The 102,340-nt window shown below is 38.4% G+C and overlaps 5 protein-coding genes across 5 annotated transcripts; 4 read left to right on the plus strand and 1 right to left on the minus strand.

The window, feature by feature from the left end:
• Positions 1–571: 571 nt before the first annotated feature.
• On the plus strand, positions 572–3,696 carry LOC146331031 (acidic mammalian chitinase-like). Its single transcript, XM_084726394.1, has 12 exons — positions 572–603; positions 712–769; positions 865–891; positions 1,000–1,204; positions 1,479–1,535; positions 1,872–2,037; positions 2,139–2,263; positions 2,351–2,474; positions 2,566–2,748; positions 2,896–3,012; positions 3,101–3,233; positions 3,391–3,696. The coding sequence occupies exons 2-12, from the start codon at positions 745–747 to the stop codon at positions 3,636–3,638; spliced, it is 1,410 nt and encodes a 469-aa protein (XP_084582520.1). The 5' UTR covers positions 572–603; positions 712–744; the 3' UTR covers positions 3,639–3,696.
• A 36,546-nt stretch (positions 3,697–40,242) lies between these two features.
• Positions 40,243–49,916, plus strand: LOC146331032 (chitinase-3-like protein 1). Its single transcript, XM_084742788.1, has 12 exons — positions 40,243–40,270; positions 40,382–40,408; positions 40,505–40,709; positions 40,791–40,844; positions 41,064–41,066; positions 42,806–42,971; positions 44,556–44,680; positions 44,810–44,912; positions 46,176–46,358; positions 48,452–48,568; positions 48,663–48,795; positions 49,047–49,916. The coding sequence occupies exons 1-12, from the start codon at positions 40,243–40,245 to the stop codon at positions 49,412–49,414; spliced, it is 1,512 nt and encodes a 503-aa protein (XP_084598914.1). The 3' UTR covers positions 49,415–49,916.
• Positions 49,917–52,435: 2,519 nt separating this feature from the next.
• On the plus strand, positions 52,436–59,152 carry arfrp1 (ADP-ribosylation factor related protein 1). The gene is made up of 7 exons (XM_084743870.1): positions 52,436–52,791; positions 54,793–54,880; positions 55,393–55,475; positions 55,931–56,012; positions 56,875–56,945; positions 57,286–57,386; positions 58,602–59,152. The coding sequence occupies exons 1-7, from the start codon at positions 52,699–52,701 to the stop codon at positions 58,687–58,689; spliced, it is 606 nt and encodes a 201-aa protein (XP_084599996.1). The 5' UTR covers positions 52,436–52,698; the 3' UTR covers positions 58,690–59,152.
• A 4,551-nt stretch (positions 59,153–63,703) lies between these two features.
• On the minus strand, positions 63,704–64,909 carry LOC146331034 (tripartite motif-containing protein 16-like). Its single transcript, XM_084742799.1, has one exon. The coding sequence runs from the start codon at positions 64,907–64,909 to the stop codon at positions 63,704–63,706; it is 1,206 nt and encodes a 401-aa protein (XP_084598925.1).
• A 5,856-nt stretch (positions 64,910–70,765) lies between these two features.
• On the plus strand, positions 70,766–99,651 carry stmn3 (stathmin-like 3). Its single transcript, XM_084726417.1, has 5 exons — positions 70,766–70,924; positions 93,331–93,426; positions 95,048–95,226; positions 98,435–98,626; positions 99,354–99,651. Exons 1-5 carry the CDS (start codon positions 70,906–70,908, stop codon positions 99,411–99,413), a joined length of 546 nt encoding a protein of 181 aa, XP_084582543.1. The 5' UTR covers positions 70,766–70,905; the 3' UTR covers positions 99,414–99,651.
• Positions 99,652–102,340: the final 2,689 nt, after the last annotated feature.

Consider the following 102,340-nt stretch of genomic DNA (forward strand, 5'->3'; position numbering starts at 1 on the left):
AGTTATTTCAACCTGCAGTTAAGTTTACTATGAAAATATAACAACAAGACACTAGTCAAAATGTAGGTAAACTATCAGGACTTATGATCTTATGATATCTATGGTCATTTTGCCTGATTGATGATATGATAATGAGTGGCATGCCCACTGACCTAAATTATAACTGGTTCATGTGTTGAGTGCATGCTGGGTACAAAGTGCTGCACTGTTTAAATTATTGTTTACACGTGCTTCAGACTTTCCTCCCACAGACCAAAGACATGTAGGTTAATTGGTGACACTAAACTACCCACAGGTTGTTTCTATATGTCAGCCTCATGATGATCGGACTACCTGTCCAGGATGTACCCTGCCCCTCAATCAATATTAGCTGGGATTGGCCTCAACCCCCCCACCACCACCTCGCAACCCTGCAAATGATAAGCAGTTATAGATAATAGATGGATAGATGGTTCAGACTTTGCATGGTCTTATCAGAAGTTCTAATAATCACAGCATTTATTGCCCCCAATTTATCAAAGGGTGCTGCACCTCCTCCTTGTACTCAACTGTATAAAAGGGCAAACTGTGCTGCTGTAATTTGGGTCTCTCATCCAGCCTGAGGTGAGTTTACAAGGGAAAACAGTCCCTCTAATATCTCATTTTAATTGATATTATCTTGAGGATTGAGGCTTTTCCATTTGCTTCAGTGGTTCACTTTTTGTCTTGCAGTAATCCAGTGAATTTGGAGAAAGTACATTGAAGATGACCAGACTCACTCTTCTAGCAGGTATTCATCTTCACTCTGTTCTAAGTTTGTTCGCTAACAGTCTTAGGCTGTGCGTCTTCTTATTTATCTAACACTTTCTTTTCTGTCTTCCTTAGGCTTGTGCCTGGTGATATGCCAGCTTGGTAAGTTGTAATAATTTTTGATCAGCCAGGATCATTTGATTTGGATTTGAAGTTGTATAAAACTAGTGGAATCAATTCCTCTTTACTGTTCGTTTTACTCCAACACAGGATCTGCCAGCAGGATGGTATGCTACTTCACCAACTGGTCCCAGTACAGACCTGGTGAGGGGAAATACATGCCACAAGATGTAGACCCCTTCCTGTGTACCACCCTGATCTATGCCTTCTCCATCATCAACCATAACAATGAGCTGGTTACTTATGAGTGGAATGATGATGTCCTCTACAAGTCTTTCAACGCCCTGAAGCAGAAGTAAGTGGCCTGAGTTGAGACATACAGTAGAGGTTAGAGATCGGGCTAAGCTACAGTACCTCTAGAACTAGCGAAGTTGAGAGCCTCACACAAGCAGCCCTCAGTAGGGTAATGCTTGCTGAAACGGGGACTTTGCTGAAAAAAACAAATATGTAAATGCACTACTTAAACATAAACAAGACGTTGTTCTAGTAACCTTTTACGAGCAATTACAAGCTTGACCGAAGTTTAATGACAGATCATAGTCTTAACCTATCCTCTGTACTGTTTCCAGAAATCCTCATCTGAAGACTCTCCTGGCTGTTGGTGGATGGAACTTTGGTTCTCAACAGTGAGTAACATCTTAAACCATAAGCACACTCTATCATGTAACTACACACAAACACAGAGCTTGAAGTTGAAGGTTCATTCTTGAAAAGTCTACAAGTCTTAAATCTGACAAACTGGACTCTATATAGCAGTTTTCTCTTTTCAGTAGATAGCAAACTGGCCAGCTGGCAGATTATCTTTAATATTTTATAGCATTTGCAATACTTGCTCCCACTTGAATTACTAAGCTGACAACAGTGGTCAATTGGTTCCTTAAAGCTAGGGGCTGCTGAAGGCCAAAGGCTATTCGCTTACTTTACCTAGAACGTATGATAACAGACCTTAATTTTCCCTGCAGGTTCTCCATCATGGTGTCCTCTCCAGCCAATCGTCAGAAATTCATCCAGTCTTCCATCAAATTCCTGAGGACACATGGATTTGATGGTCTGGATCTGGACTGGGAGTACCCTGGGGCTCGTGGAAGTCCTCCAGAGGACAAGCAGAGGTTCACTCTGCTCTGCAGGGTGGGTTAAGGTTTTTCTTCCTTGAGTTTATAGCTGCAGTTTTGCAGCAAATGTTGTTTGGTTGACTTCTTTCTTACTTTCTCTTTGCTCTGTATTCACAGGAACTTGTTCAGGCCTATGCAGCTGAGGCCAAGTCCACCGGCAATACTCAGCTCATGCTGACTGCTGCAGTGTCTGCTGGAAAGGGAACCATCGATGGTGGATATGAAATTGCTGAGATTGCCAAGTTAGTGTTCTGCTATGAATACCTCTTTAAGAGAAATAAATGGAAGTTCTGCAAAAGTTTTTAAAATGATTCCCTCTGTTTTTCCAGGGAACTGGACTTCATCAATGTGATGACCTATGACTTCCATGGAACTTGGGAGCAGTTCACTGGACACAACAGCCCACTGTTCCGTGGATCCCAGGACTTTGGTGACCTCATCTACTTTAACACCGTAAGCAGAAACTAGTGGGGACTGAAGAAAAAAAAACTTGAGGGGTACATTTTATAGCGTTTTACTTCACCTCTTCCATCAACTTTTGTAGGACTATGCCATGAAGTACTGGAGAGACAATGGCACCCCAGTGGAGAAGCTTAATATGGGATTTGCTGCTTATGGTCGTACCTTCCGACTGACATCATCCAACACTGGCGTTGGAGCCCCAGCAAGTGGCCCTGCATCAGCTGGACCATTCACACGTGAAGCCGGATTCTGGTCCTACTATGAGGTGCGACTTAAATAAGGCTGGAATACACCCATTACAATATGATGTACAGCAATTAGCAATTACTTTGCCATTTAATGGCCCTTGGGAAAAGACAGACAAAGTACAGATTGTAAAGCTGCAAACATAATGATATTGTCTGTGGTATAGATCTGTGGCTTTGTGAAGGGCATCACCATTCAGTGGATTGAGGACCAGAAAGTCCCCTATGCCACCAAGAACAATGAGTGGGTGGGATTTGACACCAGGGAGAGCTATGAGATTAAGGTATGTGGCACATGAGATCTATATTTTAACACATAAACAGTATATCCAAAGTATTTACACCAGCTTCAATTCATTTTTGTGCCAACAGGTGCGCTACCTGCAGGAGCATAACTTTGGTGGTGCCTTTGTGTGGGCCCTCGATTTGGATGATTTTGCTGGACGATTCTGCGGAGAAGGCGTTCACCCTCTGCTCTCTCATCTCCGCAAACTTCTCAATATTGGTAAGTCCAAGGCATTTTCATGCAGATGTTTCCCTTTTAAATTACTGGACTATGGTTTTGACAGATAGTATATAATGCCTGCCATAGCAGTCTGATCAGTGATTATTATTACCCCTAGTACTCTCGGGCTAATTTTCATATTCTTCTTTTTCTACAGAGCTGCCCCCACTGCCCTCTACCACCACACCCAAGCCCGGTGTTACCACCACCTCCCCTCCAACCACCACCACCACCACCACCCATGCCCCAGGACCAGGCTTCTGCAACGGCAAACCTGACGGCCTGTATGCCAACCCTGATGACAAGAGCAGCTTCTACATGTGCGCTGGTGGCATCACCCACGTGAGACATTGCGGAAGTGGATCTGTCTTCGATGACAGCTGCAAATGCTGCGTGTGGCCTTGAGGCAGTGTGTATTCCTACTGATGCAAATGTCAGCAATTAAACTGACTGTTAAAATGCACTTGTATCCACTGTGTATACTGTCATTTACCTGAATGATTCTGTTATTACTGTTGTATAAATACAATGTATTTTCATGTTAAATATGTAACATACATAGATTGTAGATTTCAAACAAAGCATTTAAGTACTTTGGTACAAATTACTGAGTGCTGGCTCGTCATTTCAATTTACTTATTGCTTTAAATCTACTACTTTTTCCATACTTTTTCACACATCTACATGTAACCACACACGTAGATTGTAGAGCTGGGTATCATTTTTTCATCACTTTGCTGGGTATAAATACATATTTCTAGTGTTGGGAAAGCTACATTGAAAGCATGGCTTGGCAAGCTACAAATTACTTCACACTGGGTGAAGTTGAACTACAGCAAAGGAGAGACATTTACTTTGGTTAATTAAAGCTACTTAGTAAAACTTCAAACTACTCTGTAACAAAAAGAAAGATAAAATTGACAATTAACGACAGTATGCCAGCAAAAAATGCCACTAAACTGAATTTGTTGCAGAAAGTGCCCACTGAACAGGTCATACAAACATTAACAAAGTAAAATAAGTAAATAAAATTCATGGGAAGGTCCAAAGAATGTTAGTTTTGGTTTTATATACAATGATAAAATTATAATTAAAAAAACATTTCTGTTTGTTTAAGGCCCAATCTTGTAGTTTCGGCAGTTAATTTCACACAAACTGGCCAAAAAGTACTTTAACTACTTGAATCACTATGCAAGTATGAATGTAGTTGAACGCTTAACAATCTGTTACAAAATGTATGTATTGCATTGCAAATACAATGTCAGTGTCATTGCCACCTTAACAAACAGCGAACCTTGTACAAGTACAGTGAAAAATGAATGAAGAATAGGTAAATGCAACTATGCAATATCAGAGGTTCAGTGACAAAAAACAATATATGCACAGTCTGCATATTATATCATAAAATGAATCATATGAATGAATTGGTTCTCCTGGGTTTTATATTAAATGCTCATCACTCACCTATTGAGTGAATTGTTGTTTTCTTTGTCAGAACACTATAGGAACACAGTATTGGTATTAGCCTGATACTGATTCTGCACTGCAAAAAACACTTTTTAAAAGTTCATGACAGGATCTATCTCAGATCTCTCTGGAAGCAAGTGAATTTCTTCTCCCTGCTGTGATGCTACCCTTTAATGCATAATTATACAAACTGGCAAACTGATGCATCACTAGATGCAGCCCTGTGGGGAAGAAATCACTTCACACAATGAAGACATAACTTGATACATAACATAGCAAATATGACAAAGAGCATACGATTGTCCTCAGAAAACTGGGAGATATGAAAGATGAGAGGAGGCAGGGCTCAGTATTAACTTTCTAGGACTTCTGTCAAGTTCAGTCCAGAATTTTGTAAATGGAGCGGTGCAGGGAGGGAGGGAAGCCTACATGCTCATTCACAGCAGGAAAGTGATATAGGAGACTTTGTCCAGATAATGACTGTGCCACTGTTATTGAGAAGTGTTTTATTTTATTAGCAAAATTAATTATTAGTGTACCAGGGGTCAAGGCAGCACTGGCCACATGATGCCTACGTGCTTTTTGTGCCAGCTTGAGTGTGGAACTTGTTTATCTGTATGGCCTGGATCTAACAATGGACTTTATTTCAAGTAATTCCTGCAACCTTGCAGATAGAGGACATTTAAAATAATACTCTGCCACCAGAAATGTCTTGAATGCCAAACTCTAAATGCTCAATTTGTGTCTGCTCTACTCCACAGAGTTATTTTAAATGCACAGCGGTTACAGTGTAGTTCATGGATCCATGGCAAACAAGGATCAAAAGGTTGATAGAAACACCATTGATGTTCAGTATGTCCCAAACACCTCAGAAATACTGAACAGGGGAGGAATGTAACTAAGTGCAATTCTGGACAACTTTTTACTTTTACTGCTCACATTTGAACACAAATATCTGCACTTTCTACTCCTTACATTTTCAAAATAAGCTCATTGCTTTAGTTTTAATGCATTTTAGGGGAATTATTCCAAGAATGAAGAACAATTTCAACCTAAATGGGTGGCACAATAACACATAGAAAAAATGATTCTTCTGTGTAACCATCAGTATATATCATATATGACAGCGGTAATGAACCAAAAGCCATATGAAAGAAGTAACAAAATGAAAATGACATACAAGATTTAAAAAGGTGAAAACATTAAAAATGTAACAGGACAAAAATGAGGTAAAAGACATGACAAGACAAAAGAGATGTTAAAGACGTAATAATATGAAAAAGACATAAGACAAAAAAACTACATAAGAGATGTTCTAAGATGAAAAACAACATAAAAAACGTAACCAGATGAAAAAGACAAGCACTGTAACAAGACAAAAATAACTCAAAAACTCATAGCAAGATTAGAATGATGTAAAAGTCAAAACATGAAAAATGACCCAACGAAATATAACAAAACGAAAATAATGTAACAAGAGGCAAAGAAACTAAAATAATGTAAGAAGACAAAAAAGACATAACAAGACAAAACAGACAGAGAAAAGGTGAGGTTCAGTTAACTTTGCTCAGAAACAGTCAGTAGAAATGTCCCTCAGAGGACTTTGAATATATTTCAGAGTCACTTTTATTTGAGTAAGAAGGTTAATTTAGTAATTCTGTTTAAGTATCTGTATTTCTACTTGAGCAAAACACTTTTGTCTCCTCTGATACTGAACATATGTATTTTGAGAAGGGTCTGTGGAAGTTTTGATTCGTTTGTTTTTTTGTTTTTGTTTTTTTGCTGTGACTCTGGGTTTGTACTGGAACATATATCCACCATTCAAGTCAGTGGGGGTCAGTATTTGATATTTCAGTGTGCCTGAGGAGGCACACTATAGATAATCCTCCATACTTTTTCTCATTATTATTTTTCTTCCGCTGGATTTTTGGTGTGTAACTAGTCCCACACCGTTGGGAGCACATACATGAAAAGCACATCAAAATGTGTGGAAAATTCAAGTGTGCTATGACTTTTGTTAACGATTCGCTAAACTGTTTCCACGAAAATCGCAAAAGATTGCAAAAAAATTCCCATTCAAAGTGATTCAAAGTCATTTCTCTGTTCTGTAACATGCAGGCGATTGGCCAGTTTCACCAACCGCAGGCTGGTCCTGTCTTCTGATTGGTGGACTGACCTAAAGCTGTTTTTTGGCTGTTCAAACCTCATACAGAGAGAATTACACCTGAAGTGTCCAATTCTGGCATTTTAGAAACTTTATATACACACACACTGTAAGGGAAATTTTACTGATATACACAGACACACACACTCACGTACACATACACAGGCATGTGCACACAGACACATACAACCTCAATGATACATCTACTGCTATTAATACTGCTGGCATTATGCTGGGGATACTAGTCGGCAGCGAGCATCAGGCACACTCAAAATTTCATGTGAAATTTTCAAGTTATTGTTAACATCTTGTTGTTTGCATGTGTTTTGTTGTTGTTGTTGTTGTTGTTGTTGTTGTTGTTGCTGTTGTGGTAGGCCATGTCTCTCCCTGTGTGTCAGCTGCCCAGTGGCTGGGCCTCCATCCTGTGGTACAACATGCTGACCATCGAGCCCAAGGTGAGCTAAAATGATCACATCATCTATAGAAAATGTATGAAATGCTATCAGTCAGATTCATCTTTAGCTTCTTTATGGTGTTTGAGTGTAAGGAGGTCGAGGGAAAGTCTAATCATAACTGTACAAAAGGTTTTACAGAAAGTGCAATTCTGTATATTTATGTAACTAAAATTAGGTTTGTTGCAAATGCTTCTACATAATACTAGAAATATGAACAAAGATTAAGGCAAAATGTATTTCTTTTACTTTTTTCAGAAGTAGTATCTGTACAGTTAATTCATCTTTGCTCAACTAAACATCTGTGTCTTTTGTCCTGCAGCAAAGATACGATAGCTGAGCAGTGTTTTTGTGTTTTGTGATTTTCAGAGTGAGTGGTCAGGGGCAGTCCTAGCCTATTTGGTGCCCTGGGCGAACACCCCCTGTGGCCGCCCCCCCGCAGACATAAAACATATTAAGATACATTAACATATTTTATTGTTCAAACTGTTGTTAGAACCATACTGCACTTCGCACAACACACAGTGCTATGAAAAAAACAACTATTGCAATATACATACAGCAGATTTAAACATGACGCTGTCAGTCTGACACTATCTCCTATGACAGAGACGTACGTTTTTTGCCAAACCAACATAAATTGAGTGTAACTGATTGAAGATTTTCTGTGATAAATGATGATGAATTTTCTAATCAGTGTTCTGACTTGTAGTTGCTTCATCTTTATTTTAGTGAGTGGATTATATACCATGTAAATTTAAAGTGGACCTGCAGCAAACGGGAAAAATGAATCTGCTTCCCCAAACAGCAGTTAACATGACAGTGTGACGCACAGTCTGTGCTGCTGTGACACTATGTTAGATTTATGTATTATACAGATTCATCTGGAGATTTTAAGAACATACAGCTCAGTTACTTTTCATTTTTAACATCTTCCCTCAGTTTATAAGCTATATTGCTCATTAACAACCTTGCCAGGGCAATAATTAGCTTAAGAGCCGTGTTGCTAACTCCTCAGTAAGGAAAGTAGCCATTAGATGTCCTAAAAGTCCTAAAAGTTGCTAAATGATGTCATGGCCTAATTTGCATAATAGACAATTTGCATGTAATTGTAATGGACGCTGTAGGAGAAGGAATAATGTCGTGGGAGAGACAAAAAGTGAGTAAAAACACCTTATATATGTTTAGAACTACAAATGAGCTTTCTTCTGTTGATTCTTGGTTTGTTTTTTTAATTTTGCTATTGAAATAGGCCATCACTCCTCAAAATAACAGAAATAAATAACTAATAAGTGACTTAAATGCTTTGTCTAGACCTACATTACATAAATCAAAGATTATTTTTTACCTTTATTGTGATAGGACAGCTGAAGATATGACAGGAAAGGGATTAGAGAGAGGATGACACACAGCCAATGGGCTGCAGGCAGGAGTTGAACCAGCAGCCGCTGCAGAGGACTGACAGCCTCAGTAGTGCACACGCTCTACCAACTGAGCTACAGGGAGACCCATCTAAGTCACTTTTGTCCTGTATTGTTAAATATTAGAATATATAAAAAAGACTGTTATGTGGGGTGGAATTGCTAGCTCTAACCAGCCCTCCTCCTTTATCCGGGCTTGGGACCGGCAAAGTGACCCAAAAGAGACACTTTGGCAGAGTTACTTGGTTTTTTTTATTTTATTTATTTTTTCAACAAGACAAAAGAAAAAAACTGTCAATGAAAAGAAGGAAAAAACTGTCAAGGGCAATATGAGAAAATGATGGTGATGGACTGTGGGAGGAAGCCGGAGCACCCGGAGAGAACCCACACAGACACGAGGAGAACATGCAAACCTCCAGCCTTCTACAGCCAATCAGAATGGAATTGTGAAACTGCAGAGGGCTGGTGGTCTGCAAACTGTCCTACCTGGTGTCCGCCTACCCTTTTAATTAAATTAAATGTGTTGTTGGGGGGGGTCATATTATAGTGATGTTTATTTGGGACATAAACACCTTTTATTTAATTGTGTTGTTGGGGGGGGGGGGGTCTTTCTCAAGTTTCTGATTTTTCTTGCTCTCTCTCTCCAGGTTGGTGGAGAGCTCAGCATTCCTCTCCTCTGCTTTTTGGAGCTGAGCGTTCATCTCATCCAGTTTTTTAACAAGGGCCTCATTGGCAAAATAGACATTCTCAAGCTCTGTCTGATTTTTCTGGTCCTTACACACCAAATACTCCTCCCTGTGCTGCTGTTCAGACAACTGTGTCTGCATTTCTTCCAGTTGTTGTTGAAGATGAACCTTTAAAATACACAGCTCTTGACTTTTGACATATTCCTTCTGCAACAGAGCTTTCTGCTTCTCTCTACAATCCCTTTCCATGTGGAGGTCTTTAGTCAAACACTCCATCTGGCACTGCACTTGTCCATAGTCATAGTTGTGTTTTTCCAGGGTGTTGGACAGCTCAGTCATCTGCTGCTCCTGAGAGATGCAATATTCTTCTGCTCTATGGAGCTGAGTATTCATCTCCTCCACCTGTTTGACAAGGATGTTATTGTCAAATGAGAGCTTCCCAAAGTCTTTCTCAAGTTTCTGATTTCTCTTGCTCTCTCTCTCCAGGTTGGTGGAGAGCTCAGCATTCTTCTCCTCTGCTTTTTGGAGCTGAGTGTTCATCTCTTCCAGTTTGTAAACAAGGGCCTCATTGGCAAAATAGACATTCTCAAGCTCTGTCTGATTTTTCTGGTCCTTACACACCAAACACTCCTCCCTGCACTGCTGTTCAGACAACTGTGTCTGCACTTCATCCAGTTGTTGTTGAAGATGAACCTTTTCACCATACAGCTCTTGACTTTTGACACATTCTTTCTGCAAACAAGCTTTATGCTTCTTCTTCTGTTTCCTTTCAACATCGAGCTGTCCGGTCAGAGAGTCAGTCTGGTCACACTGTTCTTTATAATTATCCTCTGCTTTTTGGAGCTGAGCCTTCATCTCGTCCAGTTTTTTAACAAGGGCCCCATTGGCAAAATAGACATTCTCAAGCTCTGTCTGATTTTCCTGGTCCTTACACACCAAATACTCCTCCCTGCGCTGCTGTTCAGACAACTTTATCTGCAGTTCTTCCAGTTGTTGTTGAAGATGAACCTTTTCACCATACAGCTCTTGACTTTTGTCTAATTCTTTCTGCAACCGAGCTTTATGCTTCTGTCTACATTTCTTTTCAACATCGAGCTGTCCGATCAGATAGTCAGTCTGGTCACACTGGTCTTTATAATTATCCTCTGCTTTTTGGAGTTGAGCGTTCATCTGGTCCAGATTTTCTTGGTACTTAATCACCAAATACTCCTCCCTGCGCTCCTGTTCTTCCAGTTGTTGTTGAAGATGGACCTTTTGAGCGTACAGCTCTCGTCTTTTGGCCAATTCTTTCTGCAGCTGAGATTTCTGCTTCTCTCTCCATCTCCTTTCTTTTTCGAGCTCTCCGGTCAGATACTCAATCTGGTCCCACAGTTGTTCATAATCATTCTCTTCTGCTTTGAGCTGAGCTTGCAGCTGGTTCACCTGTTTGATAAGGGAACTCATATTTAACCTTAGTTTCAAAGACTTAGTGAATTGTTGTCTGAAGTTGTTGTTTATCTCACAGTGATATATGTCCTGTTCAAAGGTATCTCCTGTTGATTCAAATATACACTACAGAATGGATCTGGCTGTGTTTACTCTTGTAATGATGTCACTATGACATCACAGAATGGAATTCCTTTGATGATGCTTTTTTTTAAATTCTTTTGATGACAAACTTTATTTAAAATTCTATTGATGACACTTTTTTAAAAAAAATTCTATTCAATTCAAAAAAGCTATTGGCATGAATGTACAAGACATTATTGTCAAAGTATCTTGTAATGATTACAAACAAAAACAAAATGGTACACTTCATAAAATAAATAGCAGAAAATAGTGAACATTACACTTTTGTGTGTTGAAGTGTGTGTGTGTGTGTGTGTGTGTGTGTGTGTGTGTGTGTGTCTGTGTCTGTGTGTGTGTGTGTGTGTGTGTGTGTGTGTGTTAATGAATTTTTATTATTGTGTCATGCACCAGCAAGTGCCCAGCCCAAACAGGCTTACAAGACACAACTATTTAGATAAACAGACCAGAAACCAGAAAAAACAAACAAAAACAAAACAAAACAAAAACACAACATAGCTCACAATTAATGTTAATTAAATAACCTTTCCTGATGCCTTTCCCAAGCTTTAGAAACAAAATTGGCCAACTTATAAACATTAAAATTAAACAGCCATTCCATTCTGTCATCATCAGAGCACCAGAACATTTCTGGATTTTGAACAGACATTTCATGGAATAAAGGTTTTCTTAACTCATCATAAAAAGGACAATACAAAAGAAAATGTAATTTGTTCTCAACTTCTCCTAAATCACACATCTCACATAACCCGTCATCCTCCTGGATGTTTTTAAATCCACCAACTTCAAGGTTCAGAGGAAGGATTCCTCTTCTCAACTGTGCAACTAAACACCTCTGACTCCTTGTAAGATTTGCTGTAACATAAAATTCAGGACCATAATTGTGCTCGATTTGAATATATGTTCGTAATTTGAGTTTTAACAAAGTATCATTTAACCATTTTGCCTCAAATTTAGCAAAGTAACTTTCCTCTAATTATGTTTATGCTACATGTTAAATTATTACTAAACATATATTGTAACTCAGCTTCCTCAAGGATATCATTAATCTCTTTAACCCAAGGAGAGTTGTGCAATTTACTCCAGAGACAAACCTTCTTATTGATCCTGTTTTCTGACATATTAAGCAGGTGATTCCACAGTCTAATCATCTCACATTTCTGCCTCATTGAACCAGGAATCCAACCCAAATCACCTTGAACAGCCAAAATAGGAGCAAACTTATGAACACCTAAAAAAAACAACGTGCAGCTCTGTTCTATATGAAGTCTGATACTTTATAATCCTTAAAGCCCTTTAATATCCCTGAAATATAATTTAATATAGGGGAGACACATGAATCATAAAGTTGTGAGTATGAAGAATATCCAAGATTTGTGTGTGTGTGCATGTGTGTGTGTGTGTGTGTGTGTGTGTGTGTGTGTGTGTGTGTGTGTGTGTGTGTGTGTGTGTGTATGTGTGTGCGTGTGCGTGTGCGTGCGTGTGTGTGAGACTGAGAGAGACAGAGAGAGAGAGAGTATTTAGCTCCAACATTAGACCCTTCGTCACACAGTGAGTATCAGTTTCAGTCGTTTGAAGAACAAGAAATTATTCAAAATAACAGAATTATAATAAAGAAAATAGTGCTATCAATCAATTAAAATATTTAACTGTGATTAATCTCATAACTGTCTGTAGTTAATTGTGATTAATTGCAAATTAATCACACATTTTTTTTTTGTTTGTTCAAAATGTACCTTAAAGGGATATTTTTCAAGTGTTCAAAATCAATAGGATCGATAGGATGAATGACTAATGTCTGTGTTCTTTATTCTTCTTAAACTTCACTGAGTATTATGACAGGTAGGTTGATTATTTTACATCTTAGAGATCTTAGATGAATCCATGTGTGATATTATCAAGTATATATAGTGACTTGACTGTTAAAATGTTGTTACTGCTCCAGAAAAAATATTTAGTTAGAAATCAATTCTAATTCTGCTCTGAATTGATATAGTTATAATGAAAACAATTCTAAAAAGAAGCTGTATGTTATGACCCTTAGCTTGTGATGGGAAAAAGGGATGAAACATAGACCAGTTGTAATAGCTAAAATTAAAGTTAATTATTTACACTGATGGTCAAATTGACAATTAACACAAGTGAGGGAAATCAACTAAAAAGCGACAGGGCCGATGGGTGCTGCTCAACTTAAAGAAAGAAATAACAAAAAGAGAGCTCCCAAAGTGGGAGCTTACTACTATCTAAAGAAAACTAAATAAGATAAAAATAAAGATGCAAAAAAGAAACACCTATAGCAACCTACCTCAAGGTTTTAAAACATAAATACAAAGAGCCAGCACCCCTGTGCCTAGTGTAATCTAACACAATACTAAACAACCTAACACGTGTGACAACTTTTATCAGATTTTGAATCTGTTTTCCTGGCCCAGGCCCTTTCAACAAGTACCTCAAACAATAAAGTTTAATACTTTCACAAAAAGACAAGAGGCACATGTGGCAAGCTGTCTATGGCAGAGGCAGCCGCCATGACTGATATGCTCACTGAGTTTATACAGTTCAGACTTCCAGCTGCACTCCCATGATTGGTGGATGGGCGAATGAAGGGCACCAATCAGTAAGCCGAACAGCGCAGGAGCAGGTGGCGAAGTTAACGCCCCTTGAAGCTGGAGGCCAATTAGAGCCGGAGTTCACACACTGCAATATACAAATAGAGAACTACACAGCAAAGGGTTAGGTATGGGGGGGCGGAAATGGCGGTGATCATAACACTGTAGTACTGATAAAGAACCAGGCTCATAATATAAAGATAAAATCCTAATAACACCCACCCAGCTGGTGGTTTCACTCTGATTATGAGCAAATCACAGTTCAAATCCCCTCACTGTAAGCCTATTGTTATTTTGTGATTATTATTTTTGTGGCACACACTACAATCACTCACAAAAATGTTAAGGATTGTTTAAGACACTAATTTTGGTTAATAAATATTGTAATGATGATATGATATAATTATGTGAAATCCTTTGTTTTTAGTCAAATAACATCAAATTTTATTTGGAGAGGGACCCTGTTAGTTTCTGAAAAATCTGCTTAAAAAATTAGAAGAAAAGTAAAAAAATACTATATATATATTATATATATATATACTACTACTACTACTAATAATAATAATAATAATAAAAATAATAATAATAAGAAGAAGAGGAAGATGAAGAAGGATAATAATTTTCTGATGGATTATGAATGGCCAGAATTCACTAAGTTGTTGTTTATTATTCTTACACTGAAATTACAGCTGATAAACAGATAAAGCAATGCTGAATTGACTGATTGTGTTAGGGCATATGAACTCTTAGGCAAAATCTTCAATAAAAGCCAAAATGTTTGTGTTTTTTGTTAAACTTTACAAGACAAAATATAAATGAATCTGAATTGCTCTTTGTTTTTGTTAGATTTGGGTTGGAATATTAAATCATCCATCATTACCCTCAGGTATACAGTATATAAACTACAGTTTATAGGAACATCTTCATCTATACACACATACACACTCAAGGGTCTGTGTTAGGCCCTAAATTATTCATATTGTATATCAACGATATTTGCAATTTCTTGGTGTGATAATTGATGATAAACTTTGTTGGAAGCCACATATAAATAATGTGAAAACTAAAATATCAAAAACCATTGCTATACTTTATAAAACAAAGGATGTTCTTAACAAGAAGTCATTATACACACTTTATTGTTCTCTTTTACTTCCTATTGTGTGGAGATATGGGGTAATACATATAAAACTAACATTCAGCCTATTTTTAAATTACAAAAAAGAGATATAAGACTCATAAATCGATCAAACTTCCTTGAATCAACTAATTTATTGTTTGTAAGTTTAAATACCCTTAAATTTTATGATTTAGTTGAATTTAAAACAGATAATGTACAAAGCACACAATAATTGACTTTGCCGCAGAACTCAGAGGCTGTTTGAAATCAGAGAGAGGGGAACAGGTTTTTTCAAAAAAAAAACAAAAAACAAGAACAAATATTAAGCAGAGATGTGTTTCTGTTAGAGGTGTTAACTTGTGGAATAGTTGTGAGGATGAATTAAAAATATGTAGTTCACTTTCCTCATTTAAAAATATGTATCAAACTAAACTAATAAAAAAAATATATAAATCAGGTATGAAAAAGAGTAATGATGAAAATATTGAAATTTTTGTGTTTGCTTGTACTATTGTTATGGAACTTTATTTATTTATTTACTTTGTAACATGTCTGAGAGTTTGTTTTGTGTTTTTTCTTCTTTTTTGTTTCATTCTCTCGTTTGCTTTTTTTCTTTCCTTTTTCTTTTTTTTTAACTTATGGTGTAACTCGGACCATGCAGCTAAAGAAGTCGCCGTGTTGTTTCTGTAAAAAGGGTAGGCATAATAAGCTTGTGCTTCAGCCTACACCTCTTCGATTAGCTTTGTCCCTCGTATTATGTTTGTTGTTGGGAAAATCTTCTGTGTATTTGTTGAGGGTGTATTTTGAATGCTAATCGAATAAATTTGTGTGAACATATAGCCATAGATAGATAAAAAAAAAAAAAAAAGTCACATTATTAGTTACAAAGCCAAATTCTGAGATAAAGGCCCAAATAATCAGAAAATGTCATAATCAGCGATACAACGTTATTATGATTTAAACTCATAATTTTGATTTACTAAAGGGGTATTGTTTTTACTGCTGTTTATCATCCGCCTATATAGGAAATCCTTCATTTGCGTAATTCTCGCGAGATTTGCATATGTTGTTTCTTTATTGAGCATGTTATATAAATGAATTATGTTTCATACTGTAGTTTTATAAGGCAACAACGCTGTGGTTAAAAAAAAGAAAAAAAAACGTCTGGGTCTATGGTTTAATATACTTAGCGTCAGCGTTAGGCAAATTTATGGTTTGTCTCAAAATGATCACTCTCGCGAGATCTGTCGCGAGTCTAGGGTTCCTTCTAGACGCGATCGTTCGATATTCGCTCACGCACAGGTGGCGTTGATTTACTCTGACAATAACACAAGGAAAGCTTGACAAAAGCGATATAAAACGACATGTGACGTCCCACAATAATCTCACTATTTTCCCTTCATTTTAAATTTTAACTTTCCTTCATTTATTCGGGTCGAATGGCCGCTGTGCAGGTTGTTTATCCGCCTCAAACTTAATGTACCCACAGGTGTTGTTAGCTTAGCTGCTAGCCACCTAGCAACGGACGCAGCGACACAGTTTGTGTTTGTGTGTCCATTCAGCCTCCGACTTACCTCAGAACTTCAGTTTTTGTTGTTGTTTCCGTCCATTTGGTCTCATTTTCCCTCGCGTACTCCACATGTCGTAATTAAACAGGTATTATCCGCTCAATTTGCAACATTTCCGGATGTGTCCTCTGATCACTTGAACACTGTGCAAAGTTGAGCCCTGGGCAACACGACCTCCTGAGGAGGGAGGGGGTGTCTGGGTGCCAGGGAACTTTTTCACCGTTTTATTTTTTGACTGAACTTGAGAGTGACAGAATCGAGGAAATATTTGGTTTTCGCTGCAGAATCAATATACAACTTCATGAAAATAGTTTTCACTGTGCCGCCTTCAAAATAAGAGTCCCCAACATCCATCTCTGCCAACAGGTTGACAGTCACATCAAAATATGAAAAGTTTATTGATCTTCAAAGGAACTGGAGAAAACTGTATGATCTTCGAGAATCGTTTCATCATGCATATTTTTATTTATTATTTTAAAAACAAATATAGTAATTAGGGCTTTCAAGTTTAATTTAAATTAAATTATTCAGTCATTCTAAAAAAAAACAATGCAAAATGAAAATAAACACAACTGTTATGGCCACACTGTCTCATGGACTATTTCCCCTTATCAATATGCAAAAGTACAATTGATGTGTGTTATTTCATGGAAAGAATTAAAAATTATTTTAGGATAGTTTTTTTGCATCGGTTTCTTCTTGGCCATATGTAAAATAAAAGTTGATTTACCATAAAAACATATCAATGCTCAAAATTCAACTAATCAATTAATTGATCTTATAAACCTAAAAAACATCATTAAACATAATCAAATTTAACAATCTGACAGTAAAACACTCCCATCTGCATTATAAAGCTCCTTCAGTTTTTGTTTTTAGTGTTTCAGGTCTGAGCTGTTTGTGTCTGACATTCTGATCCCAGACAGATTTTTTTCTGACAGGAAACTGCTGTTACATTAGCCAGATATATCTCTCTCAAAAGCCACTAAACTCCATTGACAAAATATGTCATTTTAATTTGCAGAACAACATTGTTGTTCATCTGCCATGACCCCAATCTGTTAGTTCAGTGTGCCTGATGTGCAGGGACACTATAAATAATCTGCCATACTGAATTTTATTACTTTTCTTCCGGAAGCTTTTTTTCACACAAAAACACTCAAAAATCACCCCTGTTTGACGCCATATAGCTTCGCCATATAGCTTCGCCATATTTTAACGTAATGTGACACTCAGCCAAGTTCTAAAATTACATACAGGTGAACTTCAATGACGAAGCCAACAGTCAGTGTGGGTCCAAATGCCATAACAGGCTGTTTTATTACAACAAAGGGTCACTAACATCAATTAAAAAGGTTAAAAAGTAACATATCTCGCTGCAGGGGGTGGTGGCACACCAGTCAGCAGGCTAATGCACTGGTAGTATGCTGTAAGTGAACAAAACAAAAAATAAATAATTGAATACCAAAACTACAAAACAAAATAAACCCAACCCCCAACAGAAACACACCCAAACTAATACCAGTGCCACAGCAAACCTTAAAATAACACCACAAATCAACAGGTGAACCCCCACTGCACCAGCTGCAGCACTGAAACAAAAAGCAAAATTGTAGGTTAGCCATATACTCAAATTACTAAATCTCAATGAATAAAATTCCAATAATATATGTTGTAAACGGCAACCAGCACTTTCCCTGTAAATTTAATAGAGCACATGTTAAATCTCAGTCTACACACATGCAAACAATGCTTCATAATAAAGAGACTTTTTCATACCTTGCCACTGGCACTATTCTTGGACTGATAGGACCCTTTACAAAAGAAAGAATAAATGGTTGGCAGACCCACATTTTTACAAAGATTCCATATTTATATAATATATACAAATAAATTATCTCAGGGTGCATTTGCACCCCTACATTACCTTTACAAACAAATAATCTCAAACAGAACAGGATTTGTTTGGTTTACCAAGGAAGCATGTGCACAGGAGTGATCTCAGTAGCGTGAGTGAAGCTTACACAGCTGTGCTTCATGGGCCTCTTAACAACTCAGGTGGTCTCCTCCTGATTGGCCAATTGTACCTGCCTCTCAGTATCCCCCTGCTACAGTAGTAACGTATTTCTGGAAAAAAGCAAATGATCCCATTTTTTCCCCTCGTGGTGGTGACCTCATTTTTCACACCACAGAAATAAAATTTGCACCATCGTGTTCAGCAACCCGTCCTCTCACTCACTGTATGCGTTTTTTTAGCTGTAGCAATTATGGTGTTTCATTAAACAGCTGTAATTTGAGAGGTACATTGTCTCAATTTTTGCCTCTTTTTTGAGTATTTAAAATTGAATGTGCCGTTGCACACAAGTGATTGGCTGAATAAACCAACAGCAGTTAGGTCATCTCAGTATTCAAATTTCGCTGAATCGTTGCTCACAGGTGATTGGCCAATTTCACCAGCCTGAGTTCTTAGCAGTTAAAACTTCATACAGGGACAATTACACCTGAAGCAGCTCAAGGTTTGAAATTATTAACAGTTTAAAAAGACTGTCTGCCTGTCTGTCTCTGTCTGTGTCTTTCTGTGTCCAACTTGGACATTTTAGACTGCAGTCTTTTTTATCTGTTAATAAATTCAAAGTTTGAGCTGGTTAAAGTTAAATTCATTCATTCATTCAAGGCTGATTGTGATTGGCTTAATTGAATGTCTAGCTCTTAGTCTAATATCCATGGCTGCCTACTGACATTTTTAATGTCAGCAATATTGTTCTTCTGTCCTGCTTACTCACACAACTTCTCATATACACACACACACACACACAAAAGCAGTTCTTTGTTTCTGTTAGGGGACTTTTATTGACACACACACTCACCCATTCATTCATTCATTTTCTGTAACCATTTATTCCGTAAGGGTTGCGGGCTGCTGGAGCCTTTCCCAGCTGACATTGGGCGAGAGGCGGGGTTCACCCTGAACAAGTCGCCAGTTCATCACAGAGCTGACACATAGACAGACAACCACTCACACTCACATTCACACCTACGGGCAATTTAGAGTCACCAATTAACCTAACATGCATGTCTTTGGACTGTGGGAGGAAGCTGGAGAACCTGGAGAGAACCCACGCACACACGGGGAGAACATGCAAACTCCAAATGCGCATGATAAAGCATGCAAATACACAGAGATACATACACACATGCGTGTGACAGCGCGTGCATGTGCACACACACAGACACATGCAACCTCAATGATACATCTACTGCTATTAATACTTCTGGTAATATGGTGGGGATACTAGTTGGCAGCGAGCATCAGGCACACTCAAAATTTCATGCAAAATTTTCTAGTTTACCCACTAGAGCTGTTGTGGTAATTTCCCCTGTTGGGATTTCGGTTTGCTCAGCTGTGTGTTCAGCTACCACATTAGCAACACACAGGAGAAGAACAGGCTAAGCTAACGCTGGCAGAACTAATGTTAGCACTGCAGTATAAAGTTCCACAAAAAGCAACATGAAAAGCAGTTACTGTTACTTCAGTTTCTCTTGACTGTTCCTTAACATTACAACATTAGCTCAATATCATCCCTGCCTATGGTAGTAGCAACATTAGCCACACAACATGCTAGCATCAAGTTACAGGGTAGCCTGTGAAATAAACAGTAAAACAACACATGCCATGGCACAACTTACAGCTTCCAGGTTTGAAGTTGGATCATGGACAGCAGTCAATACTTCGGTTATAATGACAGAAACCCACCTTTTGTCTGAATTATTCCCTATTGGTAATACAATGCAACTAAGGATTACTTATTCCTCTCCCTTCTCATATTTTTTTTTTTTTTTCATTAAGACAGTAAGTCTCCTATTGTAAAAATCACTGATGGTCTTAAAGGGAAAATTCACCCCTTTTCAAGTGGATGTCCTGATAAGGGGTGAGTTCTCCTGCACGTACCAGGATGCACTGCATGCAAGCTTGTCACACACGCATCCATAGATATTACTTTGTGGGCCAAAACATAGGTGGTAGGTGACAAAAACACTCATGCTTCACATCTCCTGGCTACCCAAAAGTGGAAACTAGATATCCAAAATGAAATAGTTAGTAGTTCTTTCTTAACACCTCAGGACACATCACTATGATGTCACTGGATGCAGGAAGAACACCAGATTTTGCAGCAGCAGAACTCAGCTTTCTCTGTCAATATAACAGTGCTGAGGAATTTGTTAGTTCAATTTACACTTACAGTCAATTTACACTTCATTACATTTACCATTAAAACTGACATCCAAATAAAAAATGGTAAATTTCCCCTTAAGTTTGGAAAATGGTATCACTTGAATCCTGAATCAAAGCCTTTAAGAGCAGGAGGAGACAGTATGATCACAATATTATGAAGCCCAGCTCTACTGTGAGATGTAGCACGGTATCTCAAATATACTGATAGTACTGGAAAAAGCACATTGTACAGTAGTATGGGAAGCTAACACTTTGCATCAGAAATTGCTGCTATTGAAGCACTTTTATGATTAATTGATGTGGCAAAGATCAGTTGAGACTCTTGGATCTTGAGATGACAACAGTATCCTTCTCAGAACATAAAAAGCGGTTGCATAATATAAACTGAACTGATAAAAGGTGCAATAAATTAATAATGAAGGACCTGAAACCCAGTCCTCCTGATGCAACACATGGAAAACTCTGCAGACATAAATCAGTGGATACTTCTGACTTTAGTTACTTTAGCAGATCATGATGACCTTGCACTAGTTATCTCTCTCCACCCCTCTCCAGTGTTGCCAACTTGGCGACTTTCCTCGCTAAATCTGGCAACTTTCCTTTTTTGTTTTTGGGCTTTTTTGCCTTTATGGATAGGACAGCTGAAGAGCAGACAGGAAACAGGGTGAAGAGAGGGGGGGTGACACCAGCAAAGGGCCGCAGGCGGAGTCGAACCAGCAGCCGCTGCAGAGGACTAACAGTCCCAGTACATGGGGCAGACGCTCTACCAACTGAGCTATAGGGCCGCCCCAAGTCTGGTGACTTTCCAAATCCTCGACAGAGGGCCAAACAGGAGCAAGCTAAAGTTGGAGCAAACAAGATACAAGCAAAGACACTATTACAAAGAAAAACAACACTGTAAAAATTATAAGGACAGTAAAACTAGCTAAATAAGACGCTAAGAATACATTAAAATGAAAATGGCGGACATAACAGAGACATGACATGATGTTGTCAAGACAGTATAAATAATAATGGAATGGAATAAGACAACAGCATGCAATGTCAGTATAAATAAGTGCAAATAAAAGGATAAAAATTAATGGATAAAAAATAAATATATTAAAAAGAGATGACAACATCACATAAAAGGAAGTCTATAAAAATTAGTTTTAAGAAGTAATTTAAAAGATGTAACTGATTCTGTGAGCCTCATCTCCTCAGGCAGGTCGTTCCAAAGTCAAGGGGCCCTGACGGAGAAAATCACCTTTAGATTTAAGCCTTGACTTTGGAACAACCAGGAGGGCCCCACCCGAAGATCTAAGGCTGCATACTGGCTCATAAGGGGTTAACATTTTAGCTATGTAGCTAGGGGCCAGACCCAAACATGCTTTAAAAGTAATCAGTAAAATATTTACATTAAAACTAAAACGTACAGGAAGCCAGTGGAGTGAAGCCAGGACTGGGGTGATGTGATGTCATCTGTTGAAACCAGTAAGAAGCCTCGCTGCTGCGTTCTGGAACAATTGGAGGCAGGAGAGTGATTTTTGGTTGATGCCAGAAAGAAGTGAATTACAGTAATCGAGTCTGGAGAATATAAATGAGTGGATGACTGTTTCCAGGTCAGAGTGTGGGAGCAGTGGCTTGATTCTTGAAATGGTACGTAGATGGAGAAAACAGGACTGGACAACTTTATTGATGTGAGTATGGAAGCTGAGATCAGAATCAAAAATGAGTCCTAGGTTTCTGGCAGAGGATGTGACATTTGTGGATAGGGGACCAAGACTAAATTTGATGAAAGAAATGGAATTTGGTGGAATGATTGATGAATGATTTCTGATTTAGAGTTGTTATGTTAAAGAAAGTTCTGAGCCATCCAACAGTTTATATCACTGAGGCAGTCTGTTAAGTGTTGACTCCAACCAAGATAATCTCTTCAAGGCTAAACACACAAAGAATGAGAGACCACCAGACAACATAAAAATGAAAGGCATCATGGTGGATGGAGGAGCAACATCCCACATCGTGAATGACATAGGAAAATTTAAAAGCTCTGATGACACCTTCCAGCCGGAGACCCATTCAGTGGAGTTAGCTGACAGCACCAAATGCAGTGGAATGGCACAGCAAAGAGGAACGGATATGATAAATCTACTAGACAGCGCTGGATGACAGCACAGAGCGCAACTACGGGATGCACTGTACATACCTTCCTACCCACATGACATCTTTTCAGTGGCAAGAGCAACAAATGGAGGAGCGACAATCACCTTCAAGAAAGGAGACAGTCACATGGTTACCAACGATGGTAGCAGGTTTGACATCCATGAGAGTGGAAATTTGTATTATTTGCCAACTGTTCAGTTGAATGTCGACCAATGTAAACAATGTCATGACATGCAAACTTGGCATGAGATTTTGGGTCGTTGTAATTATGAAGATGCGCAAAAGCTACAAGGTGTAGTGAAAGGCATGGAGATAAAAGGAAGTGCAATCAGGTCAAATCAATTGTGTGAAGTGTGTACACAGGGAAAATTTACCCAGACGAGAAACAGGGAGCCAGACACAAAGGCTAAGAAACCCTTAGAATTGGTTCACACTGATTTAGCCGGTCCCATGCCAACAACGAGCATAGAAGGACACAAATATGCACAGTCCTTTACAGATGACTATTCAGGTAGCATGTTGGTGTATTTTCTAAAGTCAAAAAGTGATGCTGTGCAGGCTACAGAAAGGTTTTTAGATAACGGCTAACTCAGACGCTCAGATAACGACACTGAATTTACAGGCCGAGACTTCCAGGCACTGTTAACCAAAAATAGGATTAGACATGAGATGTCTGCTCCCTATTCACCCCACCAAAATGGCACGGCAGAGAGGGGTTGGCGAACCCTCTACAACATGGGCAGATGCTTACTGTTAGATAGTAAGATACCAAATATGCTATGGAACTATGCTGTGCAGATGGCAGCCTATACGAGGAACAGGTGCTACAGCAGGCGCACAAAGAAAACACTATGAGCTGTTCACAGGCAAAGTACCAAATGTATCCAAACTGCAGAAATTTGGATCAATGTGTTTCACTTACAAACAAGAGAAAGGGAAGTTAGACTCTAGGTGTGAGCGAGGTATTTTTGTTGGCTACAATAAAAACAGTCCGGCTTACCTAGTGTACTATCCAGACACAGAGAGAGTCCAAAAATACAGGTTGGTAAAGTTCACAACCAAAACAGTCAGTGAAAAAGGAACACAAACATCCAAGTCATACATAGAATATGGTAATAGGGAAGTACACCCCAAGATCAATAACAGTGAAGAAAATGTTGATGACAAAATGCAAAATGCATCAGGTCGGGAAATGCAGAGTGGTGTTTCTGAGACTTTACCTGAACAGACTGAGAACACACAGCCAGGCAGAGTCACTGAGACTGTAAACAGAAGGAACCCACAGAGAATCAGAAAGAAACCAGCTTAACTACAGGAGTTTGAGACTGAGGGTACAGTGGACAAACTGCAAACATGCATGGACTCTTGTTATAGAGCAGTATGTGACATTCCTCAAACTTACCAGGACGCCATAGCATCAACCAAGTCAAGGCAGTGGAAAAATGCCATGAACAAGGAGATGCGATCACTGGAGGAAAACGAGACCTTCAGCTTCACCCCGTTGCCACCAGACAAGCAGGCAGTGGGGGCCAGATGGGTCTACACACTAAAGAGTGACATGGATGGATCAGATAAATACAAAGCGAGATTCGTAGCAAAAAGCCACAGTCAAAAACCAGGAATCGACTACAAGGAGACATTCTCACCCACAGCTGACATGACAAGTATGAGAGTGATCATACAAAAGGCAGTGCAGGAAGATTTAATCCTACACCAGATGGATGTTAAAACGGCCTATTTGCATGCACCAATCAACTGTGAGCTCTACATAGAGCAACCAGAAGGTTATGAGAAAAAGTCAGAAACAGTTGAAAAGCTAGTGTGCAAGAAGTAGCAAGAAGTGTGTGCAAGAAGAAAGTATAGAGAGGCAGTGGGAAGTTTAATTTACTTATCCACATGGACTAGACCAGATATCACTTTGTGGTCAGTAAACTGTCTCAGCACTTTGCTGAACCTTCAGAAGATCACTGGAATAATAATAATAATAATAATGATCTTTATTTATAGAGCACATTACAAAGTGCTTCACAAAGGCAACAAAAGCAGTGCACAACAGTTCAAGCTTAGATAAAATCAGGAAAGGCTCTCCGATAAAAGTATGTCTTAAGAAGAGATTTAAAGGAGATCACTGACTCGGCTGTCCTAATTTCCTCAAGCAGTTTGTTCCAGAGCTTTGGGGCCCTGACTAAAAAGGCCCTATCCCCTTTAGTTTTCAGCTGGGCATATGGAACAGACAAGAGACCTCTGCCTGAGGATCTCAAGGTACGTCGTGGAGTGTAAGGTACTAACAGGTCAGAGATATATGGGGGTGCGAGGCCATTGAGAGCTTTAAAAGTCATCAGTAAAATCTTAAAATCTATTCTAAAACATACAGGGAGCCAATGTAGAGACGCTAAAACAGGAGTGATATGATCATGTTTCCTAGTTCTGGTTAAAAGCCTGGCAGCTGAGTTTTGAACATTCTGAAGTCTGTTAATAGATTTTTGGTTCAGGCAGGTAAAAAGGCTGTTGCAGAAATCCAGGCGTGATGAGATAAAAGCATGTAAAATGGTTTCTGTGTCTTTAAAAGATAGTGTAGAACGTATTTTTGAAATATTTCTTAGATGATAAAAACATGACTGCACAAGCTTTGTCGTATGATGTTCAAAATTTAGGTTTCCATCAAACCACACTCCCAGATTTCTAGCAACAGGCTTGATATGATTTGTTAGGGGACCAGCAAATGGTGGGATTTGTGTGATCATTTGCTGGGGCCCAATCAACACGATTTCAGTTTTGTCAGCGTTTAGTTGGAGAAAATTTCGTGACATCCAATCCATTACTTCAGATAGGAGCCATTTAGTGAATCAAACATATTAGGGTCAGAGGATCTCAGAGATAGGTACATTTGTACTGGAACATTTGTACTGGAACACAGTAAAACATGTTCTCAGATACCTCAAAGGTACAGCAGAACAGGAGTTATGCTTCAAAAGAAGTGAGGCAGAGAAACTAGGTCTCAAAGTGTATAGTGATGCTGACTGGGCATCAGATGCAACAGACAGGTGTAGTACATCAGGATATTGTGCCTGTCTGAGTAAGGGAAGTTCTCTGATCTCATGGAAGATAAGAAAACAAGCAACAGTAGCACTGTCTACTTGCGAGGCAGAATACATATCCTCAGCATCAGCTATACAGGAATGTATGTACTTAGAGCAACTACTCAAGGGTATAGACAAATAGACAAACACGAACACAAACAAACAAACAAACAAAAGTGTATGAAGACAATCAAGGTACTCTAGCCCTAGCCAAAAACCCAGTGAACAGGCAAAGGTGCAAGCACATTGGCATTAAGTACCATTTCATAAGAGAAACTCTAAACAATGGAAGGATAATTTTGGAATACTGTCCTACTGAGCAAATGATTGCTGATGTGATGACAAAGCCAGCCACCAAGCTAAAACTAAAGAAGTTTGCTCAGGATTTGTTTGGCACTTAGATATGCAGAGTGTTTTTGTTTACATGGCTAAAGGAAAACCATGTTATTATGTTTTGTATTTTATTTTCAGATAACCCAGAGAGCTAAGAGCGAGTGGGGGTGTTAAGTGTTGTAATTTGATGGTGCCCTTACTCCCTGTATTATGGTAGACTGATGTACTGCACTGCTGTATTGTATAGGGTTTACGGTACGTACAGGACATGACATCATCACGCTCTCAGTGAGCGCCAGTTGTTGTTCTGTGTTTAGCTTCGGTGATGAGATGACACAATGTTCATCCATACCAGTTTGCACTTTATTGTTAAATAAATATGCCAAGAGGCTGAAAATGATCCGAGTATGTTCTGCTTATCCTCCATACGCAGTAGAGGACTGCACACTCAAATGAAAACCTTAACACAGTCTAACACAGCAACTAGGCTTCTTGGGTCATCCGGTCTCAGGGGCAGGTATATCTGCGTGTTGTCCGCATAACAATGGAAAGACACATTGTGTTGCTGAATAATCTGGTCGAGCGGGAGCATATAAACAGAAAATAAAATCAGACCTAAAACTGAACCTTGCGGTACACCAAAAGATGTGTGATTGCCTGTAGTGACTGCAAAGGTTCTGTCTAAAAGGTAGGGATAAAACCAACTAAGAGCAGTGCCCTTATAGTTATAGCAAAAAAAAAAAAAAAAATCATGTTTCACTGTGACTTGTTGTAGGCTCCAAAGTGGACCATTACTTTAGAAACTAACTAATACAGGACAAAATTGATTTATATAATGTGGGTCTAGACAAACCATAAAGTTATTTTGAGAAGTGAGGGCCTATTTCAATTTCAAAGTTCATTTGTAGTTCTAAACATACTTAGGGTGTTTTGTACTCACTTTTTGTCTCTCTCACGACGTTATTCCTCTCTCCCACGGTGTCCATTACAACTACTGTAATAAACTCCGTCATTAACAACTTCTCTGCTGCTGTGAAAACTGAATCGCGGGTGGATTAATATGTAGGGAAAAACCCAAAATCCAAGTTAGGTTTTGGCTTTTTGGCTTAATAAACCATATTGCTCATGAAGAAAGTCAACAGATCAGATACAGACAGGGTCAGAGAATCACACTGACCTCCTCTGTGTGTCTGTACTGTACGTGTGTGTATGGAGGAGCTGCACTGACGCAGAGAGATGCTGCAGCAATGTGATAATAAATTACATCAAAATTTAAATGTCAGCACTCATCAATACTCTGGTCTTTAATAACCCCCACATGCAAAACACTGTGCTGTACAGTTGTTTGGATTTAAACAGATTTTAGTAATCAAATTACTCAAATTACTCTTGGAATCATTTCAACCCTAAAATTAATGTCTTCCCTGTAATTTTCACACTTTGCAAAGTCATCCCACGGCCCGAATTGGACCCTCTTGCGGGCTGGTTTTGGCCCGTGGGCTGTAAGTTTGACACCCCTGGTTGAGTGGGTATAGGTTTCAGACTAGTAGAGGATCTTTGTGCCATATGCTTTGAGCGAGCTCAACCCCCTCACGGTCTCTGCAAGCATAACTAATCGATCATGAGTGGCTTCTCTCAGGCTCAACAGATAGATCACAGATAAACTCAGCTGTCAGGTATATTCATAACTGTTTTTAACCTTAAACATATAAAAAGGCTCTTGATGTGCATTTCAGCGTGAGAAATCGGAGGTGTGGCATGAGAGCGTGTGAAGCCAGTCAAGGGTGTGAGTCTCACGGCCAACACGTGAGAGTTAGCAGCTCTGAGTTGCAACTTTTTGTGTGGCCCATTAACTAACTGAGAGAATTCAACTTTTACCCCATTTTCCCAATTCCTCATATGTGTCTGTACAGACCTTCATCCAGTGTACTTTTCAAAACAGACTTGAAGAATTCACCTGGTGAGGATACAGTGTCATAGTTAGTAGCACGCCAGTGTCATGGCGTTGGATTTTGTTGGTTATTTCCTGTTTTATTTTGGTGGTTTCTGTTCCTCCCTCATGTGTCTGGTCTTTACTTCGTGTCTTTGTTCTTTTTCCCGCTCTTTTTGATTGTCATGTCTTTCCCCTGTTTACCCACATGTGCCTTGTTAGTTCCCTCTATTTAGTCCCTGTGTTCCTCAGTGTCTTTGTCAGTTCATGGTTGTTCTTGATGTCTGTCTGCCCCCTGTGTCTCTGTCCCGTGTTTCATCCATGTTATTTTTCCCCTGGCTTGTTTTTTGAGTTTGCTTTTTTGGATTCTGTTTTGTTGGACCTTTGGATTTTTACCTCCCTGAACCAGTGAAAGCCTTTGTTTCTTTGTTTCTGTTTTATTTCATTAAATCTTTTTGAACTGCTCCCCACGGTCTGGTGTCCTCTGCATTTGGGTCCTCCAACTTGTTAAACTACAACAGCCAGTGCAAGAAAAACAAAAACATTAACGTAAGAATTCTTTTGAAACACATTTGCCACACTTTCTTTACCATAACTAACCTCATGTTTGTGCGTACTTCTACCCAGTATGACCTCATGCAGTGTTTCTCACAGAATTTTGTGAGACTGTGGAAGGTGGACCTTGGTATTCTTTGTTCTTCCTAAACACATTGGTTGTATGGATACCCAATGCAGCGGTGTTGGGGTCCCTCTCCAAATAAAATTTGATGTTATTTGACTAAAAACAAAGGATTTCACATAATTATATCACATCATCATTACAATATTTATTAACCAAAATTAGTGTCTTAAACAATCCTTAACATTTTTGTGAGTGATTGTAGTGTGTGCCACAAAAATAATAATCACAAAATAACAATAGTTAAATAAGGCTTACAGTGAGGGGATTTGAACTGTGATTTGCTCATAGTCAGAGTGAAACCACCAGCTGGGTGGGTATTATTAGGATTTTATCTTTATATTAGCAGCCCGGTTCTTTATCAGTACTATAGTGTTATGACCACCGCCGTTTCCGCCCCCCCATACCTAACCCTTTGCTGTGTAGTTCTCTATTTGTATATTGCAGTGTGTGAACTCCGGCTGTAATTGGCCTCCAGCTTCAAGGGGGGTTAACTTCGCCACCCGCTCCTGCGCTGTTCGGCTTACCAATCATGGGAGTGCAGCTGAAAGTCTGAACTGTATAAACTCAGTGAGCATATCAGTCATGGTGGCTGCCTCTGCCATAGACAGCTTGCCACATGTGCCTCTTGTCTTTTTGTGAAAGTATTAAACTTTATTGTTTGAGGTACTTGTTGCAAGGGCCTGGGCCAGGAAAACAGATTCAAAATCTGATAAAAGTTGTCACACGTGTTAGGTTGTTTAGTATTGTGTTAGATTACACTAGGCACAGGGGTGCTGGCTCCTTGTATTTATGTTTTAAAACCTTGAGGTAGGTTGCTATTCCTGGTTCAATGAGGCAGAAATGTGAGATGATTAGACTGTGGAATCACCTGCTTAATATGTCAGAAAACAGGATCAATAAGAAGGTTTGTTTCTGGAGTAAATTGCACAACTCTCCTTGGGTTAAAGAGATTAATGATATCTTTGAGGAAGCTGAGTTACAATATATGTTTAGTAATAATTTAACATGTAGCATAAACATAATTAGAGGAAAGTTACTTGCTAAATTTGAGGCAAAATGGTTAAATGATACTTTGTTAAAACCCAAATTACGAACATATATTCAAATCGAGCACAATTATGGTCCTGAATTTAATGTTACAGCAAATCTTACAAGGAGTCAGAGGTGTTTAGTTGCACAGTTGAGAAGAGGAATCCTTCCTCTGAACCTTGAAGTTGGTGGATTTAAAAACATCCAGGAGGATGATGGGTTATGTGAGATGTGTGATTTAGGAGAAGTTGAGAACAAATTACATTTTCTTTTGTATTGTCCTTTTTATGATGAGTTAAGAAAACCTATATTCCATGAAATGTCTGTTCAAAATCCAGAAATGTTCTGGTGCTCTGATGATGACAGAATGGAATGGCTGTTTAATTTTAATGTTTATAAGTTGGTCAATTTTGTTTCTAAAGCTTGGGAAAGGCATCAGGAAAGGTTATTTAATTAACATTAATTGTGAGCTATGTTGTGTTTTTGTTTTGTTTTGTTTTTGTTTGTTTTTTCTGGTTTCTGGTCTGTTTATCTAAATAGTTGTGTCTTGTAAACCTGTTTGGGCTGGGCACTTGCTGGTGCATGACACAATAATAAAAATTCATTCACTCATTCATTCATTAACACACACACACACACACACACACACAGACACAGACACACACACACACACACACACACACACACACACACACACACACACACACACACACACACACACACACACACTTCAACACACAAAAGTGTAATGTTCACTATTTTCTGCTATTTATTTTATGAAGTGTACCATTTTGTTTTTGTTTGTAATCATTACAAGATACTTTGACAATAATGTTTTGTGCATTCATGCCAATAAAGTTTGTTGAATTGAATAGAATTTAAAAAAAAAGTGTCATCAATGTAATTTTAAATAAAATTTATCTTCAAAGGAATTTAAAAAAAAGCATCATCAAAGGAATTCCATTCTGTGATGTCATAGTGACATCATTACAAGAGTAAACACAGCCAGATCCATTCTGTAGTGTACATTTGAATCAACAGGAGATACCTTTGAACAGGACATATATCACTGTGAGATAAACAACAACTTCAGACTACAATTCACTAAGTCTTTGAAACTAAGGTTAAATATGAGTTCCCTTATCAAACAGGTGAACCAGCTGCAAGCTCAGCTCAAAGCAGAAGAGAATGATCATGAACAACTGTGGGACCAGATTGAGTATCTGACCGGAGAGCTCGAAAAAGAAAGGAGATGGAGAGAGAAGCAGAAATCTCAGCTGCAGAAAGAATTGGCCAAAAGACGAGAGCTGTACGCTCAAAAGGTCCATCTTCAACAACAACTGGAAGAACAGGAGCGCAGGGAGGAGTATTTGGTGATTAAGTACCAAGAAAATCTGGACCAGATGAACGCTCAACTCCAAAAAGCAGAGGATAATTATAAAGACCAGTGTGACCAGACTGACTATCTGATCGGACAGCTCGATGTTGAAAAGAAATGTAGACAGAAGCATAAAGCTCGGTTGCAGAAAGAATTAGACAAAAGTCAAGAGCTGTATGGTGAAAAGGTTCATCTTCAACAACAACTGGAAGAACTGCAGATAAAGTTGTCTGAACAGCAGCGCAGGGAGGAGTATTTGGTGTGTAAGGACCAGGAAAATCAGACAGAGCTTGAGAATGTCTATTTTTCCAATGAGGCCCTTGTTTACAAACTGGAAGAGATGAACACTCAGCTCCAAAAAGCAGAGGAGAGGAATGCTGAGCTCTCCACCAACCTGGAGAGAGAGAGCAAGAAAAATCAGAAACTTGAGAAAGACTTTGGGAAGCTCTCATTTGACAATAACATCCTTGTCAAACAGGTGGAGGAGATGAAGACTCAGGAGCAGCAGATGACTGAGCTGTCCAACACCCTGGAAAAACACAACTATGACTATGGACAACTGCAGTGCCAGATGGAGTGTTTGACTAAAGACCTCCACATGGAAAGGGATTGTAGAGAGAAGCAGAAAGCTCTGTTGCAGAAGGAATATGTCAAAAGTCAAGAGCTGTGTATTTTAAAGGTTCATCTTCAACAACAACTGGAAGAAATGCAGACACAGTTGTCTGAACAGCAGCGCAGGGAGGAGTATTTGGTGTGTAAGGACCAGAAAAATCAGACAGAGCTTGAGAATGTCTATTTTTCCAATGAGGCCCTTGTTTACAAACTGGAAGAGATGAAGGCTCAGCTCCAAAAAGCAGAGGAGAGGAATGCTGAGCTCTCCACCAACCTGGAGAGAGAGAGCAAGAGAAATCAGAAACTTGAGAAAGACCCCCCCCAACAACACAATTAAATAAAAGGTGTTTATGTCCCAAATAAACATCACTATAATATGACCCCCCCCAACAACACATTTAATTTAATTAAAAGGGTAGGCGGACACCAGGTAGGACAGTTTGCAGACCACCAGCCCTCTGCAGTTTCACAATTCCATTCTGATTGGCTGTAGAAGGCTGGGGGTTTGCATGTTCTCCTCGTGTCTGTGTGGGTTCTCTCCGGGTGCTCCGGCTTCCTCCCACAGTCCATCACCATCATTTTCTCATATTGCCCTTGACAGTTTTTTCCTTCTTTTCATTGACAGTTTTTTTCTTTTGTCTTGTTGAAAAAATAAATAAAATAAAAAAAAACAAGTAACTCTGCCAAAGTGTCTCTTTTGGGTCACTTTGCCGGTCCCAAGCCCGGATAAAGGAGGAGGGCTGGTTAGAGCTAGCAATTCCACCCCACATAACAGTCTTTTTTTATTAAACTTGATATTCTAATATTTAACAATACAGGACAAAAGTGACTTAGATGGGTCTCCCTGTAGCTCAGCTGGTAGAGCGTGTGCACTACTGAGGCTGTCAGTCCTCTGCAGCGGCTGCTGGTTCAACTCCTGCCTGCAGCTCATTGGCTGTGTGTCATCCTCTCTCTAATCCCTTTCCTGTCATATCTTCAGCTGTCCTATCACAATAAAGACAAAAAATAATCTTTGATTTATGTAATGTAGGTCTAGACAAAGCATTTAAGTCACTTATTAGTTATTTATTTCTGTTATTTTGAGGAGTGATGGCCTATTTCAATAGCAAAATTAAAAAAACAAACCAAGAATCAACAGAAGAAAGTTCATTTGTAGTTCTTAACATATATAAGGTGTTTTTACTCACTTTTTGTCTCTCCCACGACATTATTCCTTCTCCTACAGCACGGGTGTTCAACTAAAATTGAAAGAGGTCCAGTAGAGAAAATTTCCTAAAGCAAAGGTCCAGAACATCATAATGTCTAACTTGTGTTATGAAAGTGATACATACTGAAGTAGTGTAGTAGTTGTATCAATGTTTACATCAGGGGTGTCAAACTCATTTTAGTTCAAGGGTCACACACAGCCCAGTTTGATCTCAAGTGGGTCGAACCAGTAAAATTAAAGCATAATCTATTGATTATTCTGGCGATTAATTGAGTAATCAGATAAGAAATATTGTGTGTTCTGCATTTTTTTCTATTACATTACTTTTGCTTTTTTTAAGACCAATGGTAAAATACAAAAGAGAAAATAAGAGAGGTCTATTAAATGAACAACTATAAATTGCTGAAGTAAAAATACTCAGTAAAGTAACTTTACTTTTACTGTAGATTTACTTTTACTGTATTTACTTTTACTGTAGATTTACTTTTACTGTTTTTACTTTACTTTGTACTTTTTTTTTCAAGCACAAAGGTAAAAGTAAAGGTAGTAATGTCTGCAGAAACCACAAACAGAAGAGTGAACTAACTCTTTTAACTGAAACAGTCACCAGAATGTTTTGTTCACATGTTAAAATCACAACATTTTTCTTCTGGAGCAGGACAGACGCTCCCAGACCCCCAGAGGACAGGGGACAGGGGACTGGTTTACCAACATGACACCTTTTTCTCCTCTTATGAGTTTGCAGGTCTGTATTTAGTCATCAAAAAATAACAATAAGAATACCGTTAAAGTACAACAACAGCAATAAAAATTTTGATTTTTCAAAAAAGGAAACAATAACATGCAACATTTTTAAATTGTAATTAAGTAAAAACACTAATACCACAATGTAAAAATACCTAAGTAAAGAATGTGAGTATTTTTCCATCACAGCAGGTCAGTGATCAGTGTTTCAGTGACTCTTCAGTGACTCTTATGGCGGCCCACCACATTAAAAACATCTGCACCAAGACATGATTTTCTATTTTTGGAGCTGCACACCTTTTTCGGTCATGTCTAGAAGGTAACTCTTTATTTGAACTCTCGCGAGATTTGTTTCCGCAAACTCGCGCAATCTTTCGCGGATCTAGGGTTCCAAATGTGCAAGGTCTGGCTGCACAAAGATTGTGCAGGAAAGTGCCATAAACATCTCAATGATGACTCATTCAACTGTGGATGCACAGATATGAATGACAGACCAAGGTACTACTACTTAAATATCTGTATGTAGTGTCACACAAAAATAAAGATGAACACTCACATACTAAGCCTGCACTTTTCAAAGAAAGGCTTAATGAACCTTTATTTAAACCCTATGAGAAAATGCCAGCTTGGGGAGAATTATTAACCCCAAATATTAGCTGTTTTCACAGGTAGTGTTAAAAAAAGTCTGCTCTCTAAAAGCATGTCCTGTAAAGACAACATAATGTTCCCAAAAGAATTTAAAGTTTTCTAAAGAAGATAACAGTTTTGACCCACAAGCATTACAATATTTTTAATCACAAAATGTCAGGTGAACTTCAGGTGGAGGTATCTTCCTGTCTATAATCTGGAGATGCTTACTGATAAATGATTTTGCAGTAGCTGCTGGCAGTCCTCATTTTTTTTCATCTTTGCAGGATAATGGATGCTGTTGAGCAAAGAGGGGGAGATCAAGCTAACTTTCAAATAGACTGTGTTGTTGGTAATTACATTCTCTATCAGTGATTACATGTTCACCCTTTACCCTTTGGTTTCAGAGCTTACACAATGCTCTGATGAATGGAACGATCCGTTCCAATACGATGTTCCTATGGCAGAACCCATCCACCTCAATTAATCTGAAACAACACTTAAAACTGAGGACCCTGAACTTTAGTGACCAGTGGGTAAATGAAAATGTCATCAGTTGTGTGTTTGTGTGTGTTTTCTCATAGATGTAATATATAAAAGATGAATTTATTGATTTGTACTTTTCTTTTCAATAGATCCCAAGCTACTGCGGGTCATTGAGGAGGTCACAGGTGTAGGAGCGCAAATAAAGAGAGGGGAGATAAGACTCCTAGATTTTGTCTTCGATGTTATACTCTCAGAGGTAAGATGGTCAATCTAGCTTGCTTGGGAATTTTTGGGTTATTGTGGTCAATATTTTATTCCTTTGGAAAACATATAAACAAAACAGTGCACTCTCTAGAGCACCACAAGGTATGATTGGATCATTTAACTGTTTTTCAGAAGCTGATCAAAATCTTGGAAGAAGAAGGCATGACCCGACTGCAGGCAGAAATCATGATGGCCAGTGGGAGCTTGATTTAACTTTTGTTTTATTGTTCATTGTTTTGTCTTGTTTTTTCATTGTTTCATGTTCTGTTTCATTTGCTCACCTCCACTGTTGTTCATACTTTTCCCCTGTTTTTGATTTTATTTCTTTGTATGTTTGTTTTTCTATTTTGGAAGATTTGGAGATGGAACGCAATAAAACTTTTATCACAAAAAAGAGAAGTCCAAGTCAAGTTCTTAATGTTGTCAGCATGATAATGTAATGTGTTTAACTGTATTTCAGAAATTAATTATTAATTATTAATAGAATTAATAGAATACTGACAAATCTGACAATAGGAAAATCTAATTATTGGATTCATTTAATAGTTAAACCTGGAAATGAACACATCTCCAGACCCAGGAACTCCCTATTCTGTTGCAGTCACACTTGTCTGGGGCCACTGTGTTGCTCATGATGCCCCTCTCTCATCCTGGAAGATCCCTAGTGGGTGAGGAAACGACCAGCAGGATTGAAATCATTTAGCTAAGCTTTTCTCTTATGCTTTTGAGCAAAGAATGTGTGGGGAGTGTGTCCTGTGTTAAATGAAGGAATCTTCTGGTGGGCAGGCTGGGCCATACACAGGAAAGGTAGGGAGAGCATGCCAGCTTCCTGCAAACAAGATCCTGCATAATATCTGGGCAATAGTCTTTACACTGTATTACCACTAATGATTTACAGTGCTGGCCTCCTTTTTAACACTCAGCATAAATAACAATTACATTAACCATGCTAATGTGAAGGTGATTATCGTTCAGTTCTAGTGTGAATGATGTGAGGAACCCCCCCCCCCCCCAACACACACACACACACATTGTATTCACATTGTTTAATAACGTCTTAATATTAATTGTAAATCAATGAAACATTAATATTATCACTTAGTAATTATTTTAGGCTTCTACTTGCTAACATCTCAGTTTTACATACTGTATAAAGTCTGTAATATTTCCACCACTAAATTGTTGAACACAATAAATTGTTGTGTGAACAATCCTTGTCTTGTTTTATATACGTTAATTTTTTTTTTTTTTAAAAAGACTGACTTCCGGTATGGAGTAGTGTTTTTACGTTGAATTGTCTGGTTTTATATACGTTAAATAAAGTGTTTGTTTTTTTTTAAAGACCAACTTCCGGTTTGGACTTCTGGTATGGAGTAGAGCTTTAACGTTGAATTGTTGCGTTGAATTGTTGTGTGAACGTTTATATACGTTAAATAAAGTTTTCTTTTTAAAAAAACACCAACTTCCGGTTTCGACTTCCGGTATGGAGTATAGCTATGGCGGCACCCTTGTCCGCCATCTTCCCTGCAGGCGGGTACTCTTGTGACCAACTTTGTCATTTTTATTTTTTAATCAGTCCGAGAGGACGACGGTATCAGTGATTGATTAGTGATCAGTCTGCCCTCCTCTCCTCCCTCACCTGTTCACTCTGCTGTGAGAAGATCTGAAAGTTTCTCACAGAGAAACACAGACTCTCCTGTTTTACGTATAGGCCTCTTTATACAGTAGTTTAATTTTATAAGTGCATCTGGTTTGTGTCGATGTCATTAACCATCACGTTAGTTTCGACTGTTGTAATAAACAACATCATTAACAACAGTCTCTTTCACACGCAGCTTCTCTGCAGTTGGTCTGTGTGTTTCCTGATCAGATAAACCAGCGCCGGAAAGACTAGAAAAGTTGCGCCAGTTAAAGTAGAACCGTCCCGTCAAAATTTAAAATCTCTTAATAATTTATTGGTTATAGGTCTGGGTCCATATAGGACGGCGTCTGGGTCCGCCTGTTAGAGACCTATGTCCTATAGCGTCCATTACAATTACATGCAAATTGTCAATTATGCAAATTAGGCAGTGAAATCATTTAGCAACTTATAGCAACTTTTAGGCCATCCAATAGCTACTTTCCTCACTGAGGAGTTGGCAACACTGCCCCTCTCACTGTTCCATCCTGCAGTGCTAACAGTATGTAGGAACCTGCACATTGTTTTTTTTTTTTTGTATCTGTTCTTTTTCATCTGTTGAAGGTCCAAAGCTACAGGTTTCATCATTTTGTCTTAGTTCCTTCAAAATCACCACACCCATGCTTGCTTTAAGTTTGTGTACAGCAACAATAATTGTGTGTTCTGAGTTTGTCACACTGCGAAAACATGTTATTAACCACCTTGGCAAATTAGAATGATTATAAAAAAAAACGAGCTGAGCAGTTTTCTCTGCTCTGAAAATAGAAGACCTAAGGTACCAACCACATCATGACAGCTTGATGGGAAGAGCATAGCTAAATTTTGACGAGGTAAAAACCGGCATGGACAATTTTCAAAGAGGTCCCATGACCTGTCACTTTGAGATATCTGAATGAAAATGATTTCTATGGGTACTGAAGAGTCTCGCATGTCTGCTTTATGCTAATCTAATGCCGTTTTGGGCAAAAAACATATAGCTTTTTGCATGCAGTTTGAAAGAGTCAACGATTTCACCGTGCAGAAGGAAGCGTGCATCTACTCGTGGACGAGAGGCCTGTGCTCATGACAGCGCAGTATGTAAAAATCAGTGGCCTCCTTGACTGAGAAAGCAGACATGCAATAGATATCGCCAAAACTCTCATCTAGATGGATAAATAGCACTGCAGGTTAGAAGAATAATATGTATTGTTTATTCTGGGGTGAAATGTCCCTTTTAGGAGCTAAATCCAGCAGTGTGAGCAGTGTTATAGACTACAGTGAAGATTTAACAAAGCTCTCCTCTGCTCAACAGAGGCTGTGGGAGCCATTCATTTTAAGTGAAAGCTGAATCCCAGACTGCAGCTGTTGTGGTGCCACTCAGTCACCTCGGATGACATCATAACTGGAGATTTAAAATGTACTTTGCCATTTTGCCAGTTTGCTACAGCAGAAGCTTCAGTCAATATTCAAACAACAATTTTCTGTTTTAAAATAAAGACAGCGAAAACAACAAAGCAACAGATGGAAGAGGAAGTCTGTCTGCACATCAGTCACTGTCGCTGCAGCTCATCCAGCACCTTTAGCCCTCAGGTAACAGCGTAACACTTCAGTGTGGTGACATGTCCTTTGTCCTGCGAGCCTGTGTCTGTCAGGACCTGTCAGCAACAACATATCATCATTACATCGACGGATATTAAAAGATGCAGGGACAGTTTGGAGTTGAGTTTCAAATGTGGGTTTCATGTTAAAAATGCTTTAGGTGAAAATCTGGAAGTGGGTCACTCTAACTGTAGACAGAATGAGTGTCTTGATTTTTCCTGTTGAGGGAGAAAAACAGATTTTATATTCAAACCTTCAAAGTTTCCTGAATAAAAATGATCTTTCAAGCAAAATAAAAATGACACACTGGTCATTTTCTACTGTAACTATAAATGTATGTCATATACCTTAAGATATAGTGACCACTGGTAGAAGGTAACTGACGATATTTACGCAAGTAATTACTTATTTGCATTTTTGAGGTACTTGTGCTTTATTTGAGTATTTCCATTATATGCTTCTTTATCCAGTATTACTCAAATACATCTAATCTCTGAAATATTGTACATTCTATTGTATTATTACACTACATTTACTTGATAGTTCAAGTTAGTAATTACTTTTTAGACAAAGATTCAGAAAATAACAAACTAACACACTGATAAAGATTAAACCAGTGGTTCCCAACATTTTTGGCATGTGACCCCTGACCAAAAAAAAAAAAAAAACTATAGTTGGGACTCCTTTTCACATTTTAAGATGCCTGTGAGTTGTGTTCATCTTATCATTTTATGCAAATTTGTGTACCAGAGCTTTTGTTTATTTCCTTTACCTTTAATCTTCTCGTGGCCACTCAGATTTATCTGGTGATCCAGCTTGGGAACCACTAAACTACCCACCTGTTGGCGCTGGAGGAAGTACTCAAATCCTTCACTTAAAGGTAGAATCAGTAGGATTTGTCTGAGCTGTTTGCAAATGCATCAGAAAGATGCCACAATGTCAAATACTAACATTTTGGGTTGGTCCCGAGTGTCCCAGGTGCAGCAAATTGACATAAAAAAAATTTGATATTAAAACTTTTTTGTATATTATACCTTTAAGCAAAAGTAGCACTACCACAGTGTAAAAATACAAGTAAAAATCCTGTTTTCAGTATGTTACTTAAGTAAAAGTAAGTATTAGCATCAAAATGCATTTAAAGAGCCACAAGTGACAGTACTAATTTGATTGATTGTCTGATTTTAGATTTTAATTAGTGATGCATTCATGTGCAAGCATTAGTTTAATATTGCTGCTCATAACATATAATTTGTTATAATTTGAAGGATTTTTACATACTAGTAAAGGTAACTTAACCCATAATAATAGAAAGAAAAAAATCCTAATTTATTAGATTTATATTAATGATCTAAATCTGCAAAATAACTAGTAACTTATGTCAAATAAATGAGGTGGAGTAAAGAGTACCATAATGACTTAAGTATAAATTGACATAAAATGGAAATACTAAAGTGCCTCAAAACTGTACTTAAGTACAGTACTTAAGTCAGCGTACTTAATTACATACCACTTCCTCTAACTGTAGTTAAAACCTGTTCCACCTCAACCAGCTACAACAGTAAAACGCTGTTACACACTGATGTATTAGTATTCACATTGTAATAATATCATTTAAAACTATGCCAGTCAGTTCTGCAGAATTTGATATTCTGTCAAACTGATAGGATTTTGAATGCAGGACTTTTACTTGTAACAAAGTATTTAATTGTAAGTGTGGTATTGGTACTGCTACCTTAAATAAAGGATTCTTCAGGGATTAAGTAAGGGATACTCAAAGGATAGTGTTAAAGAAGCTGAATACGTCTTCCAGCATTGCATGTGAGTAATAGAAACATGAGATGTAAGGATGGAGTGACGTTACACACTATCTATTTTTCTGTGTCTGTCCCTCAGTGTGAGCTGCTACACAATGGGAGACTCCCACCGGGAAGAGAGCACAAACAGCTAAAATGAACGCAGGAATAGCAAGCATCACTGGTGAGAAATCCCATCAGTTGTTCTTGTATTTCTTTCATTCTACTGTATTAGTTTTTGATAAATATGTCAGTTGATTCAGCTGTAGTAACATGTGACTTGTGTCCCTTGCAGTGGCTCTGCAGTTCTTCACTCAGATTGGTGAGCAGCAGATTTTAAGAACAGACAGGAGATCATGTTTTAATGAAGCCTCGGTGCTGTGTGGAAAGCTAATGTTGTGTTTTTAACTTGATCCAGCAGCCACAGCCAAACTGGTTTGTTATTTTACCAACTGGTCGCGGTACAGAACCGGTGTGGGGAAATTCCTGCCAGAAAACATCGACCCCTTCCTCTGCACCCACCTGGTTTACGCCTTCGCCATCATCAACTATGCCAATGAGATCACTGAGTATGAGTGGAACGAGAAAAGCTTCTATGAATCATTCACTCAGCTCAAGAGCAGGTAACAGTTTAAATAATGTATACTTGCAATGTACGAAAATGAGATGTCTGTTCAATCAGCATGTGATTTTCTCCTGAACAGAAACCCCAGGCTGAAGACTTTACTGTCGGTCAGAGAGGAGAATGACGGATCACAGTGAGTAGCTCCTTATGAAACTCCTCCATCTGCTGACAGAAAGCTGAAGTGGCTGCAGAGGAACTATTTTGTTTGACTGTTTTCTCAGGCTGATTTTTTAAACATTTGAAAAACTTAAAGCCAGTGTCTCTCTCCTAAAATCATGACCTGGTTTCTCTAGATGCTAATGTTGCTGCTTTGCAATAAGATATACCAGAACTACTTTTTTCCACTCTAAAGAAAGTAGTTCCTACATGAAACTGCTCACAATGGATTATCTCAAGCAACTAGGTCATGAGGCATTGCTGTTGAGTTTTTCAAAAATGTATTTTTGATGCTTTGAGCACCACAAGCTGGGTGCCATTTAGTCCGATTATACTGGAGAGATGGCAGACATCTCTACAGCTGAAATCTCCAAAGCTCTGCAACTCACACCAAAACTATCTTAGCTGGATAAACAGCACTACAGGTCAGAGGAAAAATGTGTATTTTGGATTTTTGGACTTCCTCAGCTTTACAGAACTTAAAGTGCTGCATAACTACTGGGTGTCATATTAGCTTAAAGGGTAAAGATATGTCAGTGTTGTATACAGCTTGTTAAATCAGTTATCCGTTAAATCGGTTTAATAAATCAACAAAATAATAAATAAACTGTAAAAATCAATGAATACTTAAAGGGAAAATTTCATGTTCAATCAGTGTTGATGTTTAATGTAGTCAATTGAAGCAATAAATTCCTCAGTGTTGCTGTATTAACAGAGAAAGCTGAGTTCTCCTGCTGCAAAATCTGTTGTTCTTCCTGCATCCAGTGATGTCAAAGTGATGACATCGCTGTTAAGTAAGAACTACAAACTATTTCAGCTTGGATTTCTAGTCTTCACCTCCGGGGGGCGTACTAGGTGAGTATTTTTGTCACCTGATCCTTTATGTTTGCCAACAAAGTAATAGGTAGGGTGGTGATACACAGCAACATGGCTGTGTGCGTCAGAAGGTTGCTGGTGTATGTATGCACTGCCAGCACAGCTCTGCAAGCAGGACTCATCTTTCTCTGTCAATATAGCAGCAACTGAGGAATTTAATGCTTCATTTGACTACATTTACCATCAACACTGACTGGACATCCACATTAAAGTGCAGAATATTACCTTTAATTCAATTATTAAGTTTTTTTTTTATGCAGATTTACTAATCATTTAATGTAATATCTCTTGGAACTTCTGATGTGCATTTATTTTGTTTTGATGCTGTAAAGACTACACCAATTGATTATTTGAAGAGAATAATCAATCATTTTCATTGTTGTTAGCTGCAGCCCTGCAGTGGTCACATTTAAATATATACTATAGGCCAGTGTTTCTCAAACTTTTTACAGAAAATATTAAATACCACTTCTGGCTTCTTAAGAGACCACTAGCATGTGTGCTCTGGTCACTGTCACTCACTTCATTTTCAACACAGCTGCTGAAAATATTCTCCTCCTGATTTGCATTCTTCTTCCTAACAGTTCCTGTTTGGCACCAAAACTGCAGTGTTTTTGAACTGATCATTTTTAGTCTTTTCATTTTATCTCTGCTTACTATCTTGGCTTCATTTTAGCTAGTAATTACTGCTAACCATGGTTAATGTTTGCACACACTATGTGTATCATTGTGACTATTTAGCAGGCTGATGTTGAAACAAAAATACATGAAAGACAAAACATCCCATTTCAGCAAGCTCATGTTTTATGCAATTTAATTTGAAATAGTGTAGTATTTTGATGGTATTATGTTTTTAAATTAATTTACTGAATGAAAAAATATATATTTCTTACATTACTCCACATACCACTAGAGGGAGCTCACGTTCCACCAGTAGTACACGTACCACAGTTTGAGAAAGTAGACTGTAGGCTATATGTCATAAGATATCAGTTTCAAATTACTCAAGTTCTTGAAGTTGTCAAATTAGACAACAAGCACCTTTCTTATCATCCTCCGCAGGTTCTCCATCGTGGTGTCCTCTCCAGCCAACCGGAAGACGTTCATCCAGTCTTCTATCAAATTCCTGAGGACTCATGGATTTGATGGTCTAGATCTGGACTGGGAGTACCCTGGTGCTCGTGGAAGTCCTCCAGAGGACAAGCAGAGGTTCACTCTGCTCTGCAAGGTACACTGACTGGAGACCAGTGGAGGACTCAGGCTGTCTGAGGGCCACCAGCATGCAGAAAGTCGTGATGCATTTATGGTGAAACAGTTCCAAATCCTGCCTCCTAGAAATTACTAAACTGTTTTCATTGGTATGTTGGGGTGACAACATAATTCCACCCAAACATGAAAATTCAGTCATTATCTATTCACCCTCATGCATTTTTAGTCCACAACACACTGCTGGAGTGTCACAGGAAAACAGTGTTGCAGAATCTGTACAAGCAACAGAATAAAAACATAAAATGCCTCCATACTTCATGTGTGGTATAATCTGAGTCTCCGAAAGCCTCAATATACCAAGCTGACTAAAAAAATGTTATTTGTACAATGTTCTTAACCTGAATCTTCACTGTAGATCCTTATCTTGGAAACACGTTCCTGTGCACATGCACACTGTCTGAACTGGGTGTGTGTGGTGTGATGGTGTGCAAACAGCATGTTGGGACTTTAGCAGACTTAGATTACACCAGAAGAGCAGTATGGAGGCATTTTATGTTGTTTTTTTTACATTTGAAAACTGGTCACCATTCACTCCCATTGTTTGGGAGATTCTGCAACACTGTTTTCCTGTGAAACAAAATAACAAACCCTTCAATCAGCATGAGGGTGAGTAGATGATGACTGAATTCCCATTTTTGGGTGAACTATCCCTTTAAGGTCAGGGAATGCTCAACATTTCGAATAATTATTCATTAGAAAATCTCAAGTCTCAAGCCACCATTGTCTTTTGAATAATGCATATTCTGAATAATGTATTGCAGGATCGTCTATTTGGCAGAAAACAAATTAAATAAATCTGTGACATTTTTACTGATACGTCCAGTATCAACATTTTTGCGACTTGACAGGTACATAAATTAATACAATTTCCTCATTATGTTAATAGAAATTATTAAAATTAAAACATTAAGTTTTCCTTATAATGTATTTAGTGTTGTAAATTTTGTATAAACATTATTTCTAGGATACAGACAGAGCTGAACAATTCTAAACTCTGGTTAGAATTTCATTGATTTTATTATGTGACTCAGATTTCAAATATATATGCATCTTACATCCAACACTATGGGACACTGTCCTAATTGAATGTATCCTTTGACACTTTCAGACGCTTCCTCCTTTGTATCGGTGGAAAAGTAGACTGTTACAGCAGCCGCCTGTGGCTGTTTCATAAATGAAACGTTATGATTGTCATTCTTTTATTATTCTGTCATTTAATCTCACAGTTACTGAAATGAGACTCTGAAAGAGGCGGTGCTAATCTTAAAATGAATTTAATTCTGTTAATTTGTTTTATATTTACAGAGTAATTGGACAAAACTGACAATTAAATATAGTCTAATTTTAGTTTATGCAGTTTTTGAGTACATTTACAACTAATCCTTTACACTGATATCATACTGATACTGGATATCAGTAGCTGCCTGGAAGATGGGAGAAACTTGAAGGTGGTTTGCAGTAATACAAAGTTAATGTGATTTGTTTTCCTGAGCTACATTTTGGACTACTGACTGAAGTGTAAATGGGTTTCTATTGATTTCAGGAGCTGTCAGAGGCGTACGCAGCTGAGAGTGAAGGAGGAAGTAACACACAGCTGACGCTCTCTGCAGCCGTGGCTGCACAAACACATGTTATTGATACAGGATATGAAGTCTCTGAGGTGTCAAAGTAAGACTTACACTTCTGTCAGCTACAGTTTGAATTGCTTGATTCATTCATTACATGATCACATAATGCTGAAATGCCACTTATACCGGTCTTCTGGTTGTGATTTTGTGTGTGTTTGTGTGTATTTAGGTACTTGGACTTCATCAGTGTTAAGACTTTTGACCTCCATGTTGGTCAAGATGGAGTAACAGCCCACCACAGCTCACTCTACAATGAAAACCATGCTAACATAGTAATTATCTGTTTTTTGTACTTCCTTTCATGTATATTACAGGTCCAGTATGTAAGATACAGTGGCAGAGTTGACAGAAATGGAATATATACTGCCTGCCCATGTGTGTCAAAACCTGTTCATTCAGTATATTCAGGTAGTGAGCTGACCTCATTTTTTGGACACATAACGTTTCTGAACCTCGACCTGAACAACTGAAGCAACCCCAGATCACAACACTGCCCCCACAGGCTTGTACAGTAGGCACTAGGCATGATGGGAGCATCACTTCATCCACTTCTCTTCTTACCCTGATGCCCCCCATCACTCTGGAACAGGGTAAATCTGGACTCATCAGACCACATGACCTTTTCCCATTACAATTCCATTGAAATGCTCTTATTTTAACTATTAAACATACCCATGAGTTCTGCTGTTGATTTTTTTAAGATTTGATTTCACCAAACATTTAAGTGATTTTTTTTTCTGACCACATTTCTTCCTTGAAGATGATGGTTCTCCACTATCCTTCCAGGTTTTAATGTGTTAGACAGTTCTAGTTTTAGATGTTTCATCAATCTCCTTAGTTGTTTTCTTTGCTTGATGCAGGTCAATAATTTGACTCTACTGAAACAGAGGAACATCTTTTCCACGACCACAGGATATGTCTTCTGACATGGTTGTTGAAGAAATGAGAAGCTGCTCACTGCATCAGTTAGGGTTCAATAACTTGTTACCAGCTGAAACATATTAATCACTGCAATAATTATCCAGTGGAAGGATCTTATATATTTGATTTGGTGACCTTTTTTTGGCCGGGCAGTGTATTGTATCACCTGAATATGCTGTTCTTTTTGTCTTTTCTGAGCTTAATAATGAGTCTCAGCTCATTGCTTAGCTGTCCAGCCCACAACTTTACTTGTTTGGTTCACTCTCATTACTGTCAAAGCATCATTTGCAGCTCTGATAAATACACAGTACCCCTTCTTGCTGGTGAACATAGTGGAGCATTTAGTTGCTGGAGAGTCAGATATTCTCCTCAGCATTTGGTGGAGACCAAAAACAGAGCTAAAAGAGAGTGAATGCTGAACATATATCTATCAGGTGGCCAGAAACAGAACTCCAGATGATGGTAATGTGGCTCTGTAACTGCTGGGTGTGCAAATAAGTAACAGCTTGTTGAAAAGTTTAGCGTTACCGTAACAGCTTAATAGCTGATGATATGTCAGTGTCTTGTCTCTGCTGTCTTGTCTGCTGGTTTGTGACTGTTTTCTCTCCTGTCAGGATCATGTGATGCAGTACTGGATACATCGAGGAGCCCCACCAAGGAAGTTGTTGCTGGGTTTTCCCACTCATGCTCGTTCCTTCACACTCTCCACCACAGCCTCAGGCCTGGGAGCCCCGGTCAGCGGCCCTGCCAGCCCTGGGCCCTACACACAGCAGATCGGTGTCTGGTCCTACTATGAGGTAACAAGAACACATTTACATTGACAGAGAAGTCTACAGAAGCACACAACACTGATCACAGATATTCTGCTATTTCTGACACCACCATTTATACTGTCTGAGTCACACAAACTTTCTTTTCCCAGACTAGGACTGTGGTGAAATGAGCTTAATAGAGCTTGATATACAAATTATTTTTTTTTTTTTTCACAAGTGTGATTGTCTCAGTTCTACTTTTATATCTGCAGTTACAGTAACAGTAACACAAATCCAGTCTAACATCCCATAATTCAGAAACCCGTCAGTGATGTCATTCAAGTTGTGATAATTATCAGAAAAATCTTTTATCAGGTTTTTGAATTTTTTAAAAATAATCTTGAAAAAACTTATTTTATTGACTCCTCTGGTTTGTACGGACTCCTCAGTCTTCTGAGTATCCAGTATCTAGTCTGTTACGGGCCACATTTTGGCTTTCGTTGTGGCTCAAAAACTGACATCCATAGTAAAGTTTTGTTTCATCTTAAACCAGAGCATCTGCAGATTAATTCCATAGCTCATATGTTATGATGATCCACTTTGTTATCATCCACCTCCTTCCTCACTGGCCGCTGCTGTATGCATCCTGCACAGTTGCCATATTGGTGAGGTCAAGATCCACAAGTAAGCAAATACTACACAATGTGCACTGAGTAATGCAGACTTCCCCACAAAATCAGCTTTAACTTGCATAATTCTGATGTTTGTTCTAAACATGAGAAATTGAATATGATGGTGTTTACTTATTGGAATTAAACTCAGTTACTGAGGGTGATCTCATCAGCTCTATGCCAAAACATGAACCTCCTGAATAGACACAGCTTCCACTGGGATGAGCAGGTTTTGAGCTGTGAACAGGCTACATCAAGTCTACATTATTTACAATGTCAGTTTTTACAAGATCCTCCAAAAATGCAGATTTCTACATCTATTATGTTGTTCTAAAGCCATTTGGTTGTTTGGTGACTTATCATCTCATTTATTTATTTATTTATTTAACAGAGAAGATGCAAGTGGGCATTGTTACATTTAAGTAAATAGGATTCTAACCATAGCTAATTTACAGTCATTGCAGTCCCTAGTTAGGTTTTTAAAGGATAAAACACAAGATATAACAATCTAAAACAAGCATGGAGACTAACAATAAAACAGACATATTTCCACATCTGGCAGTTGTGGTGGTATTGCAGCAGGTGCTTCACCATCTGTTGCTTGGTGGAGATCTGCACTCTATTATGTGACCTCGTCTAGGTTATTATATTATGACGTCTCTGCGGGCCCAAGGGTGTTTCTAATCAGTCCCTCGAGGAAGATTGCAACAATTAATGCAAATTCAACCAGTCTGTGAATTGTGCAATTTTTCCCAGTCCATGCAACTTTTTCGCAAATGTGACCAATCATGGTAGCTTCCTGCGGTTTGACCAATCATAGCTGTCCCCCTGCATGCATGTTTCAATTAATTGACTCAATGGTTTGGACATTGTTATTGCTATTGACATTTATCAATGCTCTGTGCATGTATATATATGTTATAGATTTTATGTTTTGTGTTTACATGAGTTCGAGCTCCAAAAAGATTTTATTTCTTTGTGTAATTCCTCCAAGCACACTTCATTTACAAATTAAGCAGATTTTGTCAGAATTTTCAGAATCTCAAGCCTTTTTGGTAAGGTTACTTGGAAGATGCAAAACAAACTGTGGTTTTATTCTCACTGGAACAAAATTTTCGACTTTGTTTTTGCAATTTTTGTATGCTCGTGCAACTTCATTGCAAAAAACACCTAAAAACATCACCGGGTGCATCGCAGTTTTTTAGAAAAGCTGCCATGAAATCAGGCAATTTAAGCCACAACAATCCTCAAAAAAGCCTGTGAAATCCTGGAGGGTCCGTCTAATGTATCCACACAGTTAGAACATGTCCCTCATGGTTTAATAACTACCACTGAAACTGTTGTACTGCAGCTATACAAATACTGCTGATACTATTACAACCTCTGCTACAGTACAGCCACTGCTGCTGCTGCTGGTTCTGCTCCAGCTTCATCATGCTGACAGAGGCTCTGATGTTTCTTCACCAGACGTGCTCCTTCCTGAAAGGCACCTCAGTTCACTGGTTGGATGGTCAGAAGGTTCCCTACGCTGTCAAAAGCAGTCAGTGGGTCGGCTTTGATAACCAGAGGAGCTTTGATGCCAAGGTACAGCGTGTGAATTTGGTGAAGAGAAAAGGAGATATTTCAATCTGTTTCTCTACACATAAGTTGTATAGTGTCCCCTCTGACTGTCCGACAGGTGGACTATGTGAGGAGCAGACGGCTGGGAGGAGCTGCTGTGTGGACTCTGGATATGGACGACTTCTCTGGACAGTTCTGTGGACGGGGCAAATATCCGCTGATATCACATCTGAAACAGAAACTCAGTGAAGGTGAGGCTGCAATGAAACAGACTGTCTGTACTCCAGGGACAGTCATTCATTCACTTCATGGACACACAGACACTCTTGAGAGACAATGTACTCAGTTCAAAATCTAATTTAAAATGTCCATGTACTGCATTTTTGCTGGCTCTACTGAACCTTGTGCATTAAATTTGTGGGGTTCTCCTTCAAAATACATTCTTCGGTGTTCAGAATAATTGTAAGATTCATTTCAGTGCTGTTCAATATTTTTTCCACAGTCTGGTCAACACAGGAAACAACCCCCGCTGTGCCGCCTTCCACAACCTCCTCTCCCTCTGAAGGCACGCAGCCCACGCAGGATCCGTCCGCCACGGCAGGACCAGCCAGCAGCTGCTTCCAGAACATCACTGTGGTGTATCCTGTCAGCCGCTTCTGCTCACACAGAGCCGATGGACTGTATGTCAAATCAGACCATCCGAAGACTTTCTACAGATGTGAGCAGAGGAAGACATATATAACAAAGTGCCACAACATGGGAACAGGACACAGCAGCACAGGGGCACTTATACCATCAAAGGATGTAGTTATAATCAGCTTTGTAATAGCTGCTTTATTCCAGTTGTTCAGTGAGTGGAGTGACAGGTGATTTTGCTTTGTTTTCTGTGAGTAAAGTTGCTGGTTAACTATGAAAATAAAGGAATTAGAATTTCTTAAAGCTGCCAATAGGGCCCAATGAGGCAAATAACATACATGTAGGTGAGCCAGGCAAGTATTTTCATATATAACCCAGAGTTTAGATTAGAGATGTTCTAATACCATTTTTCCTTCCTGATATCAATTCTGATACTTGAACTTAACACATAAAATTAATACTTTTAAGTGTTGCATACGACTAACCCTGTATGTATATAATATGATTGCTGTTGTTGTTGTATGGCCTGGCTCAGGTGAAAAAAATAGTGTATGAGACGCTGCTGGGAAGTAGTGATCAATACCTGATCCAGCATTTTAGACAATACTGGAGGTATTTATAATACTGGTGATGGTATGGGAACAACTCTTCAGACCCGTGTATGCAGTGTGGCAGAATCTATATCAGTTGTTCAGCTTTGAAGTCAAATACGTCTACAACTCAGTGAATCCTACATTGGTCCACCATGTATTAATTTTTAAAAATATAAATAGTGAAATGCTTACATTTTTTTCTATCCTCTTTTTTTCTATAGGTCTGCATCAGTGTCCTGTCACTCTCAGTGGGAAATGCAATATTTTAAGATTAAAGTGAGGGATGTGCCTTTTCTTTTCATAATCTTCATTGAGTGGATGTATATGATCATTTTGATGACAAACATCTTTACATGTGTTCTAGTCATGTTGTCATTTCAGAAAATTATATTTTGGTTATTTTATCATCGTATACTTAAACCTATTAAATTTGAGTTTTTTTCACAATACTGCCTTTAAATTTGCTGCTGTAATTATGATGGTTATGAAAATAAAAGGCACATTTCTCATTAAAAACATCATGAAAATGCATTTTAATGCAGAAACTACATTCTAATACCGCACTGAGAATGAAAGGAACATCAGCTCACCATTGTTGTAACAGAAAGAAAACTGACAGTAATGTGACATTGATGCAGGTCTTTAGAAAAGAATAGGACAGAAATGTATAAGCATCTCACTATTTTAGAGTCCTTACTGTAAAACGATGTGAATGTTTTGCATGGTGAACTGGTGTAGCCATCATACAATGTGGTGTGAGACTGGGTGAAATTAGCAACACAAAGCACTTAATTGCAACTTTCAAAAGAAAAAGAAAAAGCTATAGGGTGAGTGCAGTGGTTTATGTTTGTGTTGACATGATTTTTTTTTAAGTGTAAACCTGAGGCTGAGATTTTTCAAAATCATACAGCTACAGAAGTGATGTTCTAACAATGGAGGTTAAAAGGGGAATTACTGGGTAATTCTACAGAACTGGTTCAAAGTCAGATGAATAAACATATTAAAATAAAAGAGTCTTTTTAAACATACATGAAACGTATGAATGTATATTGTATAATATACAATGTACACATGTCTTGTAATTATACAGTTAGTTTTTATATTGTATTTTCTGACAGTTTTGAAATATTTTTCCTCTCACAAAATTTGTCATTACCCCAACTGAGATTTTGTTTAGATCTACAAAAAGCTATTTCATAAAAAAATATTTGTTTCCTTTTTAAAAACATTTTCACAGGTTAATCAATAAAAAGACCATTTTAACTATTTTTTAGCAGAATTTTCAGGATTTTTAATCCAATTTTTGCTCATAAATGGCATAAAGTTGACCAAACTGATTTCAAAGTTAAGAATTCATTAGTTTTAGTGTACACTGAACCAAACACTAAAAACTAAAAATTTTGTTTTGCCCCCAAATAAAGGGATAAGTGTTCCCTCCGTCACCACCAAAACAATCATGTTACATGTGACTGTGACAATTTTATGAGTGTTATATTTCAGCTGGGATTTGTGACATTACAGAATTTTAAATTAAAGATTAGAATTTACTGAAACACTTATAATGTCATAACTGGTCTAAAATGTTATTTATTTCCTCTAAATACAGGTTTAATTGTTGCCTTTCGTCACTACCAGAACAAGTATGTCACAACTGAAGCATCACCACATGCTTAGATTCTGACTATTATGGTATGTGGTATCTGAAGTTCTATTCCATATGATTCTGTTTTGATAAGGTGAAAAGGTCTCTAGCTCAGCTCTCAAGGGAATGTTAAGAATGTCATATCTCTTGGCTTTGAGAGGCCTTCTTTACGTTTTGAGAAAGTGCGGTCCTCACTTATGTCATAACTTATGCGGGAGGTTCCCTTGAGGGATACCATATGTGTGGGGTTGTTTTTGTGGACTAGTAGACACCCAAATGTATATAAGCCAAGTTACATGGTTTGTTGGCAGAGATTCATATCAGCTTTGAAAACACAGGCAAACCATGGTGCCTAATCGATGCTGAACTTCTTTGTAATAAACTTCTTATTATATAATCAAGTCGGTGTCAGCAGATGTTTCTTCATCATCTTCACATCATTGCTACTCACTAAACAACAGGTACCAACATTTTTAGATGTTTTATATAACTGGTATACGTCACATTACAGAGTTTTAACTGACATGAAGTGATACTGAGATACTTCAGATTCTCTCAAAGTAAAGAGAAGAAAGAACAGATATTTGTGTTAAAGTGTAAGGAACAAAATTAAAACTTCTCTTCATCAGAAAAATGAATACTCAAGTAAAGTACATACATGAAAAATCAACATGTCTATTTGTTCTTATTTATTTCCCATCTCTGGCCTCAGGCAAGCAGGACTGTCAGAAACTGGAATTATTATGGATTACGTATTGAATCTAGACCTAACGTAGGACATTGTGAAATAGTGTAATTAATTTTCCTCGACACAGTGGTTAAATTAAATTCAGTCAGTGGAGCGCTATAAGTGACCTGTGGAGGGCAGCAACACTCCTGTGCTTTCTCTAGTCTGTAGCAAATTTTATTAGAAGAAGAATTACCCCGAAACACCGAAATACTTTCTGGGAAATGCCGTTTTATTTGGATGCACAGCATGTTAACAGTACGCTGTATGCACCTCATTTCCCACAATTCCTCTGCTCTCACTTCCTGGTTAGATTACACGTAGCGTCACTGGTGCAGAGCGAAGGTAGCTGCAAACGACGACTTTTCCTGAATTATTTTATAATTCCACGTTTATTCTTCTCTCGTGTTTATAAATGTGTTGATTTAGTGTCATAATGAATCTACAGAGACGCGTGTCGCTGTGTTCGGCCTCATATGTAGGCTAAGCTATGCTATCAGGCTAATATTGACAGGACTAGTTAGCAAGCACTGGTATTGTTTACAGTTTGTTCAAGATGTATACTTTATTATCTGGATTATATAAGTACATGTTCCAGAAGGACGAGTACTGCATTCTGATCCTGGGACTGGACAATGCCGGAAAAACGGTAAAATAACTTGAATTTAATATAACTGGGTTCTACAATATTGTCTATTGTCTTGTTTTCTGTGCTGCCGTCAATCCTTTTTGACTTTCCGTGGTCCATCACTCTCGGTTTCTCTCATGGAGTTTAGTATTCGTCTTAGTCAGGTAAGCAGTCCTGAACAAAACCCGGCTAAAGCCGCCGTTTTCATACCTGTAATTACGGTAACATTACCGAGCTTGAAGCCAACAAACAGACGTGAAAGTCGTAAACACCCTGACAAAGTTCTTGTATAAAGCTAACTGGAATAAGTTTATCAAAAGAACTGTATGTTTCACAGTATGATTTAGTACGGTAAATGGTCACTCATTCACACATGTTCAAAGCATCATCTGTAAGATTCACGTGTTTAGTAGCTGCTTCCGACTAGAGCTGCAACGATTAATTGGTTATTAATCGATTATTATATTAATTGCCAACTATTGCGATCGTCCAGTAATCGCTCTGAGTAAGTTTTCTAAGAAAAAAAGTAAATATACTCTGATTTCAGCTTCTTAAATGTGAACCTTTTCTGATTTTACATCTTCCTGACATTAAACTGAATATGTTTGGGTTGTGGACAAAGAAAGACATTTGTGGACGTCATCTTGGGCTTTGGGAAACACTGATCAACATTTTTCACAATTTTCTGACACTTTATAAGCAAACTATCAATCGAGAAGATAATGGACAGATTAATCAATTATGAAAATTATTGGAAGTTGCAGTCCTACTTCCAAAGCACATTTGCAAGTTGTATCCCAGCAGTTGACTGCTACTCCGACTTAAACGTGCTTATGGAGCTGTAAATGTGTTTTGTATATACATGAGTTCTGATGCCTGACTAAATTTCAGAGAAATAAATTGTTGATGGAGTAACAATTGAAAGCAGTACCTTTAAGGGATAGTTCTGACTATTTGAAGTGAGGGTATGAGGTACAAGTGTTGTTACAATACTAGAATTTCTAACTTCGCTACAATAGTGTGAAAAATGTCGATATGCAATACCATGTTGATGCCATGCAAAAAAACTGACTCAACATTGAGGATATAAAAGTTTAGATTTTCATTCAAAGATACATTTTAACAAAACTGTATCATGACAATTGGTATAACAAATATAACAAGTGAGAAGAAGAAGAAGAAGAAGATGGCACTGAGCAAGTGAGAGGAGATTGGACTCACAACTCACTGTCATAGACAAGAGAGAGTAAGGAAATACAGCTGGTGCCAGAGTATCAATATTGTGAAAAAAATTAGCATTAAAAGCTTTTTAATTATTTAGTATTGATATTTTGTACCACTGTGAAGTACTTATCCATGATCCGCAGTAGATTTTGTCAGAGGTGTTTGGTTGCCTTGAAGGGAGTGATATTTGGCAGTGTTCTATCTGACTGCAAGATAAAGCAGTGAAAATATTCTTAATGTACACTTCAACTGATATTGATTTATGATATTTGATTTTTAGGTGACTAAAATAGGTAAATCTAATAATAATTGAAAACTATCCCTCTAATATTAGTAAAGTGTCTAATATTAGCCTCAGGAATGTAGTGGAGGCAAAGCAGACTATGTCATAAAATGGAAATACTCAGGTTAACACCTTAAAATTGTAGTCTGCTTTGTTTATTAGTTGAGTAAATATATTTTTAAAACTCAAGTCTACTTTTATTTTTTTCTGCCACTGAGAGAGACTTAATAATTTAGGAAAGAGCTCTCACTGATTTTCTAACAGGTTAAATACATTTCCAAGCGTCACCTTTTTTAAATATACTTAAACATCTTGTATATTTGTCTTGTGTTGGAAGGAAGACGTTGATTGTGCAGGGAAACTGCTGGCAGGGAAACAGTAAAAGCTCTGTCTTGACCTAACTACTGTATGTGTATGTATGCCTGTTAGCCTCTGCTGTGTCATGTGAATCAGTGAATATAGTTGTGTCTTGTTTGAGTCGTATGTTCACGTCACTGTCATCTTTTTTTTTGCAGACTTTCCTGGAACAAACCAAAACAAAGTTCAGTAAGAACTACAAGGGAATGAATTTGTCAAAGATCACAACCACAGTGGGCCTGAACAGTAAGTACATGTTGCAGTATGTCTTCAGTTGTGCTCTACATGAAGAGAAAAAAGCTTGTTGTTCCAAACCTGGGTGGATCAGAATTTCTGTTTCTGTTTGAAGCTGCCGGAGGTCGATTAATCTGATGACTATTTTCTCAAGTAATACATAAGTTATTGGGTCTGTAAAATGTCAATTGTGAAACACGTTCCTCAGTGTTTTGTAAAGTCTAACATGATGTCCTCAAATGTCTTGTTTTGTCCACAACCCAAAAATATTCATTTTACTGTCAGAGAAGAGTAAAGAAACCAGAAAGTTTTCACATTTAAGAAGCTGGAATCAGAGAATTTTGACCTTTTTTTTGCCTTAAAAAATTGCTCAAACCAATTATTTGATGAGCGACCATGAATTTAATAATCGATTAATCATTGCCGCTCTATCTGATGCTGCCTGTCTTATAATTTAGTAAAGGTGTTTCATTCCACCTGCTTTTCTCTAACACTTGTCATTGATTTCTCTCTTTCCTTCTCAGTCGGTACAATCGATGTTGGCAAGGCTCGTCTGATGTTCTGGGATCTGGGCGGTCAGGAGGAACTCCAGTCTCTGTGGGACAAAGTGAGTTAAAAATCAAACACCAACACAGTCCTGAGGACAGTTTTTCACCAGCCTCAGACTGACACACACATTTCATGTTTGTCCTGAAGACTCTGTGCCTTCAGCAGAGTGGAAGAAGATCCTATTTCTCTGAAGGAATTTAATGTAGGCTCGTATGTATGTTCAAATACCCTGTTCTACCTTCTTATCATATAATTGCCCACATCCAGATCAAACCAAGGCATTATTGCCAAACTTAATTCTCAGAATATTATGACTTTTTTATTTTAATTTTCTCATCTTATTATGAATCAAATCTTGAATTTATTTCCTAACTATAGCCCAAACACTTTTCATGTTTTCCTTCAGCAGTCGTTCCTGTAGTTATCTTGAAGTTATTGTGATTTTGATGCTGCTGGTTATGTCAGCCAGCAGTCTGCTGCTCTGATGTCTGTCCCCTTCATGTTTATATTTAGTACTATGCTGAGTCCCATGGAGTCATCTATGTGATAGATTCAACTGATGAAGAGCGCCTGTCAGAATCAAAGGAGGCCTTTGGTGAGTAACACACTCTGCAATGTGTGTGTTTAAAACAGGATAGGTCAACAGTTTCTCAAGTGGAGTGGGGGTGGATGTGTGAGGCAGGAGTTGATTAGTGTGGTGGCCAGTTACCATTTTTTATTTTTTTATTTATTTATTTATTTTTTTTAATGAAGTTCATGGCACAGATAAATCCCAACTGGTTGACTCTATGTCAACACTAGTCTTAAAAGGTTGAGGGCGATTTAAATCATTAGATCGCAAGTTGAGCCATTCCTAACCAATAAAATGCAGATTTTATGTAAGAAATTTCAATATTGACATGAGCATTAATGTGTTTTATCTCCGTACAGGCATATCAGTTAGTTTATAGCTCAAAAATACATTTAAGTGTGCAGTACGTCTTTCATACATATTTCATCTGTCATCACTTACACTGACATCAGATGGGATGTCTTAATGGTTAGAAAAGCAGGAAGAAACATTACAGCAAAAATCTCTTTCAATGTTCATAAGATTTTAAGACAGACTTGAAATGATGTGAACTTATCATTTCAATGTAGTCAAACGTGTGTGTTATTTTCTGAAATGGCCTGGACTTTATTCCACTGAAATAATGACAGTATGGTCAACAGATTTATGTCTGCTTTGGCATTTAAACCTTCAAATAGAACAGTAGCTTCAGTGTTTTAGTGCACATGACTTGTTCGGTGTATCAAAATCATCAACCTCATGACATGAAAGGCAGGAAAATATTAATAACCCAAAAAGGAACTGACAAAAAACCTTCATCAAAGGGTGTTTGAGTTAATGTTCTGTGATGATAGAAAGACATGTTCGCTAGTTGTTGAATTAATGATGTAACTCTCCTCTTCTGTAGAGAAAATGATCAGCAGTGAGGTGTTAGAAGGCGTCCCTCTCCTTGTGCTGGCCAACAAGCAGGATGTACCGGTACTGTATCATCTTTATGACATATTATTCTCTCTGTTTTGACCTTCCATCCACACTAGTCCAACTACTTATTGAGTCACTTATCAAAAAATTCCAAATGTTTTCCAGCGCGGGTTTCTCTGATATAAAGATTTGCTTCTTCTCAACGTTTCATTTCATTGTAAACTGAAAATGTTTGGGTTTTGAACTGTTCTAGTGTCAGTTCAGGCTTTGTCCTGAGTCGCCCTCAGTAAAATAAAAAATATATTCAAGATATTGATTGATGTGGTCTTCTGGTTGTGATGGTTTTGTCTTTGCTGTTGCAGCCTCCAGTCATGTCTTGTGTCTTCTTTCTGCTCAGAACTGTCTGACGGTGCCGGACATTAAAACAGCCTTCAGTGACTCTGCCCCGAAGATCGGCAAGAGAGATTGTTTAGTCCAGCCTTGTACTGCCCTCACAGGGTAAGAACGCTTCTGTGTTAAATAGCATACTGAATGTGTGAAACCACAGCAGCTTGTCTGATACAGTCCCTCCTCTGTGAGTTTATGATGCTCAGTTTCTGAAGTAGAAGCTTCAGTTTTTGTGCTGCTACAGGACTGGATTCTGTTGTATTTTACAGGCTGTCATGTTATTGTGGTGTGAGTTTATCCCAACCTTTTTATGGACATTAATTTGACAATAGTAGCTGTACAAATCCCCTTTAAACAGCCACAATGGTAATATTGCATCCAGGATTATCTCACACTGATATGCTATACTAAAATGGTGGTAGTGGTAATTGAAACTAAGATAAACATGGATGAAGTCATTAGGTATATAGACATGACTTATGACTGTGGATCCGCCCAGAAAATCAGTAATATTATTAAGACTGTAGTGAACACGTCTGTTTATTTGAAGCCGAAAGAGCGAGTGTTTCTCCTCAGGTTTGTGTCAGCAGTTGATGGATCTCAGTGTTGAACTGAAATCTGACAAGTACACTTGTGTTAAACTGTGATGAGGTTCATGATATCAGCATCTGAGATGGCTGGTAAATGGACAACCCATTTATCCATTCATCCTTCCATCCATCAATCCATCTGTTTATCTGAAGTTGGGTCACAGAGGTAACAGTTCCAGCAGAGGACCTCAGACATCCCTTTCCCTGGCCACATTAACCCGCTCTGACTGGGGGATCCCGAGGCGTTCCCAGGCCAGGGCGGAGATAATCTCTCCACCTAGTCCTCGGTCTGCCCTGCGGCCTCCTCCCTGCTGGGTGTGCCTGGAACTCCTCCCTAGGGAGGCAACCAGTTGGCATCCTTACAAGATGCCCAAACCACCTCAACTGGCTCCTTTCTATACAACAGAGCAGTGGCTCTACTCGGATTCCCTCATGGATGACTGAGCTTCTCACCCTGTCGCTAAGGGAGATGCCAGCCACCTTCCTGAGAAAACCCCCTTCGGCCACTTGTATCCACAATCTCATTCTTTCAGTCATGGACAACCCACAGAGCTCATAACTCCACCGCTGCTTTTCTTTCACCAGCGAATACCTCTACACCACACCCCAGTAAAACTAGTTAGCATTACTGTTAAAAATACGCTGCCATCTTGATCGAAAGAGTGTTCCCTTTTTATGCACCTGGTCAGAAAATTAAAAATGCTGCTGAATGATTTAATTCTTTGTTCTGATACAGGGATGGCGTGAACGAGGGCATCGAGTGGATGGTGAAGTGTGTGGTGAGAAACATCCACAGGCCGCCCAGACAAAAGGACATTACGTAAGAAGTCATCAGCCCTTCCTGATGCCTCTTTTGGACTGTGAGTTTCTCCTCGAGGACATTCCATGTAAACCCTGGAGCTGAAAACTCTCCTCTCTCCTCGTGTTTGCTGTGACATTGAACAGTTTGAATTTCTGTTTCTGGGAGTTCATTATGGACAGAGTGTGACCGTGTTTTTAATCACTGAGCAACTCTTCAGATGTGCTTTGGATGGACGTCTGTCTCTTCTGCTCGTTCAACTTTCTGAAGCCGTGTTAAGATTTCTTCAGCTTCCTGTGTGAGCAGCAGTCCCGGTCTCTGTTGTTTGTTGTGTCTGCATGGAGCTTCACTGACAACATTTACATGCACAAAATTAAATACAGATAATGCAAACAGAGTATTCTGTTTGGATATTCTGAATCAGGCCTTATTCTGAATACCACTTTTTAAACGTGGGATTTGTTGACATTATTCAGGTTTTAAGAGCATTCTTTGGACATGTGTACATCATTCAGAATGTGCATCTTCAGTTTGTTCAGGTGGGAAGGAGAAACACGCCTCCTTTTAAACATTAGAAAATACATGGAGACCAGCAGGTTATTGGATATGCACAGGTATCACATCACTGACCTTTTTAAGGGTGGTTGGACGAATGAAAGAGGGCTAGTGAGTACTTAAAAAAAAAATACAGTTTTGATGCAAAGAAGCAAAATGGCTCACGCCGTTCTGCTTTAATAATCATAATCAGAGCACACACAGCTGCATGTTAATGGGAATATTAGTAGAATATTCATTAAATGTACACAGCTTAGTAGGAATATTGTCTTTTTCAGAATAAGAGCAAAACACAGAATATTTTGTGCATGTAAACATAGTCACTGACTGACTCCCTGTACTGTGATCAAAACAGCACAGAAACATCAACATCACTTCTTACATGATATATACAAAACTGTTAAACTCTGGTTCTCTCTTTGTTCACAGTATCGGATCAACTAAAACATCTTAAACTCACATTTTTCAAGTTGAACTGAAATTTGAGTTTGACAGCAGCCTGATAAAATCCAGGGGCCTCATTACAGAAACGCCTAAATCTGAAATCCTCCATTATCTTAATTTGGGACAATATCTAGGATTAGAAAAACATGTTTCCTAACTGCATTTGGGAAAATAAATCTTATCTCAACTTATGATAGGAATTTAGCTATTACAGAAACATCATAACTGATTTCCTAAGTTTGGAATCCTAAATCCTAAATTAGGATGCCACAGAGTCCTAAATTCAAATAATTGTCAGAAATGCCAGCAATACTGTTGACAAGTCTGTATGAAAATGACAATGAAGGCAACAACATGAACACAAAATATTGTGAATGAAAGGCTCCTCAGACTCTATGATGTTGCTTTAAATTTCAGGGACCATGTATTAATTGGTATGTATTGACTGCCAAGATGATTAATTTTAAATTTGATCGATCTGTTCTGTCCGTTCAAATCCTTATCATTGGTCGATAACTGTCAGGAAAACTTCCCAAATGGTGGTGCTTTCTCTCCTCTAAAACAATTCCTCTGACTCATCAAAGCTAAAATTCTTTTTTTTCCATTCACAAGCTAGCCAGTGACAAGTGAAGCGACATCTAACATCTGTTGTCATGGATACAGGCAGTCTTGTGTACATTTTAAAAACCAATACAGGCCTGACAGGGCACCGATTGAAGAATCAGGTTTCCAGCTGTATTTAGGATCTCCTAAGTTATGATGTAAGATATGAGGTTTAGGAACTGTTTCTGTTATAGGAAGAGAGGAGTCTTCCTATCTTGGAAACTTAAGACAAGAACTTAAGAAACTTTTCTGTAATGAGGTCACTGGATAATAACTATATTTTAGTTTTGGCAACAGTTGAAAGAGTTTATACAAAGTTGAATGAAGCTAGAGCCTCTTCCATCATGCAGTCACTGAAATATTGAATGATTGAATCAAACTGTTCTTCCCAGGGACAGGATGAAGGGCATATTTAAGCCCCTTTAGTGTATGTAGGCTGATCTGCATCCTCCCAAGCAACAGCCAGGTTCCCAGTGCCACTGTAGAGGGTGCTGTGACTGCAAAAAGATAAATTTAATGCCATCAAGAAAGCAAAACTTTCAGCTTTGAACACAGTCTGCACAGTCTCTTCCACATTCATCGTGTTCTAGACTTTGTAGAACTCTCTGAAGATACATTCATGATAAGTAAATGAAAACAAAAAAAAAGGTTTTATGTCGAGGGTTTAGTGACATTTCTCACAACTTTTACACTAATGAAATTTCTTATGACAGCTGTGAAGTGTGGAGAGTAGGGCTCCAACTACCAATTATGTTCAGTCAATTAATGAGTCAATTATTTTCTTTATTAATATATAAACGGTGAAAAATGTTGATCAGTGTTTCCCAAAACCTAACATGACGTCCTCAAATGTCTTGTTTTGTCCACAACCCAAAGATATTCAGTTTACTGTCAGAGAGGAGTAAAGAAACCGGAAAATATTCATATTAAGAAACTGAAATCAGAGGATTCTTTCTGTTTTTCTTTAAAAAAAATTATCGAAATGTTTACCGATTAATTTAATAATCAATTAATCATTTAATCATTCCAGCTTTAGTGGATATTTTAAGTCCGTGTGCTGCAAGCTCATACTGTGAGATTTTTCTCTCACAGGACATGGAGAGTAACCGCTCTGTTAACAGTTTTGTACTTTTAGGTGTTTTGTGATTAATTTCTTTGCCTAGTTTTGTTCATAGCAGAGGGCAACATGATGGCTTCCATTCACAGCACCAGTCTTTTTTGGATTGGCTTTGGTAATATTGATGTTCATAATAGATTGTTTTCAGGTGTTACCAATTATACTATTTTTGGTTCTGTTCCGCTCAGAGCCATGGTGCTGCTGCATGATGGCTGACTGGAACGTCTCTCTTACACTAAATGGAACAGGACTTTAATTAGTATCAGGTAACACCTGTGTTTACCGTCCTATTTCATATCAATATGGCTGCTGTGGAAGAAGATCTGTTTGGACAAACTGAGACACTACAGCTGGTTGGGTAACTGGACAGTACAAGCTAAATGCACAAAGTGTGCTGAACACACTGGGGAACCTTGCCGACCTCTGCTGAATCACTGTGTACCAGCAGTTTCACTTGGGATGTATGAAGTGGTTAAAAAAAGCCGAAGGTGACATCCTCTGTCAGTCACATATATGGTAGATGATAATAATAAATTTCTGATTTCAAAGAAAAAATCTGTTGTGTTTCAGTTTAATGTCCTGCCATCAGTACTCACCTGCTACCTGTTTCCATCTGGTATTCACATGCATCTGATAACAAGTGGACCCTCGATGAACTGAGATTCATATTCAGAGCTGGTTTAGATACAGACTTGACCTTTACATAATCTTACAAACTGTCACTACCACAAAGTTAAATGTATAAATTCGACCTGTTTGTGACTCCTGATCAGTCCCTCCAGGATTTCGCAGGCTTTTATGTGATGGTGACTGCCTGAAATGCCTGATTTCATGGCAGCTTTTCTAAAAAAAAAAAAAAGTGATAAATCTTGTAGTATTTTTAAGCATTTTTTGGCAATGAAACTGTGAGGCAACTTGTTCTGGTGAGAATAAAAGAGCGCTCTGTTCTGAGTGTTTTCAGTAACCTCAACAAAAAGGCTCAGGATTACAAAAAATCTTACAAAATCTGCTTTATCTGTGAACAAGTGCACCTGGGGAGGATTCCACAAAGACGCAAAATCTTTTCTGTTCATTTCAGTTCCTGTGACACAATTACAATTAATCATGTTATAATGTGACACATTTTGTTGTAATTTCACACATTTTATTACATGGCTTTGTCAAATACTTGATTCTGATTGGTCAGTAATCACATACTAGGGTCTGTTATTTCAGCACAGAAGAGCATTGCTGTCCTAACAGTTATAATATTGCTATAGATGCAGTTCTGATCAAAGATTCTGGAAGAGCAATAAAATTATTTTTAAGTCTAAAAAATCATTTTTAAATCAATATAGTTCATATTATTGTTTTTTATAGTGAAATTAAGCCCTTCGCTTTGCATCGTGGGTCATTTCACCATAATGACCTGCTCACTGTATATTGTCCCTTACATAGGATGAAACTTTTCAAGATGTGAAAATATCTTGTTATAACATAAAACATCTTATAACAAACTTAATAATGTCATACTGATTGGCTTTTCTTTTTCTGGTGTGGCAGCAATATGCCTCTTTTTTCATGTAAATCCAGTAGGAGTCAACAACAAGCAGAAATCACACTTAAAGTTAAGTTTTCATCAGGAAAGTACTCATGTTTTATTGATCAATTGTTCACATATAGGCATCGGTATGAGAACAACACACAACCCCTCCATCTGAATTTCAGGACCTGGTAGAGCAAACTAGTATTAGTAGCACATACACTATAACAGCAGTAAAAGATTTTATGAAAAGGTGATTTTATTCAAATGAAGGAAGGCATACAGTAAGATAGTTAGTGGGTATCACAAGTCAAACTACCACCAACAACAACCTTAGACAGCCTTTGCAAATGAGAAAGGCCCTCTTGAGCCAGTGTTTGTCTTTGTCCATTCTGGGCCTCTGTAGAAACACGGCAGTACAACATGCCGGGCACATCCCTTTCAGAGCCTTTGTAAAATCATGTTTCACAAAAAGTTTAACTTAAGCCAATCTACACAACACTGATAGCAAACATATCACATGATACAGGGTCTGGTAGTAAACAGTTGGTAAACAACAATAATAAACATTATTCACCATTTCCCAAAGCCCACTGCAACATCCTCAAATTTTTGTTTTGTTATTTACTTTACTGCCATAACTAAAGTAACCAGAAAATATTCACATTTGAGAAGCTAAAATCAGAACTTGGACGTATTTTCTTAAAACTGGTTCAAAACGATTAACTGAATATCAAAATAGGTGGCTTAATAATTGATAACCAATTGATTCATCGACAAATTGTTGCAGCTCTGTTTCTATTTGAGTTGACAGAACTTACCACCTTCGCCGTAATCAACACCAACTCCAGCACAGAGCGGCTGAGTGAACGTTGTCTGGACTCTGTAGAGGAGAGTTACGGTTTCAGAGACGCTGTAGAAGTACAGAATACCTGCACTGTGATCCACGTACACTCCTAGTCTGTTGGACCAAGGACCTGAGACATTAATGCTGTCGCCTTTGTGCATGAATGAATACCTGTTATTGTAACCATATAGTGCCCAAGATTTTTCATTATATCCAAATCCAGCTTCTTCTGCATCATGATCTCTGCTGATGTCAGGGTGTGTAACTGCTATATAATCTACTTCCCCTGTCCACTCCACCTCCCAGTAACAACGTCCAGTCAGACTGTCCTTACTCATGGCCTGAGACCAATAAAGGAATCTGTCAGGGTGAGGGGGATAAGGCTGGCGCCCATTCAATGTTACCTTTCTGTTCCCATCAGATAACAACAGATCTGTGCATACTGAGTTTGGATTCAGTGTGATTTCACATGCATATTTTAATAATTCTGCTCTGGTCTTATGCTTTGGTTGTGATAGTAAAACATCCACTTCAGTCTTTGTGATGTTTGTCCATTCCTCACACAGAGCATCCTGCACTTTATCTCTGAAGTCCGATATGGCTACTGTCGTGTCATCAAAGTATGTCGGAGGATGGATATTGAAGCTTGGTGCGTCTTTGGATTCACTGAGTGGAGACAGTGTGGACCAGTTTTGTATAAACTGGTTGTGATCCTGATTCTGTGAGAGCTTCTCCAGCTGAGCATCTTTCCTCTTCAGCTCAGTGACTACTTGCTCTAGCTTCTCCTGAAGCTCTTTGACTCGACTCACTTCAGCTCTCTGTTTTGATCTGATCTGCTGCTCCACGTCAGAGCTTCTTTTCTGGATGAGACTGATCAGCCCATTCATAATTGTCTTGCTGTCCTCCGCTGCTTTATCAGCAGACCTACTGATAGCCTCCACCTCTTCTTGAAGCAGCTCCTCCTCTTTCATTCTGTCCTTGATCCTCTGCTGTGGAGGGATCCGCCAGCTTGTGTTTTTTAAAGGCAGGGCCTTCAAAGTGAGGCTTGAGGTGCGTCCCACAGCAAGAGGCCTCTGTCTGAAGGTCTGCCTACACTGAGGGCAGCTGTGGATTTGCCTTTTGTCCTCTTCATCCCAGTGGGCTTGAATACAGTCCATGCAGTAGCTGTAATAATAGTCGCTGGATCCTTCAGAACGTCCAGACAGATCACACAAGAAATTGTTTGCTGGTCTAGCTGAACTCGTTTTGTTGCCATTTTACCTCTCAGTGGCAATGATTCACTTTCCGTCAGTTCTGTCACTTCACCACATTGTGTTTATGCCGTCCTCAAACCAAAGATCTGATGGGTGGGAACAAGAAAAGAATAAGTTATAGACTGGGTGAGCTGAGTGGAGCCCCTTCGAAAACAGGGAGAAATACGTGATAAGGCAATGTATTCCCACGGAGAAATATAATCTAATACATTTTTACAAAATACAGCAGCTTACAAAGACATTTACAGGAAAGCAGAGTATGCACAATATTCAAGTTACAATAATATTCACAGTATTTACTGTATGAATACAGGATAACATAAATGTAAGATAACTCACTCACTTTATCTAATTATAGCTTAACTCACTTAAGAGATAGTTCGGGTAGTTTGGATGATGTGAAGTGGTGTTGTATGAGGTACTTATCTATAGTCAGTGTTTTACGTGGAGTAAATGGCTGTTGACACACCCCCAGTAAGTACATTTACTTAAGTACTGTACTGGAGTACAGATTCACAGTACTTGTATTTTACTTTGCCTTTATCCAACTCTACAGGCCTACCACAACATCTTAGAGGCAAATGTTGTATTTTTTACTCTACTGACTGCAGAATGTTTGTGTAATACAGGTAATTTCAATGGATTTTTCTTGTGAATATTATATCAGATATTTTTAAGAGCTTTTAAAACATGTATCAGTGCTGTGCACTTTATTTTATTTTATTATTTTGTAATTCTGAGTCTTCTTGAAAAGGTTAGTTAGAACATTGAGGACAGAGTGTGGTTTTGTTTCCCCTGGAACAAGTTGCCTAGGACTTTTTCAATGTTTTACACCAAAAAATTGCAACTTTCTTCTTCAATTTTCTCTCAGTCCTCAAATTTCATTGTAAAAAAAAATGCCTAAAAACATTGCATGCATGCAACATGAATCACTTTTTTTTTTTTTTAGAAAACCTGCCATGAAATCAGGCACTGTAGGCTGCAACAATCCCAAAGTGAAATCCTGGAGGGACTGATGACTCCTTTAACACAAACAGTATTTTTTTTACCTGGCCCAAATCAATATTGGTTCAAATATATGCTATATTTAAAATATTTCACCCACGCAAACAGGTTCAAAAGATAATTTGTCTCTTGCCGCTGACTACAGTTCATATTTTTTTTTACAAAGTTAGGTCCCATGGTGGTCCACTGGAATGGGCGTGGCTTCACCTCTCCATAGTTATATGTTTATTTTCACTAAGATCTTTGTGGCTGTTTGATGATAAGCTAAACTTTGATATAATACCATTTCATTTAATTTTATTTTCAATTTAACCCAACGTTTCAAGAGGCTTTAGAATTAAGGCCTCATACAACCACCCATGAAGTTTTGGCGATCCCTTGTTGGGGTCGGGAACCAGCGCTATGATACACTGCTCTAGACTCATCTTGCCAACAGTATATAAAGTAGTTAAAATGAGCTCAACCATAAACATCTACTGCAGTAAAATACAACACACATTAATGTAGCAGTGATATTCATCCAAAAGCATCAGATATAATAGTAAAACACTGACAGGGAACATACTGCACCATAGTTTTACTTAACTAAAGCAAAATATGGAATGCATGACTTTTACTTGTAGTGTAGGATTTTCACTGTGTAGTAACAGTACATATATTGTAAAAGGATCCTCAACACACACACATTAACAGTTATGACTCTCTGCGAAACTCTCTCCACAACAACATTGTCTTAACACTGTTTACGTGTCTATAGAAGTTAAGCGGTGCTAAACCCAGCTGCAGCGAGTTGCCAGATTGGGCGGGTTTCCACCCATTTGGGCAGTTTTGGGTTGTCTTGTGGTGGGGTGGGCAGGATTTGTGACAGTTTGCCATGAATGTTTAAATATTTAAAAAATTAAAGTACAGTAAAGTAAATGTATTTTTTGGTACTTTGTGCACCACAGGACTAGAACCTCTACAGCCAATATCTCTAAAACTTGGCAACTAACACCAAAATAGTATGGATGGATAACAAGCATTACAAGCCGGAAGAGAATCATGTATGTTTTATTTTGGGGTGACCTGTCCCTTTATAGGGAGGCCTGAGAAAACAAAGTCAGAGTTCTGTGAAAAAAATCAAAATTCTGAGTTAAAAGTTCAAATTCTGAGAATGAAATCAAAATTCTCAGAAAAAAAGTCAAAAATTGAAAGAAAAAAGTCAAAAGTCTGAAAAAAGTCAGAATTTTGAGACTAAAGTCAAACTTCTGAGAAGAAGGTCCAAAGTCTGTGAATAAAGTCAATATTCTAATGGAAAAAAAGTTTTAAAAATTTGACTTTAAACTCAAGCACATTTTGATCAATGTGACAACACCGAACAATGGTGCTCGATCACATTAATACTAAATTAAACAGTAATGGCTTCACTAAACAATGTAAAATAAACACACTTTTAACATTCCAGTCATTTTTAACACGTGATTTTAACACTGTTCACTTCAGCTTTTAAGAGGTCAACTCTTCCTCTCAACATTACTGAGTTGTACTGTAATTCAGTTTAATTAAATTTTTTAATGATCACATCAATTAGTTCCTTTTTGTAACTTAGTGTAGACTGTACCAGGAAGCTTATAATGGAGAAATGAAAGGCCTGACATGATACCAGCTGTGAAATATAAGAGTTTTCACTGATGTCTGTTGTTGAGGCTGGAGTTGTGTGCTCAGCTTCCTCATATTCTCTGTATTCTGACAGTTCCTGCAAACAATGCAAACAATTCAGGCTGCTGTCACAGACGTTGGAGCTGAATACATAATTTACATTCATGGGGGAAGGAAGATTGCCTTGAAACAGTAGATCTGACTGGTAAAGGTGTGAAAACAAATGTATGCAAAAGTTGAGCCCGACAAGGCCAAAGCCTGACAAAATCCTCCCAAAATTCTCCCTCATTAGCACATTTCAAAAAGCTGGCAGAGATTGGAGAGAAAAATGAAAAAAAACTACTACTACTACTACTGCTACTACTACTACTACTACTACTACTAATAATAATAATAATAATAATAATAATAATAATACAGCACAAACCCAATGAAAGTCCATGAAATATTTGAGAAATATGTCTCAACCCGACCCAAACCCATCAAGTTCAAACACAGATCTTAAGCTTTAATAGATATACATAAAGACAAATGCATGTGCTCACAAGTTTCAGATTAGTTTTCTTCAAGAAAATGAAACTGCCCACATCAAAGCTCCTTCATTACACTGACAGAGAGCAGGGTGAGACAGCAGGCTGTGACCTGACTGACTGTGACTTCATATATATTGGTTTCATAATGTCTTATTAAAGAGGTTTAAATGACAAACTGTAAGAACAGACACACAGGCTTTAGTGAGATTTAAAAATAGCATTAGACAGTTACAAAGGAAGACATGAAAAATAATGCAGACAACAGCCGTATTATTTGTGCTCAGTTACATAACATCCTCTTACTGAGAGATGCAATAAAACAAGTTTTGTACTTTCAGACAGCTTCTGTGGTTTGCTTTAAAAGCCAGCAGGCAGCAGGAATCAATGGTCTATTTGAAATGCTAATGCTCCTCTGTCACACATCTGTGCACCTGCCCTCATTTCCTCAGTGTTAAATCAATGCAGGGCCTGCTGCTGTGATATATGCTTAATCAACATTATTCTCACTTCACATAACCAGGAAACTGCAGGCTGTATTCATCCAGTATGAACGGATTACCAAGAGAGACAAACAACTCTTATATATTTGCACAGGATGGAGTCATAGGAATTTTGAGGTGTTATTTCTGTCATTAAAATACACATCAGGACATTAAAAACCACAGTGTGTGCATCCCTCCAATCTATAACATTGATTCACTCACAAGAAGTGATGTGTTCCTGAGTTGTTCTCCTCATGACCTTTGACCCCTGAGCCCCTCCTGTAAACCCTCTTAACCACACATATCAGGATTCCTAAACTGTCCTCTTCAACCAAAGCCTGATACGCCTTCTTCCGCTTTATCATAGAGCGCCATTGTTGTCCAGAAGCTATTAAAGGAATAGTTCACCCAAAAATGAAAATTCAGTCATTATCTACTCACCCTCATGGCGACTGAAGGTTGGGTTTAGTTTTTTAGTCCACAAAACACTGCTGGAGTTTCACAGGAAAACAGCATCGTGAATGGTGACCAGTTTTCAAACATAAAAAAACACCAGAAAAGAATGCCTCCATACTGCTTGTCTGGTGTAATTCAAATTTCCTAAAACCCTGACATTACAAGTTGACTTCAAATATGTCATTTACACCATCATCATTTTTTTTTAGCCTGAATCTTCACTGTAGATCCTCAGCTTGGAGCCACGTTCACTTGTGCATGCACACTGTCTGAACTGGGTATGTGTGGTGTGATGGTGTGCAAACAGCATGTTGGGACTTCAGCAGACTTGGATTACACCAGACGAGCAGTATGGAGGCATTTTATGTTGTTTTTTTTGCACATTTGAAAACTGGTCACCATTCACTCCCATTGTTTGGGAGATTCTGCAGCGCTGTTTTCCTGTGAAACTCCAACAGTGTTTTTTCCATTTTTGGGTGAACTATCCCTTTAAAAACACACACAATGTGGATCAATCACTATAGGGCACCAAACATAGATTAATCCACCACTGAAAACAGTCCCCAAAAATGCACCAGTTCCTCACGTTTTTGTTTTGGTTAAAAAGATACTACATAGTATACTATACTTAGTATTTGTGAGCCATGTATTGTCAATAGTAACAAATGAACCCACACTAAGTTTAAGACAGATGACTTTGAGTCATCCGTCCATATCTGAACTATGTCACATACATCAGTCATTCTCAAACACTGGGCCGTGACCCACAGGTAGGTCACAGAGGATTTTATTCAGGTCACCAAATAATTAAAAGATTATGGAAGAAATTCTGCTAAATTTTCAGATTTATATCTGCAGTACATCTTTAATAAAGAATTTAAAAGGTGTATATAATATATGAATGTAGTTAACAACTGATTGATCAGTGGAAAGGTCATTGCCAGATTGATCATTAATTGAAAAATAGGTCCAAACATGTGAAAACAGGTGGAGTGCACAAACATATTTCAGTAGAACCTATTTTCCAATTGACAGGATTAATTCATTGATTGATTAATTGATTTTTTTCTGACATTTAATGGACCAAACAACTAATAGATCAGTGGGAACATTAGTGCCAGATTGAAAAATAGGTCCAAACATGTGAAAACAGGTGGAGTGCACAGGCATATGTATTTTGATTCGGGTCACGATGGTTTGTTGTTTTTAAAAAGTGGGTGGGTCCCCAAAAAAAGGGTGTGGGAAACACTGACATACATGATGTTTGGTTACATCCCTCATATGACTGTTCTGTCAACACTGCTTCACTCCACCCACCTTTTCCCTTGCCAACAATAACAGTACACCCCTGTCTCCTCCACACACACATGTACACACTGGTTCTTGTTTATTAAAAGGACAATGCTCCCCAAACAAGTTATTTTCTGCATTAGAGGGACTGCTAATCCAAAATGTCTACCTACTGTTGGTGTGTATTCTTGTCAAATGTCTGCTTAAATCCCCAGAAAACCAATACACACACACACACACACACACACACACACACACACACACACACACACGTCAAGTCCCACTGGCTGCCCATTGTTCACACAGACTTGTGCATTGCACCATTCAGGACACAGACACATGCCCAGCCCACCCTCTCTCCCTCTCTCTCTTCTCCTCCTCCTCCTCCTCCTCCCTCTTCTTCTTCGTCCTCTCTCTCCGACTCCTTCACATTCTCTCCTCTCCTCCATCCAGCAGCATCCTCCGCCTCTCTCCTCGTCCTCCACTGTCAGCAACAATGACCAGCACAATATCAGGTAAGACGACATGTTACACACCAGCTCGTCACTTAGTCCAAATAGTGTGTGTATATGTGTGCGTGTGCGTGCGTGTGTGTGTGTGACAGGGAGTGGGGAGGGGCTGTATTGTTTTAAGTCTATTTGATGATGCTGAGGGTGGAGAGGATCTCTGTGTATCTGCGTAATTGTCATGGCAACTGGGCTTTTCTTTTAAGCCCTGATGTAGATAAGAGACTCTCCCATAGTCCAGACAGACATGTCAACACTGAGACACGTCCAGAAACAGAGAGCAGCTTATTGGTCATTCATGTGCAGTAAGAAGTGACCATGCACACAGATCTAAAACACAAAAAAATAAACACAGATTCTCACTGAGACTGGCGATCGCATCTGTTGTGTCATTCTGGTGACTTTATCCTGCAAGTAAAGGAGGATGTAATGCACAACATGAATTATCACAGTGTCATCTCAGAGTTGAATGCTGTTAAATTCAGTACTCAAAACCAGCTAATTTAAGTCATTATGTCATGTCAGATTTCACGTTACTCACTGTGTTAATCTTGTACAAACATGTTAAAGGGATAGTTTGGATTATTTGGAGTGTGGTTGTGTGAGGTACTTCTCTACAGTCAGTGTGTTACCTACAGTAGATGGGGGGGGTCGACACGCCTCCAGTTTGAAGAGGCAGCAGGAGTACCAGTGTAGGAAGCTGAGCAATGTACTGCTGTGGACAGGGTCAGCAGCAAGATGTGTTTTAGGCACCTAAAATAATCAATATCAGTTTAAGTGCACACAATATTAGAATATTTTCACTGCTTTACTTTGCGGTCATTCACATTATATAAGCCAAATATTTCTCTCTCCAAACCAACCAGACTCCATTGGCAATACCAGTACTTTTTCCTGGTCTACCGCTGCCGTGATCTGTTAGTTTGCTGGTGTTATTGTGACTTCAGTGCATTTGAACTAACCTTAAAAACACAGAAGTCACACAATAGCAGAAACTGTATATATTTGGCTTATATAATAGCAGTTTCCCACTGTGAAAGGCTGTCTGAAAGAAGTGGTGAAAATATTCTAAATACTGCAAACAGTTAAATTGATGTTCAGGTGTCTCAAACACATTTTGCTGCTGACCCTGTCCACAGCAGTACATTGCTTAGCTTCCTACACCAGTTCTCCTGCGGCTTCTGCAAACTCAGGGCGTGTTGACCTCCATCTACTAGGTAACACACTGACTGTGGATAAGTACCTCACACAACCACACTTCAAATAATCCAAACTAGCCCTTTAAGCAGTTTGCCAATGTAGTACGCTGTCTATTTCCATAAAAGCCAAAGGAAAGTGCATTTTGTCCCTGGTTAGACAACTAATAACCAAATGTAACACACTGGCATTTAAATGCACAGCATATTTAAAATAGGATTTAGTACATGAGCATCAACTAATTGAGAAGCCTTCTATTCTCAGCATTAGCACAGTAAAATCTCCTCCTCTGATGGTACAAATTTTTGGGTGAATGCATAACAAATGTTTAACAAATCACTTTAGTGCCATCGTTCTCTCTCCTGTGGATTCTAGTTCTTTCTTGTACAGACACTGTCTGGCGCTTATTGTAGCAAAGAAGAGCTAACTAAGAAAAGGAGTAAAGCCCTTTGCAGTACAGAGTCAAGCACTTATTCTTATGTAATACTTTGATTAATGATATCTGTATGGCAGCCTGTTCCCAGGATCCTACGTTCCCAGGGTCCTATGTTCTGAGGACTTTTGTTCCCAGGGTCTTACATTCCCAGAGTCTTATGTTCCAAGGGTCCTATGTTCCCAGGACTTATATTGCCAGGGTCCTATGTTCCCAGGACTTATATTGCCAGGGTCCTATGTTCCCAGGACTTATATTGCCAGGGTCCTATGTTCCCAGGACTTATATTGCCAGGCTCCTATGTTCCCAGGACTTATATTGCCAGGGTCTTATGTTCCAAGGGTCCTATGTTCCCAGGACTTATATTGCCAGGGTCATATGTTCCCAGGACTTATATTCCCACAGTCTTATGTTCCCAGGGTCCTATGTTCACAGGAATTATATTGCCAGGGTCCTATGTTCCCAGGACTTATATTGCTAGGGTCCTATGTTCCCAGGACTTATATTGCCAGGGTCCTATGTTCACAGGACTTATATTCCCATGATTTTATGTTCCCAGGGTCCTATGTTCCCAGGACTTATATTGCCAGGGTCCTATGTTCCCAGGACTTATATTGCCAGGGTCCTATGTTCCCAGGACTTATATTGCCAGGGTCTTATGTTCCAAGGGTCCTATGTTCCCAGGACTTATATTGCCAGGGTCCTATGTTCCCAGGACTTATATTGCCAGGGTCCTATGTTCCCAGGACTTATATTCCCACAGTCTTATGTTCCCAGGGTCCTATGTTCCCAGGACTTATATTGCCAGGGTCTTATGTTCCAAGGGTCCTATGTTCCCAGGACTTATATTCCCATGGCCTTATGTTCCCAGGACTTATATTACCAGGGTCTTATGTTCCAAGGGTCCTATGTTTCCAGGACTTATATTCCCACGGCCTTATGTTCCCAGGACTTATATTCCCAGGATCTTATGTTCCCAGGGTGCTATGTTGCCATAGTCATTTGTTCCCAGGGTCCTATATTTACACAAACCCATTATGTGCTAAATGAGCTCAGGAACATAGAACCCTGAGGGAGCACATATAGTATGTGGAACTGGGGAACATAGGCTCCTTTAACATGTTCCCATCGTGTGCCATAAATATGGGGAACATAGCCTATGGGGCTATATCAGTCAAAACAATTAAACCAAGACTGTGAGGCTGCTGTGGCACAATGGTGCTAACAGCAAAATGGCAACATTCTCACAATCACAGTGATGTTAAGCGGCTTTACAGTGGTCATCATCTTAGTTTAGCATGTATAATTTACTAACCAGCACTGAACACGAAGCTGAGGCTGATGGGAGTGTGTGCGTGTATTTGGTAAGTTAAAGAACAAAGTACATCCATCACTTTTAGAAATTCTATTTTTGTCCCTTTTACTTTTATGCTTCCAGTTTGATTGTCTTACTGAAGTCTCAGAATGTTATTGTCTGACTGTTCAGCCACCAAAATCCAGACAGGAGAAAATCTGAGGTGATAAAAATATTGATACTCTCTGAGTCACATTCAGTTATTACTGTGCAATTTACGGTTTTCAAAAACTATTTAATCTGGGCTATATTTTCATTGATAATTAATATCCACTCCAATCATAGATAAGATAATAAAGCACAGTGCACTTTGTAGTAAACCAGGCAAGGGTAAAAATAATTCAAAGTGCTTTACATAAGGAATTAAAACATTTAAATAAATGAAGGGGAGAAACATTGTATTGCACGTTAAAGATAGGGTAGAATATATTATATTATATTATATTATATTATATTATATTATATTATATTTTCTGTTATTGGCCTATTTGTTGAAATTCTCTTTAGATCAGGAGAGCAATCTGTAAATCAGCTGAAAAGAAAAGCGTCTGGTATAACTGACTGTTGCAGGCCTGTAATAAACCCACCCAGTCATTTAATTCCCTCCTGTCTGTACCTGTGTACCTGTCTACCTGCGCCCATGTGCTCATTCCATATCACCGCAGTCTCTGCAGATATGTTGCAAACGCTGTAGCGAGCTACTCGCAAAAGACAAAGTGCAGCCACAATTCCCAGTGCTAACATGCTAGCATGACAGCTGTGAGTAGTAGCAGTTATCATGCTGGTTGTTTACGTTCATTATGATGTTAGCTGTTTTCTGTTGTATGAATGAGGCATGAGGTAAATGAAGGTAAATTAAAACATTGAGAACAGAGACATAAATACAAGATAGAAGGACAAGATTCAGGAATATTTAAAGGTCCAGTGTATAAAATTTAAGGGGCTCTATTGGCAGAATATAGAAAAAATGCAATATAATATTCATCAGCATGTTTTCATTGGTTCATAATCACCTGAAAAAAGACCTGTTATGTTGCTGTTAGTTTAGATTGAGCCATTGATATGTACAGAGGGGATGGGTCCTCTTACATGGAGGCCGCCATGTTGCACTATGTTTCTACAGTAGCCCAGAATGGACAAACGAGTTTTGCAGCCACCATAGGTTCTCTTCCACTCTCTCTTCCAGTGCCACTAAATCTTACACTGGGTCTATTCAATTTTTTTTTAAAGGGTCTGAGTCTACAAATGTAAAGTGCCAAGGGGCTGGACTTTTACATTCCCTCTGTCAGGCCTGTAAATGTGGGGATTTAAATGTGTAAAAGAGTGCACTTTTTTCCATCCACTTCATCAGTTTTCACATCAGGAAAAGAAACATTATGCTCAGAAGTACAGGAAAAACAATGCACCTTTGCAATCCTAGATTAGGAGTACTGTGTTGTCTTAATAAATACAATTTTGCATTTAAAATCTTTTCTCATGTTCGTCTCTCCTGAATTCCTTCTGCTGAAACAGCCTGAAATAATTTTTTTTTTTTTTACTAACAACAGACAGAACAGAATGATTGTAAACACCCATAAAATTAGAATATTAGCAGCTTCTTTGAAAAAAATCACAATAATATACTTTTTTTTACATTTGTAAATGATCATAAGGCTAGATTAAGGTCAAAAACATGGTCTGCACTAGCTCTTTAATACCTTTAATGGTATTATCAGTGTCAGCTTCTGTTAGTTTCTGGTTCATTGCATAATAGTGATCATCATGCTCCACGTGCTTCCCTGTATTTGATATCTGAGGTCGATGGAGGGTCGTGTCCATCCAGAGGAGCCAGATGAATACTCATTATCATCATGTCCTCCATGCAGCACATGTCTGACTCACTCTTCCTCTTCTCATCTTTTTTTTTAGCTTTCTCATGATATTAGACCCGAGTGGGCCAAGTCAATGCCCAGTCCAAAGAATTGTTTTGTTTTTAAATTCGTTTTAATGCCTTATATTTTCCCATTTATCTGCTGTATTGAAGTACTTTCACAGATGCAGTCTGTACCAGACACAGCGTTGTTTTTGTCAGAATTTGGAGCCTTTTCTAGTGCGCCAAACTCGTGAATAATGCATCAAATGCTGCACGCTCCCTGGCTCTGTGACTGGGTCCACGCCCTGTTCCTTGTCTCACCGATGTCTCTCTTTGTGTGCGCGCTTCATGTGTCTCTCTGATGCACACACACACACACACACACACACTCACACACACACACTGTTAAGCCTCTACAAAAAAGCACAGCAGGGAGTCGGTAGCTTGGGAGAAGAAATGAGAAAAGACAGGAATTCACAGTGGATGTCGTGTTATGCCGGCAGCTCACAGAGAGGAGTCTGAACATGAATAATGAACACCTTCCTCCTCTGAAATGAGACTTGATCACATCCATAATACTACCTCGCAGTGCACGAGTCAGCCATTTTGAGAATTCAGTGGAGTAACAGAGGTGACTGTGCTGGTAAATGTCTGGTAGTCACTTTACCCGACTTCACACTGAAACTGATGAACTGATGTGAGCTGCCTACTCACACTGTGACTCAGCGTGCAGAGGACGCTGTGAGCACTTCTCAGGGCCTGAGCCTGAGCTGGATTTTATCCTGCCAATCAAATAACAGATCCATGCACATGCAGGCTGAAGTTGCAGCCACTGTTGCTGAACTTCCTGCCCAGGCTGAATAAATAAATAATAGCTCACTTTTTATTGAGATTTGGAACATTCTTGAGAATTGGGGCAAGATGTGAAGTTGTGATCGCAACAATGACTGCAAATTCAGCCAGTCCACATGAATTCTGCACAGTCTTACAATTTTGTCCAAACTCTGCACCATGTCCACAAACTTGACCAAATCATACATGTTAGTCTCCATGAACCAACTTAGTGTTTAATTATTTACTATTTTGTTCCTTTTTTAAAAAACAATTGTCAGAGAGAGAGAATAGGCCTTGAGCCTTTTTTGGTGAGGTTAGTTAGAACACTCAGAACAGAGTATGGTTTCATTCTCCATGGAATAAGTTTCCATTAATTTTATTTAATTATACAAAAAAAATAAAAAATAAAAAATGAAATAAACATTTTTAAAAATCACAACTTTTGTTGCAATTTTGATTTGTTAATTTTTTGCAATTTCTTTCTTTTTTCATTTTTACTCTTCAATTAAGCTGGAAAATGTTGTGTTGAGTTACGCAGTTGAGAAAATGTGACTTTTTTTCATTTCAGTTCTCTTAATGGTAATCAAAATATGCATTTTTAAACTTTTTTTTTAATTTAGGAAAAGATGGAAAATTTTAAATTTAGAAAAAGAAGGAGTTGTGTGGAGGCACATCTGATAGCAATATTATTTAATGACCTTTTCATAAAGTCTACCAGTGCTCGAGAAGTATTCTTGCCTTTTTAAACCAGGAAGTGAGACAGGGGTCTTTAGGGTATAGCTAACCCTTTTAATGCCTGATTAAATCATGTTTTTGTCTGACTGCTTGATAAACAGTTCTGATCCTTTTCCCTCAAGTGACAAGGCTCATTAAAGAGCCTTATTATTAAAGGCTTTTATTGTTTCAGTTTGATTTTCTTATTAAATTCTCTCTGAACATTGTTGTCTGACTGTTGTGCTGCCACAGTTCAGATGAGATCTCAGTTCATAAAAGTGTTAAAACACCCATATGAGTCGCCTTCAGTTATCACCGTGCGCTCAGAGCTATGAGATTAACGAGCTGCACTGATGGTGCTTTGTGGCGTGTTTTTGGTCTCAGGTTTCACCTTTGAGGCTCCTTACAGGCTGGAGGTTGATGAGGTGTATACAGTCTAATAAAGAATACCTGCAGACAGTACTCAGGGCTGAAAGAATCAGCTTACTCCCAAATGTGCTTTTCAAATAAAAAGTTTTGGCCTGTTACAATGAAGTGAAATGGAGATTTAATATGTTTCATACATGTTTTCTATGTAAAATCTGAATAGTGACTAACTAGTAACTGAAGGTGTCAGATAAATATACTTGATATTTTACAAGATCAAACTCTTGGCTTTTAAGCCTTATAATGGATCAACCTCCTAATGATTTTTTTTTTATTAAATCTGACAGAGCTAATGTCTTATGGGGTTGACAAAATGTTACATTTTTTCATTTCACAGCATATTTTTACAGAAATCTGCATGAGACATTAAACTTTAAAGGACCAACACTTACATAAAAAAAAAAATCTGTCAGTGTGAAGTTGTGAATTCTTGTTTAGAAATGAAAAAATAAATAAATAAAGCAAACCAATGCATTTCATGAATTACATGCATTCCATATATACAAATCCCTAAAGAATACATTCTCACCCAAAAAATTGAATGAGAGAATTGGTATTAGTAATTTTATAAACGTTTTTTGCGGGGACGACATAATTTTTCTCAATACTCAATAGTGTATTTCCCTTCGAAATGTATTTGACTTTTAAGTAGAGAGAGTACAGGAATGGAAGTAAAAGTACAAATGACACATAATTGTGCTTCAATGCATGACTTAGGTGGATCATGTTGCTACATCGTCAGATTTTATCAAATGTTTTAGACTCATTCATATATTCACTTGTTATTATTTCAACTCTTATACATGTGACATTTAATCTGCATAAACAATTAGTTATTTTACCCAAAAGAAATAATGAAATAGACTTAAAATTAACTTTGCAATAAGAGGAACAGCAATTAGGTGCATTTGAAGGCCTGTGTGTATAATATTGTACAGTATGTTGATGTGTAATATGGAATCTCATTACTCAGCTCAGGTCATATAAACTCTCTCACTGTGTTTGCTCATCTTCTTCTAATTGGCAATAAAAACTGAGAAGCCACTAAGTGGCTGTATCTCTAACTTTAGTTGGATTTTAATGGAGCAGACGGGCAGTTACTGTGTATGGCTTGTATACTATGATAATATAAAAAGCGTTTAGTGGTGTTTTGTGGCTGCTCCACTGACTCAGTGCAGTGAATCTGTGGGCAGGGACGAACATGCTGCTGACTGCAGGATACTGAGACACTGAACCTCACACAGCAACATTTGATGAAATTCTCTTTTATGTTCTTTCAATTTTCTGTTAAGAGAAAATATAATCAAAGTCGACTCCAGATGCACCAAATGTTCTTAACCCCCCAGATGTGCTGAATGATGAATCCTACTTGATCATAGACTGAAGGAGCGTGACCAGCTGTTTGTACGTCTCCAAGAACTGGAGAAACCATCCCTACATTCCAATACCCACTATCATAAATACGTATTCCAGAAAAAAGTGCAGAGTGTAGTGGTAAATTTTGCCTGATATGTTCACTCCCTGAGCTCTCCAGTTTCATAGACAGAGAAGGAAAGAACCTGCTTGTTTTGTGCAAAGGCATGATAGGAGCCCGGCAGGAGGAAGATTATTAAGCAGTAACTGGCTAAATGGGCATACGGGAAGGCAAGTCTCATGAGAGAGGAGGTGTATGTAATTCTGTCTGTTGGTTTAACCAGACTAGGTCGTTCTTATGTAATGGTTTTTGAAAAACGATTGACCAAATGATTCGAAAGCTCAAATTTGGGTGGAGTTTGGTTGATTTTTTGTGCACCAGAGAGATCAATAAACTCCTTGTATCAGAACTTGCTTCTTCTCCAGTGATCCTTTTTTCCTTGCTGCTGGGCTGATTTTTGAATTTTCAACAAAGTCTGTTAGAGTGTGGTGGCCTTGTGCCTATCACTTTGACACAAGATCAGAAGTAGTTTTTTCACAAAAATAGTACATCAAATGCAGTGTGCCAAATGCCTTACTGCCTTCAGTCAGATTTTGCAGTGTACAAGCCAACATGCTTTTCTGATTATTCTTTTCCCACAATCCTTTCTGATTGGTGTGAGGTGGTATGTTTTGAGGAAGTTTTATGTCCCAGTTGTATGCATACTGGCTGCAGCACTTAATACTTTGAAAGGGCAGCTGCAGTATGTACTTAACAGTCAGTTAACACTAAAGAGGAAGTTTTGATGTTGTGATTGTAGCAATTTCACACAAATTCAACCAATCCCTGTGAATTCTGCACGACCTCGCAATTTTGTCCAAACTCTGCAACGTTGCCACAAATCTGATGAATCATCGTTGCTTCCTGTGAGGGAGCTGGACAGCACCCCCTCACTAAGGTGAAGAAGCAACACACAGGGTGCTTTTCACTTGGTGAATTGGTCTCCTCGTCTCCTACACTCGCTCGGGATGTGAGGAAAAAACGCAAGGATGGAGGAGACGAAACTCAGAAAATGAAAAATCCTTGTTCCACAGCGTCAGTCTGAAGCGACATCAGTTATTGATGACATGTTGCACAGCTGTATTAGCTGTCAAAGAGACTGCAGCTGAATGTCCATAGAAGCCTTTACTTATGAACAATTTCTAAAAACTCACAGGACTCTTTCATTTTGTAATTTGTTTTAAATATGTGGATCATTTAAACGTTCTTTTAAATCATCTAATATATGCATGTGTTTGTTTGTTTGTTTGTTTGTTTGTTGTTACTAATCAAATGGGAACACAAATTAAATGTTTTTTGATTTTTTACCAACTGATACAGCATAGAGGAAAAGATGAATACTTCTTTTTATGCTTTTATTTAAAATACTTAAACATTATTATTTAGTAAATTATGAATTTAGTTATATCGGTTATATTGGTGAAATCAGTGTGTACTGACATAAAATAAGAAGAAATCATCGATACGAATATAAATATGAGAAAATCTGTTCATAAATGGTTTCTTCCATGAGATCCAATATTTGTTTTGTACGTTTTCTCTGAAGGAGAAAGTCCTCTGTGTCATGATGCTGTGTGAGACTGCATAACACACACTGTTGGGATGCTGAGTGGGACTAATGTGTCCATCGTGATGAGCCTCTCAATAATAAATGACCTGCTGGTGAATTCACTCTTCCTGTCATGTCAGTAAAACCAGGGGCAGTAAACCAGCATCCTGTTTTTCAGGAGCAGAGACCTTGACAACAGCACATCGTGACTTAGCTCTTTTAAAGAAGACTTTCTAAATTTGGCCTGCACCTCAAGAAAACATGTCTCAGTGGAAAACATCCATCTTAGCGAGTCAGTTCATCTCTTATTCATCCCTCAGGACTTGATTGTATAACTGAGGAGTACTCAGCACTTTGGATCAAACCAACCGTACTGTGGAGACGCGTGCCTCTGTTACCATACAGTGTGTTATACATCATATAGAGAATGCATGAGTCTGCCTTTTGAACAGCAGGGGGCGTTTCAACATCAGATGGAGTGTGAATGAACTTCAATGCAGTTTGACACAACAGTCCTGCAGTAAATCCTCCCTTCATGAAGGTTCAGTTCATGTTGAAACTGTTGTAGAGACGTGCTGATTCAACTGTGGTCATTTAGGAGGCAGCAGTTTGTGCAACACTCTAATTCCATTTTTCTGTGTTAATGAGTTCTTTTCAAAAATTCACAACTTAAAACAATATAAAAAATATCTTAAAAGCCTTCAAAATCCAAAACTAACAATACCTGCTGATGACAAAGGTGTAAAATTGTGCTATTATGATCATGTTGTTTGAAAATCAATTTTCTTAGTATGTAAAGCTCAAGCACTGGTAAACTTTCTATTTTTCCACAAATTCATTAATTCATCTTTGTTTTAAAATCAATTATTGTAATGAAAATGTTGGCCCTTTAAAGTTGTGCCCCAGATTCCTGTCAGCTTCATCAAATTTTTGCAAATACTTGATTCAATCTGGCATGAAAAGGGTTAGCTATACCCTATGGACCCCAGTCACTTCCTGGTTTAAAAAAGGCAGGAATACTGCTCAAACACTGGTGAACTTTATATTTTTAGACAAATTCATTAAATAATATTGCTATCTATCATTGTTGTCAACTCTTTAGCACTTCAAAATCAAAGCTAAATATGAATTATAGTTTAAAAATGTATATTTTGATTAGTATTAAGAGAACTCTGAGCAACTTTAAAAAATAAAATGGCTGCTCACTACAACTGTGAAATAAAAAAATGTAACATTATCTCAGCTCTGTAAGATGTCAACTTCCATCTGATGGAATTGACGTCTACATTTAATATAGAATTTAATTACTAGCAGGTTTAATATCCAATAGTTTGATCTTTTAAAACAGATTTTCCAGCATAATTGAAGAGTAAAAACCAAACCCCCCTTGACATACATTTTTGTCCCAATTCTCAAGAATATGTTATAGTTATAAACTCTGCTGTAAATGCAAACTAAACTGTTGGAAATGTAAACATAAATGCTGTAAATGCAAACAGAAAAGGTTGTTGATGTTGTGGTACAGGACTGTCAAACTGTCTTATCAGTGACAGTATGTATGATAAATATAATAACAGTCGTTTCATTTATTCTGTCATCAAGTTCATTTCCATTTGATTAAATGATGAAATTAATGATTTACTGATGGCTCTCAGAAAGGTTGGACACAGGCCATATATTGAGAAACACTGACACGCTGTTTGCTGTTTTGTGGTCGAGAGGTGGCCTATTCACTCGCACAGCTTCCATGATGTCACCATGGCAACACCCTTTGGGGCCATGACTGTCTTTTATTTAAGGCTTATCAACACACACACAATGCATAGTGCATCTTATCCTCACCCCCCCCCCCCCCCCCCCCCCCCCCCCCACACACACACACGAACACACACACAAACACAGGATCAAGCCTTCATGTGGGACTGGTTTGTTTTGCAGCCATGGTGCACACAGGGACAAGGACAAATTAGTTGCAAGGTCACTTGGGGACGAGCATCAGTAAAAACAGGTGAATTCTGATTCCCATGTTTGACCTTAAAGGCACCCTTCAGAGTTTTTGTAAACGAATAATAATAAATAATAATAATAGAGTGATAATTTGTCATAATTCACTATAAATGACTATACTTAAAATTTTCTCTTTGGTACCTGTTGTGTGAATCATGTAGCTGTTGCCATAAGAGCAAGAGCTTCACTGGAAAATCACAACACTTTCATCTGAGTATTAACATGTGCAAGATGACGGCATTCACATCTCTCTACTGAGATCATGAGTTATTTTAACATTTTTCTTCTTTTAAACACACTGTTTTAAATCTTGTTCCAATCTGTCTTTGCTTTTTTAAGTTGGATTTATTAAGATCAAGCCAAGTAGCAGCCAACTGAAGACGATCTTTTAAGCAGGCTGCAAGGAACTGACTGCTGCAACCACTGCTGCAACCACTGCTGCCATCATACGTGTGTTTGTTTTTAGCCTGGTAGCTAATAGGCCTAAACCAGCACAGAGAGAGTGAGAGCTAGCATGAAACATAGCACCACTCACTTCTCCACCTGCTCCCTGCGAGATCTGCCTTCAGCTGAACCAATGAGTTGCCAAACTGTAGGAAAGAGTCTCTCCTTCACCGACACCATGCTAGTGGAGCGTCCCAGCATTGCTGCGGCTGCAAGCGAGGCCACTAGCGGAGAATTGGATGCCACAGTACCGCAAAGCAATACGGCTCAGTCTCCAACTGAGGACTGGGCTTGGAGCTAAACCCAAGACTTCTGTGTTCCATCCTGGGGCAGTTGGCACCATGGACGGTGGTTCACCACCTCAGAAAACATGGTGGTAAACAGGGGGAAACATCTCTGCCTTGTCCTCTTTCAGCCCAGGATGTCTGCTTCAACCAACAAGTTCATAATGCTGGTTAAACAGGAGTTTCCTCTACTTCCTGAACCCACACAGCGTAGCCCCAGACAGATGGACTGCTCCCTCCACCACCTGTGCAGACTAGCGCTTTTATTCTGTCTGAAAAGATGAACCCATCAAGGCCTGATGTCAACAAAATTCTGTCCAAAACCGACCCCAACACGTCCCACATCAGGCCAGACCTGATTACAGCTCAACATTTTTCTACTAGTCTACACACCAAATAGTAAGAGTTTTCAGTGACGGAGACAATACATGCAGGGAATTGGAATTTGCAGGGACTAGGTGGGGGAGAGGAACAGGTGACAGGAGCTTTGCATGACTGAAGTAAGATGTACGAGAAGTTCACTGTCTCTGCTTCAGGTGTTTTGCGCTTTTTCCCTTTGCTACTCTCTGAGGAAAAAAATGTAAACACACAACAGATGGCTGGTGCTGCTCACAGAAACCTGTTCCTCCTAACTGTTCAGGGTAAACAGGTTGGACCTGATACTATGGTTGTGGGCTTTGGTGACATTTTAATGTGTGATGTGTCACAGGCCTGCAGCCTACAGGAACAAGTTGAACTTAAAATGAATTAAAGGACTGAACTCCTCCGAAGGCGAGACAATTGCTGAGCATGCTTTATGGTGTTGTGTTTCCTGGCTGGACAGCCAACACCTGAAGACAGTTTGAATCTTTTCAAACTGATGTTACAAATATATTTAGGTCTTCATTACACAAACTGGACAATTATAACAGCTCAGGACAAAAGAACACAAGTGTCAGGGTCAGACTTATTACTGGTAACACATGACCTTACAGCAGCAGGCCGTTCACCATGGATATAAAATGCAAACCAGCCCAGCCTCAGTGGACAGTAACACTGCTACAGTCCTGACAGCAGGAGAGCTGCCTCCTCATATGTCACTTGTACACAAAACAGTTTTCTGAGGGGGTTTTGATTTCAACTCTTCAATTATGCTGGAAAACATATTTTAAAAGATCAAGCTCTTGGTTATTAAACCTTGTAATGGGCCAAGCTCATAGTGATCACATTTTTATTAAATGTAGACATCAGCTCCGACAGAGTTGACAAAATGGTACAATCTCATAGAACAGTCTGAGTAGCCATTTTATTTTTTTTAAAGCTCCTCAGAGTTCTCCTCCAGTTTTATACAACTACTTGTCAGAACACTACATAGAACAGCAGAACACCTCACATGTTTTGCAAGACTAAACACTTCATTCAAAACTATGCAATAGTTTGTAAAAGCTCAGTTTTGTCCCCATATGGCGTACACATGGTTCATGTCATCTGATTCTGTTTGAACCTGTTACACAAGACTGAGCACAATCTGAAACACTCTTACTTAGATGTTGTTAAACTAAAGTACATGAATATATGAACCAAACAAACGTACAATGATCCAAATAGTTATTTCTCTCCACAATATAAAAACAGTCAATAAGTGCATTTACAAAGGTTGCACTTTGCACTGACAAGACAAATATATTCTAAAGAGAATTTAGTACACTGACATATCAAAAACAATTGTGGGGACAAAAAGAAAGCATGAATTGCAAGTGTCATCTCTTCGCTTGGCTGGATCTGGCCAAAGCATTTTGTGGATAAGACAGAGTACGTAGACCAATCAAAATACAGGACAGCGTACGCAGCAATGTATCAAACATGGAAAGCCTGCATCAAAAACAGTGATGTAGGGCATATAGTAGGCTACATTTTACTTATCTTAGTGAAAAGTTGTTTTTCATTCTGTGCTCTCGTTAAAATGTCTGAACCTTTTATCGTGCTTACGCCTGATACAGTTGAGAGTGTCTGTACACACCGCGGCTGTGTTTGATGAATTGGTCATACACTTGGTATTTTGAAAGGCAACACTTTTAAAGGGGAAATAAGTGACATAGCGTAAGATTGTCTAATGTTGAAAAGTGAGTTTAGTATTTTGCAAAACACAAAAAGTGTGAGGCTGATGTCCTTCTCAGACAGATCTGGGCTGAGCTTTGCTCCTTGAGTGTCAGGTTTTACTGTGTGTTATTTTTAATTTTAGAGTGTAAGCAACTGTAAAGAAAGTGTTAATCAAAATACACATTTTTAAACCATAATTCTTATTTAGCTTTGATTTAGAAGGGCCACAGAGTTGACATGTTATGGCTGAGACACATCTGATAGAAATATTATTGAAGAAATTTTCAGAAAGTTCACCAGTGCTTGAGCAGAATTCCTGCCTCTTTTAGTGAGACAAGTGAGACACAGGTATAACTAACACTTTTAATGCCTGATTGATTCATGTTTTTGTAAAAATCTGGGACAGAGCTTTAAAGGGCCAACATTTTTATTTTTTTAAAAGTCAATTTTTATAAGAAAATAACTATAACAGCACAGTTTTCTACAGATGTTATCAGTAAGTTGCTAGTTTTAGATTTTGAAGTTTTAAATTGTTTGTCATTGCAAATTCTTGTCTTGGACAAGGGTGAAGATTAAATTTTCACCCAAAGAACTGGATTGGAGTGTTGGAATTATTAATCTTTTAATATTATTTCTCTTTTTTTTTTCTTAGGTAGGACAACAGTGGCTGAAGTCTCAGGATCTCAGCATTAAGTTTGGAAAGTCTGTGCCACTGCATCCACAGCCATTTAGCCACTGTAGTTACTCCAACTCACTCACTCACTCACTCACTCACTCACTCACTCACTCACTCAGGAGGCACAAACACATCCTCAGACAGCAGCACGCAGCACACAAATATCTCCGAAGGCCACGGGAGCAGAAAGTGATTTTGAAGTACCTTTTAATAATTCAGAATCTTTCTAAAAATAAGAACTCCTCCTGAAATGCACTGTAGTGTGCTGTAGTTTCAGTCACGCAACAAAAGCTTCCAGACATCAAACTAGTGCTTTCACTACTTTCTACTTTGGCTCTGTAACTTTGCAAATGCACTCGATGACCCCTCATAGCAGGGGAAAATAGCTGCTATAATTTAGGCTATTTCAGTACCCAGAAGTCATGTGTGATGTGTGGTGACCAGTCAGACTTCAGATTTTAATGCAGCAAAACACTCTTTCCTTCTGTAACCCAGTACTGATCTTAAGTTACGTGCTCTGTTTACCTATATTTAGGGGAGACTGGGGTTGATTGCTACACTTTTTTGCATGTCTCTCGGTTACTCAGAGACTCAGAAACTCACAAGATGAAAGTCAAATGACACAAGTCATGTGACACAGGTTATATTATATCTTACAGCTTTTAAAAAGGTTTTGGTTTCACATGGGACATGAACCCTGGTGACCTTGGTGAAAATCCTCCCTCTTTACACTATGTCAAAAGTCAGTCTCTTATAGCCACTCACAGGTACTGTGTGCATCTGCATCATCAGTCATCGGGGGCAACGATGAAATGTCAGTATTTGAGGAGTTGGGGATAAGACAGAGCTGGCAGAGTGTCTTCATTTCTTGCATGATTCTGATTGGAGAATTGAGACTTGTTGCAACCGCCCCCTGTTACAACCATGGCTAATGTGTTAGCAAACAGTGGTCTATTTTTGCATCCAGCAGGCACATTAGCATTCATAAGTTGCAAAGTTAGAAGTATACGCTACAGCATGGGTCTTCAACAGGGGATCTGAGACTTCTTGTGGGGGCCTCTTGCCGTCATTTGAAGTTTGCTTCTGGTGCTCACTGAACAGCCATGGGTAAGAACAAACGAGAGAAAATACTCAATGTGATTTATGCAGTAGTCTCTGTATCAGGTGAGGGGGCCTTGGCCTAAAAATGTTGAGGACACCTGCTCTATACCAACTCCTGAGAAAATGATCTGGCACCAGCAGCTGTGTCTGTGTGGTGCTGCACAGGTTGTGTATTGTGGGTTTATGGGAGTGTTTTTTTGACTGGAAACAGTTGCTGGAGCCAAGGTCATGGAAAGTAGTGAGACTGAATCACTGCAGTAAATTTTGTGGGCTGTTCAGCCAAAACAATGAGGAACTGCATGGTTGGTTGATATATCATTTGTTCAATTTGTAAGAAAAACAGGAACAGACCAGTTTTTTGTTATTACTGAAACATCAAATAAATGCAACTAGGAAGTTCTGGGGTTGACATTTTTTTTTCCAACTGTCTTACTTCCTGCTTCCTTACTTGACTGTGTGTTACCATCTGTGGAACGCAGCTTCAGGGTGTTTTACAGTGGAATCAGGGAACAGGTTAAGCCATCATTTTTTCCTACATCACTATAGTGACGCTTGTACCTTTACGTAATAGTTGATAGTGAAGATTTACATGTGATAAAATGCCCTCTATCATGGCCTGCAGTGGACAAAACCTGATAAAATGCCCTCAAGAGGAGCCTTTGGTGGACAAAACATGCTCAGTTGCCCTCCAGAGTGCCCTTCCAGTGGAGAGTCCATGATAATAAATGTCCTCTAGGGTGGTCCAGTGTCTAAGACAACATGATAACATGCCCTCTAGAGTGCACTTCCAGTGGTCAAAATGTAATAAATTGCATCATGACTTTTGGTGTGCTGTTGTCCCACTGCATACAGTTGGTGCCCTTTTTATTTAATCTGAGCAATTTTAAAAATAACAGGATCCGCCCAGTTGTTTGTTATTACTGTGATTTCAAATGAATGCAACTAGGAAGTTCTGGGAGTTGAAAAATCTTCCCCAGCTGTTTTACTTCCTGCTCACTTGACTGTGTGTCTCTGGAATGCAGCTTGTCACTTGTGCCTTTATGAGGCTGTGAGTGTACTTTGATTGTTCATTATTTCCTCTGCACAGTGCAGCAAAGCAAAAGCAGATTACTGACCTGCAAGCATGTAAACATATTGAAAAGCATTTTTGTTAAAAATCATTATTCTGCTTTATTTTATGTTTTACTCAGCTGTGCAATTTTGATCACCTTTACTCATTTTTTGTAAATTGGGACAAAAATATATTTTGAGGGGTTTTTTATTTCAACTCTTCAATTTTGCTGGAAAATACTTTTTAAAAGATCGAAGTCTTGGCTTTTTTTTTTTTTTTATCAAATGTTGACTTATGGAGTTGACAAAATGTCACACTTTACAGAATAGTTGTAGCGAGCAGCCATTTTATTTTTTAACATTGTTCAGAGTTGTCTTTATGCTGATCAAAATACACTTTTTTCTTGAGCAATATACCCAACTTTTTCAAACCAGGAAGTGAGACAGGGGTCCTTAGGGTATAGTAAACCTTTTTTATGCCTGATTAAATTATGTTTTTGTAAAAATCTGACAGAAAAAATCACAACTTTGAAGGGTCAACATTTTCACAAAAGCATCAATTTCAAAAGAAAGATGACAATAGCACATTTTTTATATGTGTTATCAGTAGTTTTAGATTTTGAAGGCTTTTAACACATTTTTTAAAAAATGTTTCAAGTTGTGAATTCTTGTCTGGGACAAGGCTGTTTTCTAGCACAGAGCAAGTTTACAATATTAAAAAACACTAAAGCAAATTAAAACATTTCATATATATATATATATATATATATATATATATATATATATATATATATATATATATATATATAAATGTATATAAAGCCTTAAAGAATAAGTTTTCATTTAAAAAATGGAATTAGAGTGTTGGTATTAATAATTTCTTAAGTCTTTTTTGGTAGGATATGATTTGTCACAGTTCTGTCAGGCCTGTGTAGCAGGCAGGTGTCTTCCACCTGATGTCCTGCTCTCCCAATCAGACTGTCTCAGTCATGTGACATGGGGTGTTTGGTGTGATAGAACATTACATTATATTACATCTATTTGGCAGACACTCAGATCCAAAGCGGGTCACAGCTGTGCCAGCAGAGTACTGACAGCGGTGCTTTGAGCTAAATGCTAACATTGGTGTGGCGACAGCCTCAAAATAACAATTGCTTTACTTGATGCAGCATGAAGACTGAATTATTGACCGGGCACAATGGGTCACTGTTCTGGGGCCAGAGACCTCCTGAGAAAGCCTGGTGAAATGTTGGGTGTGTGTCAGCTGGTTTGTAGTAAATTTTAGTGCAAAGTGGTTTGGGAACATGCACCACTAAATCACAGTGTCATCTGCAGTGATAAGGTCCTCAAAGTTGTGTTTATTATTACTATTTTGTAGCCCTGTCATTACTTTATTACATTACATATTATTATTGTCCCCTGGGACAAGCAGCTTTATTTTACAATTTTCACTTGCTCACACAATTTCTGCATTTTGTTTTTTATTTATTTCTCTTGTTTTTTTTTTTTTTAGAAAAGCTACAATGAAATCAGGCATTTTAGGTCGCAACAATCTAAAAAAAAAAAAGTCCCTCAAAATCCTGGAGGGACTGAATTATAAAAAATGAAATAATTGTGTTGAATATATACATGAACCAACAATTTGTTAAATAATTGAATAAATTGAAACTCAGCTAATTATAAACATTATTAAAATCATGTTATAACATGAAAAGTTCATTTTTATAACAATTTTAAAAGCACAAGTTATTTCTATCAGCTATGACCTCACAGCTATGCTGATGATATACATTTCTCAGACATTAACCCTATTGATAATGTGGTTAAATGCACTGATCTTATCAACTTGTGCAAATGAACAAAGATAAATATGGAGGTTTTACTTGTCAGAGTAAAGGTCCAGAGGGAGGTGCAGTGCAACTTAAATTCACTTGCACAAAACACCAAGCCCCTAGCAAAAAAAACAACAACCTTGGACTGAACTTTGAATCTCACAGTAGTAATCTCACAAAAACAGCATTTTATAGCCTTAGAAATGTTACTGAAGTGCATCCGTTTCTCCCTCTTTTATTACCACCAGGCTTGATTACTGCCACGCCCTCCTCTCTGGTCTATATAAAAAGGGAGAGCCTGCCAGACGAGCTGAGGGCATCACAATCTCTAAACACCTTTAAAAGAAATCTTAAGACCTGCCTTTTTAGCCTAGCTTCCTTATCCATTTTAATATTTTTTTTACCTATCCTCTTCAGCTGTTCTACACTGGTGTCCCTATTTTACCATACCACTTTTATTTCTGAATGGCATTACTACGTATTTTCACTGAATTGTATTTTTATTATTTATTTATTGTTGAGCACTTTACATTGTGATTTTTCATGAAAGGTGTTTGAAGGATTGATTGATGAAATATGAAAAGATTCTTCTTACAATGTGACACATTTGTATCCTGTAATAATGTGAAGATATTTTGTTACCTACAAAGTATCAGTCTGCTCTATTTTTCTTTTTCTGATGAGGCAGAGATATGCTTCTCTACATAATAACTGAATTATATAGGATAATACTTTTACTTCATTAGACCTTTTTTATTTAAAGTTTTTCAGTCTGTTTTAGTTCTTGATGGCATTTTACCCAATAATATTTTCATTTCATAAAAAGTTCAGAATCAGTCCCCTTATTGTCCCCATCCTCTCACCTTTCAGCCAATCACATGCCCTTAAGCATGTAACAGCTTTTTTTTGTTTGTTTTTTGACAGTTTTTTCAACACTTCTCCATCATTTGAGACATTTTTAACCAAATATATACAATGAATTAACCAAAGAAAAGTTGTTTATTTATTTTTTTTTTATATCTCATATTCCTGAGTCCCAAGTCCCAGATTGCTAAATTATAACCACTAATAGGTTTATTTACAACTGCAGATAAACAAAAGATGGACTTTGGAATAACTTCATGGTGGGCCGATCCAACAGAACAAACAGAATAAGTCTAAACAAAAATAAGAAAATAAATAGACAGATCAAAGATTATTAAAAGTGGCAGCGCCCCCACCACCAAACTGCAAACAAATAATACCATCATGAACATCTGACTGATGACAATACATACAGGAGCAAGTGTAGTTATTTTGGAGGAGAGGGAGGTGCTGGCTGGGTGCCGTCCTGGCTCCTTGTATAGTCTGTCAGTGCCATGAGACACCAGACTAATCATTTCCTCATTCTGATTGCCTCACACTGTATTTGCATAAACACTCGTACACTCGCGCACACACACACACACACACACACACACACACAGGCCAAAATTCAAACCCACCGAGTCATGCAGTGAAAACACGTTGTATTTTGAATACAACTACAGTCATGTTTGATAAGTTCTTCTCAGTGCAGCATATTTAACATAAACTGCACAATTCAGTCAGTTCAACTACATTTAGCTGGCAGCTGCTCCTGTTAACTCAAAGCAGTCCTGCAGAATTTGCTTACATTTTACTATTGATGCAGCTTCATTACCAATTTAAATGTCCATGACTCAGCGTTATATCATATCTGGTTTAATTCCTAACATTGCAATATCTTACAATTTCTTTTCTTGTATTTAAAATTTAATTCCAAAGCTAAATATCCCTACTAATCACAGCACAATAGAGTGACACCATAAAAATATTATATAAAGCTTCCATTCTGTATTCCTTAAGTCCTCAGAATGAAATTGTACCTCCATTTTACATCTTTCCTCAGGCTGTAAGACTCCATCCAAATCCATCCTCTACACTCCATCATGAAAAATACTTTCATTTTCATAATTTATTATTTAATTAATTATTAAGTAGGCAAAATTAACCTTGTGATAAGTTAAAAGTAGGCTACATACAAAAGAAAACAATGTACATTTAAAAATACCAATCAAACAGTTGCTTGAAACTAAGATAACCAATCAATACATGAAGACAATAAAGTGGCATTTGGGGTGGCCCCATTAAATTTCAGGGTGGCAAGTGCCCCCCACGCCCTCTCTCTAGAAACGCCCCTGTTTTAAGGTAACCAGAGGGTTTTCTCCAAAACTCACAGCCACCATCAGCCAGCCAGCATGCAGATCACTCAATGCACATTAAAACTTTCTGAAAAATGTTCTATTATTGAATGTCTACTTTGATTCTGCAGTTTTCTCTGCTGAAACAGCAGTGAGTGAATTATTTATGACACACTGCGCTACTCTGATCTTTGTTGAGCACTGATGATGACCTGAAGGCTAAACCTCAAGCACTTCACACTTCAATATGCAGTAAAAATTTATTCAAGACATTCCATGTCTGCTTCTTGTTTCAGGCTTTTTATGCTAATCAGTCAGCCTGTCACTGTCAACAGATCAATGTTGATAATCTGTCATCTTTGGAGATACAGTCTGTTTGAGAGATCCTACAAATGTCCTTAGTCCACTGCACTTATATTATCACTTTTGAAAACACTTATTTGTCATCTAAAAGACCTAGTGCATCACTGTTCAGTCTGCAACTAACAACAAAGAAAATCTAAATGGACAAATAGCACTACAGGCCAGGGGGAAAATGTGTATTCTGGGGTGTACTGTCCCTTGGGTATATGGGTAAATGTTGCCCATCTCTGGTTACAAAGAACATAGTTCTGGTCAAGAGTTTAACCAACAGACTAAATTAGTGTTAGCTGTTAACTTTCACAGGTAAAATGTGCCTATCCATAAGTTCATGACTTTCTATGGCGTCCTGCTATAGAAATGAATGAACTTGAATGAAAGCTATAAATAGATTTTTTTTTGTTGTTTGAAGGCACCAGTGTCAATTGTTCCACTGTTTTTTGTGTTGTATTATTAGCACAGCCACATTCCCCACAGAGGAAACTCATGTCTTACTCTGTGTTCAGTGGTTTTGGAAGATCTCAGATGTTTTCAGATGTAACACTGTTTCTTTTATCTCTCTCTAACAGCCTACACAGACAAGATCAAGGAGATGTCCATGTTGTCTCTGCTCTGCTCCTGCTTCTACACACAGCCACATCCCAACAGCCTCTACCAGTATGGAGGTCAGTCTGTCTGTCGGTCTGTCACCTCAGTTTTACACCGTATCTTAGCTTCAGGGTTACCTTCTTACAGCACAGACAGAGCTCACTGCCTCCATTACACAATGAACAACAGTGGAATGTACAGTAATATTTTTAGCATTGCATTTTGGGATAAATCTTGTCAGCCCATTGTGGCGTTTATTTAGCCCAAAACAGATGCTGGAAATTGGGCCAATACTTAGTCCAGCTGATCTGGTCCAAATTTAGCCCAAAAACAGACATGGGCCATGTTGGGTCCATATGATTTGGTTCAAATGTTGTCCAAAAATGGCTGAAAATTGGGCTGTGAAAAGTCAAAATTTAGACCAAATTTGAAAATTGGACTGTGTTTAGTCCATCCAGTTTGGTCCACATTTAGCCCAAAGACAGATGGGCCTTGTTTGGTCTATATGATTTGATTCAAATGTTGTCGAATTTGGCCCAGAAATAGATGTTAAAAATTGAGCCGTTTTTATTCTGTCCAATTTGATCCAAATTTAGCCCCAAAAAATATATTGAAATTTGGTCCATGTTTGGTCCATATGATTTGGTTCAAATGTTGCCCAAAAATAGATGGTGAAATTTGTGTTGTGTTTAGTCTGTCCAACTTGGTCCACATTCAGCCCAAAATAGCTGTTGAAAAGTGGGCCATGTTTAGCTCGTATGATTTAGTCCAGATTTAACCCTGAAATAGACATGGAAATTTGGGGCTGTTTGTCCAGTTTGGTCCAAATCTGGTCAAAAATAGGCGTTGAAAATTTGACCATCAATTTTAGACCGCATTTAGCCCTAAATACAGCCATGAAAATCACATCGCAGCAAGTATATCTCGGTGAAAATGTGTGTTGTGTTGTGTACACTACACACAAAAACTTTAAAAAAAAAAAAACTGTAAAAGAGAAGTTCCTTAAGACTTTGTGTCATTAAAACCTCTTGAAGATAAAGTTAATGTAATTTATGTTATAGTTTTTCTCTTTTTGTGCATATATACATTATATTTAGGTATTTATGTTGCTATGACTGAACTCCAGCAGCCTCCCACTCAAACTCCCTAATCATCCGTCACCAGCATCATTTAGTCATTTACACACACTGACAGTGAATACTCATCTATCTGATGTACTGTAATATTGTTGTTCCTAGTTTCTTATTCAGCATAATTTAAATGGCAGAAGCTAATTGATCTATATTGTCATCAAAAATAATTTGTACTGCTGCCAAAGTGAAGAATAACTTTTTCCTAGCAGTTCATACATTCTTACTGGTCTCCTTTTGGGATCCCTGTCCAACATTAATTCATTCATATATGTTTCTTAATCTGCAAACAACTGCATCATCAGCTAAATCTGACTGAAAGTGAACTCAAGACTTGTGTATAGCACAGATTTCAGGAAAAGAGAAAAAGAAAGAAACTCATAAAAGCTGCAAAGATCAGCGTCGTAAAACAACAACTCCCATGCACTAATAAGATGTATCTACATATCCCTTTAATAATGTATGAGAAAGAAAGAAAGAAAGAAAGAAAGAAAGAAAGAAAGAAAGAAAGAAAGAAAGAAAGAAAGAAAGGACTAACTTGTGTATTCTTGGATTGTGACTGGGTCAGACCTGGAGGTGAAGGGCTTGAACAAGCGAGGGTCGGGCCAGGCGTTTGAGGTGATCCTGAAGGATCTGGATCAGCCTGGGGACAAAAGCCCGATTCAGCCGCTGCCCTCCCCCCCGAAGAAGGAGGTGTCCCTGGAGGAGCTCCAGAAGAGGCTGGAGGCCGCTGAGGAGAGGAGGAAGGTAAGGACTGCAGGCAGGTTAGCCTAGAAACTGAACTCTTTTACTACAAAGCTTGTAGTTTTGCCATTGTCTCGCTGAAATAAATAAGGATGTCTCTAAAAAAGACATCATCTGGATGGCAGCATATGTTGCTCCAAAACCTGTATGTACCTTTAAGTGTTAATGTGGCTTTCACAGATGTGACAGTTACCCATGATGCCATGGGCACTAACACACCCCCATACCATCACAGCTGCTGGCTTTTGAAGTTAGAGGTGGTATCAATCTGGATGGTCCTTTTCCTCTTTAACCTGGAGGACACGACGTCCATGATTTGTGAAAACCATGTGAAATGTGGACTGGTCAGACCACAGCACAGTTTTTCACTTTGCGTCAGTCCATCTCAGATGAGCTCAGGTCCAGTGTTTCTGGATGTTGTCTTTGCATGGTAGAGTCTTAACTTGTATTTGTAGATGACAAACTATCTTTACTGACATCAGTTTTCCAAAGTGTTCCTGAACCCATGCAGTATCCTTTATACAATCATGCAGTCAAGCATATTGTCAGACGTTTAAGTCTTGTGCTCAGACTTTTATTCTATATTCTTCATTGACAAACATATAATAACTTTGAGAATGATATAAGTGAATAAACTAGTTTCATTTGGTGAATGCAGGAAAGTATTACCTTTACATTTTTAGGGGCCTAAAATTTGTTATTTTCCTATTTTTCATCAGGGATTAGTGGTTGTATCATGTCACTGACCTTTTCATTTGATTCTTGGTGTTGTATGAAAAAAGTGGGTTCATTTGTCTTTGCATGTTGCCTGGTTCAGGACAAAAAAAATGAAAATTGGCATTTTTTGCCATTTGCATGGAGATCAATTCAAATGGCTGCCATAGGAACCAAACTGAATATTAGCTGACCTTGACAATATCAAAAATTCTCAACTAGACACCAGTTCAGTCAGACACCTCACGTTTTAGAATGTTCATACAGCAGCAGAACATGACTTAAGTTTAAATACCCCACAGGTGAAGTTAAATAGAGATATAAGGAGAGTGATGAGCAAATTCTTGAAAACCCCCGTCAGAGCCTACAGGTGGATGCTGGGGTGGAGGTGGGGTAAAAAGAGCAGGCAGCGACACTGTGCAGGGCAGTAAAGCATGCAGGCAGAGGGGGAAATGGGAGGTTTAGTAGTTTAAACAGACTGCCAGATTGGAAGGGTGCATTTGGTATGTACTATCTAGAGTGAGGTATGTCATGTGATTGGCAATGCAGCTCGAGCTGTCTGCCTGAACTAGCTTGCATGCGTCACCACATTAGTGACTAAATAAAACAGATTACAAAAAATGCCTTTTGGCCGCAAGAGAACCTTTTTTTCCTATTAGACTTGTATTTGTGTGTGTGACAAACCCTTCATCACAGGTTAGTTATTGATGTTACTGAGTAAATGACGAGTGCCGATTGTGTCTGAATCTCAGTGATGGTGGAACTAAAGTTTTTACTGTGAAAAAAATATGGTCCTACCATAAAACAACTGCTTTTAGAATAAAGTTTGGTTCAACAGCACCAAAACAGCAAAATAAAGTGTCTTAACAATCAATCTGAAATATCTGAAACCCATTACCTGAAGATTCAATAAGGTAGTTGTATATCAGGTTTGTTAAGGCTGATGGAGACGGACTGAGAGGACCCCTATTTCTTTTATTCTTTCTATATGTCATGGATCAAGCAGTGAGGCGATGAAGAGAACAGGAGTTTGTTGGAAAAATAGGGGTTTTTAATTTACCCCCAAAATGCAAAACAATATAAACCAAGAACTTAATAACTAAGCCTATAAAAGAGGTAAATAAAATAGAACTATACTCAGAATAACAGCAGCAAAACAGCAGAGTGTTAACTGAACGAACTGATCTGACAAAATGAAACATGAGGGAACATATATAATGGCTTGGCCAAACCATGTAACACAAAAGGGGAAAACAAAATGGATGTTAACTATAACTAATACAAAGGAAAATCTAACTAAATCCAAATCCCCCTCTGACATGGCAGTAGATGGTATTGCTGGATGAGCTGGCCACAGGATTTAACAGCTCTCTGCCCCTGGCCATGCACAAAAATGATTAATATAACAGAAAATTGCTCATTCTAACCCTACGATGTGAAAAGAGGCTGAAAGTAAATAAAAAGATTATAAATCAAATAAACTGTATTGTAGGCTTAATTTTGGATGAATTGTTTGGGGTGTGGTTGACTGCAAATAAAATTAACCAGTGTACTTAACAAAGTAGTGAGGTGAGTGTGTGAATAATGTTACCACTCCTGGCTGTTCCTTTGTGTGGCCTTGGCCATCACACTATGTAACGATGCCAGTCGCTATTCAGCAAAGACAGCATAATGGTTCACCTGATTGGACAGAGGATTTGGTCTCCTAATAGCTGCATAGTGATTCAGTTTTCTTGTTTTATGTGTATAAACTTGCAAAGACCTCAGAATTTGTATAGACCGCCAGTCAAATTAGAGTGTTTTCACCCTAAAATGGGCTGTTTCATCCTTTCAGCTCGTTCGTCGTTCTAAGATCTGCTGTCTTTTAGCTTGGAGCATTCCCAATGTTCTACTGTAATATCCCCTGAGACTGATTACTAGATGTCAGAAATTAAGACTTTTCAGCAGCAATTACAAATACAAGAAAGAAGAAAATGCAGTGTAGCCAGCAACACTGGCACAAGGACATCTCATTGTGCCAGTGCACCCTATAGGTGTGCAAGGTGACAGGTATGCACCATGGAAACAAAGTCAAAATAAACTTATGACACATTTCTCATTAAAACTCAATCACCAAGTGAAAAACAAATGTCATTGAACAATTTGTTCTGTAAACTTGCAATGCAAGTATAACCTGTTTCTTTTTGTTCGATCAAAAAGTTAATGAAGTGACTCATTAGAACAAATAATAACTGATGGACTAAAGGGAGTGTGATGAAACTTCAGTGGGTGGCTGTTTTTTATTGCCAAACAGCATGAGCCATAAAGTGAGTTTGAATTGTAAATGTCATGAGTCCAACCCTGCAGATGCTTATTTTGTGCTACGGGGCAGTAAATATCTTATTTATGGCACCTTTAGGCCACTGAGTTTCTGTCTGATGAAGTTGGTTTGCAACTGCAACTACTACTGTCATAATCATTGCCATCATTACGGTGATTCTGCCCTCCTTCTTTACAGTCCCAGGAGGCCCTGGTGCTGAAGCAGCTGGCAGAGAAGAGGGAGCGTGTACAGGAGGTTCTCCACAAGGCGCGCGAGGAGAACAATATCTTTAGCAAGAAGACGGAGGAGAAGCTCATCCAAAAGATGGAGGTCAACAAGGAGAACCGGGAGGCCCACCTCAATGCTCTCAAACAGCGGCTGCGTGAGAAAGCAAGTCTTCCCGTTCTCTGATCATCTGTGACTACAAAACTACTATGTTATGGTTACTATGTTATGTTTAGGCACAAAAACTACTTGGTTAGGTATAGGCACCAAAAATATTTGATGATATTTAGGCCCCAAAACTACTTGTTTAGGTATAGGCATTGATACTAGTTGGTTATGTTTAAGCACTTAAATTACTTGGTTAAGTTTAGGGACTGAAACTACTTGGTTATGTTTAGGAACCAAACTACTTGGCGAGGTTTAGGAACCAAAACAACTTCTCTAGGTTTAGGCATCTTAAACTACTTGTTCAGGTTTACGCACCAAAATATTTATTTAGGTATATTTGGTTATGTTTCAGCATTAAAACTACTTGGTTAGGTTTAGGTGCCAAAAATACATGGTCAGTTTTAGGCACGAAAACTACTAGATTTAAGAACCAAAACTAATTGGTTATGTTTGGGCACTAAAATTACTTGGTTATGTTTAGGCACCACTCTACATGTTTCCACTTTGGACATGAGTAGCTTCATCCCCGAAGCACAAAGTTTCTGTCTCTTTGCATAACATTTCTGACATGTTGCCACAGCTCAACAGTTGACTGCACTCTTAAGAGATTACTAAAGATAAAGCCTTTAAGTTTCATTTTCCTCAGAAGCCCCACCTTGGATCATCCTCCTTAAGTTTCATTTAGCTTCAGACTCATCTGATAGTTAATGACTTTATTTTGCAGGAAGTCCACGCCGCTGAAGTACGCAGGAACAAGGAGCGTCAGGCCGACCTCTCTGGCTGAACACGTTTTCTACACTCTGGCAGTGGATTCTACTTTTGAAAATCCTGTGTGTCAAAGTTTTCCTGTTGTTCAGTATTCACCAGTATCATCCTACAGTGCACCTTTCAGGACTCAAACTAGTACTTAATCTGCACCAAATAAAGTTATTCATCTGTTTCAATTTTGGTCAACCACACACGTAACATATTCTGACAGCAGAGTCAAGGACAGCTGAAATAAAGTCCAATCCTGAGCCAAACATGGTCTGTGTTGAGTTTATCTGGGAGTGAAGGAGGTCATGGGTAATAACATTGTCCAAATATAAAACAACTGCTTTAGTAAAGAGGAATAACTGCAATCATGCTGTCACTAACTCAAGGTGAGAAGTTCAAAAAAATCAATTTCTTTCCACATCAGTATACTGTGAGTTTGTCTCTACACCTACCAGGGCTGCCCCAAGCTTTTTTAGAGCCCCAGGTGGATTTTGTTTTGAGGGTCGCCCTCTGCACCTGAGCTGACTTTGAAATGTGGCCTAGTGTGCTCACTAAAGATTCTTCAGCCCAAATATTTGAAGCCATGATGCAGTATAAAGGGCTAATACAACATTTTAAAGACATTCTGCATACTTAAACATGTTTTTTTTAGCTGTACATTAACTGATATGACTGTACTATGATGAAACACATAAATGCTGGTGTTAATATTGACATTTCCTCCCAAATTTATACAAATCCACAAGTCATGGGTTGACTTGACATGCTGTCTACTATTTTAAATCACTCATAATTTTAAATCAGCATAGAGTGGACCAGCTGCCATAACATATATATAGTGCTGGAGGGATGATGCATTTTCATATGCAAACCTTGAATTTGGCATCGCTCTGGATCCAATGAGATTCTTCCATCAGATTTTGGATTAGTGCAGAAAATAATCTCTGTGGAAAACTAACTCATAATTTATCATACGGAAGCAGAGCAATATACTGTGATTTGTGCTAATTTTTGACCTGATTTTTGATCTGCATGACTGCCATTCGTTGCTTGGTTCCAGCCAGCATTGCACCATCTGCTATCTATGTTTTGAAATTTTAGAAGTTTGCCACAGAGGATGGCACAGATGATCAAGGCAACACATTTCAGCCTTTTTAGCATTATTACTACCAAACAAACTTCTACCTACCTCTGAAAGAAAAAAAAACAGATAACAAGATAACAAGCAGTAAAATAAAAGATTTTTTTTTTATTCTCAAAAAACAACACAGTTTACTAAGTTCCACTAAGAACAGGGGCAGCATTTGCTGCGCTGCACACACCTGTAATGTGATTGGCCATCCTGAGTGGTCCACCATTATACTCTACTATGATAGGTTATCTGTCCAGTAAGAGGAGGGACTTAAGTTTGAACCAACTGTTTGAGTATTTTTAAATATGGATTGTTTTCTTTTCTTTGTAACCTACTTTTACATTTTTACAAGGTTAATTTACTTGTAGAATATTTTGCAACATGGGGTTGTATAATAGATATTTCCTTTATGCCATTAAATAAAATCATACTTTATGAAAAATCCCCCAGGAAAATAAAAACAAGCTTTGTGATTGCTAACTTTTAAATAAATAATAAAAAATGAATAATAATTAACACAGTAAAGTAAGAAAATGTAAGAAACTATGTTAGTCATTAAAGTAGATACGCACGCACACACATACTTCATGCCACCCCTGAATGAAGCCACCACCAAACTTGGGCCACCGATCAAAAGAGTCTGGACACGCCCCTGTTCTACACCCAGACAAGTCAAACAGAGTTCAGTATAAAAAGTTAGATGCAAACTTAGCTGCTCCACTCAGCGAGTGACTGTCTCAGCTGCACATTTCTTCATGTATCATCACATACTCCTCCTGCTGTGGGCCTCAATGTGAGCGCACTCCCACCATCACTTTTCTCCTTGATAGATAAGACACCATTATCTCATGTCCTTGGTACTTTCCACAGAATTCTCTGATGGTTACATTTCCTCCAGTCCTCGTGGGGATTGGGTTCCTTTGCTTTCATTCCTCCCATTCCTGGAAGTCATTACAAAACTACTGAAAATGATTACACTTCATTGTTTATACATGAATAGGAACAAACGAATGATTATAAGTGAAACACATCTCCCATAGAGACATCCCTTGATCCAGTATTAAATAGTTTTTTCGACCCTGTGATTTATGAATGAGTCCATAGCAGACTAAATATTAGACTCCTGCTCAGGAGGTGGTGTTGTTTAAATCTCTGTGCAGCATCGTGCAGCCTTGTTAAGGCTGCTGTCGTTAAAATGAGGAAGCTGACCGGGCGGAGCAGTAGGGGGTATTCCATGCACAGCGCATGCCTATCACTTTATTAACATGATGCTGACGCAAAATACGAGAAACGAAACTTAACTCAGACAGACATCCCCGGTGATCGGCACTGCACATAAAGACAGGTCGGTGGGACCTGATCCGCTCCAGATGTGTTCCGCATCTGCACGCTCACACCTGCTGATCACACAAGTGTCATATTAACTTCAAACAACACAGAGGAAGTCTGCAATCTCCGCCATATTACAGCCTGTATGAGGAGCAGCCTGTCTGAAGGTAATCATTATTATTATTTTATTATTATTATCATCATTATTATTATTATCATTAGATTGTTCTCACCCAGGAGTTGGCAGTAGTAGTCGTAGGCGAGCAGTACTACTAGTAGTAGAAGTAGTTGTAGGAATTGAAGCAAGTGCAGCAGTGCAGGACAACCCAACTAACTTTGCCTGGGGGCCATTTTTGCAAAATAACAGGACTCCAGGGGCCAGTTAATAAACAAACCTTAATAATAATAATATTAAAAAACAACGTTATTTACTTAATAATATTTAATAACTGTAACAGCATTTTAGTTGTAAATGAAAAACACTTCAGTGCCGA

This window comes from Lutjanus erythropterus, chromosome 2, assembly GCF_056507025.1.
Source record: "Lutjanus erythropterus isolate fLutEry1 chromosome 2, fLutEry1.hap2, whole genome shotgun sequence".
Lineage (NCBI taxonomy): Eukaryota > Metazoa > Chordata > Actinopteri > Lutjaniformes > Lutjanidae > Lutjanus > Lutjanus erythropterus.

Bases quoted from the DNA above. Each gene is read 5' to 3' on its own strand.
- LOC146331031 (XM_084726394.1), top strand. From the start codon at position 745: ATGACCAGACTCACTCTTCTAGCAG. The intron at 2,264-2,350 runs GTTAGTGTTCTG...CTGTTTTTCCAG, and splicing joins GAAATTGCTGAGATTGCCAA to GGAACTGGACTTCATCAATG. The intron at 2,475-2,565 runs GTAAGCAGAAAC...CAACTTTTGTAG, and splicing joins ACCTCATCTACTTTAACACC to GACTATGCCATGAAGTACTG.
- LOC146331032 (XM_084742788.1), top strand. From the start codon at position 40,243: ATGAACGCAGGAATAGCAAGCATCACTG. The intron at 42,972-44,555 runs GTACACTGACTG...TATTGATTTCAG, and splicing joins GGTTCACTCTGCTCTGCAAG to GAGCTGTCAGAGGCGTACGC. The intron at 48,796-49,046 runs GTGAGGCTGCAA...TTTTTTCCACAG, and splicing joins GAAACAGAAACTCAGTGAAG to TCTGGTCAACACAGGAAACA.
- arfrp1 (XM_084743870.1), top strand. From the start codon at position 52,699: ATGTATACTTTATTATCTGGATTATATAAGTACATGTTCCAGAAGGAC. The intron at 54,881-55,392 runs GTAAGTACATGT...TTTCCTTCTCAG, and splicing joins AACCACAGTGGGCCTGAACA to TCGGTACAATCGATGTTGGC. The intron at 57,387-58,601 runs GTAAGAACGCTT...GTTCTGATACAG, and splicing joins CCTTGTACTGCCCTCACAGG to GGATGGCGTGAACGAGGGCA.
- LOC146331034 (XM_084742799.1), bottom strand. From the start codon at position 64,909: ATGGACTGTATTCAAGCCCACTGGGATGAAGAGGACAAAAGGCAAATC.
- stmn3 (XM_084726417.1), top strand. The intron at 93,427-95,047 runs GTCAGTCTGTCT...TGACTGGGTCAG, and splicing joins CAGCCTCTACCAGTATGGAG to ACCTGGAGGTGAAGGGCTTG. The intron at 98,627-99,353 runs GCAAGTCTTCCC...TTTATTTTGCAG, and splicing joins AACAGCGGCTGCGTGAGAAA to GAAGTCCACGCCGCTGAAGT.